Source organism: Molothrus ater, chromosome 14, assembly GCF_012460135.2.
Source record: "Molothrus ater isolate BHLD 08-10-18 breed brown headed cowbird chromosome 14, BPBGC_Mater_1.1, whole genome shotgun sequence".
NCBI classification, from domain to species: Eukaryota; Metazoa; Chordata; class Aves; order Passeriformes; family Icteridae; genus Molothrus; species Molothrus ater.
The window spans coordinates 8,620,064-8,758,021 of record NC_050491.2 but is presented as its reverse complement, the minus strand read 5'-3'; the positions used below and the strand labels follow the sequence as shown (position 1 = coordinate 8,758,021).

General features: G+C 44.6%; 5 protein-coding genes across 10 annotated transcripts; 3 read left to right on the top strand and 2 right to left on the bottom strand.

The window, feature by feature from the left end:
- The first annotated feature begins 13,009 nt into the window (after positions 1-13,009).
- Positions 13,010-42,059, top strand: LOC118698556 (phosphatidylinositol-binding clathrin assembly protein-like). 5 transcript variants are annotated; one of them, XM_036401917.2, is made up of 23 exons: positions 13,010-13,425; positions 20,914-21,056; positions 22,232-22,307; positions 23,146-23,248; positions 23,440-23,533; positions 23,638-23,749; positions 24,782-24,888; positions 25,502-25,543; positions 28,988-29,073; positions 30,136-30,259; positions 30,853-30,989; positions 31,286-31,389; positions 32,252-32,398; positions 32,842-32,901; positions 33,011-33,121; positions 33,781-33,897; positions 34,014-34,044; positions 34,516-34,636; positions 36,554-36,577; positions 36,704-36,760; positions 37,083-37,190; positions 37,747-37,801; positions 40,297-42,059. In XM_036401917.2, exons 1-22 carry the CDS (start codon positions 13,293-13,295, stop codon positions 37,759-37,761), a joined length of 2,052 nt encoding a protein of 683 aa, XP_036257810.1. In that variant the 5' UTR covers positions 13,010-13,292; the 3' UTR covers positions 37,762-37,801; positions 40,297-42,059. The 5 variants fall into 5 exon arrangements, with proteins under 5 accessions (XP_036257810.1, XP_036257809.1, XP_036257811.1 ...); XM_036401916.2 differs by having other exon boundaries at positions 37,747-42,059; XM_036401918.2 differs by lacking the exon at positions 36,554-36,577 and having other exon boundaries at positions 37,747-42,059.
- A 1,049-nt stretch (positions 42,060-43,108) lies between these two features.
- On the top strand, positions 43,109-52,554 carry VBP1 (VHL binding protein 1). Its single transcript, XM_036401892.2, has 6 exons — positions 43,109-43,219; positions 47,229-47,353; positions 47,945-48,011; positions 48,473-48,571; positions 50,294-50,432; positions 51,387-52,554. The coding sequence occupies exons 1-6, from the start codon at positions 43,130-43,132 to the stop codon at positions 51,455-51,457; spliced, it is 591 nt and encodes a 196-aa protein (XP_036257785.1). The 5' UTR covers positions 43,109-43,129; the 3' UTR covers positions 51,458-52,554.
- A 1,162-nt stretch (positions 52,555-53,716) lies between these two features.
- On the bottom strand, positions 53,717-61,749 carry RAB39B (RAB39B, member RAS oncogene family). Its single transcript, XM_036401893.2, has 2 exons — positions 61,355-61,749; positions 53,717-57,277 (listed from the first exon to the last, which is right to left on the bottom strand). The coding sequence occupies exons 1-2, from the start codon at positions 61,567-61,569 to the stop codon at positions 56,851-56,853; spliced, it is 642 nt and encodes a 213-aa protein (XP_036257786.1). The 5' UTR covers positions 61,570-61,749; the 3' UTR covers positions 53,717-56,850.
- A 9,094-nt stretch (positions 61,750-70,843) lies between these two features.
- LOC118698730 (synaptotagmin-like protein 2) lies at positions 70,844-102,861 on the bottom strand. Of its 2 annotated transcripts, XM_036402219.2 has the most exons (17): positions 102,760-102,861; positions 91,792-92,322; positions 89,545-89,696; positions 86,567-86,660; positions 85,408-85,498; positions 85,139-85,232; positions 83,414-84,526; positions 81,939-82,037; positions 79,963-80,054; positions 78,825-78,926; positions 76,417-76,586; positions 76,176-76,278; positions 75,370-75,531; positions 74,595-74,673; positions 74,010-74,109; positions 73,557-73,762; positions 70,844-72,486 (listed from the first exon to the last, which is right to left on the bottom strand). In XM_036402219.2, exons 2-17 carry the CDS (start codon positions 91,890-91,892, stop codon positions 72,341-72,343), a joined length of 2,904 nt encoding a protein of 967 aa, XP_036258112.1. In that variant the 5' UTR covers positions 91,893-92,322; positions 102,760-102,861; the 3' UTR covers positions 70,844-72,340. The 2 variants fall into 2 exon arrangements, with proteins under 2 accessions (XP_036258112.1, XP_036258113.1); XM_036402220.2 differs by lacking the exons at positions 86,567-86,660; positions 89,545-89,696; positions 91,792-92,322; positions 102,760-102,861 and adding an exon at positions 85,845-85,949.
- A 14,136-nt stretch (positions 102,862-116,997) lies between these two features.
- On the top strand, positions 116,998-137,636 carry VSIG1 (V-set and immunoglobulin domain containing 1). Its single transcript, XM_036402378.1, has 8 exons — positions 116,998-117,046; positions 120,462-120,622; positions 126,518-126,625; positions 132,602-132,800; positions 134,245-134,400; positions 135,047-135,166; positions 135,901-136,027; positions 137,453-137,636. Exons 1-8 carry the CDS (start codon positions 116,998-117,000, stop codon positions 137,634-137,636), a joined length of 1,104 nt encoding a protein of 367 aa, XP_036258271.1.
- The last annotated feature ends 322 nt before the right edge of the window (positions 137,637-137,958 follow it).

Below are 137,958 nucleotides of genomic sequence, written 5' to 3'. Positions count from 1 at the left end.
TCCCCCAAGCGAGTGGCAGTAGCAGAAACAACACTGAATTTGTGGGGTCTTGGTCCTGCAATTTTGCTAGCAACTTATGCAGGCTTCACACTGTGTTTTGACAGGTCTTAAGATCTGCATTTCCCCATCAAACAGCATCCAAAGCTCCTCTTCCAGTTGTTTAGGGCACAGAGTGCAGAGGGACTCAGGGGTTATACATATTTATGGGAGCACACTGGGAGCCAGGGGTACCACATCCAGCACAAACAAAGGATGCACTGGCAGAGGCTCAGCCCATTCCCACCTGGGGAGCTGATCCCAGGCCCTGTTGTAATGCAGGAGGGAGCAGGGAGCAACCCAACCTTTCATTCACTGTCCTGTTTTGTTCTACTTTGATTTTCCTTTCACATCCAATTTTAGCATAAGCTCATTGTTAAACAGCCCCAGCATCCTGCTCTGACAGCTTTGGGATCTTGGCATATCCATCACTGTGTAAGAGCCTGAAAAGCCCTTGCTCTCTGGTGGGCTCACACTGAGGGTCTTAAAGCTTGGAGCAATTTGAGGGGGTGTTTTCATGGCATGTGTTTGTGGTGGTTGTTGCACTTCAGTTTGCTCCTTCGTTCAGAAATTCCATTCTTTGTCAGGAGCTCAGCTTCTTGGAATTGCCTCTGACTGCTGTTATCTTCACATGGCTGGCTTGGCCACTGCTGCTGTCATTTCTTAGCATCCTTCCCAGCACGAGCAGCATGGGGGAGACCTGCTCTGTATTTTCACCCAGAAGGGGAAAACCACAGACCCCTCCCATGAAGCATCCTTTCTGCTTCTGTCACTCTGCCAGCACCTTGGTTTTCTCTGGGAAGCCACAGAGTGTTTTGTAGAGTTACACAACAGTGAAAAGGACAAGACATCAAATAGAGGCAGCACTGGCAGGTGTCTGCAAGCACTTGAGGAGGTGCCAGAAGGCAAATAGAGCTTTTTCCCTTACATTTCCAGATCAAAATTCAGAACAAGCTTTAAATGCAACCTTTTATACAGCCTGAAAGTGAGAATTCCTCTACAGAAAGACATGGAGGACTGAGCAACAAAGGAATTAATTAAATCCCCAAGGTCTCCATAACTCTTCCATGTCTCTGTTTAGCATTAATGTGGCTTTCAGGAAGCAGCCAGGCTTATCAGGCAAAGGGAGACAAAGTTTACAGGAGTCCCAGTGGGGCTTGTGTGTCCCTACTGCAGTGGCATCCAGCTGATTTCCCTGCCACCAGCCCCAATGGACACTGAGCTGTTCCCCTTCCCACCTGAGCTGCCTGAGGACATGCCCAGCCAGGGGCTGTGACAGGCTGTGCCCAGGAGGGCTGCAGGGACAGACTGACCCTCTCCTGCCTCCTGCTGCTGCTGCTCCCCCTGACAAACAGCCTCACACCCACAGGGCTGTGTCCAGGCCCCTTGGGGCCCCAAAAATCCAGAGGCTGAGAGATTTGCCCTTGGCCACAGGAGCAGGTGACTCAGTCATATCTTAGGGTATGTTCATTTAGACTATGAGGAAATTAATTTAAAGCCTTGAGCAAGCCCAGAGTACTGACCCTGGCAAATGAAGTTCCCCCAGAATGGTAAGGGCTTCCCAGAAGAAAATTTATCTGGCTTTTGGTGTAAATTTCATGCATGAAGATGAGGCAGGCAGCAGAACAGCAAGGCAGGCTGTTTACAGTTCAAAACAATAGATGTCTTTTTAAAAATGTTTTTAAAATAAAAAATAGAAGATTCATCATTTCTTTGGTTTAACTTCCTCCACAGTTAGTCAGAAATCATCAGGAAATGGCACCGAAGGAAATCCGTCCCGTTCTGCCTGCTCAGCACAAGGAATGTGCTCACCCCAGGACAGGGGAGGGGGGGCTCTGCCCTTCAGAGCTGAGCAACTCACCAGAGGCAGCTCAGGAGGGAACTTGCATGACATGTAAAGACAAAATGACAGGGAGAAAAAATAAAGATGGGTTTCCACAATCAGCACGCTCAGAATCTGACTTTTGCACCAAATTAAAATTTGGAATAACCAGAAATGTCAGTAATTCTTTTTTCCATGTTTATATATGGGGGAAAAAACCCCAAGATGAATGGCCCTTAGCTATGGACATTATCTGTCTTCCCAGAACCCAAAACCATCTCAGCCACCACTGGTGGCTATTGCTTAAGCAGAAAGTGGGGGAGCTCATCACCATGGCTGGTTATTAGGAAAAAGCAATCACAGCACAAAGTATATTCCATGACTACTGAAAGTCTTTGCCAGCACCGAGTGCTTTCTTCACCAAAGTATTCTCCTTTTTATCTCCCCTCTGCTGTTGGGGTGACAGCCACCAGGCCACACATGATTTGAACAGCAGATAAGGATTCTCTCTAGACCTATTGAAGGACAGATATTTGCATGCTTTGCAAGCCAAAATAAAAGGTGATGGCTTGGGATGTGGAAGTTTTGTTCCCCTGAGCTCCTACCCACTGAAGCCTTGGGCAAAGCTGAGGGGAAATCCAGGACTCAGGCCCTCAAGTTAAAGCAATTCACCTGGATTTGTTCTCATAAAGGGCATTTTTCATCAACTGCTTGGTAACAAAATCAGTCAACATGCTGTTCTGGCTGATGTTAAATTGGCTGTAGAATCATTGCTGCCCTTGCCTGTTCCCAGCCCCACAGTGTCCACTGCTAAGGTCCAAGATGTCCAGTCTGCTTCTACCAAGGCTGAGCAACCCAACTTGGATTTATCAAAGCCAGAATTTCTGGTATGGGTTGTTGTTTGTGCCACCAAGTTAGACACACAGGACAGAGCTCAAGGACACCCTTCAGTCAGGGCTCACCTCCTCCTCCCCATGTCTCAGGCTGTCAGACACCTTCCTTATGTGCTTCTTCACTTCACAGCCCATCTGAAAGACTCCCAGCCCTGAGGGGCTGCCAGTGGAACAGTACATGCTGGAACTGAAAAGCAAGCAGACCTCTATCTGTATAAAAGATTTTTATCTCTGTAATGGTATCTATATATAGCTTGAGGACACATCTATGTATCTAGTCTCAAGAAGCAGAAGGCATCTGTCTCCTACACTGGGACACAGAGGCATGTGGGGGCTGGCCTGGAGCTGCACTGTTCCTCAGGGAAGAGCAGAGTTTCCATTTCTGTGTCTGCCTGGCTGCCCAGGGCCTGCTCTGCCATGCCTGTGCACACCAAGACCTTGGAGGCCGTGCCCACCCCAGCAGGTCCCTGCGCTGCCTGGGAAAGGGACAGGAAAATGTCAGTTTTCCCTGTCACCTTCCCTGTGCAGAGCTGCCCGGGGGCAGTGTGACCACCACCAGCAGCTTGGGCTGTGACAGGGATGGTGCAGAACTCCAGCCATGGTGACTGCAGTTTCCAATTGCATTTATTGCCATGGGAAATGTGCTCTCTCTGCTCTCAGTGCCGTGTGGGTCTGAGCCCATGCTGTGGCTCCCGGGGTCAGGCTTTTAAGGGACAGTTAAGACAAATAAGGTGCAGCCACCTGTAACAACTCTGCTCCTGATCAGGTCAGTGAGGGATGGCTACAGCCAGGTTCACTCCTAGCAGTTCCCATGCTGTCTGTGAGACCCATTGCAATATTGGTCATGGGCTTTGCTTTGCTAGCAGTGGCCACTACTGCAGAACTGGGATGGCACTGGTGACACCAACTCTGCAGCTCCTCAGTGCCAGTGCTGCTGTCACAGGGTTCTGGCACACAGCAAGGCAGAGGTGTGAGCACTGCATTAGCTGGAAATGCCTTGGTACAAACATCTCCCCTCCAGTGCCTTGGGCTCCTTGTCCCAGGGAGATAACCAGCAGTATCAGGCTGTGCCCAGGCAGAGCAGGGTGCACCAGCCACGGGTGGGAACCTGCCAACACCCAGAGCCTTTAGGGTGGAAGGGCCCCAAGCTGCACCATGGCTGTCCACTCCATGACAGTTTTGCATGCAGGAATCTTTGAGGTCCCTGTTTTTGTAATTTTTGCCATGTTTTACCTTCTGAAGCAGGCAGAAAGCTGTCCATGTTAATGTAGTTGCTTTTACCCTGTGGCATGGGCACTTGTGTGGCTGCTGGATGGTTCCCCAGACACCCCATGGTGGGTGGTGTTCCTAGACCAGACTCAGAGATATCTGAGCCCCAGGAACACCCACCACAGTTAATCCTGCTCTGATGTTGGCCCATCGCCCCCCACTCCAAACGCACGACCTCCAGGGGTGGGTGGCACCCTGGTGAAGGATGGCCCAGCTGATGGTGTTTGCAATGAACACCCTCTCTGGCTGCCTCTGCAGCCCTCACAGCCCCAGGCCCTTCTCAGTTGGTGCCTGAAGAACAAAGTGATGCCATTTCCTTCACAAGCTCAATTCACAGGCAGCCCTGCTGTGGCCACACTGCCACTACCAGTTCTCAAGTGGGGTTTTGCTGCTCCCCCCTTGCAGGGACACAGAAGCTACCATCACCTTCTCTGTGCACTTTCTGCTGGGTGCAGAAAAAGACTCTTTCCATGACAGTGCAGAGCCCAGTGCCTGTGACTGCATTGCCCTGAAACACCAACCCCACCACTGTGTGAGGAATGGAAGGCTCATCCATCACTAAGATGCTGTGTGTGCTTGCAAACTAAACCCCACACTTGCATTCATCAGAGAAAATCCTGCCAGAATTGGGGATTCATGACGGGTTGCCTGTACTCCCTTTCTGTTTTTGCTGATTAATTTTATACACAGAAGGAGAATTCTTGCAAAAAACAAGACTGAGGTTGTGCTGTGATGTTTAAGGGTGTAAGGATGATGAAACTCAGGGGAAGAGGGGATATTGTTGAATAGGCATGATGGAAACCAAGCAAATGGCTTTTCAGCAAACAAATGTCTCTGTCACTGCCTGCACACTCTCAGCCTGCAAAACCTTAACACTTCAAAAAACAATAGGAGCCAAAGCAACTGATTGCAATGCAAAGGCCACTTCATAGCTGTGAAAATAATAGCAATAGGCAGCTAATAAACGTTTTCATTTTAGCTGATCACAAAGAAAGGAGAAATAAACCCATGCTTGCTGAGAGCAAACCATGTGCACAGGCTTGTGCTGTTAACATGTGTGTGTTCCACACTTTGGAAATGTGCACGAAATTTGGCCACAGGGCTTTCAGCAGTAGCCAGAGCATCCTTGTGCCAGCTGCCTATGGAGCACAGGGCACTGTCCTGCTCAGCATTCTTGTGCCCTGAAACATGTCCAGCCCTTGACATTTTTTTGCCTCCCAGGCAATGTGGTGGACAACAAAACTTCACCTCCCTAGCGATGCTACCTAGTGAAACCAGCTATTTTATAGCTGATACTTGGAACACCCATTCTCACCTCTGGGATGAAGATGGCTTGTGTAAAAAGAAGGGAAGAGCGCAGAAAGGAACGTGGCACTCTCTGCTTGGCTGACTTTCTACAAATACCGTGCTCAGCTCTCTCATCTGCATGCTCAGCACAGCAGCTTCTCCCGACCCTGCCAGGCTGATGGGATCTGATTTTCAACATTTATTGGAAGATCACTCTCCATCCATCCTCTCCCCAGTAATTCTTGAGCCCACTGCCCACCTTATTTTCAAATAAGTAAATGTCTTGCTTGCAAATTTTGTGAGAGCAGGTAATCAGGCTGAAAAAAACCAAAAGAGGCAAGAGAATGAATGAAACCCTGGGAAAAAAAAAAACTTGATTGGGAGTTGGTGGCTATTAGAGACCAGAAAATCCACTCTTCACTTAAGGTTTCTCTCTCATGTGGATTCACTGGTGCCTAGTAAAGCATGAACTTCCATCTGAGTTTTTCCTGTGGTTAGAACATTTGCAGTGTGTGGCTTCTCTGATGTCTTTTAAGCAACAGAATTGTGCTGCAGCCTTGGAGAACTCAGTCTGCCAGTCCCCCAGCATAAACCCATAGAAAATTATCCCTTCGTTTACCTAGTAGTTCTGTGGCACATGGGGCTGCTTGTAAGATGCAGCATTTCCCACAAAAATGGAAATTTTTGTCAAAAGGACAAGTGGCAAAGGCAGGTTGTGTACGGTGGGAGCCACTCCATCTGACAGTACCAGCTCAGGCTCCCTCCTCCACTGTGACCAGCCTCTCATCTGTCTGTAGAGCCTCTCAGTTACCTCTGTGAAGACCCAGTTTTGGTTAAATTCTTAGTGCTTGTGCTAAATTCTAAACTCAAGTATCTTTTTTGGTTTATTTCAGTTTGTATAAAAAAAAATTAGTCCCACATTCAAAAAAAATCCATCTTTTGGACAATTTTGAAACCACCCTATTTCAATGTCATTGATTTGGTGCTTCTTCTATCAGCAAGGTATTGCAAACAAGCATTTCAATTTCAAAATACTTGTAATTCTACTGTTTGCATCTAATTCTGTGTCTCCCTTTCAGGATCAGCTTTTCAGAGGCTTGTGAGCACTCAGTAACACAGTGAGATGCCTTGATGGCATCTCACAAGTGCCTAAGCTCATTAGTCCAAGCCTTTTTCTGGTTTGTTCTGGTTTTTTTGCAACTCTAGATAAAAGGTATGTGCTGCCCTTATCTTCCATTTCACTGACACACTTAAGGAACTGAAATGGAAGATTTTCCTTTATAAGCATCTGTAGCTTTGTCCCTCTTTATTCCTGCTTAGCCAAATGTCTCATTTTATTGTTATTTTTTGTCCCCATTTATTTCTTTGGTATGAAACTAATGCCTGATGGGCTGTAATTTCCAGGAGTACTTTAAACTGATTTTAAGACAAGATTGATTTCCATTGGCAGTGTTATATTTTTTTGGAGGCTGTGCTGCTAGCTCCTTCCTCTGTTGCCATGGCACAGCCCCCCCACACACACACCCAGATCCTTTTTCCCCAAGCCAGGTATGCTCCTTTTCCTTGGCAGGGACAGAAACATTGGGAATCTGCTTTGGTCCACAATTTGTATAATTTGATTAGGCTGATGATTTTAGCTTTCTTGCTTCTACAGGTTTTATTTGTTCTATAGTTAAAATGATGAGTGTAAGGGCAGGGAATGGCTCTCGTGGTCCTGACCAAGGGTTCTCCAAGCTGCAGCCTCTGAGGTTTCTAAAACAGCTCCAGCACCTGCCTCACACCTTGTCTTATCACCCTGAGTCCCCTGTCACAGACAGGCCCCAGGAATGAACCCCAAGGTGATGGAAACAATGAATGAATGCATTGGTCACCTGTCAACCCAAACCCTCTGAAGTGTTTGGAGCAGGGCAGCCATGCCATTTCCTCAGGTGACAATTACACGTCCTTAAGTGTCTGCTAACGCCAGCAGTGACTGAATCAGAATTGCCCAGTGTACACACACACACACACACACACACACACACACACGGTTCTGGAAAATAAACAAGGTTTGTCCTGGGACAGTCCCAACGCCAAAACTGAGCCCTCCCCCCTCAAACCAAGACTAATCTTCCAAGCCTAAGCCTCGATCCTGAATTTGTGTGAGATACTGTACTCAGTTCCTGCTTTTCAAAACCCTTCTCATAAACCTACTCAGGAAGTAACAGACCAAACCAAGAATAATTCTATTACACCAATTGCATCATATTGTAGTATTTATTTTGTTTTCCCTTAAAATAAACCATTAAATGGTAATGTTAAACAGAGAAGTCAGGCAACGGAGACTTCCATGAACCTTGCTCAATTGCTCAGTAGATGGAACCAGAACAGCTTCTTCACCAAACAGAAACTCTTTCACAGGGAAGTACTTCAGAAATAAATCAGAAATCTTCTCAAATCTGTTGTTATTGACAGCCTTACACCTGCAAAGAACACGAGAAGCCTAAGGGCAGGAACAGCAACCAGCTGCTGCAATGTGAGCCACGGGAGTTCTGCCTTTCTGCCTCCCAGCAATTTTTGCAACTGTGGCATAACTCCAGATTAGTTTTTCCTTCCCTTTCTTTCTTTTCCTCTTTCTTTTCTCTCTTCTCTATACAAAGCCAGCAATTTAAAAGTTCAAACTTCACCAGCAGTCAAGTTTGAGAGGCAGAAGCTGGAGATGGCTGGGAAGAGGAGAGACAGCTCCCAGGCCAAGTCCTGCCCCAGTCCTTGTTCCTCGGCAGGGGCTGAATGGGAGGGACAGGGGAAGTGACACCTTCTTCCCTCATGTGACAGGAGAGGTGACAACCAGTCTGTGGCTTTAGCACTCCTACACTGTTCAGCATAAATATCACGTCTGCAGGGTGCTTGGAAAAGGGGCTTAAAGTCCCAGGTATTGTGTACAATTTTTGCATCTTGTGGGCTCCAAAACCTGCCCTGAGACAAACCTGGTCACTGCTCAGGGTCTCTTGAGGTGTGGTCCTGGAGAAAGGGGCTTGTGATCTGATTTTCTTACATTCTGTAGTTTTGCAAGGTTTGAATGAATCCAGCTATAGAGGGTCCCAGTTCTGGAGCCCAATTTCTTATCAACATTTTACAACTCAGAGAGAGGGAAACAAAGATCGTTAAAAGAGACTGGCAGAATATGGTACCCTTAAATCCAAGCTGGACAACAGTGGGTGGAGTTTTTCCTGTCATGTCTCTGTTCAGGTAAGAATTAGTTAAATAACATTGAAACTCCTTCTCGTATTAGGCTTTTTAGATGATGCTTATGCCTTGTTTCTCTCCCAGAAACCTCCTCACCCAATTTTAACCACACCTGACAGCAGCAAAGATCCCCAAAGCACTCTGCTTTGGCAAAGCTCATGGAAAACTGTGAGTCAAGGAGAACTCTTGGTGCCCCTGTATGGAAAAAGGCTGGGTCAAGGATTGACTCATTGTTATGACTGGAGTGCTGGATCAGGAAATCAGCCTCAAGCCCCATCTCAGCCCCCTGGAATCCCATCTCTGCTGCTGCCATGGTTTGTTTCCTTCCCTTGCAGGCAGCATGGAATCGAGGTGTTTCTCAGACACTTCAGTGCCTGAACTGTGAAAGAAGCAGCCTTGTTTACTGCTCACTCCTCCATGCAGATAGATGTCTTACTGGCCACCAGGAAAAATGCTAATGAGAGCATTTTAACTCTCCTGGGTTTAAACTGGGATTGAACAAGCCTGAATAAATTTAGATTTTATAATTTCAGATCACAATCACAGTATAAAAAAGAATAATTGAGTTGTGATTTTTATCTCAACTCTATCAGCAAAACAACAGCCTCCAGTAAGGTAGGTTGTGCTCTATTTTGGATTCAGTGCTACTGAGCAGATGGTATTTATTGACAAACCTGCTGCTAAACTGTTTGCATTCCCGGGGCTGTAGGTAGAGTCAGCCCACAGCACACTCACTACTCATTGGTAAAATACTCATTTCCCTGGAAAACCATCTGAGTCATTCAGCCATGGCAGGAGCCCAGAACCATCCATTCCCCCCACTGCCACTATCCCCAAGCACTATTTATATGCATCCAAGCCTGGACCACATTTCCTGTCTGATGCCTTCATTACCTGCCCTATAGTAAACAGAAGGCAGCAAGATGAATGAGATGTAAATTGTACATATAATTTCCACTTTTCATCTTTACTAAAATGAACTAAAGCATAGGTGCAGGAGAGGGGCCATGAGCAAGGCTTTTTGCATTAGCCTGGGCAGACATCAGGGCCTGAAGGGCAGATTCTTCCTCCAAGGGACAGGACAAGAGGAAATAGCCTCAAGTTGTGCCAGAGGAGGTTCAGGCTTGATATTAGGAAAAATTTCTTTACCAAAAGGGTTGTCAAGCATTGACAAAAGGTTGCCCAGGGCAGTGGTGGAGGCACCATTCCTGGAGATATTTAAAAGCTGTGTAGATGTGGTACTTGGAGACATGGTTTAGTGGTAGCCGTGGCAATACTGGGTTAATGGCTGGACTTAATGATCTTAAAGGTCATTTCCAACCTAAATGATTCTGTCATTCTACCTGCAGCCAACCAGGGGGTGCACAGGATGGCGTGAACCCAGGGCAAGTCAATGCACTGACTGAAGAGGGAGATTTGAACTCAGATTTGGGCCTGACCAGCACATGGAGTAAAGACAGAACCATGGCTAAGGGAAAACACTCAACTCAGGCACTTTTATGTGGAATTTAGGCTTTCTGAAACAGAACAAAATAAGTGAGTCCCTGCTGGGGAAGGAGGTACTACAGAATGGCTGCTGTGCTTCAGCTCATACCCTCCTTAATTGCAAAAGAACTTCCCTGTTTAGACAGGCCCAAAGAGATGTAGACATTTTTAATGTGTATTTAATCTTTCCATTTCTTCTTTTCTTACTGTTTTGATGTTCCCTCAGGCTTTGAAGAGTCATGATCACTTTTTTCCTCAGAAACTACAAGCCTTAAAACAAAAATAAGGCAGCTGGAAATTGCCTGCTGCCAGTGAGACTGAAGAGGTTGTAACTTTTCCCAGCACAGGAACTGTTCAATAATTTAATATCAGTGACCATGTATTAATGCATTTATGCCCTTAGGTCTATAGAAATCCTTCCTTCATGACATTACACACCCCAGTTCATTCACTAATATTTGTTCACTGTTATTGTGCTTTTCAATGGTATCAAAAGAGACATCTCTGCTGCTGACCCTGCTCCCCTTTGTTGTTCTCTTTACATTTATTGGGTCTGGCTGGAATGGAGCTGATCTTCCCCACAGCAGCCCTCATAGGGTTGTGCTGTGTACTGGTATTCAATTTTAATTTTCTCCCCATCCCTCCAGCTGAGTATAGAGATGGGCTCATGGTCAAGGAGGGGACCTGACCATGGAGACCATCACACAGGTCATTCATGGATGTGAAACGTGCTGCAGTCAAGTTAAATCCCCCTGGCAGAGAGGGTTATGGCTGGGTTTTGATACAGAAGGTCCTGGCAATGTTCTGTTCTGGACACAGCCGCCAAGATGGCAAGGTCAACACTGCATACTCACCACAGTGGGAGCAACCACCAGGAATGAAGTGGGCTGAAAAAGAGTGAGTTTCACAAGGCATTGAGTGACTGCAATGATGACACAAACCAAGCTGGTGTTGGTGCCAGGGAACTTCACATGCTGCTTCTCCTGCCCTGAGCACGCATCCTGAAAGATGGGCTCAAACTGTAGCCTGTTCTTATGAACATTTGTTAATGGGAATGTATAAACCTTTGTGTTGGGTACAAAGATGGTTTAAGTGTGCAGCATAAGTTGGTAAGAAGATATTTCAGTAGTCCTTGTTCCCTGTCATGATAAATAAGGAATATGCTGAAGCACCTAAGAAATGCCTTCTATATCATACAAATATTATGAAAAAACAAAAGTTTTATGTACTAGTGAAAGACAGTACTGTGAGTGCAAGTGTTTCCTGCTTTAGTGCTTTTATATGTGTACTGCAATAGCAAACGGTTGGTGTTGTGGCAGTCTACCCACATATTTATGGTGTATTTCACTTTAGGGATAATTTAAGCAATACAGTTTTAATCAGCACCCTAAAATATGAGTTGACTGTCAGAAGCTGCTAGATTTTTGTTTATAACACTCATATTCAACTGCCTACTTTTTACTCTCCTTACTTTTTGTATTTTTACTTCAAAGTAAAAATAACTATTGCTGTGTTCTATCTTCTGTTTGTATGAGTGTTCACACTTATATTAGTGTACTATAAATGCAGAAGTTAAAAAAATAGTCCTCTGTGGAATGGCCTGGGAAATGTTTGCTCTGACTGAGTATTAGTGATGCTGCATTCTTTTGTCAGAGCTCTGGGTCTGGCTGGGATGGATTTCCCTCACAGGGTTGTGCTGGCTATCTGTAGCTGGAAAGGTTTTGAGAACTCACCAGTGGTTTGGCTCCATGTGAGTAGAGCTCCATGGCATCCAGGCTGTGGCTTCGTCTCTTCTCCCAAGCCACAAGTGACAGGACAAGAGCAATTGGCCTCCAGTTGTGCCAGGGGAGGTTTAGATTGGATAGTATGAAAAATTTCTTCACCAAAACTGTTGTCAAGCCCAGGAACAGGCTCCACAGGACAGTGGTGGAGTCACCAGCCCTGGAGGAATTTAAAAGTCAGGTAAATGTGGCACTGCTTGGTGACAGGTTTTAGTGGTGGGCTTGAGTGTGCTGGGTTAAGGGTTTGACTCGATGAGCTCAGAGGTCTTTTCCAACCTAAATGCTTCTACAGTCCCTTGAAACAGGCTCAGCATCGGAGGTTGGGCTTTTTTTTTTTTTCCCCCAGACGTTGCTTCTGAAAGTAAAGTCCGCAAGAGAAAGGAAAACTCATCACCACAAAAACTACTGTATCCGCGTCTAGCAGGTGTCCCTGCCCACGGCAGGTAGGTGGAACTAGAACATCTCAGAGGTCCCTTGCACCCCAAACCGTTGTGGTCTGTGATGAAAACCTCATCTCGATCATTCCCCTCGGCCCCCGCCCCGCGCCGGTGCTTGTCCCGCCGCCCCAGCCGTGAGGGCCCGGCCGGTCCCGTCCGTCATTCACAGCCACCCACGAACAAAGAGCCGGCGGGCAATTCCCCGAAAGGAGGCTCAGCCAGCCGGGGAGTGGCCTCGTCTCCCACGCAGATAGTGACAGAAACAGAGACCACAGTCCCCAGCTGTACCGGGGGAGGCTTAGGTTGGGCATTGGGAGGAATTTCTTCACAGAAAAGGTGATTAGATACTGGAATGGGCTGCCCAGGGAGGTGCTGGAGTCACCCATCCTGAGGTGTTTAAGAAAGAAAAGTCTTAAGAAAAGACTCAGTGCCCTGGTGTGGTTGACACGGTGGTGTTGGGTCACAGCCTGGGATCAATGATCGCACAGGTCTATTCCATCCAAGCTGATTGTGTGATTTTCCGGTGCTGGGGGCGGCGAGTCACGGAGCGCCTCGGCGCTGCGGGGGTGGGTCCCACCGCCCGCGGACACCTGAGGCCCGGCGTGAGGGGCGGCCTCGGCTACTGCCCCGCTCCCGCTGCCGGCCCCGTTCCGCTCCCGCTCCTCTCCCGGCCCCGACCCGGCCGGGCCCCGGCCCCGCTCGGCAGCGGCGGGGCGGGAGCGGGGCGGGCGCGCGGTCACCTGACGCCGCGGCCGCCGCCATTTTGTCTGTGAGCGTAATGTGAAAGGGAAAGCCGGGGCGCACCCGCGGGCGGAGGCGGCAGCGCCGAGCGGTGCCGGGAGCCGAGCGATCACCGCCGGCGCTCCGCGGAGCAGCGGGAAGAGCCCCGGCGGCGGCGGCCGACAGGAGCCGCTGAGGCGGAGCCCGGCGAGCGCTCCTGCCGGAGGGAGCCGCCGGCGCCCTTCCTCCGGGAGGCTGCGCTCGCCCCCGGCCGCGGGGGAGCCGCCGGCCCGGCCTTGCGGGGGGACGCGGCGGAGCCGCCGCCAGGGCCGCGGCGATGATGTCGGGACAGTCGATCACCGACCGCATCACGGCGGCGCAGCACAGCGTGACCGGCTCGGCCGTCGCCAAGGCTGTGTGCAAGGCGACGACCCACGAGGTGATGGGCCCCAAGAAGAAGCACCTGGACTGTGAGTAGGAGCCGGCCGGGTGGGCCCGGAGTTGGAGCTCCGAGCTCGGGGCAGCCCGTCGGGCACGGGCGGGGGAGAGGGGAGAGCCGGCCGCTTGCACGGAGGGGGTGTCGCGTAAATCTGGGTGGACCTCACTGGTGTGATCTCCAGAACTTATTTTCCACGTGGAGGGAGCGAGGTTTGTAACACCTGGTCGCGCCCGGGGAGCGAAAATATTCCAAGCTCATGAGCTGTTCCCGCTGAGAGCTGCTTAGCTCTTGTGCTCTGGATACAGTGGTGCTTATTAATCCGACACCTGGGGAAAAGGTGTGTTTACTGTTGCAAGGCGGAATTTAATTTTTTTAAGCACTGTTTAGTTCTTCTGTTCATCCCGTCGACTACAGCCGTTTAAACATTTCGAACATTTCCCGAAATACCATAGTTTTCTGTTTTACAAATCGCAAAACGAGATAAAAGATTAAAAGGGAAGGGCGTAGGTTGATCAGTGCGTTTCTTCTGGATGAGAGTGTGTTGCCGTTAATATGTTTAAACTAAGTATGTTAAAACCTCTTTGTCTACACCAAAAGATGCAGAGAGTTACCCTGAAATCTACAGAAGCGTCAGTGGTGTTGCTTCGCTTTAGTAACAGAGTAGCAATTGGAGTTCCTGTCTGATTGCTCAGAAGTGCACAAACCTTGTACATTCTGTAGCATACCCGCTCTGCAGCTTGTAAAAGCGAAATAAGTATGTTTCCATTAAAGAGAGAAAAAAAAGGCTTGAAGCCTTTTGCTGGTTTCTTCAAAGGCAGGCGGGTAGTTTTGCAGGATTCGTGCAAGTTGATGGTACTAAAGGTGCTGCTGGTTCAGGCTCTCGGCAGAAGCGTTTTGGGTTATATTGTTTGAGGATAGTTGGGATGTGTGACCCTGTGACACGGGTCTGCTCATACTGACTTGTCTGAGAGCTTTTGGTGTGGATCAAACAGTTAAAACCAGCCAAATATATATTTCATTTGTTACTGATCTGAATGGGTGGCATCCAGCTACAGTAGTGAACATTGCAGCTATTGTGTCGAAATGAAAAGCCTTAAAACTGGGTAACTGACAATTTGTTTTCTAAAGATACCTTTTTAAAGCTACCTTATTTCTTCTGGTCTCGTGTTCTTCCTGTGGTACAAATTCAGTGAGGTAACCTTTGAGTCCAGAAATGGCAACATAACAGGAAGCCAGAAAGTGGTGACAGCTTGCTCAATAGTTTGAAAGGTTCTGAATCCTAAAAAAGGTAGTGTGTTGTTTGAAAATACTATTGAAATAATGTCATCAGCTATGTCACCCTTACAAAAGAAGAAAATGGAAACATGGAACAATTCTTTACTTGAGAACACCATAAACTGATATTGCCTTTTGACTAACAAGTTCCTTTTGATCCCAGGCTGTTCAGAGCTGTCAGTCAGTCTCCTGACAGTCGCCTTCTGTGCCACGTGAGTTCTCTATTCTGGTGTAATTCATTTGCTCAGACTTTGGCCTAAGACAGACAAAAATCTTACTGTCACTTGGTATTCCTCTGAAATAGAGGAATGCTTTGGTGGGGTAGGGAAAAAAAAGATGTGAAATATGGTACCTTAAATATGTCTGAAAGGGTTTAAAAATTCCCAATGAACATGCTCCTGTCTTCATTGAGCCTACCCAGGCACTGCTTTTCAAACATCTGCAACCCTTTGAGTGGCATTTTTTTTTTCACTTGTACACAAGACTTACTTGTATTAAATGTGAGCAGGTAGATACAAAATACTGCAATCTCTGGAAAAAAAATCATAACAGTATGTTTTTCCAAGATACAGTGCAAGTGCTTCCCAATTTAAGTATATTATGAAGGAAAGCATAGCTTGGATTTAATGTAAAACTTTGGTGGTTGTACTCTGGTCACTATGTGTGTGTGTCATTCAAAATGCTGCACCATCTGGTATTATTTGTAATTGCTGCTCAGGAAAAAGCTTTACCAGGAACAATTTTTTGAGAGTTGCTGCAGTTGTATCAGGGATTGTGGAGGAGTATCAGTTTGTGCCCTCTGTTCAGATTAATTCTTAAAATCCCCTTATTGCCAAGTTTCCTCAGCAAGAAAAACTGTGGTATTAGAATATAGGTTTTTACAGAAAGGTGTTACAGACACAGTGTCTGTGAGTATTTAAGAGTCCTGTGGTTTATCTGACTACTAACTGCTGAGTAGTATAGTCATATTTTACTTCAAGAGTGAAAAAACACCCACAAAAAATCCACCCCAAAAACCTAAGCAATGTCAATGGGCATACTTGGGGATTTACCTTTTAAGGTAGGTCATGGTGTCCTAAATAAGTAAACAGATCTGTTTCTGTAATATTTTGTAATATTTTCAGATAATATAAAATGTTCTATAGAGGCTGATAGTGGAGCACCTGAAGGTCTTGTCTCTTCTTTCCTGGTGACATTTCTGTCACTCCCTCAGCCCTCAGAGTCTGGGCTACAGCAGAGTGGGGCTGTTACACCTTTGGAGACAAACATCCTCTTGTCTAACCACTGAAGAATCAAAAGAGAAAAGAATAAATTAAAGATGTAGCCAAGGTGGTAACTGGCTGAGTAGACTTGTGTGTAGACCAAAACTTGGAAAAAACAAACCCCTAAATTAATTGCAGCTTAAACTTTTAAATTAACACAGTAATGAAAAAACAGCTTCTGTTTAACTTGTATACAACCCACTAAAGAAGCACAGGGGATGGGGAGGTAGTTAATGTTGTTAATCAAAACTTAAAACTCCCATATATATATACAAGCTTTGGAAGCCTTCTAAGAAGTGGTAATTCTGGCACTGTGATTCTGGTGCTGCCCATTGTTTCTTTTGGCAACTTGAGCTTTTGACTGCCAAGTGAATGCTGATGCAGTGTGGTTCTTGCAGAGATGTGCAAGTTGTGATACAGAACAAAGGCTTTTTTTTTGAATCCTTTGCACAGACCAGTGGCTGTCATTCATTTGAAGTTCTTTAGCAATTTGTGAAGTTTTTCAGTACAATAATTGAGGAAATTTAACTTGGACAAAAAAAAAAAAGTTAATATTGTGGGGATCTATAAATGGGGGTTGTATATAGCTTTTCTTAAAACATTATGGGCTATCTGTCCTGTGTCCTTGTTTAGTGGGGGAGTGGGACAGAATAGCTGAATTGCTTTGCTTGTGGTAAAGTAACTCAAAATTCAGATTTAGCTGTTATATAATAACTGAAATTTAAAGATTGCTCTCAGACATGCACTATGAGCAAACATGGGCAAAGCAATGTTTGTAACAGTTGAATGCTGTCTTTTAAGTCTTCCAGCAAAAATTGTTGCATTCCTTGGCTACACTGAGCAAGTTGGCTGAAGTGGCTCTGATGTTTTACATTTTTGTAATCTGCCATCTATGATGCAACTTTCTAGAAGAAAATGTATTTTTTTAAGACTGCTGGGACTGAGGAAAATGGTCTTAATTTTTACATCTGTCTTAAAGCAGTTTCAGTCCTGTGACAAAATGAAAGAAATACATGAATATCAAACTATTATGGTTGCCTTTATCTTATGTATTTACAGCTCTCTTGAGAGATTCCTGACTCAAGAAAATTATGGCTTTTCCTATTACTTAAAAGTTGAAAAGTGTATCAGTTTTTTTTCTGAGAATTTTCCAAAAAGCTGATATATATATTTTTAATTTTGTTTTTAATATCTGGATTTATGCTGTTCTCTGAAGAGCTGTATAGCTTCATAGATGATGTGCCAGTATTTCAGATGAGTTGTGGGAAGGAAATACCAAGTACTCTTCTAGGTACTAAGATTCTCACAGCTCCTTCAGGCTGCTTGAAAAACCCCTGTGGTACTCTTCTGGTTTAAAGCTGTTAGATTTATTATTTTATTTTATTTTCATTTTTCTTTTTTTTTTCCCTGTGTGATGTTAACATGTCTCTAAATTCCATTCTAGAAATAGCGCTGCAGTTTCACTTGCAGTTGAAATGATTCCTCTGGGTAATTGGCAAAATGCTTGGAGTTGTGAAGTGTTTATATAAGTACTGCGATAAGAAAATGAGCATCACTCACCCTGTGCATTTCATTCCAGTTTTTGCTGCCAACATCCCTGTTACTGTTGCCCAGCTGTCAGTCTCTCAGGTGCATGTGTTCCTTTCTATTCCAGCTGTATGGGATAATAGCCTCTTCCTTCTGTGCCACCAGCTGTAATAGATCCCTGCAGTTGTCTCTATGTAGATACTCCCATTGCAGGCTTAGAAGAATCATGTTAGAGAAATGGCACTTGCAGTTTTTTATGTATCTCAATTGTAGGATTAAAATGTAATGCCAGCTTTATTTTTATTGCTACTTGTAAAATATTTTTTTTTAATTACCCCGAGTAGCCTTATTGAAGCTGCCTTATTTTTAAACTTGGTCTTTTGCAACATGCTCTTAAGAAAGTTCAGTTTTGGCCTATAAAATGCACTGACATTTTTTGCATATTTAGTATTTAGGATATTTAGTATTTCAGAGACATTTTGTTTGTCTAAGCATGTGTTCTCTCTGATATTGGTAACTGTGACTGAAGTGCTTGGCTGTTGAAGGAGGTTTGGAATCAAAGGCCAGGCTGTGCTGGGTACCCCCTGTAAAAATTGTCTTCAGGTCAGCCAGTGAGTGTTGTCCTCAGCATGGCTCGAGTGCACGGGGTGGCAGCTCACTCAGCCACAGCTTGAATTGGACTCCTAGTGGCCCTGCCTATGTGGGGTATTTAATTTTGTTTGCCTTTTGAAATGGACAGACGTGTATCTTGCACAGAACTGTCTGCACTTGAGAATGAAACAATAACAAAAGAGCTTTTCAAATGCAGCAGAGCTCTGTCAGCTTCACTCTGTTACTGGCCCGTGACAGAAGAGATCTGCATGGCTTCCTGGGGAAGTAAACCTTTATTCTGGCATAAAGAAAAACTTGTTTTATGGATGTGGGGCTTAAGGAGAGCTCTCCAGGTAGAGCACTGCATGCAGGTGTAACACTAGGATTCCTGTCACATTGTGCCCCAGCAGCACTGTGAGAACACTCAATAGCAGTCACAGAGATAAGAATGTGTAAAGGATCTCTGTGTTGGCATCATCTTGGGGTCTGCTGGAACATCTGCTGGGAGACCTTAGCTTGAGGGAAGGTGACAGGACAGAAATCTTTGGGGGGCACTGGCAAAATACCAATGACTAGCTTGACTGGAGAGCAGCAAGATTTTGGTTTTTAACCTGCATCTTCCTTCTAGTTTCATCTGTTATTTAATGAGCACATTTAATATTGAAAATTCTTCAGTGAAAAATTGGACTTGCTTACTGGTTATATGAAGCAAAAGGACTTTGTGCTGAATTAATATTTTTGATAAGCTGTGTGGTCTTTGACCTCAGCAGATCAATGGAATTTCTTTAACTGTTACCTAGTTTTATAGGTATTGCACTTGAAAGAGTTTGTGAGATTTTTTTGTTGGTTGGGGTTTTGTTGATTGTTTAGTTTTTATAAACTGAGAGTAGGACTTTTAATAGTCCCGTAACATTTCTGTGTGGGGTACAGACACAGCAGCTGCTGCTCTTAGGTACTGCTCAGTATTTTCCATGTATTTCTATAATACCTGATTATAAACTGATTGGATTTAGGAAGACTTAGTTGCCTTAGTATGTTTTGAGATAACTACTTAGAAATGTCACAACAAGATCCTCATTCAATTGATGAGGCTGTTGCTTCATTATATGGGGCAATAATTGCCTATAGGCTGTTTGGACTTCTAGGTTAAAGCACTTAGTAATTTGACAGAGCATCTGATGGTGATATAACCATGAGTAGGGAGCAGTAGCTAACCAAGTACTTGGGTTTTGAGAAAGTTCACATTCGTAAATATTGAACTATTTGAGTACTACTCAGCAATAAGGTTTTGGTGTATAGCTTGCTTAAAGCTGCTTTCTGGTGCTCTTCTTTTTGTGCAGCTACCTCAGCATTTTTGTGTGTTGCTAATAGGAGTGAAAGTTTTCATCCCAGCTTCAATGTTTTGTACGTGCTTGGAAATCTGACATCTGAATGAAATTAGTAACTTATTATAGCTTGCATTTTATAGCTGTTTACCTTGATGAGATACTAAAATTCTGTACTCTGTTAAAATTGCTCTGGTTATTAAACTATTTTAAACAGCAATTCTTAATCAATGGACTTTGTCTTAATAAACCAATCTTTAGTTAAAGTCCATCTGTAATATACTCTGTGCACTAGAAAGATACAAATTTTAAGTGCAGTATTTCTGTGAAATATTTTGTCCTAAATTATCAATGTGTGAGCTCTAAGTTGACATTTCAAGTGCTTCTGCTGACACAGTCTGTGCTCTACGTGCTGCAGTTGGCTGTTTCAGTGGTGCCACCACCTCAGAGCTCTCAGCTGCTGCCCAGGCACCTGCCCTCCTTCAGCTCCTCATCCAGACAAGCTGCACAAGCAGCACTGGGCTCTGCTGCCAATGGGCTGCTCACAGGCTCAGCTTAAATGAGAGGCCACAAAGGAAGCTTTTCAAACCAAATGTTTGTTTTACTGGCCTTGCCCAGTCCTTAGGGTGTACTTTGATCACACCTGAGCCAAATTTAGCACAGAGAGAGAATAAATGTCTGATGTGCATGTCTTGAGGGGTTAGAGTAGTCCTGGGTTCAGCTCTCTGCTCTTTTCTAAGCAAGTGCCTTCTTTAGCCTTCTCAGGCAAGTCCTCTTCCCATGTGTCTGCTGGAGCCTGCCCTGGTTTTGTGCTAAATCTCAGGCAAAGTCTGGAACCTCTCTGTCTCTGACCTCCCAAGTTAATGTTCTACTACTGAGTTTATTGTCAGTCTAGGACACAAAGAGCTTTTTTGTATGAAAGCCTGAGACCTACCACAATCCACCACAAAATACTCATAGGCTTGTGATCAGGTGTTTTTAAGCTAAGTGGGAGGGTGCAGATGCAAATTCTTGCTCTTAATTCTTACAGAAAAGAGGCATATTTTACAGATTCATAGCATCTCCTTGCCATCAGGTGTGAGTACTCAGGCCTAGGTGGGAGTGGCAGAGTTGTGCTGCCTGTTGATCTCATGAGGTTGGGATGTCTCAGCTTTTTGTCACTTCTCAGATTTTCTTTTTTTGGGTTAGATGGAGTGGCTTTGGGCATTGAGCATCCAGAAGGTCACACATCCACCCAGGTCACTCACACTGGCTTTCAGAGACTAATCTGGGCTCCATTTTAATGGAACAGGTTATTTATTGATGAGATACTGGGACTCCATAAAATTGTTAAAATGCCATTGAAGTTCGTACATAGAGTGTTCCAGTAAAATGTAGTGAATCTGAGCAAGGAGTGGAAAAACCTCAATTATTTCTTAAAGAACTGAAGTTAATGCTTCCAGTATGAATTCTCAGTGTAAAAACCACAAAATAACATGTTGATCCTCTGAGCATGTAATTCATTGTAATGCTTTGATTTTTTTTTTCCCTTTCATTTAGATCTAATACAGTGCACAAATGAAATGAATGTGAATATTCCACAGTTGGCAGATACACTCTTTGAAAGAACTGCAAACAGTAGCTGGGTTGTAGTGTTCAAAGCTCTAATTACAACACACCACCTCATGATGTATGGAAATGAGGTAAGACATGATTTGTTCTCTTAAAGCCTACTAGACAGTTTTTAAAAAATTATCTCAATCTGTAAAGCATTAGATTTTCCAAGACTTTGTTTTTCCTCTGCTGATAGCTCTAAAGTATTTGTCCAGAAGAAAAAAATATTCCTTCATTATTTCAATACCAAAATATATCAGTGTTTGCAGTTTACCTGCAGGTATCTGGGTTGGTCTGTGAGGGAATAATGAGTGACCTTTCTAGAATAAAGGCTTGAAAGACTTCTGATGAGCTTTACTTCATTAGGGTAGTACTTATCAGTAAGAGCACAGCAGAAGAGTCTTGTTAGCACTCTGTAAATGTGCAGCCAACCTAATAACAGATAAGAAAGAGTACTTGGTAAAAGGGACACGAATATGGTGACTAGAATATTTGATCTTGCAAGACATCATCTAATGGGCTGAGTCTTCATAGGTTGTTCCTGTTAGCATTCCTCTGAAGCACTGTTCTACTGTATTTAATTCACTTAAATTATTTCATCACAATTTATTAAAAGCTTCCTAGTCAATAACATGGAGTTAGAAATGTGGCCTCTCTTGCACAAGCCTTATGTTAAAAGCTAAACTTTGGTCAGGTGACAGTCCTGAACCTGTGTGTGGTCATTGACCTAAGAAATGATTGTTCACCACTGGTAACACTGAAGTGACAATTCTTAGAAGTGCTTTCCAGCCATTAACCTGCTGTGAAAGCTTGGTGTTCCTGCTCTCTGCCAAGCTCTGTGAACTTGATAGAAATGACCTGTAAAACATAGTGTGCTCTTCACACTGCAGCAGCTGAGCTACAGCAAACTTCAGGAGCCTGGGTTATGCAAATAGTATTTTTGTTTTGTGTTTTCCAGCTTGTCTGTTCTAAAGTACAAAGTTAACTAGGCAGCTTCCTCTAGGATTATTTGTATTTTATTCATGAGCAGTGATGTCTCTTTGTTTAGTTTAAATTTATATTTCTGCCAAATCAAGTTTTGGGCATCAGAGGCTTTGCTAATGAGTATTTTCAGGTTTTCCTCTAATTTTTTCCCTTTTAACTGATTTCTATTGTACATAGAGGTTACTAGAAATAGTTCCAAGGTAAGTGTAGTTTGTTTGTAATATGCTTCTATGTTTTACTCTTACAACAATTACATTCTCCATTTTTTCTTCACCAACAGCGCTTTATCCAGTATCTTGCATCCCGGAACACCTTGTTCAACCTAAATAACTACCTGGACAAAAGTGCCATGCAGGGTAAGGATCTTTCACTGAAGGAGATCACTCTACTCCTTTTTTCTCTGTGATGGTGCATGCATTGGTGCACACTAGGAGCTAAATGACATTTAAGTGGAAGGCTGTTTTGGTTTTTATTCTGTGAGACACCAAAGAATGTCCAGCCAGGAATGTAGACACAGGTAAAGTGACATTGAGTTACCTAGGTGAGTACTAGGAATCTGTCTGTAATGTATGCAGCATTGCACACACAGCTGCACAGCTGTAAATCTTACAAACTGAGCTCTTAATGCTCATTAGAGTAAACCTGATGAATTATCAGTACAATAATAATTTTTGTTGTTGCATTTTAAAGACTCAGCAGTAAATATTTACTGTTAAGGTGCATGGAATGGTAACTAGGATGTGCTGTATAAATAGGGAGAACTTCTTCAAATCTCTGATAAGTCCTTCATTTATTTGCTCGTGGTAGAAAACTTCTAGGTTTTCATGTGGGTTTTGAGGGATGGCAGATAAGTTACCAATCTCTTCAGCATTTTACTAGGAATACATTTTTATTCTAATTTCAAGTACATTTTAGCAATTACTGCTTGGTGCTAGCCTAAGCTTCATGCTCAGTTCTTGTCTAATGTTCTAATGTGTTTAGGTGCTTATTCTCATAATTGCACAAAATGCTTTCCCAATCTTAGCCACTTGGGAAGAAACTAATGTCACATCTCAAGATCCTGGAAAGTGCCTAGGAAGGACTTTTTATGCAAGCTGATGTAAAATAGGCTAGTAGGAGAACAGTTCTTGAAAAGAACTGAAAAACTTCAGTTTTCCCTTCAAAATGTCTAACTTACAAATGCTTAACTTCTAGGCTATGATATGTCTACCTTCATTAGGCGATACAGCAGGTACTTGAATGAAAAAGCACTTTCATATAGACTTGTAGCAGTTGACTTCACCAAAATGAAAAGAGGGTAAGACTACTCTGCTTCTTGTGTTTGACCCTTCCTGTTGCAGGGGGTGGGACAAGGAGGAACTCAGTTGTTCTTGAGCTTGTCATAGAATGGTGCTCTTTTGGCCCTTTGAAGCAATATTGCATTGTTGAAACAGTACAATGTGTGCTGAGATCTCTGTATTTTGTAAATGTGTGTCCTTTACTTTGTAGGATAGATGGAGTGATGAGAACTATGAATCCTGAAAAGCTTCTGAAAACCCTTCCAATCATACAGAACCAGCTTGATGCACTCCTTGATTTTGATGTAAGTACTTTAAGCTCAGTGTTAAGTAACATTCTCTCACTTTGAAGTGAGAGTTTCATTATTTTGTTAAATACTAATTTACTTTCTCATTGCTTTCTACACAGGCAAATCCAAATGAACTAACAAATGGTGTTATAAATGCTGCCTTTATGCTCCTCTTTAAAGATTCCATTAGACTTTTTGCAGCATACAATGAGGGGATTATTAATCTTTTAGGTATGTGAGAATTTTTTTAGCTTTTGAATTTTGTGAAAGATATTGAAAAAACTAAAGAACATAGACAATTAATTACTTCAGTTTCTTAATAAATTTTCTCTGCTTTGTTGCTGTTAAATGAAGCCTGTCTTAGTTTTAGTGACCAGGAGCATAGGCTCACACATCCACTTCTACCTGGAAGAATGCATATTGAAACAGAAAGTGAAATGAGAGGGTGATTGGTGAGACTGAAACAAAAATGCCATGAAAGTGCAATGGATAAAATTTTTTTTGCAATTGGACTGTAAAGGTTTGGTGAGATATGTGGTGTTTTGAGTATTTAATATACTCACAGTATGGCTGAATTCTGTTTTCCTGTTCTTTCTTTAAAACTTGACTGGTCACCTTTCACTGGTACCTGAATCTGCCTGAGCTGATGAGATGAAATTGAGGGGTTTTTTTTAAAGGGTGATAAGCTCTTAGCAAAGCCTTTTCATTACTATTGAAGCGAATTTATGAATGAAGCCATCAGTTTGTTCTGTTAATCCATTAATTTTTACTCAGTGCCATATTTGTAAGTATATAGAGCAAAACCATAAAAAGTAAAAGATGTGGTTGATGCTCCTTTTGGTAGGTCAGTTCAGTATACATAGCCACTTCAGTATCAAAATGTATTGATACAGGGTCTAAAAAGGTCAATAAATACCAGGAAAATTTTCAAATGATAAAATAAATTGTCTCATTGCTGGCTTTTTGAAAAAAAGCTGACTTTTTGAAAATATTCACCATAATACCGAATTTAATGATGTGCACTGATAGACATCCATGTTTAATAAATTTTTGCATTATAGTCTAACACACAGAAACAGAAAAATCAGTGGTTTTGTATTGACTGACTTATTATAAAAGGTATTCCTATAAGCTTGAATATCTGAATAGCTTTGAATTAATACTGTCTTGTTACTGAACTTTGTGTCAAATTAACTTCTATAGTACTGTCAGCTTTTTGCCTGGGAGGGTATTATCTTACAAGAGTTTTATTTGCATCCTCAGAAAGATATTTTGATATGAAGAAGAACCAGTGCAAAGAAGGCTTGGATATTTACAAAAAATTTCTAGCCAGAATGACCAAATTGTCAGAGTTCCTCAAAGTAGCAGAGGTAAATAAATCTATGTGTATGGAAAGGATATAATTTAGCTGTCTGTATTGGTACACAATCAATATAGAAACACCTTGAAACAAATTGTTTGCTTAACTTCACCATACAAGGAAGTTTTCTAGAGATTAGATATTTTAAATTTTGTATATGCTTGTTAACATGGAGTGGGATTCTTGGGTATCCTTTTTATTAGCCAGACCACATCGTAAACTTTCTGAACTGTCATAAATTTTATGAATGCTCCAGATGTATAAACTGACTATTACAGTCTATTTAAAGATATTTATAGGGCTCTCCTTTACTGTAAGTACTTAAAAATTGATAACTAGTTCCAGTAAGCAATGTGGCTGTTTCTAATGCTTCTAGCAGGCTTTTCTGCATGAAAGTTAGGCTGGATGAAAAGATGAGTTTGCCTTGAGATGCAGTTTAATGTAGTTTTGATTTCTAAGGTGTGTTCCTAGTGAAACTTGCAGCAGTTCGGAAAATTATGAAAATCCCTTTTTAATATACTAGTTTCTATGTAACACTGCTGGTTTTTCAGACACTGCTGGTTTTTATGTTCATTGGCACTGCATGTAATAATGTACTTTTTTTCCTTTTTTTGTAAACCCAGCAAGTTGGAATTGATCAGGGTGACATTCCAGATCTTACTCAGGTCAGTGTACATTGCATATTGATTTACCCAGTTATTTTGTTCTTTGTGTTTTTAAAGGTTGGCATGTAGCATAGTAATCTTTTGTCCTGAGACTGTATTCTCTTTCATGTATTTATATGTGGGAAATATGTATAGTAGCTTCTCACATGGATGAAATGTATTCAATAATTACACTTTGCAGTTCTTAATGAGATTTTTTGGTCATTTAAAGCAATAAAACCCACAGAAAATAATATTTTTCAAGAACTTCTGGTTTTTATCACAGAGGATTCCTTGGTAAGTAAGCAGAAGTATCTTGCCATACCTACAGGAAAGTCTTCTATTTCACTACATGTCTTCCAACACACTTAAAGATGGCACTGAGCTGGATCAGTTGAAATTTTTTTCTGTCCCCTTAAGTCTGAAGAATAAATTTTATGTTTCTGTATCAGCTCTTAATGCTGGCTTTTATTTTACTCAGTAGTATAAGGGACATATGCAGTGCAGGTTGTGTGCTGGAAAACTCAGTCTGAAAGGTGGAATGCAGGGAAACACCTTCCAGTGAGGATAAACTGAGGGGCAGAAGGAAGGTGAGAAAATGCTTTGACCTGGTGAACAGGAAACACTGATAGTCCACAGAGGTCAACAGGGTTGTTCTTTGTGAGTCCCTTCAGTTTATAGGGATGTTTTATTTCTCACCTAGGGCCAGCCCAACACAGCAGAGTGTGTCATTATTTCTGTAGTACAGAGTAAGCTGCAGCATGCAGTAAACAGCCTGAGGAGACTGGGGCACAAACTGCAGTGCCTTAGAGCTCGAGCACTGGAGCTGATGGAGTGCAGTCAGTGACAAACTAACAATCTAATGTGTAATGTTTGAACAGTCACATCTAATCCTACACTAGCTTCTTGAAATTCAATTTCATGGACTAATCATGAGAAATATATCTAGTGTGAAGATTTGCCTAACCTTAATCAGTGTCTTTTTAATATGGAAATCAAACCTAAGCCACAAACTTCCATTGTCAGTGGTGTTCATTACTGCCTACAGTATGATTTCCATCTGAAATAATGCATGCTTCAAAGCACAGATCTCTAATGCTTGCTCCTAGCATTTAATATTAATCACTTTAAGAACTTGCCTATGTGGTATAAAGGAACTATGACTGAAACCATCAGGGTAAGGGCAGGTAATGATTGAAAACAGTAGTTTGAAGTTTGCTGTTGCTGTTTGATCTTAGCGTCATACTTTGTCTTTTGATTAGTACTGCAGTATTCAGCTGGGCTATATTATGCTAATCACATTATACTGAAGTTATTTATACCTCACTGGGTTAGTGTGCACTTGGCCACTTAATTGGGTCATTAAAAGGCTCTTGAAAGCAAGTGGGGTTTTTTTATTTACTGGGAATAGGGGTATTTAACTTCATTTTGCTGCTTTTTTTTATCTGAAACTTTCAGTGAGAAAATACTTAATATCTAGTGTGCCCACAACGTTTTATTTCTAATAGCTCAGCTGTTTTGTTGTAAGAGCACTTACATGAGGAAAGCAATTCTGAGCTGGTGGTAGACCTCAGCATCCTGTGCATTTTGGCAATTTCAGTGCCACTATTAAACGTTCCACTTAGACAGAAAAATTCATGGCATTTAATATGAGTTGAATACTTGTCCATCCATTTAGTGCCACTTCAAAAGAATTTGCTGTAATTTCTTAATACTGCCACTTTTGCCTGTTTCTGTGAAGAAAATTTCCTTTGTAGGTGCCCTGTTGATGTTGCTTTCTGTTAATAGCTGTTCTTGTGTTTCATGAACATAACTGGGTTGTTTCCCTCTGTATGGATGTAAGTTTGTCTTGTGTTTTGGAGGGTGGGGGATGGAGGTGAATCATGAAATACAGCCTTTCTCAAGTCAGTGGCTGGATTAGGCCAGGTATAATTTCTGATCTAAAACTACCCTGTTCACTCCAAGTCTGATGTTTTGTTGGCTATCTGCAGTAGTGAGAAAGTTCAGAGGAGGTTACTGGATTGTTTGGTTTAGTTCTTGTGGTTGAGGGGGTTGTTCAGAGGGTTTTTAAAAAAGTAAGTACAGAATATGCATTTCCATACAAATAAGTTTGAGTGGATTTGGGAGGAAAAAAATATGAGGAGAAGCTTTCTGGAATTAGGGCATGGTCTCCTGTTACTAAGATTATCTAAGCAGCTGTGCCATGCAATGCCTTTTGCAAGCTACTGTGCCTTCTGAAAGATAAAAGTATGGGGAGGTTTGGTTTGACTGGGGTTTTTTCATTTTGGTTTTTTACTTGTTGTTTTTGTTTGGTTGGTTTGGGTTTTTTTGTCCCTGATACCTTTCCAAAAGGTTATTTCAAAATGTCTCTCTTGGGATTTAGCTGTCTGGGTCGAACGCTGAATTTATTCATGACCTGAGGTGAGGTAACTACACTGTCTTAGCTTACCTCGCTCTACTTAAGAAATATATAAGCTCAAGTCTTCATTTTAAGACAAGCAGTTTTATAGGATTATTTTGATGGCCTTTTGGCCTTTTTTTCCCATCTCTGAATTAATCTAGCTTGAATTTGCCTTCAATGAAAGTGGGAAGGTAGAATTGTGCTCAGTATTTCAAAGGGGAGCTTGCCTGCCAAAGCCTTGTGTGAATAATATTTTCCTCTTTCCAGGAAATGCCTTGTTCTAGCTTTTGGTACAGAAGGCTAGCAAGGGCAAGTTTATTTTTCCTCCAAACAATGCCTGTTATATCTGTTCTACCTCCTGAAAGTTGGCAAGTGGTAAGAGAAGCTTAATGTCTCTGAAACCCTGCCAAGTGAGGAGGACTGAGCTGGCAAATAGATTTACATTTTAGAGGTACATTCCCTTCATCTAAATCTGCAGTAGGATTTATTTCACTTAGAGTAATTGAGTTGGTTTATTCTACAGTTACATGTTGAAAAGCTACTCATTCTGCAGTAGTGTCCTTGGATCAGATTGGATTGGATTCCCTGTTTTATCAAACCTAACATCCTGCTGTTGTCAGGTGTTTCTACTGCAAGCCTTTGACAGTAAATATTTGAATGGAGAGTGACTGGGTTTTTGTTGTTACTTGGGAAAATATATTTAAAATGCCAGGTCTTTGTCTGGGGACTTCTGTGAGTTTAAGGGAGTAGTGCTTCATCAGCTTTGGTTATTCAGTTAATTCTAACACAGCAAATACTGTTGCCAAAACCAAGAATCTGACTTGCATGCACAGAAGCAGAGCCACTGTGGGGAATCCTTCCCTCCTGCCCCTCTGATCCCACTCCTTTTAAGGAACCACCACTGAGTAGATGGAATTTGGGTGTGTAGGATGGCAGCAGGACCCAAAGGCACCATTACTGATGTGTGAGATTTTGTTTGGTTTTCTCACCAACTAAAAACAATCTGTGTACTAAACAATGATGTGTTGATAGAAGCAGTGTTTTATAAATACTTTTAATTTTAGGCACCCAGCAGCTTGCTTGAGGCACTGGAACAGCATTTGGCTTCTGTGGAGGGAAAGAAAACAAAGGAGGTCTCTGCTGCCAGCAGGTGAGCACCCAATGAATTACAACAGTGCCTGTACTAAAGATTTGCCATTGTCATTCTAACAATTTTCAGGATTCAGTCATGTGCTATTCTTGATTTTTATTCACTTCTGAATGTATCTTCCTAGAAATATAAATGAAATATCTAGTGAGTAATAGTCTGATAGCTTAGCCACATTTGAAGTGTAGGTATGTCTGCCTGTGTCTCAGATGGATTTCTGATTATGCTGTAATAAACCACTGAGCTGAGATATTGTACATTATTCATTTTAGTTTCTACTTTTTTAAAGTCCTTTGACTTGTGACATTTATAAGGTGTTTGGATTTTGATACTCTTCTTACCCAAGATAGGAGGGTATTTATCTGAATTGTTATTATTTATATATTCATGGCCTACCTCTCAGACCATGAATTTATCTTGACCTTCTCATAAAATTTCTTCAGCCCCTCCTCAGAATAGCCAAATTAGCTTAGATGTGTTGTGCTGAAAGAAATTGTGTTATTCTTTCTGTCAGTACAGTATCAGTATGTATGAAAATATTCCTGACTGAATAATGAGAGATCTCTTTTATCATAGACATTCTCCCACAGAAACTTGGTAAATATTGATAAATGTATCAGGCTGAGCTATGTTTCCAATTTGCTGTCTTTCCTCTCAGATTATTTTTTTCAAGAATCTAAGGATTCCCTGCCACAATATTCTATTCGTATATATAATGCTGTGCTTTCTTTGCTGTTACATAGTGTGCAAACAAGCTTTCTGTGCCTCTGACATTTGAATAACATTCCAGTCTAGTCTAGATAACTTTAAAAGGAAAGACAATTGCTGTGTTCCACATTTTCCAGTTCCTACCCACTGAAACTCAAGGGAGTCACTCTGTGCACTCCTGCCTCTGTCACCAAACTGTTTCTGGGTGTCTGCTCTTATGTACCAGAGAGTAAGGGAAGTGGTGACTGGGAAGGAAGATGACACACGACTAGAAAAGGCACTTGATGATGAAACTGCAAGTGATGTATACCTGACTGTGGGTTTTTTAATATTTTTTAAAATTCTTGCTCCTTTTAGAGCCAGTGCCCTATCCAGTGCTGTTTCCACACTTGCCAATACAGGAATGTCCTTCAGCCGGATGGATGAGAAAGAAAAGCAGCAGGCATTGGAGGAGGAACAAGTTAGACTGCAGGCACTCAAGGTAGGATGTTTTTATCAAGTTTTGTATTCAAAGATTTTCTGGTGATGAAGCTTGCAAGGTCACTCAGTGTTTTATGTGAGGAATGTGAGCTGTGTAAAGCATACACCTGTGCTTTGACCAGTGCTATAAAAATGCAGTGAACCTATCTAGAAGTAGTGAGGGATGTAAATGAAATTAATTTAAACAAGGGTGTTGCATTACTATGTTATGATTGGGTTGCCTGTTGTCATACTGATTTTTGAACATCTGAATTGAACCATGAAGAGACTCATAAAGTAGGGAAACAAGCCTTCCTGAACAAAGGTCCATTGACCTGTTCCTCTGAGTGACTGTGGAGGGAGCCTGGAATGTGTAGCTTGACTAGAAGTGATTTACTTCTAGGCAGATATGGATTAAAAAAGAATTATTTAAAACATCAATTCTCACCTTGATTTTTACATGATTTGTTAAGACAAATATTCTTATCTCTAATTTCAGTTATTTTTCTGGTTTTAGGACTTTATAGAATTAAAATTTTCTTCTTTGAAAATGTCTCCAGGACTGAAATGTTAATAAATTAATAAGACTAAAATGCCAACTGTCTCACCTTTCAGGAGCAGCGATTAAGAGAAATCTCTGTAGTATCAAATTCCACTTCCACATCAGCATCCCCAAGCACTTTATCAGGAAAAAGTGTGAATACCACTGTAGCTGTTGACCTCTTTGCTGCACCAGCACCCACAACAAATAGGTGAGAGATATTTTGCTTTCCAAAAGAAACAGAAATTACTGCACTGACCTGTAGCTCCGCAATCAACTGCAAAACTGTGATCCTGGTTACATCTCAGGTACCTTCTGCTGATGTTTTCTTGGGGTACCCACAATAATTTTGTCAGTGCTCAATTACCAGTTTATTGTATCACTGTTGTTGATGGGCTGTTAGCAAATAAGAGAAAATGAGATTGGTACAGGTGTTCATAAAAGCAAGAATGCAATGCCTGTTATATATCTTTATATTATTCTCTCTGTCTCTCATTTCTTATCCAGCATGCCCAACCTTTCTAGTGATCTTTTTGATCTTCAGCCTGCATTTGTTCCAACTGTGCAAAGTACTCCAGCTATATCAACATCAGCAAGCAATGCTTGGGGAGGTGAGCTCATACCTTGATTTGACTGTCTAAATGATAAGGGAATTCTTAGAATAAAAGGTTCATACTTAATTGAATCTGCATCTTAAACCTTAACTATTTTGCATCCAAACATTCATAAGAAAACATGAAGTAAATCATCTGAAAATTCTGACCAACTTCCTTGAACACATAACATTAGTGTTGATGGAACAAAAGAGTGGAGCTGTTCAATAAAGGGGACAGGGAGAAGAAATAAAACTCAAGATCTAAGTTGAAAACCATTGGGAAATAAAACCTAAGCAGCTGTAAGTGAGAAGATCCTGGACTAGTGTTTCCATTTAATTAAGCAATATTTAATATACTTCTCATTTAAAAGGTGTTGATAATTTCAGAGTTCCTGTAAAAAAGCTGTGGACCCCAGTTTCTTCACCCATCCTTCCAAAGAATGGTCAGGTTAGATGTCCAAGAAATTACTTAAATGCCAAAAGAAGGCAGTGATAACACCATGGTAAATGTTAGTATTTTAATTGGTGAATTGATACTCTTATATGCTATGTAAAAGGTAGATTATTGAAGCCGAAAATGTAGTATCTAACTTCTTTGATATATGTTCTGTCATTCTTCCCCTCCCACCTTATGTCAATACTAGAATTATTTTCCCTAAACAGAGAGCTCTTAAGATTTTTATCTAAAACTAAAAATTTGTATCTAAAATTTATGTTTAGATAATATCTATCTAAAAATTTGTATCTAACTTTGATCATTAGGTAGAATATTTACAATTTGACTTTGTCTAGAGATTCTCATATTCAATCATTTCAGTCTGTTTTTCTTTTCCATTATTTGTACTCTGTATTCTTTCCTTCACTCCTGCATCTGAAAGGTCCTTTCTCGTCTTCCAATGGTTGTGTTGGTTCTCCACCTCATCTGGACATCTTTGACATGAAGCCAGTTGAAGAAGCTGTAAAATCTGCCACCCCTTTCATCAATTCTTCTTTTTCCTCCAAACAAACAGTGGAACTGTTTAGTGGTAAAAAAACCAAACCCCATGTAATTTATTTGCAAGTGGAGGTGATAATGCTAATAATGTGGGCTATGTAGTCTTTTTGTGATATGGGCCCATCTTCACTTTTTATTAATAAGTGAAAATGGTCCATTAATTCCAGGTGTAGTAAATTATATGTTTCCTTAAATGTTTATTTCTGTAGTTGAAATAAACTATTATTTTGTTCTGCTTGCCCAGTCTAGACATCCTAAGATCTTCAGCTGATTTCTTTCCAACTGCAGCCTCCTTTCTCTTTTGTAATGGGGAATGCAGTAGTTACTTGGCTTTTCAAATATGTAAAATAGAAAAAAAACACCCTTTTTATATTAGTAAAATTTCCTAATTTTTAACTGCAGACTTAATTGTTGGGTTCCCTCTTCCTTTTTCTCTTTAAAACTGATCTTATTTTCTTCTCTCCTTTTGCCAAGATGATTTTAGTGGTCATAAACCAACATATGCTTCTGTGTATCATCCTGTGACTGTTGATGGTAATTTGATTTTTTTTTTTTTAATTTTTGTTTTTTAAAACTTTCTGGTTTCACTAGAATGAGTGATATTACTTCATGGCTGCATTTCATTACTCAACTTTTTTTTCAGGTTTTCCTCTTCATTCAGCTTCTCCGAGTACTGCCTCTTCAACAATTAATGTGGATTTTGATGCTGTTTTTGGAGGAAAATCTACAGCACCAGAGTACAGGACTGCAAGTGGTAAAAACTGCCTTATGACTAATTTATACCCTACAAGCAAAAATTTCTTAACAATTTAGCATAATTGCTATTGCAGTTGGAAATTTAATAACTTAATATATTTGCAAGGTGATTATGGGCTGATAAGAGGCAGTCAGTTCAGTTGTTAGTTATTTACTTTAAAATTATCTTTGATTTCATTCTCTGTGTAATAACTGTTTCCTCTCTCTCTGGGGGAACAAACTCTGAATGTGGCCCACTGGATTCTCCTAATGGGTAAGCTCATATTCATTTTTCTTCTGTGCTTTCTCTTGATACATGGTGATGATTTCCCTCTGATTCCATTCAGAGGCACAGCACTTGCAGAAGTCCAGAACTGGTTGTGTGTGTTTCTTGAAGAATACCTGTCTTTCTCTTCTGTGTACCAAAGTATTGTTAAAATACAGTTAAAGATTCTTTTAGATTAGTAGGTACAATACAGTATTCCATGAAAAATAAGAGGTTAAACTGTGTTTCTGTCCATGTCTTAAATACTTCCATCATGTTGAACCCTCACATATAAATACTCAAATTAGTTCTCTAAAGACAATACCTCCCTGGCCTACAGATGTCATTTATTAAATGTAATGTAACCATTTTGTTAACAGTTTATTTTCTTTGTTTAGGTTTTAACTTTCTAGATGATGTATTGCAACCCACAGTACCACCACAAAGTCAAAGAGCCACTGTAACCAGCCAGCAAAGTGGAAAAATTTTAGCAAATGACCTTGATTCTTCACTTGCAAACCTAGTAGGAAGTAAGTGTGAAGCTTTTAAAATTTACTTTCCCATTTTTTACTAAAAGCAAAATAAGCTTTTTTTCCCTCCAAAATTAAAATGCTTAAGGATTTTGTCTGCTTCTTTACCCCCACAGATCTTGGCTTTGGAGGAACTCCATCGAAAAAGTAAGTGCCTATATGTACTTAGAATATTCTCACATGAGTGTTTGAAAGTCTCTGGCACTAACATGGCAAGGATCTCATCTCTTGAAACAATCCAGAATAACTGACAAGTGCATTGGAACAGTATGTTTGTGGTCAGTCAGCACAACGTGGCCAACCTTAACTTTTAAAGTAACTCACTTTAATTAGTTTTGCAATTGCTGTATTTTTATGAAACACTAAAAAAGTTACCTCAAACTCCAGTTAGTCATTATATGCACAGTGCAGCACTGATAGTTCATTTTTAACACAAACAGAAGCCCCAGACTTCACACTTACAGGAGAGGAGATACATAAGTAATTACTGAAATTCTGAGTGCTTCTTCATAGATTTCAGCTGTGTGCATGCATTAAGGGATGTTTGGGTTTCCTGTCATGTTGTTTTACTCTAGATGTTGTCTCTCCATGAAAACTAACACCATGGCTTCATTTTAGATCAGATATGCAGTGGTCTCAGCCTACAGAGAAAAAACTTACTGGTGGAACAAACTGGCAAGCAAAAACAAGCACATCAACCACGTGGACCCCAACTCCCTTACCCACTATTCCACACATGGTAATTTCTGTACTGTGAAATCACACTTCATTCTAGCAACTGCTGCTTCTCTGCTTGCATTCATTTAAAAATAATTTAATTAAATTTAATTTTCAAATTCAAAGGCATTTGATACAAGACTGGGGGTAGCAGGGAATGCTTACAGGATCATAGGATCTTACTGAATGAGGTAGAGATTTTAGCATGCTTTATTTCCCTCACTGAAAAACTTGTCCACTAAGGGCTTACGACTCAAGTGAAGGGTGGATTACCTGTCTCAGTTCATAAATTCTTTCGGGATTGAAACAAGTGATCCCAGTCCAGAAAATTCCTGATGTGCATGTTTGAGATGTTCCCACTCCCCCTCACATGCAAATGTGCACACAAAAATTCACCTTTAAGAATCCAAAGAATGTGTTTTAAGGGCAAAACTGCTGTTCCTTCCAGTCTTTGCTCCTTTTTCAGTTTTATCATGAAACACTGCTGCAACCCCTGCAAGGCACCCTAATAAGGAGGTCAAGCAGCACTTTGGACTTCTGATAATGCTCAACAGCAACTTCATATTTTTAACACAGTAGAAAATGTTAAATGTATCTTTTATAGTTATTTAAATGAAGAATTTTCATTTGTAGGAGGAGTATTTGTAGGCAACTGACTTTTCTATGATTTAAGAAGATTTTTCAACTGTGTTATATTCATAGAAATATGAATCACTTCTAAAATATAGCTCTTAGAGGGAAGTAGATGTTCATCTCAGTTACATAGACAACTAGGATAATTACCACACTTCCTGTGAATTTTGGACTGCTGTCTGACTTAATTTTGCAATAAGCATAGTTTTGCCTAATGCCTATTTTCCTTGTCTTATGACTATGCTCATTCAGAATTAGAGAAGTTGAATACAGTATTAAATCCAGTATTGGACTCAAAAATTAAACTAAAAAATTTGATGAGAGGGCACAGTGTTATTGCATTCCCATTTGAGATTTTTTGAGACCATACAATCTCTTTATCCCCTCTAGGTGCTCTAGAATGTGTTGTTAGAGTGCTGATGCATTTTTATTTCTGGAACATAGAGGGTACCTTAGTGCCCATTGATCACTGTGGATTTCAAGTGATGTTTTGATTTCATATGTTCATCAGGTCTAAGCATTTGACTGTTTTATGCCAGGTGTCTGGTCATGCCTTTTCCTGGAGCTCCAAACAATTACTGATGTCAAGATCTAGCTCAGCTCTGAGCCTCTTTAAAATGTGTGCCCCAGAACTGCAGAGGTCTCAGTGTCCTGGCTGGCCTCTGGCCCTCAGAGCTCACCCTCCAATTCATGAACCACTGCATCCTGTCCCATAGCCAAGGGTTTAACCAGCACCTGGGGTTCAGTGGAATTAGCACAGCTTAACAAAGCATGGCCTTAGGAAGCACGTGCATTGCTGGGCCTGTGAATGTAACCTGATATAAGGCTAAAAATGCTCTTCATTTTTCTCTTGTCATACTGTGATATGTGCTGACATCAGATGTTAGTATGTGGGCAACACCAACCTGACTAAACATCTGCTGCTATTCAGTTCCTAAACCAAATGGTCACTGGCTGTCTTGGCTTTTTTTCCTATGCCCTTCTCCAATAATGGGAGGAAGAAGGAGCATTGCATGCCATGCCCTCTAAAAGCTTCTCACACACGTGCTTGTGCAAGCAATATGCTCAAATCTGGCTAGGTGTAGTAAAATTTCTAATTTTGCTGTAAATTGTACTAGTGGTAACTTTCTAAGCTTATTAACTTATGTTACTGTCCTTGCACTTTTTTCCTCATGGTTTAATGGTTTTAATAAATAAGCATAGTTAAAAGCTGTTATGGTACTGGACTTGAATCCATCCCTTAGTTAGAATTTCCAGCATGAATACCTATTAAATAATTTTCTATCTTATCCTTTTGCTATGCCAGAATGGAGTACACTATCCTGCATATGTAAGTCCATTTCTTGTAAATACATTGGTTATTTTTAGTATTGAAAAATGTGGTTTTCAAAGTTCTGTAGATCTATTACTAAGTATGCATGAGTTTATCTAAAATTTAAAATTTTCTTGTTTAAAGGTACCTGCTCCTATCACATACCCATTGACCACACCTCAAGTGCCTGTATATGGAATGGTAAGAAGCTTGATTTGTTTTGAATTCCTGAAAATTGAGTTGTCTCTACCAGTGGGTTTCATGTCATGAATTATGATGTTCAAACCATCCTGCACATTAAATGTGTTGGCAATAGTGTGTGAAATCTGGTATGTTTCTCATTCTGCATTGGAAGAGATGACTCTGGGGTTGATATAGCAGTGTTTTTTAAAAACTTTGACTTTATTCTCTGTGTGTCTATATTTTTCTTTTCTACTATACTTCAAATGCAAAAAGATGTATCTTGTGGAAGTAGTTTGAATTTGATATATTTGGTTTTGTGGGGTTTTTGTTTTTCTCACAGGTACCTCCTCAGGTTGGAGCTGCTCCTTTGATGGCACCTCAGACAATGATGTACACACAGCCTGGTCTAAGGCCAACAAATCCTTTTGCACCCGTTTCTGAAACTCAGGTGAACAGTGCTCTTTAATCTTGTTAATATTGAAGCTTCAGCCCTGGCAAACACAACCAAATGCTTCATTAAAGGCTGCAGGTGTATTTCTGCATGTGCAAGTGAGGGGTTCCTCAAGGGCAGCAACTTTTTCTGGTGAGAAGGTAAATTCAGATGATGGAATTGCAGGAAGCAAGGAAGAAAGTGAAAATCAGATTTTTACTTCTCACTGTTTCAGTAATAAGTAAACAGGAGTGGTGAAGGTATGTAGGTTTTATTCTCCCTATGACATTAGCTGGATACTTGGTTTACTCATGCTGACCAGAGCAGTGCTGGAAGCTTCTTCAAGGATCAGGTGATGTGGGAGGGAAAAATGCATGGACAAGAGATCATTCAAGCTGGAGAAACTGTACTCTTGTCATCCAAATACATTGGTTTTAATGTTCTTTGGGTTTTTTCAAGTGCCAAAGCCTATAGACTTAAAAGTAACAAAGCAGCCAAATAGATTCTTTATTCTAAAACACTGGGAAAGCATTTGTTATATAAGTGGCATTAATACATAATCTTTGTTTCACAGATACAGTTCATGTAGAACCACCAAAGCAACAAGATGTGACAACAACCAAATACTGGTAAAAAAGAAAAGACTGAATTTCAATCTTTCCATGATGTATTCCTGAACAGGGCAACTGCTTATTCCCTGTATAATACAATATTATTTTGAACTGCAATGCTTTAGAGATTCTTGTTTATAACAGTCACTGCAGTGTGAAGTCATGTTTGTTTCCTGATTTTTTTTTTTTAACTGCTCAGCAGAAAACTATTTTTATTGAGGTTGACTCAGAAGGTGCAAGCTGGATTACCATGTTCAAAATCAAGGAGAAGGTTACATGATTGCTCTACAACCTTAATCATCAGTGGATTACCTTAGGAATTGACTGAGAATGTCAAAGTTATTTATTTTGTTCATAAATTCTGTGGCTGCTGTAACCAAGACACAACACAAAATCAAGTTGAGCAATAAAATTTTTATGTGCTCTAATAAATACTCTGATAGAGCAGTGCTTGCATTATCATAAGGCCAACATTGTGTGAAATCAGACAGCTTTTTCACATTAGAATAACTTATAGTAATTTGCAAACTTTATAATGTGAGTTTGAAATGCTGTGAATCAACAAGACACATATTACACAGACATAGTAAAAATAATAAATTGCTCCATTGGTATGTCAGTATGACAGGGCTGAGTTAAAAGAGCCAGCAGCTGCAAGTCTGTGACAGACATGGGGAAATGAGTGTGTTCCAGAACAGCTCTTGCAGCTCCAGCAGCTGCACTTCACAGGTACCTTCTCTGCAGGTGGCACCTCCCACCAGGGGCTCAGGGGAGAGCAGCCTTGGGAGCCAGGGTCTGTCAGTGCCCCAGCACTGCAGCACTCTGAGAGCTTTGTTGATAACTGCAGTGGAGGCAAGAGAGCCAACTCTTCTTTCTAAAGTCCATTAGGTCAGAAGACTCAAACCTTGCAATCATGCTGACACTCATGAACTGGCAACTATTTTGAAATTATCCAGCTGTAGAGAATAGCTTGTGCTTCTTTTTTGAAATAAGAACCTAGTTGTAAACCATATAAAAATAATTATTTTTAAATGTGTAAATACATGTAAACTTTTAGATAGTTGTTTCTTTGATGCTGCAGTAATCTTCTTCTTCTGTAGTAATTTCAATATAAAAATGCTACCTTAAGAAATCCGGACTCTTTTTGAGAGGAAAATCTTTAAAATCAACTAATTTATGTAATATTGCTGTTCACAATGGGTCAGATGTGTACAGACTTCTGGAACTTGTTTTGTACTTAAGAATCTTCCTCCAGAACTGAAATTGGCTATGAAAATGCCTTGTATTTTTCACTGTCCAATAAAAAGTGATAGCATTAAAAAAACCCATTAGTTATAATTAAGTAGATAGAAGTGGGAACTTTTCCTCCAGAAGTTTTGTGGCAAAATGCAATGAAAAGCTCTCCTGTAAAATTATTTCTAATAATGATTAATATTAAAGCTGAGTTTTCTATTGTTATAATACACCTCCAGCATCATATGTCTTTTATCTTTGGGGAGAGTCTGTAATTGCAGAAATATCTCTCACTCTCACCATAAATGCAGCTAGGCCTGAGAATCTTGTCAAACTCTCCTGTAGAGAACTTCTAAATAAAGCACATTCCTCAGAGTGAGAACAACCCTTCTATTTTTCCAAATGCTTAATTCTGTCCAAAGAGTGCAAAAATAGTATTTCTTAACTCTATGGTAAATATTTTGCCCAATGAATCAATACAAAAGAAACAAAATAAAACTCCTCTCCTCAACCCTTGAAATCTGTAACTGCTGATTTCCTGGAAAATGAAACCTTGCAGACATTTAAAACTCAGTGTTCCTTGACGTATATGGATTTTCAAAGAATTTGGACTCAGTAGATGGTAGTTTAATGTTCAAGTTTGAATTACAAAGGGCTTCAAGCTTTAATCCACCTTTATTGGGTTGAACAATTGTACAATTTTAAGCCAATGAGTTCTTCAGTGCCTATAGTTGCCCTCCACATGCTGAGGGAATAGATGCCATTTAGAATGGGTCGTTGTGGTGAGGGGACTGTTTATTTAAGAAATACTGAATTCCATAGATTCATTCAGCAGTCAAAAGTCTTGTGTTCAAATTAGATCAGTCCATGTAGTTATGAATGTCTGGGCATTAATGGCAGAAGTGAGAGTGCTACAAGCAGGCAGTTCCTAGCACTGTAAGCTGTTAGGTCTCTTTCTTATACTGAGTTGTATAAGTGATAACATGTTATTTTAATAAAATATGCAAATAAATGCCTGGCAAGCAGTATATATTTGTAATAACTTTATTTCAGAGCATTCTGAATATCTGGAATATACCTGGCTCAGAAATGGATTTAGTACTGGATAATAGCTTGCACTACTTCTGATTTGCTCTGGATCTTTTAATGGTTCTTTTGGTCTGCTTTCTTGTAGCAAAGCTGTCTGATACCAACTTATTAGTATTAAAAAAGGAGAAACAGCCACAAAGTATGTTTTAAGAACTTTATAACCTGCTTTCTTCTGTTGCTTTGAAACACAGCTTGCAGCTTGATCCTTGTGAAGCCAAGATCACTTTGTACCTTCTCTCTGCACACAAGTGCACAGGACTGGGTTTTGCCCAACTCTTTCTTGTGCATGTGTTGGAACACACAAAATGGCAGAGTATGTGTTTAAATAACATACATGAGAAGTGAAAACCAAGGACTTAGGATGCTGTCAAGGCTTTTATGGCTATTCTCCACAAAAAAACCCCACTTTGAACACCAACGTTGTTCTTGAGGGTGACTGTACCAGCCTGCAGAAACTGCTAACAGCAGTTGTGAGGAGTCAAGAGAGATGTATATAAATGTGATTTTCCTTCTGACTCATTGGATCACAATCATGTTCTGAATACTTCAGGAAGCTGATGACTAAGATGTCTCTCCATGTTTGTCTGAACGAGGAGGAAGACTGTGATTTGTGCTGTACGCTTTGCATTATTGTACTTTAGTGGGTCACTTGAGCCTCACTGTTGGGACCTGGTGCTGCTACAGGCAGGCTGTCATGGAACATGCCATTGGATGGCTTCTGAGGGACTTTGGAAAGGTGGATTGTGTGAGGTCTCTTGGACTTGAACATGTACCTCTAAATAACTGGGGTTTTCTAATGTTCTCAAGATGTAGTTTGACTTTGCCTCCAAGAAGTTACTGATTTTTTTTTAAATAAATTTTGGACATGTGTACTAGAAAAATCTGTTCTGTGCACATAGTGGTGGAATATTTGTAGGTAAAATAACAAATGGACTTTTGTTTAAGAAAAAAACAAAACCAACAGCAAAAACCACACACACAAAAGTAACAACAGAACTTCTGACTACAAGATTGAATACAGGGTGTATCTATCCCCAGCTGGGTATTTTGATGTGTGGCAGGGATGGGGGGGTTACAATTAGAATAGTATGCACTGTGGATCGGTGCTTAATTTGTACATAAAAAGGAAAACTTTGTTTGGGGTAGTTTGTATTGTAAGGATAACATCTAAAGGCACTGTATCAGTCATTTATTTCCATTGAAAAGATTATATTTTTGAGCAATGGAAACTGTACATGTTATCATTTATACATTACTGATAGCTAGGACTATAGAAAACCTGTTGCTATGACTCTGAAGCTGTATCTGACTTGTCATTGATCTGTACATTTCTGCATCACTACTTTATGCAGATTCTCATAATCAGCTATTTAAAGAGATTGTAGTAACTGGTACAGTTACAACAGGAATTGTAACATCAAATCTTTCAGTATATCTCAGATGTGTATCCTTGTGATTAAGCTTAATCCTTTACCAAATGTTTGGCTGGAATCTTATCTTGGAGCAATGACAAAATAGGTGCTGGAACAGATTTCCCTCACCCCAACCCACACTTTATTTATTTAATAGGTCTTGTTTTGTATGTTATGTTTTCTCCCATAAACAGGTTTGTGCCTTTTATTGGATATTTATTTAAAAGGAGCTATGATAATTTAGGTTGCTTTTTTTCAGATGTATTCTTGTACAGATGTTCCTTTCTGTGAGTTCCTTCATTTTATAAGAATACAGAATGTGTGGAAAATATACTAGCCACAAACTGGAAAAAAATCTAAGGATTTATGTTCTATGAATTTTTTAAAAAATAAGCCTAAGCACAAGACTGGCTGTGTTGATATTTTAATTGTGGAACTTCACAATTTGTTAATATGCAAATTGTTCATTTTTTAAAAAACTGCTCGTATCCACATATTTGATGAAACAGGTTTTGGAAAAAAATAAACTTTGGCATATGCAAGGCATGTGTATATGTGATCATTTTTTGTGTTCTCAGGCTTAAGGCTTTCTATAATGCCTATAAGCCATGGCTGAATTAGAGTGTTTAACTGGCTTGTTCCTCCTCTGTGTTTACACTGGAGAAGAGGAGGCTCCAGGGACACTGTGAGCCTTGGCGGAGTTTGCCTGGAGCTGGATTCCTTCCCCGCCATCATCATTCCAGCAGTGTGGAGGGCCTGCAGCAGGGTGAGGACATGGGGGTGCTGCAGCTGCTCCTTCTTTCTACAGCAGAAAACTCCATTCTTAATAGCAGTATTTTTGTTTCTTTAGGTTTCAGAGATCTGTTTTCAGTTGTAAGCTTGGACTATTTAGTAGTTTATTCGTGTTGGTCTCCATCTCAGAGCTGAGGCCTGGGCAGCAGCAATGAGCTGCGGCTCGGCCGGGCTGCAGCGAGCCGGCTGTGAGGGCACGGGTCGGGAGCAGCCTGTGCGTGTGAATGCAGGGCAGGCATTACCGCTGATCCTTTCGGAATGGTTATTGTAGATTGTTAAAGGCATTGGCTCTATTTGGTTTGGCATCTGCGCTGTGGGATAGGCAGAGCAGCTGCGTTTAGAAACAAGGGCGCTTCCTCCGCAGGCAGAAGCACAGGGTGGGACAGGCGGCATCGCCTTCCCGCGACAGGGCAGGCAAGGCCCTCAGTCCCGGCCACCCCAGGCAGTCCCCGCTGCCGGAGCCTTCCCGTACATAGCGGAGCCCGCCCCTCTCTGCCGGATCCTTCCCTTTCATAGTGGAGCCTTCCCCTACATAGCGGAGCCTGCCCCTCTCTGCCGGATCCTTCCCTTTCATAGTGGACCCTTCCCCTACATAGCGGAGCCCGCCCCTCTCTGCCGGATCCTTCCCTTTCATAGTGGAGCCTTCCCCTACATAGCGGAGCCCGCCCCTCTCTGCCGGATCCTTCCCTCTCGCACCGGAGCCCTCCCTTCCTGCCCCGCCTCCTCACCCTCCTGGGCCAATGGGCGGTGCCCGCGCCCCGCTCGGCGCTGACGCGATGACGCCTGTGGCGCACGCCGCGCATGCACCGTCCGTTCCCAAATGGCGGCGGCCGGAGGCAGCGAGGCGGCGGCGGCAGCAGCAGCGGGCGGGAAGCGCGGCCCGCTCGGCATCCCTGAGGCGGCGTTCGTGGTGAGTGGGGCCGGCTGGGCAGCTCTGGGGAGGGGTTCCTGGGGAAGGGTCCCGGCAGTGGGGCTGGGCATCCCCGAGGCGGCGTTCATGCGGTGCGGGGCCGAGGGGTGGGGGCTGCGCTCCGCCAGCCGGGCCCGGCCCCGTGAGGCGGCACCTCGGCGGGCGGGCGGTACCGGGGGTGAGGGCGGCGGAGGCCCTGCACAGCTTCAGTCCGGGCCTTTTCCCGGGTGATTGCTCTGTTCCATCCCAAGCTGCCCGTGTTCAGCAGTACCGCCTTATTGCGCTGCCGGGCTCGGCAGAGAGCCCCGTGTGGGGAGAGCCCTCCGGCACGCACCGGGCGGGGCACGCCTGGCCGCTCCTGCTCCATGGATAACCTGCCCTGCTCAAACACCTTTCGTGCATCTTCGTCTCTTAATCAAGTTCTACACTGCTGAGAAGATTCACTTTTCAGAAGCGCCTATGTGTTCTTGAAAACCAGCAAATGTGTATTTTCTGGAAAACAGGCCGAACTTGTTTATTCAGCTTTAAAAACTGATTTACCGAGGGTTTGATGATTCTGTTGAGGGGTTCAAAAGCAGGAATCCGTGACTGATGCAGTGGCATAATTTCACAATCATCCGTTGTCCACTTTCAGCTGTGAGCTCACTCTTGGTACACAGTCTTGATTGCTGTTTTATTTCCTTTGATCGATAACTATTGATCACAGTGGTTGTACCTAGCTGCCTTGGGGATCTTGGGAAGTGTTGGATGTCTGCCCCATCCGATACTACTGCTTTATAAATTTGTTTGACTTGCATTTTGGTGTTTCTAGATGTAGTGCTTGTACTGCTGCTGTGTCTTGTCTGGGCATAGGACCTGACCAGACAGGTGCAGTGCATTAACTTCCAGTGATCCAGTTCTTCCTATTCCTTTAAGGTCTTTTAACAGTAATTAGGATCTGACAAATCCTTAGTGGGCTGGAAAACTGTTGCTTCTTCCAGCTAACTTCCTTCCATGCTTCATGAGAGACCAGCAAAGATGAAAGTGAAAGGGAAGAGCCTGTCTTCAGCTGCCCTGTGAGACCTCACTGATCCTGACAGAGGAGAACCTGTGGTCTCTGCTGACTCTGTGGTCAAGGTGGCCACCCTGGCAGGAAGCAGGACATAAACAGCCTCAGCAAACACTCTAAGGGCATCTGTCACATCCCTCATCCCATGCTGGTGGCTGCCTTTGTAGCTGCTCTGTTTGGTTCCATGTAGTTTCCTTTCAGTACCCATGTCTGAAATATCTTGTGTGCTGTGTCACATGGCTCCAAGAGTGCTGGGGCTGTGCATAAGTCCTGTGCTTCTCTTCAGTTCTTCAAAACCTTGTGGATCTTCATAATCTCTGGATCTGAACATCTTGGAAACTTCCTAATTCTCAGTTTTGAGAGGTGCTCTGGTCAAATACAGGTATGTCTGCAGAAGAGATCCTCGATGGTAATCATAGAGTACTTGGATGTAGATGTTAAAATAGACTTTCTTTTATTCAAAATAAGCCTGCACTGAGGAGTTGTAATGGTATTCTGCTCTGCAGAGTGAAAATACTACTGTCTTGAGGGTAGGTTTTACTAGAGCTTTTTTTATTTCAGAAAATAGGTTTCTATTTCAAAAACATTTAAAGACTTGCTGATCTCTTGCTTGGCATTTCCCACACCACATGCTGCATGGGCAGTCTCACTGTGGATCTTGTCTTCAGAGATGTTTCCTGTCAGTGTCTTGGTTCAGTAGAGGCTCCTCACGCCTTCTCTGAGGCCGTTGTTCTTACACTCCTGCCCCTCTCCAGGTTCCAAGTGATGTTCAGCACTCAGAGTAAGTAGTGTTAAGATGCAGGGTTTTACTGGATAACAAACTCTCAAAACAGAAGTTTCAGCTTGGTGGTTTTGAGCTGTTGCCCAGACATTTCCAAATGAAATGCCTTCTTTGTTCTGCCTCCTTCAGCAGGTGTGAGGCTGCAGGTCTGCAGTAGGTGTCTCTTGTCATGTTCTCTGCACATGCCCCCAGGTGATGAAGCTCTGCAGAGTGCATGCCTGCAGCTCTTTATTTGGGTCACCACTCAGAAGAGAACCCTAGGGACACGTGGGAATGGGCTGTCCTGCTGCACTTCAGGGCTCTGCAGAGCATTCCCGGGCCTTGGCTTGAGCTTTGCAAAATGCTGCTTTGCCAGTGAATTCTCTTCCTAAAAAGATACAGATGAGTTTTGGCAGGTCCCTGCAGAAGCTGTAAGTGTTGTAAGAATTCTGCAGTGGTGGTGCTGTGAACACACCACAAAGTGGGGATCCTAATGGCTTTGGCAGCCAGCTGTGCCTCAGAGCTGCTCTGGTCAAGCTTAAAGAAGTGACTGTGCCTCAGCCTTGCAGATGGGGAGGTGGGACAAGAGCCTGACCAGGCTTGGAAGCCCCAGCAGGAACACCCTGGGGGTAAATCTGAGCTCACCTTGAGCTGGGACATTATGCAGTGGCAGGAGATCACCAGTATGCAGGGGGCCTGGATTTACTTCTGGATTCATTTCTCAGCATCTTTGTTTCAGTACTGTCCCTGTGCACACACAGATGGCAGCTGAGGCAGAGCTGGGTGCCAGGCACGTGTGGGGGAGCTGCTGCCCCCTGCTTTTGCTCTCTGCCCCAGCTGGTTTAAACAAGCAGAGCTGCCTCCACAAGAGGGAGTTCCATTTCACACTATCCTCAGGCCTCACTTCCACAACACCTTCCCATACCTAACCCTTGTTTTCTTTGTTGAAGGCTTCTCTGGGAGCTTTATCCAGAGGCAGGAATGCTTCCCTGACTGTGAGGTAGCTCCTCCCTCGAGGCATTTTTCAAGCAGTCTGAGCTGTGGTCTCTTGATTTGGATCTACCACCTGGACAGTGCTGCCTGCTGCAGGTTGTGGAGTTCATGTTCTGCTACAGATTTCCTTTATGATAAGGAAGGCAGGGACTCCTTACCAGATTCAGTAATTTCCTAGTAAGTTTCTTTAGCCAGGAGAGTTAAGGGATCATAATGAGGGGGAGCAGCTCCATCTTTGGTATCACTTTAGTAACATATTACAGTCATTTTCTGGTGGGAAGCTTCTGGAATGGAGACACCAAGTTCAAAAGGAGGAGCTGAAGGGGCCTGTGGTAGGGCTTCCATCAGATTTTACTGAGCTGTGTAGACAAGGGCAGAATTACCTCTCTGTGGGGGTGGGGTTGTCTGGAATTGTGTGTACATGGTCTGAGGCCAGAAACACGTGGTTGATCCCTGATGTACCTTTCAGCAGCTGGGAACACTGGCCCCCAGCAGATGAGCTGCTTCCTGGGGTTCTGAAGGAGGCACATGCCAAGCTTGACATCCTTGCCAGCTCAGGCCTTTCTTCTCTGGCAGCTTTTCCTGCCAGTCCGTGGCTCTCACTGTCAGTTGATGGTAGGACTGGCTGGAGTTGTTCTCTGGAGGTTTCTGTGGCTTCCTGCTAACCATAGAAGGAGCTTTTGAAACCAGGCTGTTCACTTCCATAGTGCCTGTCTGAGCAAATACCTCAGCTTTCCCCCCTTTGCATCTTCCTCTGCCACAACATGCTTGATCAGGCTCTTTTCCTTCATCAGTTTTGTCCAAAATAGTTCATGATCTGGTTAGCCACAGAGAAGCATTATCCCTGCTTTCCAGGTAGGAAACCCAGGTTTAGCCATGCCCCGTGGACACCCACCCCTGTAAGGTGGCCCTTGACATCAGCCAGGACTGAAAGCACCACTAACCATGTTCTCACAGATATGGTTATGAAGCAATCCTTGCACCTGTCCCTTAATTCCCTAAAAAAAAAAAAAAAAAAAAAAAAAGCAGGGAGGGGGAAATGAAGAGATGACTAAGGAAAGAAACAAAATGCTTTGTACTTCAGTCCAGAGAAAAAGTTTACATTTCAAACCTCCTCTATATGTAGCTGCAGTAAGATGATAGCATGTCTGTGTCTGGGATTTCCATAAAACTCTTCTAACACTGAGGGTTTCTTTCTCCCCTTAAAGGAAGATGTAGATTCTTTTATGAAACAGCCTGGAAATGAGACAGCAGATGTAGTTCTTAAGAAGTTGGATGAGCAGTATCAGAAGTATAAATTTCTGGAACTTAATCTTGCTCAAAAGAAAAGGAGGTAAGTTGTAATTTTTGCAGATTTGGGAAATGTTTAGCACAGTTGTGTTTTTTAAATCATAAGTCTAGTGGCCCAGAAGGCCTTGGGATGCCAGTGCCTCTGCCAGGGCTGTCAGGGGGAGCAGTGCCCTCAGCTCTGGGGAGCTCTGGCTTGAACAGTGCAGAGTCCTGTGGCTCTCACTGTCACAATAGTCCATGAGCCTCAGAATAAACACACTGGGTTTGTTTTACCTGCAGGGGTTTCACCCTGTATTTCTGCTGAGGTTTCCCTGTCCTCTGGGAGATGACAAATATTTGGAATGTAGTGTTTTAGTGAAAGGGGGGGTGTTACTGTTCCTGTTGTTGTTCCTTGTGAAAGCTGAGTGGATTGCTGTGCTTCCAAAGCCAGCCAGCCTCGCTGTTGTGAGGGCCAGGTGAAGCTGGAGCTGAGCTGCCTTTACATGCCATGTCTTTCAAACCTGCTTTTGTAAGCTGGAAAAAGCTGTTAACAAGTTTTTAAATGGAGGGTGGACTGTATAATAAAAGTGATCACTTGTTTAGGAAACTTTGTGTCTCTGTAAAATAATAAATTATGACTGTTGTTAATTCACAGGCTAAAAAGTCAGATTCCTGAAATTAAACAGACATTAGAAATTTTAAAACACATGCAGAAGAAAAAGGTAAATTATTTTGAATATCTAATGAGTATGAGAAAAGCTAACTACCTTTCCACCCTAACAGAACACATTGCAAGAAATGTTTTGGAGAGCACACTTAATATGCCTTTATAAATAACAGAATTATTTTTAAAGGTATGTAGTACTTTTTGAAAGCTAGTTCAAAACCAGTTAATGTTTGTAATGCAAACTTCATTTTTAATAGTGTATAGATTGCAGCTAAGCTTTGACTTCATCTCCATTCTTTATAGAGATTTCTGTATTGTTTTTAAATATATCTTTTAAAAATGCATTATTCTTGGAGCTCTAACTTTAACGTTGAAGTAAAGTTATGTAGAATTCCACAAAAGTTAATACTGTATCAATGGCAGAAAGCAGAAAAGTGTGCTCTTTATTCTAAGTTTTATGTCTTTAACATATTTCCAGTGAAAATAACAATTGTAAATTTTATCATTTGTCTTAAGGATTCCACACATCCAATGGAAACCAGATTTTTATTGGCAGATAATCTCTACTGCAAAGCTTCAGTTCCTCCTACAGATAAAGTTTGTTTGTGGTTGGGGGTAAGTAAAATGGACCTTCCTCTGAAACTGTTTCAATAACTTATAAAAGACTTGTGAAGGAGTTTTGGTTGCTGTCTGCCCTGGTTGTAGTGGGCACCATTCTGTTGATGGGTGCATGGTGGTGCTGTGCCCTGGCAGCAGAGCACATCTAACCAGGTAACGTCAGTGTGTTAGTGAAGATTTCTTGTTCCATTGTTTTTGGTTCCTGAACAGTAAGACTTCAGAGAATTGTCTTTTTGCTCGATTGGTCTTTCCAAAAACCTTGTTTGTGTTTCCCTTACCATTTCTGTCACTTTTTGTTCAAATTAATGACATTGCCTGGCATGGGAATGTGCCCAGCAAAATAACTTAGTTTGGCAAGTAGCTTCCCATCTTCTCTATGTTATTTGTATTCAGCATCTTGCTTTCCCTTTTCATGCACCTTTTTAGGGAAAGATGGGATTTCTGTTGCTCACAGGTATCTGCCAGCATTTAGAGTGGACTTTGCACTAAAGCCTGCTGGGATCAGCATTCACAGCCTAGATTCCTAAGTACTTAAGCACTATCAGGTTGGAGCATTTTGTATTTAGAGGCTTCATTATATGTGGAGATTAACCTGCTGATGCTTATTTTGAGACTTTTAAATCATGGATGTTCCTAAATCCCAGTGTTGGCTGCCAGACAAAGCCTCTTGGTTAGGACAGAAACACTGGACACATGAACCATCCAGACTAATTGGACAGTTGCTCCCAAACTTTCCCACTTCTGTCATAAAAAGAAAAAAAATTCTGATAGCTGTTACTATTAGGAGACTGTCTTCAGAGTTCATAAACACTGACTTTCATGGAACATCCCAGGTTTATTTTCTAACAGAACATCAGAGAAGGTTCATCTTATTAACAGTTCACACTGAAAAGCTGTAATGAAATGCCACACACAATTAATTTTATTTAAGTGTTCTTGGCCTTTCTCCTGCTTGTTGCCTGCACTCTGTGTTAGGCTGTGTGTCACTGTTACTGGGGATCTCTGTCCTCCACTTGCTTTAGAGAGCAGCTTATCCAGCTCTGGCAGCTCAGTGCAGCCTTCTGTGGGATCCTGTCAGTCACAGACTGTGCCTCCATTCAGGGCACAGTTCTTGAAGAGGACAAAGCTTCATTGGTGCATTTTCACCTGATACTGCTCTATTATCTCATCCTGTGGTGGCTTCTTACTGAAACAACCATGTGTGGAATTAAAAACCATCACCACGGCATCAGAGAGGACTTTTATACCTGTTGTATCTCTAGTACCTGTAGTAGCTCTTGTTACTGACAGTGCCAGATGTTTGTCAGTGTTCCACACAGAGTCTGAGGTCTATCTTGAATCCAACAAAAACTGTTTCTAGACTTGTGTGGCATCTGAAAGGTGCTGCTAAGAAATGTAATGTCTCACTTTTCAAATACAGTGAGGATGAGATGCTAATACCTGAAAGGCTGAATGTGATCCACAGGGGAAGAAATCCCTTCTTGCTTAGCTATAGGAAGAGAGCTTAACTTTAAGTCACTAGGGAGATTTATCACTCAGTTACTGAAGGGGTGGAGGCCTCAAGTGGGTTTGGGCATTGCCTGTCCTGAACCTTGCTTGGCCTGTCAGGACAGTCTGTTGTTAACAGGATTAGTTTTGAACAACAGCCTAAAATACACTTGGTGGGGCTTAGTCCTTACAATGCAAGATTAAAAGCTTTTATCAATCTTTCTTTTTCAGGCCAATGTGATGCTTGAATATGATATTGATGAAGCTCAGGCTCTGTTAGAGAAGAATTTGTCAACAGCCACAAAAAACCTCGATCTTCTAGAGGAAGACCTGGATTTTCTCAGAGATCAGTTCACCACTACAGAAGTCAGTATCCTTTTCATTCATGGGGGGGAGGAGATGTATCTGAAAGCCAACATCCAGGTAACAGCCAACTTTCTGATGTATTTTTATCTTAGACTGGCTTCCTCAAAATTCTGTGGCACTTGTGAACTTAACTGTCCTAGCAATGTAATGGAATATTGTGTTGGCAGGGCTAAGTTGGAGGTTGGTGTGTGAGAGGTAACAAAACCTGTGTGTATGTCCTCATGAAATGTAGTGCAGTGCTTGTAACCCAGACTGGCTGCAGAGTGAGCTGGAAGGTTGGGTTGATGCCCAGGTGACACCTTAAAGCCACAGGGTCACCACAGTGACCCTTCCTCTAGAGCACATGAACTTTGTTCTTTGCTGCCCATCACAGCCTTTGCAGCTGCCTCCAAGCAGCACAAGCCCTGCTGCAGCCAGCAAGGGTCTGGCTTGGGCTGTGCTCAGTGTTTTTTAAATTTCTTTATGCTGTCATGAACCACCTCCTGGGTGTGTGGGGTTGTTTTTTATACTTTCTAGTTAAAAACTATTTTACTGAGTGTAGCCATTAACTGAAGTATTAGATTTAGTTGAATGAAGTCACAACTGCTTGTTCTTTCAGGTTGGTACTTGAGCTGTCTTAGTGCAGCAGGAGTTTGGGAGCCCTGAAAGAGGCAAATACAGCTGATATGGGCGGCTTGAAATCAGCAAAGATTTAGGCAAAACTAAAATTGTGTTTCTCTGCAATATCTTTTTGGATATTTTTAAAGTAATGATCTAAATACTGCAGTTACCAACAGTTACCAGTGTTCCTGAGAGCTGAAGCTCTGCACCAAGTCAGACCTTTCAAGAAATGGTTTCTGTACTGAGTGTTGTAACTAAGTGGCCAACTCTGTAAACTGCTCTTTCTCCTTTTTTAAAAATCTTTTTTTCTCTTTTCTGTTAGCATAAGAAAGCTGTTTCCTTAATTCCACACCCTCAGATATGGCTAGAGTTTATAATTGGGACGTAAAGAGAAGAAACAAGCAAGACCCATCCAAAAACAAAGCATAGTTTTTCCAATTTTAAATGTGGTTTCAATTTCCAAGTATTTTTTATTTAAACACCCCCAAACCTCATTCAGGACTGAGTTACTTTCAGCATTTCAGTAAATGGTAAAATATATAAAAACTAATGGTGAGCACCATTTTATTTATTTGTAAACTCAAAATTTGGTTTTGTGCATGCTTCATGAAATGAATTATTTGAAAAGGCACCACACAGTCCAGCAAAGGATTTAGTATTTTGATCAGACCAGTCCATCATAAATAAATTTCTACCTGAAAGCCTGTCTGAAAAGCTGAGGGGCATGTATGAAATGGAGCCTGACATGTTCACAGGCTAAGGCAATGCAGGGTTTTTCTTTCTCATCTCTGTACAGCTGATGGAGTTAACTTTGACTTAGGCTGGGAAGATGTGCAGCTGTAATGTTCTAGAAAACAACAAAAATAGAGTGGAAACTTGGGGTTTGTTTCATTCAGTTCATGGCAGCACCAGCCTGCAGGCATTCCTGGATATGGATAAACTCGTGGTCACTCTGGGTGAGCTGACTGCCTGTCACTGAGCTCTGAGCACCTCACAGGCAGCAGTTTGTGGTTGTCCTCAGAGCACTGGGAAGGGAGTGAGCAGCACAGGGCATGTCAGACCTGCAGGCCTCACCCCTGTTTTCCATACCTGTGCCCACGTTGGGTATTTCAGGGGAGGCGCTGAACAGGGACCCAAGAGCCCCCAGCTTGTGAGAGCCTCCCATTTCCATTCCCCAGGTTTCCAGTTGAGATGTCTGAACTCGGCCTCCAGGTGGGAAGCCTGGCTTAGGTCGGGATGGCTGACTGGAGCATGACCTCTGCTGGTACAGTTGGAGTATTCATTGGTCCTTACGAAGCCTTGCGAGATTGTTGCCTCTTACCTTTGCAGTTTCTTTCTAAAATGAAATGCTCAGTGGTGATGTCAGTGGCTAATAATCACATTCTGTGACTGAGAGTACAGGTTTCACTGCAAAATAAATGCAAATGTTAACTGTTCAATCTTCATGTAAGAAACAATATACCTGTAAATTTTTTGTACTTTTATTTCATGATATTAAAATAGTAAAACTAAACAGTTGTGGCAAACAGCTGGTTTTGTGCATTTTTCTTTGTGTGAAAGTCATGAATTTGATGTGTGATCTTCTGTAAGTGTTTCCCTCCCTTAACTGGGCGTGGGGGGATGCAAAATTCCGTGGAAGCAGCAGACGTGAAAAGTGTGGCTGCTGGATGCTGGTGTGAATGAAAGGGGGGGGAGTGTGAGTCAGCACATCTGAATTGGTGACTGAAAGCAAGTGATTCACCACACTGTGCCTGTCAGAAAGTGAGCTGCAGGGCAGGGCAGAGAGCAGGTAAACCCTGGTCAGCAGTAAGTGCCTGGGCTCCTCTCTTCCTTCCCCAGGGCCCTGCTGTTGTTTCAGTGTCTGTGGCTGCAGCAGAGGAACGTGGAGCCCTGCTGTCCTCTCCAACAGGTGTCTGCCACAGCAGCAGGATGTGGCACTGCTCAGGCTGCTGCTCTCCATTTTCCTTTTCTAGCATCAGCAATGATGGAAATGCAGCTGCACACACAGCCTGTGTTTCTCTCACTGTCTTTCTCTCACAGTTTTTTCTTCAGTTTGGATTAATGAGACCCAACAGGCTGTGCTCCTCCCCCCCAGCCCTGGCTGGTCCTAAGGCAGCAATTGCCTTTGTTGTGCACAACAAAACGACCAGTTAAGCATTTCTGCACAGCAAAAGCAGAACCGAGCAAAATCAGCCGAATGCCACTGCCAGGAAGCTGCTGCCTCGTGTCAGAGGGGACAGGATGACAGCCTGGAGCTGAAATGGCTCCTGTGTTCAAAGGGCTCTGTCTCCTGGGGAATGGGAGGTGGCTGTGGCCATCACAACTCAGAGTTTGGTGTTTCTGTGTTTGATCCGAGGTAAATAAAAAACCCCAGAACTCCCAGATGAGCTTCATGACTAATCCTTGCCTGGGTCTGCTCTGCCCTTTGCTGGTGCCACCAGACCTGCAGAGGCCTCCTGGAGGGGCCAAGGCTGTGGTGGCTGCAACTGCTGGGAGCAGGGGGTGGTGTTCTCTCAGAGGAGCTGGTCTGGCTTTTCTCAGCAAGGCAGAGGACAGGCTCTGCAGAGTGAGGCAGTGCTGGGAATGGTGGATCCAGCCCTGGCTGGAATACAGAGCAGGGACAGGGAGCAGGGAACACGCTAAGAGAGAATGGGCAGGGGGAAAGGGAAAAAAAAAAAAACACCAAAGTTTCTTTACAAGTTTTGAATTTCACATTATCACGTAGTAACCATTTTGCTAAATACAAGCATATTTTCAGTCACATACAGACAGCTAAATACAGCATTATTTTCACATTTCGTTACAGTGCATAACAAAGCGAGGACAGTGTAAAGTATGCTTTTATTCTGGAGGTTCTGAGCAAGTTCAGTTTAACATGCAGATTGTTTTTAACATGTGGTAGAGACCACAGAAAGTTAGCTTTTGCTTTTTTTTTTTCTCTTTTTATCCTAGAGTATAAGAGCTCCTGACCTTTAGCCTGTCAGAGGTATCACCTTCTGATTTCTCAAAGTCCCTCTAAGTCAAAGCATTAAAACCAGTTGTTAGAAAAGAATTCTTAGCATATCCAATAAGTTCTTCATCTTAGAAAAAACATTCCAAATTTTGTACAGATGAATCTACATTTCCTATATTTTAATAAGCTGTCTAGAAAATGCAAGGAATTAGAAAAAGATGTAGATAATGATTTCTCTATCATTTAATATAACAATTTATTAACTCTAAATAGTTAAGACCATGTACATTTTCTTCTGTACTGTTCCTCTTTAGAATTACAACACTTCTGTATTTAAATTGAAGATTTACTCTGAAGGCCAGAATGCACTTACTGGCTTAGGCTTTCTGGAATTTCTCCCTGGGAGCAGTAACAGGGAATGTCCAAAACCCATTAAATAAAATATTGTCTGTCTCATGAAAAGTGATCTTTCCCCTCTGGCCAGGTTCTCACACAGGGAATTACAGAATTTGACTATTGCTAAAATGTCTGATCCAACTCCTCACTGCCCCTCATGTCACACCCTGGCTCTGTGCCCCTGGGGGCTCAGCCAGCACCCCCAGACACACCCAGTGTCCAGCTGGCCACTGAAAAAGCTGAAGCAGCTGCTAGGTGGACTTTCCATCCAGGGAACAAAGAAACTGACCCTTTGGTACTGTGTGTCCCTGCCTTTGTGAAATGCAACTGACTGAGCTGGTCTGAGCAAACCCCACACTCTGCCCTGGCATCTGCCCAGTTCCTGTAGCGCTCCCTGCACCCACCTTTGCTCACCCAGAAACAGATTTTGTAAAGGGCGCACTTTACTTTCCATTTTAATCTTCGAGGCACTCAACCATAAGTGCCTGGCACTCACTGCCCTTCAGCAGGAGCTGTTGGATGCACCCACAGCCTATTCCAGCACTGACAAGCTCACCAAGGAGCCCCAGGCCACTGCCACCCCCCTCCTGGCATTTGCTCCCTGTGCCCTCCCAGCAGGTGCAGTGCTGCTGCTCCCCTGCAGAGCCCAGGAACTGAAATTGTTCCTAGAACACCAAAAGCAAAAGTGTTCAGGGTTTGGGTTGGGTTGGGTTTGCTGTGGGTTTGGGTTTTTTACAGCTTCAGTATGGAAACTACAGGTTTTTTCTTAATACAGAGCTGCCCATGTGCTGCTGCAAACTGTGAGAACGGGTTCAGAAGGAAAAACAGTCTGAACTCAACAGCAGTCAACACCTGTATTTCTGTAGACAGGGCAGATTAAAAAGCTGGAACAAATATTTTCTTTTTCTCTACTCAGAGGCCAAAAATAAACACTAGATGCTTCCTGTGGCTTTTACCTAATCCCCCATCCTGCCCATTGCAGTTTGGTGTATAAAGCTTTCAAACACAAGTAAAAACGTCACTATAGTTTTGTTTGCTCACTTTCAATAGGCTCAAGTTCCCTAATTTGCTACAGGAGCACAGTCACCCCATTGCACTTCAAAAGCTTGGGTTAAAATTTGGCAGAAGCAAAGCTTTTAAGTGGTGAATGGCATTCCCAGAAAACATCCACCTACATACAGCTTTTGTGACATGGCTGCCATCCCATGATGGCCAGCCTGAGATGGATCCTCTTTTGTCAAACTAAAACATGGAGGAAAACAAATTTTACTCTTGAGTGTGTCTTGAGGCTTTCCTTCCCACCTGCTCAGACACTCCTGCTGTGTGTTCCACCTTCCCAGTGCCAGTTCTCTTCCACAGAGGCCAAAACAGAAACTATGACACTTTAACAGCAGAAAGTACCTCTGGAAGCCGTTGCTTTCAATGCTATTTAACTTCTTTAAGAGCTAATCTCACCTTTTAGGATGTCTGATGCACCTGAGTTAAGCTTTTCAAGTTTTTTATTTTGTTGGGTTTCTTTTTTCCCTCCTTCCTTTCCATTCCTCCTTGTGACCTGGCTGGTAAGGTCAGCACAGTGCTGTTACTGAGACAGAAATGGTGTGTCCCACCTGGCTGCAACACCCCAGTCTTAACACATAACACCTGAGGACATGGTTCTCTCTTTATGCTCTTTATCACTTAATTCTGCTGGAAAGCCTGAACTTGGGGTACTTTCAAGGTACTCACCCAGGCACTAAATGAGTAAAAATTGCATTGAATAATCTCTACTGCAGCAAGAGTTGCCACTTAGAGTCTTGGTTCAGCACAGCAAGAAAAACATTGTTAAGGGAGGAATAATTTAAACTTTAATTACCAATCAAGTAAGTAGTTTTCCTCTTTAAACCCCACAAAATATTCTTTGCTATCAAACTAGGTTCAAGAACATAAGAAAGAAAACTCAGAAGTGTGCATACCATGTCAGTAAACTTCTCCTGTGGAACTGACCTTATGAGGAAATGGTATCTGTGCTGCCTTTAGACCTTCCTGGAAAGAAATAGCTGACACAAACCAAAATGTCCTCCTGCTTTCTCTCTGTCTGCCTGTTTGTCATACGACTGAGTATCCATCCTGTGGCTCCAAAAGCCAGCAGGGAGCTATGGGTTTACTTAAAAGAGAACATGTACAGTACCCTGGCATGTACCAGCCCATTCAGCTCTGTATACCCTCTCCTGTGTTGTGCAGCCCCTCATTTCTGCTTCCTGTCTCCTTACAACATCCACATGCACCCTCACTCGCTCTCCTTCAGGTTTGTAGCCCCCAGTTCTGAAAGGTTATTTGGAACAGAACATTTCTTTCCAGGGTCTGTCCTGGTGTCCAAAACAACACGGGAGGCTGTTCACAACGGGGGCGTGGCTCTCCACTCTGTCACACTGAGTTCACTTAGTAAAGAACGTTTGGTTAGTAGAGTTCATCACCACGGCCTCCCTAGAGGAGCTCAGCACAAGCACCTTCTATCTGATTTCACCACTTCTTCTGAGGAGTGCACTACGTTCGGGACAAAGCCGCTCTTTACCCCTTCCCATCCCTCCTGGATGGAAATGTCCCCCCTTTTCACCAGCTCGTAGATGTCCCGGGTCAGGTCGGTGAAGGCCTTCTCCACGTTGATGGCGTCGCGGGCCGAGGTCTCGATGTACCTCATGCCGTAGGCAGCAGCCAGTTTCTCTGCCTCGTGCCGCGTCACCTGCCGCTGCGTGTCCAGGTCACACTTGTGCCCCACCAGGACAAACACGATCTGGTAGGGCTGCACGTGCACCTTGGTCTCCTCCAGCCACTCGTGCACGTTCTGGAAAGATCTGCGGTTTGTGATGTCAAAGAGGAGCAGTCCTCCCACCGAGTTCCTGTAGTAGGCTCTGGTGATGGACCTGCAAGCCAAGGAGCCACAGCAGTGTTAGCTCACAGCTCTCTGAACACATGGCCTTTAAGAAAGCAGCATTACCACCCCGCAAGTACAGGGCAAGAGAAGGCCATCCAGGCAACGCCTTAGAACTTCCAGCTGGTGCTCTGTAGAGCTTGTCATCTAAAAGGAAAACTTATTTTGGCTTAAAGATTTCATGCTTGGGTAACTGCCCCACATTATGGCTCTCTTCAAAATGCCCCCCATCATTTTATTCTCTCATGGATTTCTCTATGTCTCTGGCTGTTGAGTCCCACCCCATCATGTCAGTTCTCTCTGGACACCTCATCTAACCCATGGGTTTAGAAGCACTGTGACAAATCAAAGGATTCAACTGGAACCAAACACCCCCTCTCTGACAGCCACATAAAAGCAGGAGGTCAGAGATCTGGAAAGGCTGACCATGGGGTTGTAGCTCTCCTCCATATACCCAGAGCCCTGGGATAGAGACATCCACCCATCCCTACAGCTTCTTCCTCTACACAACTGGATGAAAGTGACATTGCAGTGACGGGACACTGGTACTGATCATGGCACTGACCAAGAAACAGCAAAATAATACAAGAGCTTCCAAGGAGAAGCTGCATGAACACTGGTCATTTTCCTGCCAAATACTGACATTAAATAGTCACCAAAAAGACCTGGAACTGCAGGCTGGAAAATGAAGGACATGTCCCACAGCTCTTCTGAGCCAGGCCAGCCCCAGGCAGCCAGAAGCAGCACAGGAAATCAATCAGCAAACACGAATGGAGCAAAGCTGAGGCCATGGGGCTAAAGCAGAGCTACAGTTCAGTGACTGCTACACAAGGGGAAACCAAGAAGCTGATGAACAGTGGTGTTTCTGCAAGTCATGGATTTGCTCTAAATCCAGAAGCAACGATCGATTTCAGTCCCTGGAGGAATTCACACCCAGGCCTGAACTTTCCTTGCTGGAGTAATACAAGCACTGCTGCATTTTTACCTTAGGACAGTCTTTTTTTGGCTATGCAAGACTGTTGTTAGGTGCCATTTGGTCCTGTAGTGTGTGTATCTGTCAAAATTGCCCCAAGAAAAGATGAACAACAGTTTTCAAGAATTGTTTTATCGACAAACATAGTGATGGGTGAAAATTCACAGACAAAACTGAAGAAAGCCAGTAGCAGGGGGAAAAACATAGTTGGCAATGTCTGGATAATTTTTCCTCTCCAACTGTTTGGCTTAGGGACAATAGTCACTCTGCACATTTGGCACTGAGGGAACTAGATCTGCCTTTTGCTATCTGGCCAGCTGCAAACAGATATTGGCACTTTGAATTCACCCCAACACTGTCACAGACATTTCTGCTTCTCCCTTGTGTTCTGTGCCATCAGCCCTGGCTCCTCCTGCCAGCAACAACAATGCCCCAGGTACTTCTGAAAGACATGATGGGATCTAAGCTGAATGCTGCTCAAGGTAAAATTAGGTGAAGGTCTCAGTGCCTTTTCTTAAAGCCTTTGCCACAACTATTTTCCTCACCAATCTGCAGGAGGCAAAGCCTATTGCCTTCATGCTGCACATCCCTCCCCAATTCCCTTCTGAGGTCTCTACCTTCCCTCTCTTGCCACCCACACACTGACCAGAGCAGAACAGGGACTTGCAGCTACTTTGGCCAAGTTTTAACACACGGACAATGTCTGGGAACTGTCCCCTGCTCTGTACCCATGGTGGGACTCCTGCAGCCAGGGCCTGTTTGTTTGAGTATTCCCCTTTGAGCCAAGGCAGAGCTGCTGGCTGGGAGGAAACAGCTCTTCTGTAGGTGGTGGGACACAGCTCCAGGGAGAGAGGGCTGACAGGCTTTTGCTTTTGCTAGCATTACACAACATCACGTTTCTGACAAGGGAACAGCAGTATCTGAGCAACGAGAGATGGGCAAAACCTGCTGGGTCTGGCAAGAATTGGACCCTGCTCTTCTACAGCTCCAAAGCAGCCTCAACACTGCCCCAGGCAGCGTGTGCTGGGGCCTGGTCTGGCAAAATAGAGTGGCACATGTTTAACTGTAATTTAAGCCTTGACTGCACAGAAATTGCTACTAATTTATGGAGAGTGAAAGAGCTCACAACAGGGGGTCAGGAAGAGCAAAATTGTAACACAGCTGCTGCTCAGAGAATGCCAAGGTGTTTTCAAAATAACTACAGTGGTTTTGTCCTCGTGGGGCAGCTGTTAAACTATGTAAATCAGACTGGAAATGCTCAGATCTGAAAACGGGGAGCTCATTCTTACAGATTTCCCTCCTCAAAAACTCCCTGTGCTTGACAAATGACAAAAAAAGTTTCAGGTTTCTGGAGAGTACCTTCTCCATTGTGCTTCTTGCCTATGATAAGTCCAAGGGGCTTTGGCTTATTCCAGTAACAGCTAATTCTTGTCTCTGGCCAAGAAACATTCCTTGTAGGAGGAGCCAAGAGTTGTCTTCATGGGGCACAATTTGTCACACAGAGCTAAGAGCAATTTGAAAGGGATAAACACAAACCAGATTTTACCTTATATTTCTTTTTCCACATTTCAGAGTGATCCATAAAGGCCGCTGGCTTTGCTCCAGCTTTTCACATTTGGGAATTCGAGTCTGCACTTTGGCAAGGGCGTTTCAAAGTTGCACAGTGGGGTTTTTTTTACTGTCACTGACCACTCCTGCCCCTTGCATCCTTCCTGCCTTTGCAGGCTGCTGCCCAGGGCAGCAGTGCAGCTGCCCTTGCTCTGAAGGTCACCAGCTCATCCTGCTGACACCCCCAGTGCAGGGCTGGGTCAGCCCAGCACCGAGGGCCAGCAGCCTCCAGGGCCCTGGAGTTCCTGATGTGCAAAGGAAAGGAAATTGAAGCCATCCGAGAGCTCTTGCTCCTCACAGCAACGGCAGAACAGGGCACAGCGCTCAGGTGTTTTCTAGAGACCTCAGCCAGAGAGCCAAAGCTGGGAGCTGATGCAACTGCAAGCTAAAGCACCTCCTCTCTCAGCAGAATAAAGCAGCAGCTCCTTGCCTGCAAGGCATCAAGGCAGCAGAGGAAAATCCTGTCAGTGGATAAGGACCAACTACTGCACATCCTGGGCCAGATGCCAGTGCCACAGATGCGAGGGAAGGTGGTGAGAGGGGTGGGGTCGGGGAGTTTTCATCTACTGAATGAAACCAAAACATTCCTCAGGCGAGTCATTACAGCACAGACGTAGAAGCTCTGTGATGCTGCACAGAGATGTGGAACACAGGAAGTGATCCCAAGGGAGCAGGATGGAGGAGAGGATCAGGGTTAAAGACACATGAAAAACACAGACAAAAAACAGGAGGCCAGGAGCTGCGGGTACACTCACACACCTTCAAAATGAGCACTGTGAGCAGCAGGTCTGAGCTCCTCTCTGGCTGGGGCCGAGCCTGCTCCAGCCAGGGCTGCTGGTTTTCCCACACAGTCCTGTGGGAAACTTGGCATGGTCCCACAAGCTGCCTTTATTTCACTTCATCCAGACTTGGTTACTGTTGCTTAAGCCCCCAGATTGTCTGTGCCCATGCAGCGCTGGCACTCTCCAGAGAGCACCTGTCATCCCTGCACAGCCACAGCCAAACGTTTGTCCCGACCTTTCTCTGTCCTACGGAGGAGAGCTGAGCTCTGCTGTCGCAGCACAGCACCCAAACGCATTTTCCACTGCGTTCCGTAGTGTTCGCCTGGGAAACATCCCGGCCCCTGCCTCCGCACCGGGGGAAGCAGGGAAGCAGGCGCTCTCCCTGCCAGCAGCATCCGCCGATGCAAGGACAGCTCCAGGCTGGCAAAGCGCGGACCCAGCGCTGCCTCGGGCCTCGTATCCCCCCCAGCGGCGGCGGAGCCGCCCCTCGCTATCCACACCTGCACATCCCGCACACCTGCACATCCCGCACACCTGCCTGCAGCCATCTGGGTCGGACACGGGTCCCAGGGATGGGGGAAGGATGCGGGGGAGGATGGGGGGCACAAAAGGTGCCAATTTGACTCTTCTTTGTCTCGTTTCCGCACGCCTCGCCCGGCCGCGGGACCCCCCCCCGCAGCCCCCGGCCCCGCGCCGCGGGTCTCACCGGAACCGCTCCTGCCCGGCCGTGTCCCAGATCTGCAGCTTGATCCTCTTGCCAGGCTCGATCTCCACCAGCCTGGAGAAGAAATCCACGCCCACGGTGGGGTCGGAGATCTGGGCGAAGCGGCCCTCGGTGAAGCGGCGGATGAGGCAGGACTTGCCCACGGTGGAGTCGCCGATGACGATCAGGCGGAACTGGTACAGCCAGATCGCCTCCATGCTGCCGCCGGCCCTCAGCGCCCGCCCGCCGCCGCCGCCGCGCCGCCCATGCCCGGCCCGGGCCCGGGGCCGGCCGCGGCCGCGCCGCTCAGGCGGGGCCCATGGCGGGACCTGCGCGGCTGCCGCGGGCCCGTCACCACCTCCGCATCCCGCCGAGCCCCGCCGAGCCCCCGCCGCCTCCGCTGCTCCCTACGCGGGCCCGGGGAGGCCCCGGAGCCGCCGAACCCGCGCTGGAGCCCGGCCTGAGTCCCTGCCCGCTGCCGCGGAACCGCGCTCGCCCCGCCGCTCCCCGCCCGAGCCGGAGCCGGGGTGCGGGATGGGGGATGCGGGATGCGGGATGGGTGATGCGGGATGGGGATGCGGGATGCGGGATGGAGGATGCGGGATGGGGGATGCGGGATGGAGGATGGGGGATGCGGGATGGGGATGCGGGATGGGTGCGGGGTGCGGGCTGCAGGCGCGGCCGGCGCGGTGCCGGTGATGCAATGGCGGCCGCGCGGTACCGCACTGCCGGGAGGAGCCGCCAGCCCCGGAACGCGGCGGTGCGGGAGCCGGGCGGGGCGGGGCGGGGCGGGACCGTGCGGGGCGGCCGGGCAGCCCTGGCCGAGGGCACCGGAGCGATCCCCGGCACCGGGAGAGGCTGTGCTGAGCCCATGGCTGGGGAGAGCTCATCTTCCTCGGCGCTCCGCCAAGGGAAAGGGGGAGTCGAGCAAGGTGCGCATCACCTTTCTGTGTTTTAAACCCGAGACTCGTTTCTGGAGAGATTCAGGCTCCTCGCTACTGCACTGGGGGCTCCGTTCCCACTGAAATCTGCCGGAGGAGCCAAGTGCTCCTGGCACTTCTGGAGAGCATCGGTACCGCCCCAGGGTCACCTGCACCGCACCAGCCTCTCTGGAAAGGGACACTGGTAACAGGAGGCGTCCTGCTCACCAAACCCAACAAGTACACATGCTCACACATACCTGTGTGTCTGTATATATACATATATATATATATATCGTGTGTGTGTATACCATATGTGTACAGTCTCAAAAATTAGTAATTATGGACATTAAATACCCAGCAATCTAAATACCACAAGTCTTAAATGCATTTCCCTCACTTTGCTGGAGTGGGTTCCGGGCTCAGCAGGGTGATGTGCGGTGAACATCTCACGCTGCAAGCACAAACACCTCGGGCTGCCCGTTCTGCCAGCCTGTCCCACACAGGGACTGTCACAGCACAGCCACTCTCCCCTGGCTCCGTGGGATATGGCTGAGTTTGAGCACCTACTTTTAAATCTCTTGCCAGAGCAGAGTTTTGATGTCTGGAAGGGAAAATTGGCATGTATATTGTTAAAAACAGTGAGTAAAATGTCTGTATTCAGTCGGACACAGAAAGGAGGAATATTGACACTTTAAAAACATTTATTAATAGGTTGGTGGGTTTTTAAAAAATAAAGATGGTTTCATTTAAAAGTTCCTCCTTCATGACTACTATTGAAATAAATTCATTGAGAGTGGCTGTTATATTCATTAGGTCCTCAGAAAAAGGACATTTATATAGGCATGAGACAGTTAACCACCATGTAAATTGGACTAGGACATTAGAGAGACCATTTCAAGTCTTGAAGAATAAATGGCAAGGAACTTTTTCAATATTCTTTGAAATGTAATCTATTTATTAAAAAATAACAACCCCAAAAGATCTTACTTTAACGTACCTCAGAACAGGAAAGAAAATTGATGAAGCAATCTACACAGCAACAGCAACAGCGCAACAGAAAAATATTAAACCTATAAATCCAAGTTAGTGGTACATTAACCAGTGACTCATTGCCAGCGAGGCTTTGTGGGATCTGGTGCACTTTACAGAATGATTTCTGAGTACTCCGTGCCCATTAGTTGAAGCCCACAACCAATTGTGGTTTCTCTTCCCTGTTTTTCTCTCCTCCCCATGTGCTCACACACTCAGAGTTGCTCCATTCCCTTTCTCCCACAGGTCTGGCTGTGCTCAGGCAGGCACAGGGCAGCAGGCACAGGGCACTCAGTAGCACCCCTGAGTCACCCACCAGCAGCATCTCCAGGGGCAGCTCCAGGGACAGCTCCAGGGACAGCTCCAGGCCCACTGACATTTCCTGGCGTGACCTTTGACAAGGAGCAGCCAGAGCACTGGGACTTACTGAGGAGAGCACCAAGGTGCCCAGCAGATCCTGTCGTAGCCAGAGGAATTCCTGAAGCATCAGGCACCTGTCTTCCCCAGCAAATCAACTCTCAGGACCCCGTGATGCAGATATTTTGTTCATTCTCTGTGAACACATGCATAAAGATGAACACCCACTGTGTGACTAGGCAGCCATGGCATTAATTAGCAGCAATAAGAAGGTAGGAGCAAATGAGATCCTGGGAGAGCCTTTGTTCTGGTGCTGTTGTAGAAAATGGAAAATCTGGTGTCTGAGAGACAGTAACCCAGATCTGGTGCAAAGTGAGGTTTGTTGGCTGAGGTCAGGCAGGTGCTGGTGATTCACCATGAGTGTGTGTGCACTGATGGCAGCACTGGGAGCAGCCCCTGTGGGCTGATGGCAGCTCCAGACTGGGGACAGCCCTGCAGTGCTCCTTCCTGTGGCCCTGGGGGCAATTCCAGAGACCCCCTTTTCCCTCAGAGCTGGTGGTGCTGGGGAGAGCTGCCTGAGAACCACCTGAGCACAGGTGAGGGCAGGGCTGACCCCAGAGCTCTCCCACCTGCTGGCAGCACGCTGGGACCCCACAGGCAGGGTCCAGTCCAGCAGCCAGCACCACACTGGGAAGCCAAGGGCAGCTCTCATGTAGGCAGTGCTGGCCCACAGCCTGTGCTGGGTACAGCAAACACGGGTGACAGCCCTGCCCAAGGCTCTGTGCACACTAGGTGACAAACATCCACACATCAGCCACTGCAGCAAGGATTTCTTATTTAGTACATTTATTTTAAGGCATAAAAGCTGAGACAAAATGAGGCAAAGGCTGGAGAATGACTCTGTTGCTCCCCTGTGCTCTCTGTAGTCTCCATCCCAGAGGGATCATATTCACTCCCTTTCAGTGTTAGATGATGAAGCCCTGGGCAGATTCTGGGGCTTTTTGCAAGCCCTGTTCCTCAGGCTGGTGGGTGGGGGTTGCTGTGCAGGAACTCCACCTCAGGCCTGGCCCCTGCCCCAGCAGTCCCTGTGCCTGGGGTGGGATGGTCTGGAGGCAGACAACTCCTCTTGGACAGGAACTCTGAGAGTGAGAAACACAACAGAGAAGGTGCTGAGCTGTGGTCAGGGATGTCTCAGAGCCAGACACCCTCCTGGAGCTCAGCACTGCAATCCACAAAGGTACTTCACAGAATGGTTTGGGTTGGAAGGGACCCTCAGTTCCAAACCCCTGCCATGTGCAGAGCCACCTCCCACTAGACCAGGCTGCTCAAAGGCCCATCCAGCCTGGCCTTGGTTGGATTCCCTCTGAATGGACAGAGTTCCCTCTGAGCAGTTTGGTGTTCAGCTGTAGCTTAGCTTTTCTCTCAAAGCAGTGCCCTTTGCAGGGCAGCTGGAGGCTGAAGCCATCCCCAAGCCCAAGGCTGCACTTCAAGGAGCAGAGTGCATCAGCACTGCACACACCATGCAATTTTAATGCCCTTTCAGTTTCCAAGGATACAAAAAACAATCAATCAGCCACAATCCCTCTCTGCAGGTCTGGAGCTCTGTGAGGCAGCCTGTGTGTGTGCCCCAGCCTGGGACAGAGCAGTGATCACATCACACTGGTGAGCTGCAGCTCCACATCCACACTCTGCCATCCCTGGCCCTGCCAGGTGTGACATCCCAGCCACATGCACAGTGGAGCTGCTCACTGTTGCAGAGACAAACTGCACCCAAGCAGAGCCCTGAGTCCCTCCAAAACAGACTGGAAACAGTCACAGGGCACACACCAAGGTGATGGGAGTGCTGACAGCAGGGCTGGGAACCACACAGAGCAAAGAATTTATTAGCTAGTTCTAAAAAACACCTCTGTTAAATTAGGCCTGTCCAGATGTGACATGGAGACAGATTGCACTGATGACAGGGATGTGATGGCACCCATGACCTATGGCTGAATGTGTTGCTGTAAAACCCAGGACAGAGGGAAGGTATTAAGTGTTTATTAGTGTTTATTATTTATACCATGCCCACACTTAGTCAGGGTGGTGCAGACAAGCGTAAAGGCAAGGGCACCACACAGTGCTCTGGAGCTGACAGAGGCACTGGGAGCATAATTTAGGACTTTGTGATGAGGTGACAGCCCTACAGCCTCCAGCAGCAGTAGCAGGAGGGGAGAGCAGGCAGGGCTGAGTGCCAGGAGGCACATGGTGTAGCTCTGTCCCACCTTGGCCTTTGTGCCTTTTGGAGAGGTGGAATTCTCTGGCAGACTGGCAGCCTCTGTCCCCAGAACTTGCCTGTTCTCCCTCCCCAAACACCCCCCCTGTCAGCAAAATGCCTCTGGTGCACAAGGGAGTGAGCACTGCCCACCAAGGCGGCTCCAGGGGGGCATCCTGCAGAGCTACCACCGGCTCCCAGTGTCACAAAACAAAACAAAAGCAGTAAAGCAGACACAGGCTTGGTAAGGAGAGTCCTGGCTGAGTGATGCTGGCTGTTCCATTAATGGCCCCCATCAATAGAGGAACCCATTACCTAAATGGCTCTCTTGCACTGGGTGCCCAGGCTCCTTCTGTACCCAGCTGAGAGAGGCAGGAACATCTTGAGAGCTATTTAGCCCACTCAGCTTGATGGGAAGAACCATCCTCCACCAGCATTTCTCTCTCCCTTGGCCACAGAGGAGCAAAGGGCCCAGCACAGAGCAGCTTCAGACAGCTTCAACTGCCCCATCCCTGAGCAGGAGGCTCTGCCTCCTCACAAGGAGCTTAACGTGGCACAGAGACAGGGCTGCAAATCCAGCCAGGATCCATGGCACTGGGAGAAACTGAGAGAGAGGCAAATGCAGAGAAACTTCAGAAATAACCAGAGAATCCTCTGGAGCAGTGCTCCAGGGCAGCGTTAGCATTTGCTTTGCAGCCAGAATGGACAGGGAAGATTGAACTCTCATACCTCTCATACAGTGTGACCCACTTGTCCCCACTTGAGGTTGTCCCCACATCCCTGCCAGTGGCAGAGCCACCCTCTGGTGCCCCTCAGCACCCCTGACACAGCCTCTAGCCCCATCAGCAGGCACATACAAACAACTCACCTGGGCTTTTTGAAGAGACATAAAACATTTGCAAAATGTTTCCCTGTGACAATAAATTAAACAGCAGCTCCTTACCACGGGAGGGCTCACTCCAGATGCAGCTCCTGGTGTCTTATTTCAGATTACAATCACATTAGAATGGCCATGGGCTGCCTGATCGAAAGGGGGCCTCCCATCAAGAGATCATTATATCTGCCTGAGCCTGCCTGAATCCTAGCACAGATCCTCCTCTGGGAATATTATGTCCTTGTAGCTGTTCTTCCCAGGAAGGGAACAGGATCTGCTTAGAGCAAATAGAAGCCATTACAATCAGAATAAATTAGTAATGGTGAGTGGGAGAGAGAGAGGAGGGAAGGGAACAAGGTTATTGTGATTTTTCTTGCTATAAAGTGGGTGTCTGAGCTACTTATATTGCCAGAAAACAGCTCCCTGGCTTCCCCTCCAGTCCAGAGTTCAGACTGCTTGCTTACAGCTCAAGAGCTACTTTGGATGGTTAACAACTACTGTAATGGTATTATGGGTTGTTAGATGCATGAAATCTGATTTCTGTTCCTGCTGGTGGTGTCTGTAGTTCAGCAGCTGCTCAGGCTGGTGTGCAGGGAAAAGGAAAACACAGGAGCAGTCTCTGCTCAGCACCTTCCAGCACAGCCTGCCACGCCTGTTAAGGGTTAGCTGTGGGGTTTTTAAGGTGCTGCAGGGGGTAGGACTTGTGGCTCTGTGGTGTTTTATAGTTTCCATTTTGTAATATACAGGATGCCAAGTAATTCACTAAACCCTGACAGCAGCCCTGGAAAAAAAAAGGAAAACTGACCCACAGAAATGTCTTCATGCACAGGATTCCTTCCTTTCCTCCCAAAGCAGGGCTGGTTTAGCTCGTTTGGGTCCACACCAGAGGCTGAATTGCCTCAGCCCAGAGACAAGTTCAGCCATAATATGATCTTACAACATTTTAAAAAGCAAGTATCTGTCTGCTTAAGCGAGCACATATTTCAGGTCACTTGCAGGGCAGTGACTGAACATCAGCCCCTTTCCAGCAGGAATATTTACTGGAGCCCTCAGGCATGAACCTGCTGAGACCAGCCAACCTGGCAAGCTCAGCCCCTGCTCCTGTTTGTGTTTTTCCACTCTGCCTGCTGACAGCTTCACCCTTCATTCAGACTTTACTATCTGACATGGGGAATTTAAGCTGAGAGAATGGGAAATTAATGCAAAACGAAAAAGAGCTTGGGCTGGGGCCACCAGACTCCTGCAGGGCTCCTGAAGGAGACATATCCAGCTCTCCATCACTCCCATCCCTCTCCCAGAAGAAAGAGATTTCATATAAACCATTTATAGTAATTTCTCCATGGGTCTTCTGGAGACTGATGCTCAGTCTTTGCACCTTCAACCAACCAACCAACCTGTTCAGAGGCATGGGTGAAGGTGGCAAACACCCCAAAAGTGGGAATGGCCACTCAGGAGTTGCCCACTGTTGCTCAAACCTCATTTCTCCAAAGGAGCCATCTCCTGCTCAGGACAGGCCAGGAGCTGGTCCTGCTGTCCCCAAACTCTCTGAGTCCTCCTGCAGCCCCACAAACTTCACCCTGGCAGAGCTGCTCCTTCTGGCAGAGCCACCAGCTCCAGGAACCTCCCAAAAATGCATCCCTGGAAGCAGTGGCTGCTCCTGCTGACCTCATGGGAAGGGATTTCTGTTTCAAAGGCTCTCCAGGGTGGAGATCTCTCAGTGGATCTCGTGCAGCACTGATGCTCTTGGGAGCTCCAGGAGCATGGACCAAAATCTGGGCACTGATTTTGCTTCCCACTTTCTGCTGACAACCTCTGTGACAGTGCTCAGAGGGACATCTGCTCCCAGGCACCCCCTCTAATACCTGAGGGGTGCAAAAGAAGCAGGTGGAAAAGAGAAAGGATTGAGCCATGAAAAATCTTCAAGTACAAACCAGACAATGTAAAAAATAATCCAACCTGGTGCTGAATACACTCATGCTTAGCTATCAGGATCAGAAATGTATTTATTCAGTTTTTGATACACCAGTATATTTGATACATTTTTTGACTAAACAAGCTTGCAAAAATGCAGCATTTTTAATTTCAACAGATCACATTATTACAAGTGTTTATTTAGCCAGCATTTTTTTATCTCCAAATCTCTACAGTACTTCAATTTTCCCTGTCTTGGTGAAGGATAAAGCAAGGCAAATATTTAGTAATGGATAATTAATTCAGCCACTTCTTTTCATGTCTGCTGAAACACTCATTCAAGATTCAACAATTCTTTCTTTCTCTTCTTTAGTTAGCTTCTAAACTATTTTCAATAGTTTCTCATACTTGTAATTATTCATGTTACATATTGAATAGCCATAGGCCACATATTTTATTTGCCTGATGAAGCAGAAATACTTTCTAGAATTTTGCTTTTTCTCCATTTCCTTTTAATCCTGGAAGATTTCCAATAAAAAGTTACATAAATCAGACATAACCTAGAAGAGAGCACATTGGCTCACAAATGCAGAAGCCTCCTGGAAAGCAGCTGCCAGCTGTCCTGCAGGTGCTGAGGTTTGTGTTTGATATTAAAGGATGGCACTGCACTCCCTGGGGTCACTCCTTGGTCCAGCCCAGGGGTCCCCTCAGCTGCCACTGCTGGCACTGCACCTCCTTGTGCAGGGAAAGGGGGGACACAAACCACAGCCACTGGCACCACAGGCTCTCACCTTTGCATGAGGTTTTGCTTGACCCATGCTACAAGTAACCAGTAAATACAGTCAGAAAACTTTCCATCTGGTTTTTCTTTTATTCCCACCAGTTACAACCCCACTCTTGTTGCCATCAGCACACATTTACATGTCAGAGTCTGTGAGGTTCAGCATTCACAGACAGCAAATGTCAGCATCATAAACCACAAGCAAACAGGCCATTAACCTTATACCCACAAGATCCTCTGCTCCTCCACAGGACACTGGCAATAAATGTGCCTTAAGTCATTTCATGATAAAGTGCTTTCTGTGCAGTAAGTGAAACAGAGAGCATAGCAAATTTTACTGCCCCAGAATCAGCTGTGTGACAAAATGTGTGTGGTTTGGCAGCGTAATCTTTTACTCTGATAAACTATTAAGTGCCAAAGAAAGCTTCTTAAGTTAATCAGGGCTTAATTTAAATAAACAAGCCAGGAAAAGATTAACAAAAAAAATCCTCAATGGAATCTGAGTACAAAAATAGTCTCACAAAGTCCCGTGCCAAGTTCATAAAGGTAACTCTGCTGGGATGAACTGGCCCACTGACCCCCTTTTTCTGCCCTCCTGGAACCACCAATGAAAAATCTGTTCATTTCCTGACACACCAACACAACCATTTCCAGCTCCATTAATGCAACCAGCACTTCTGGCAACATTGCCATGTAGTAATGCTGCTGAGGAGGAGGAGGTGGAGAGGAATCAGCTGAACCCACCAGGAAGAGACCTGGACCTGACACAGAGTCCCTGGTGCTACCAACCACTTTTCCAGCCCCAGCAGAAAGTCTGCCCCTGGAATATCCCTGTCTGTCCCTGGGGACAGGGGAGCACCAGGAGGAAAGCAGCAGTTCTGTGGGTAACTTCACTGCAGCAAGCACCCTCTGATGTGTGCACATCCATCCCAGCTGAACCCCCCACCCCTGCACCAGGGCTCCTCACAGCACTCAGGTGCACTGATGTATAAATATTCACATGTTCAGCACCTAAGGTAAGGATCATATTTTTTTAAAAACTCTCAACTTAGGCCCAGTATTGTTATTTTATCCCACAAAGGTAATAAGTGACCAAATCTTGGTGAACAAAACATGTCAAGCTGGACCCCCTACCAAGTATTTTTGGGCTGATGTTACAGATGAATCAACTCCTTCATTAGACAGTCACTGCTTAATTCTGTTGTTCTGTGGACTCTCTCCTAGTGCTTTTATTACTGTGTCTGGTGCATTTCCAATTATTGTCTTTTTCCGACTGCAAGACCACTTTAATTCTTTCTTTTTCCCATGAAAGCTGATTATATCCTAAATGTTTCCATTTAAAGAAAAAGTCTTATTACTCTAAGTGTACATTTTTCCATTCATTTATTTACAACCATCTTTGGTAAGCTGAAAATTCACAGTAGGCTTGAGTTAAATAAAATCAATCCATTAAAGAAGAATACCAAAATAATCAGAGAGCCAAAATCTAAAGTAGGATAGTTATAAAAATTATTTCTTCATGACAATTCACTTGCCCTTTGGCAAAAATGCCTCATTTTGACACAACAAAATTTAACACCTCTTTTGCTTTTTTGTTATTTGGAGCACAGTGAAAATAGGTACAAGAAAACCAACTGATGACTAAAGAAAAACATTCTATTTAATCACAGTATGTACATCCAAAACAGAAATTACAAAGCTGCAATTCAAAATGTATTCACAACACCACTCCACCACAGGTCCATGTGCCAGATGCAAAGATTTTTTTGCAAGCTCCTGGCAAAAGGCAAATTCCAGCCACTGACAGCTCACAGCAGGCATCAGGTGAAAGGAAGAGAAGGGCAGCAGGGGATGCAGATGCAGAAGACCCCCAGGAAACTGCAGCTCTGCACTCCCTGCACATTCTCTCACCCCTCCTTACCTCTGGCCCAGCTCCCAGTGCCTCCTGTGTCAGTGTGGCTGCGCCCTTTCCCCCCTGACCCTGATGCCAGGCCAGTGTGACACTGCCTCCCACCTCATCAGTTCATGTTGAAATGCTTTGCACACAAGGCATGGCAAAGGCCCCTTAGTAATGCAACCATGTTTTACTTCTGGGCAAACATTTTAGTATATATTGCACTCAAACTCTCCTTTCACAGAGATTTTCCTGAGGTCTCCGAGGAAGCCTGTGGAAAAGCCAGGAAACCAGTCCCTGCTTGCAAAATCCCACTATCCCTAAGAGCATCCCTTCACTCTTTCAGATTAAAGCACAAAGAAATTAATACATCAAATTTCTCATTGTCATCCTCCTCAGGTTTCTTCATTTTCTGCTGCAAATAGTCCTCTCTTTCTTTAGATGCACCTTGGAACTCAATTTTCCTCACGTTAAAGAGGTGTTATCACGGGTGACAAATGCAAAGCTCCCATTCTCAAACTGTGCTGGTGATTTGGAGCAATTGGACACCAAGTACAAAGTGTACCCCCTTGCAGGGAGTATGAATAAAACCATGCTGCTGCTTCAGTACAACTGCATCTCTGCATGGAAGAAAAATGGCATAAGAAATGGTAAAAAGAAAAAAAGTATCCATATCTCCTTTTCCTTCTGCCAATGTTCCCAGAGCTTAATGGAATTCAAATATACTGAGTACATAAATGATTAAACAAAAAGGCAAAATAAGTTTCTTCTTGGTTAAAATCCTGTTTGGCATCTTCCATGTCCTCTGTGAGTGGATTAGTACTGAACATTAACACCTCCAAGGTGATGCCCATTAATTGCCTTATTACCCTGACACTTGCAGCCTGTGGATGGTCTCTTTCTCCCTGGCGCAGGAAGTTTCCTAATTCTAATGAGCACATTGGGCATTTCCATGGCACCAGCAATGGGTTATTTCAGCTTTTTCCTCCCTGCCAGTGAGCGCAGTGGCAGCAATCCCTCGATCCATTCATTGGCAGCCAACATCATCTCCTGCCAAAAGGCCACCTCCTCCTGAGTGGAGTCCATCCAGTCCACAGAGATGCCATAGCTCAAACCTGAAAAGAATGAGAAACTTTGAGAGCTACACAAAGAGTTCCCACTCCATGCAAAAACACTCAATGGGATGTAACTGCTGCAGGCAATGTCCTAACATAAAAGCTGCTGACTGTCCCCCAGCAAGCTGCACCCTGAGCACCTCCTGTTTTCTTGCAAATGCCCATTCTACACCATAGCTCAAAATGAAGTCACTGCAAAAGCCATAAAATGCAAGAACCCTAAACATAACCTGCCAAGGAAAGCAATATTGGGCTCAAACCCTTTCTGCATGTTTTTGAATGGTAAGAAAGGTCTTAAAGGCTTGGTTTTCCTCTTAGAAGATTTTCTTGTGGACAAGGTGGAGTATTCATCAAAATTCTCTTGTTTTATTTCCATAGGAATCAAACACAGCATAGCAGAAAAGTGTGTACATCCATTCCAATTCAACCAAAATTTTAGGTGCCAATTATTTGTCAGTGAGAGAGAAGTCTAAATTTAGATCACAGCTAATCTTGGATTTGGTATTTTTATGTTGTTTACTGTTTATTCTTGTTGGCCTTTCCTTCTGGAGAGTCCACAAGCCACCTGGTGACATGTGAGGTGGAAACCAGAGAACATACAGGCAAATCCAACAGCCACAGTGTGTGCACCTGCCAGGCAGACCTGCCAGCTACCATGAGCCTTGTCCCCCAGGGAACACTTATCCTCGATTGCAACACTGTGAGATGTCTCAGAGAGCACCTCAAGGATGGACAGGCACCAGGTGCTGTCCTGTGTGACATTCCAGTCCCTACCTGAGCACTCTTCCCTGGCAGGAGCACCAATATAATGTTGGTTTGTCATGCAGCCTGTTTTCCCAGCAGGAAAACTCTCTTGAGTTTTGCCAGACCTCAGATCTGATGTTGGCAGAAAATGTGGGAACAGAGGGTTGTTACCATGGCACCAGGGCCCCCTCCATCCACGACACAGTGCAGGTACCAGTTACTGAGACTCCCCATCCCTGGTTTCTCTCCAACAGCAAAATACTCTGTAACTTTACCTTGTAGCACTACAGGAACAGTTTTGAGTTAATATAAAGGAAAATACTGACCTGTCCCAAGGCCCAGCCTGATTCCTCCAAGGAAATGGTTGGTAAGTTTCTCATGATCCCACACAGTGAGTTCAACACAGGCATCCTTCAGATCCTCTGTGTGAAAGCCATCATACACAATGGTGTGATTGAAAACAGGGTTTGTGTCTCTCTTTATGACTCTGGTCTTTTGGTAGCTCTTCTTACTGGTGTCTGGAAGCACATAGCTTTGGGAGGAGAAAGCACACAGCATGAACACTGAACATTGACCAAGAGCTTTATCACAGCAAGGATTTTCCTGCTTTTCCTACAGGTGAAAAACAAGGGCAATTCTCCCCTACACTTCTCCCAGTGCAACACAAAGGCTTTCCAGTATGGAGGCACAGCTTGGTGAGCCTGAGAGCAGAGTAGGAAGCACAGCCTTTGTGGGAAGCACAGCCCAGAGCAGGAGCAGCCCCGTGCTCAGGCACTCACCACTTCACAAAGGAGTCAACTCCGGATGGACGCAACTGCAGCAGGTCCTTGACGTCTTTGACCCAAATGTGAACTTCACCAGAGGGAGGATTCCTGGGCCCTGCAGTTTATGAGAAGAGAAAAGCTGTCATGGCAGCCAGAGCCACAGCTCAGAATGACAGGGCTCCTCTCCTGTGGGACCCACACAGCTCCTGTGTGCTCACTGCCCCTCCCTGGGCATCTCAGCCCTGCAGCAGCTCCTGACACAACCCACCAGTGCTGGATCAGACAGGAAAAGAGATGGAACTGCTGAGCCAAAGCAACCTCGTGCCTGTCCCACAGTAACATGGCTTCTGTGCTGCTCCTACCACATCACAGCACCCTACAGTGCCACATGCTCATAAGTTGGAGGTCGTTGAGCCCTTCCTCTCTCCCCAGTAAGTCCAGATGTGGAAATCAGATGTAGGCTGCAGGCAGTGCTGTCAAATACTGCCTTTGTGCTGATCTCCAAGGTCTTGCTCTGATGAGATTGCTCTTTAAGCAGCCCCATAGCAGATGAGGCACTGCAAGATGTGTGTTTGCCCTTAATGCATGAACCACACTCACCCAGGCTTCCAGGGGGGACATACTTAATGGACAAACTCATCACTCCTCGATGATCCACACCATTAACAGCAGAAAGGCTCTGAAATGGAAAGGGTTATGACTGACTTAATGGACTTCAGTGGAGGAGCACAAATGGACAAACTCTGATTTTTCATGGCTGGAGCAGCCCCCTCCTAGGGCAGTTCATTTCTCTGTGGGCTTGTTCTGAAACTCAGCCTCTCAGAAGCAAAAGCCTGAGGATTCAGAGTACAAGGTTGCCCTTCCAGACATGTCCAGCTGGATATAATTAAGCATCTTGGTTCTGAAAGATAAATGTCCTCTATTTGCTTAAAAGGGACTCATATCAGACCTGTGAATCCAGAAGCATGCAGGAAGCTGTACAGGCTTTACAAACAGTGGCACCTGAATATTCACCTCTCAAGGCATATCAGCTGCTTCACCTAGAACTCTGCTGCTTTTAAGACTTTAAGACTGTTTTTTTTTTTTTTTTTAAGTCTTCATGTGAGTGCAGAGAATGGCAAAGTCATGTCAAAGTTGCTGTGATTAGTGTCAGGTTGCATTTATGACTGTGTCCCTGCAGATCAGTCACCAAAACAGACCTGAGAAGGGCATTGTTCTGAGCACTGAGCTGCACTAAGGTGCCCAGGGGTTCTTCCCTAGTGCAGTTCACATTGTCCTGCTCCACCCAAAGACCTCAGAGGAGTCAGGAAGGACTACTGCCACCCTCCAGGCTTCAGGGCTGGGCTGGAAAGCAGGACTGCAGTGAGACACTCACCCGGGGCTTCAGTGGGTACCAGTTGAGTTTCCTGTTGCTCCAGTCCCAGCTGGCCAAGTCTATTTCAATCTCTCCCAAAAAACTGTTACGTCCCAGGGGATCATTGTGCCAAACAGAGAGATTTAATTTTTGGATCAGCAGCACCATTTTCTCTATTTTATACTAGAGGAAAAAAGAGAAATCAGGTTGCTCAAATTTTTTCTTCTGTTTCTTTCACAAACAGAAATAAACCACACAAAAGCTTGAATAAGCTCTGAGACACTCAAACCCACCCCACACATATGCACTACCAATGGACTGGCTTCAGTCTGAACATCTCTTTTTTTGTCCTGTAGCAACACTACTACCCTGGCAAAGCTTTTCTGCTGAGCACAGGGAAACCTGGCATTCCATTCATCACAGGGCAAAACCAATATTCTTTCAAGAATTATTAACACAGGCCTGGCCGTTGTTAAATAATCCTCCATGCTTTGATGAGTATGATCACATAATGCAGACCTTCTTACCAGTCCTGTGCCTTGTGACTGCATGCCAGGGAAGGGGGGAGGACAAACAGCCCTTGCTCTGACTGCAGGACCCTATTGCATCCAAAGATCTGTGTGGTTTTGGCAGAGAAATCTTGGGTGCCACACACATGGGTGCAGAGGAGCCTTTAACACCCCAGGGCTCTCAAAGCTCAGGGAAGAGCAGTGCAGTGCAGGCAGGAGGCAGCAAAGAATCTGGCCAAGAAGGCAGGATCTTTCCAGACCTGCCTGACAGAGGTGCCTACTCCAGCAGAGCTTTTCAGAGTGTGTGTTTGTTCTTACCCGTAACACCTCATTGTACACGGGGTTCACTGTCCTCTTCTTCACTGACGTTTTCCTCTTACCCATCCTGGCTTTGTCTGGGAGCAGGTAAGTTTTAACATACCTAGAAAACAAACTCCAGTTGGACAGTGCCCCACATTGGCAGCTCTCCAGTAAGCTGGCAGGAAGGAAGGAACCATTACATCAAAAGAAAATAAAAATCCTCCAGAAGACAGAATTCAGGCGTTAAAAGGTCACTCACGGGTCAGATCTGCCTTTCCTCTCATCCACCACAGCCAAGCCCCTGCACTGGGACACGTGCACCTGGAACTCCCGGTTCTTCTCATCATAGTCCAGAGCAAATTCCACGGTTCCTTGGGCATCCACACTCCCAAAATCACCACTGTAGACACTGAGCACACTGCCACTCACCTGCCAGGGGGAAGAGCAAGGTCAGTGCCACTGAAACAGGCACAGTCTGACTCGGTTCTGGGCAAAGATGAGAGCCTGAGAAATGCATTCCCAGAGAAAAACTCTGGTGTTCCTGTTCTTGTGCAGTGTGGTGCTCTTGACACAGAGAGGGTTCACAGCTGTGGCTGCTCTCAAGCAAGCCAGAGCTGGGAAATGTCACAGACATATTTTATGAAAAATCATTTTGCTAGGATTGTTTCTCCTGAGAAGCTGAGAGGCCTCAGAAATGAAATGTAAACAATAATTATCTGCTGCTGTGGAATGCAACAGGTGCATCTGTGATTGGTCTCATGTGGTTGTTTCTAATTAATAGCCAATCACAGTCCAGCTGTCTCGGACTTTCTGGTCAGTTGCAAGATTTTATTATCATTCTATTCCTTGCTAGCCTTCTGATGAAATCCTTTCATCTATTCTTTTAGTATAGTTTTAATATATAATTTTCTTTTAATATAATATATATAATAAAATACTAAATCAGCCTTCTGAAACATGGAGTCAGGATTCTCATCTCTTCCCTCGTCCTGGGACCCCTGTGAACACCACCACAGGGAAATCCCTATAAGAGTCTCACAAGGATGTGCTATCATAGACCAGGACTTAGAAGCATTGAATGCTCAAGAAACACAGAAGTTTTTTCACTCCTAAATCCCAAAACTTTGGGGAATGGACACAGATATTCCTGGTGGGACCACACATGTCTCTTCCCTATGCTTACAGAACAAATAACTGATATCCTGACCCAATCTCATCACTAAGAAAGAAAGATATTGAGAGAACTTGACTATATTATAAGAACTTGTTATTTCAGGTAGACATAGTCACACAATTGTCAATCCATTCATGAAACAGGCTAACAGGAACCCTATCAGACTAGAAATGTAGGAAGAACTATTCCTATCTTGTTGCTTACTCACAATGTGCATGGAGCAGCACAAAACAGATACAACCCTGTTCTGAAGAGCCACTGCCCCACCAGAGACAGCCTGTGCTTGCCCCAAAGGCACAGGAGCATGAGGTTTCCCCAGACACAAATCTGGAGCTAGGCACCCAGGAGTTATTTGCTTTCCAGAAAAAACTGCAATTTGCCCAGACAACTTGGGCTTCTTTTTTCAGGTCTTTGTCTTTCACTGATAGAAAGTCAAGAAGCACAAGCAAAGCTCAGCCACAGAAAGCTGAGATAATTTTCCCTTGCACCAATCATGATTCCTGACAGGATATCATAAAAGCTAATGCTGTTTACAAAGCAAATCATTAACCCTCTTGGCACCTCTCTGTGGTACCATCATGAACATTTATCAAAAATCCTTCCTAGTAATTAACCCAATTCTTCTCTGTCTTCCCAGACTTACTTTGGCTCTGAATTTTATTATAACCTCCAAAAACCTGCTGAACATCTCCAGTCAGTCCTTGGAGCTGCATTTACCATCCATCAGGATACTCACCCCAGCAGAGAATCCTGAATGAGATTTTCAAGAACACTTGCATGACCTGGACTCATTTTCAGCTCCCAGATGCTCCAAATTAGGAGAAGAACTCATGTGCCCCAAAGTTTTTAATATATTTATCTACATTCATGACCTTTCCCTACCAGCTTTGCTTCACATATATTCTGTAAGTCTCAAATATACCCCTTGGAGAAATCTATAACAGTAACACAGCAAATTCAAGCACCTTTAAGCAGCTCCATCCCCAAATACTGTCTCTAAAGAGTCTTCTAAAAACACTCAACTAAACACATTCAGCTTTTTTCAGCTTTCCTTAGAAGCTGAAGCTCCAAAACATGCTTTTGCTGTCCAACTCTGAGTTGCCTCTTATCTGCTGGTAAAGGATGAGCTTGCAGAGGGTACCCATCTGCAGTCCTGAACCACAAACATGCCCCTTAAGAGCTGTGTGCCTCATTTTCCCACCTAGAAACCCCTTCCCCACCTCCTGCACCAGCAGGACCCAGAGCACCCACCCCTGGCAGGGGGGGCTGTCGCTTAGAGGGAATTTCACCAGCAATGACTCAGTGGGTCTCTATTTTGAGGTGGCACCTGGATTTAACCTGAGCCAGTAATTTATCACCCCCATTCCTTTACCAATGTACCCTGCAGAAACCAGCAGGCTGCTCTGGAGGCCCCAGCAGCAGCAGCAGCCTAACTGCAGCATCCCTGCATCCAGCTGAGGAGCCTGGGCAGAGCCCCCACGCTCAGGACCTACCGAGGAGACAGAAGCCATGTCAGAGGAGTGGCTGCCAGTGCTGGGGGACTTCTTGTGCCTGCCCAGCTGGAAGCTGAGCTCCGAGGCCGTGTCTGACTCCGTCTGCTCAGAAAACAAGAAGCGTCTTTAAGCTGTGCCGAAGGAGCGCTTTGCAACACTGGAGAGAAAAAGGAATTGCTCAGCAGAGTGCCATGAGCAGAGATCAGGTTAGCAGAGCTGCAGGAGAGTGCAGGGAGCCTCCCCAGGGCATCCCCTCCAAGCAGCACTGAACGTCATCACTCACTGCCTCCAAACAGAGCTGCAGGCCCCGCCTGGGCTCTGGGAAAGGGCACACAGCAGCGTGGCTGGACACACAGGGCAGCATCCTCCAGGATGGAACAGCTGCTCTGCCTGCTGGGGGCTTTTCTCTTAAGGCATTTCTCATGTGGAGGTTCCAGTTGTGGGTTTCTCTGGGTCTGGATTGAAGGCACTTGAGATGGTAGTTCATGTTGGGACTCATGTGTTTATTATTTCTTATCAGTAAAACAGTCTCACTACTGTGAGTTCAGCAGCTTTTCATTAGAAGGCACAAAATGGCCAACAATCTCTGGTTACAAGGTCTTTTCTGACTAAACTATCAAATTAAGAACTGACACCTAGATTATTTTCCCTTTTAACCCAATAACTCCAATGCAGACTTTTCTGCCCAATTACAAAATGCCCCCTAAACCCATGGAGAAGGAGGAAGAAGAAGCATGAAGAAGAAACCCAGGATGACACCCTGTGCCCTCCATCTTGCTTCCATCCACAACATACTAAAAATCCCAAAACCTAAATTTCTCACCTAAGTGATACACCTACACTGCTGTCTATAATCTATTTCACACTTTTGTGGATTCTAGTCTATCTTGAAGTCTGGGAAACTTTTTCCATGAATGAGGGTCAAAGTCAGTGCTCCCCTGGGGGTCAGGGTTCCCCAGAGCAGAGAGAGAAACAATCTCAGTGCCCTGGGTGTCCACATGCTCATTTATTCATGGCATAACCAAGGCATGCTCTAAAGCAAGTACTGTTGGTTTCCAGGAGAAACACCCTCATGACACCAACTGCCATCCAGGGGTTGCTGTGAACACTATTTCAGCCATTTCTGGCATCAACCCACCTCAGACAACAGGAGGGGAGAGGATCTGCTCAGTTCTTTGACTCTTTCAGGTTCAAGAAATTGATGTGGTATCAAATGAGGTTTATTGTATGCTGCAGGTACAAAAAAAAAGGCATCAAGATAGCTGGTCAGAATCAGGAAATTATAAGTCACACTTTTATTAAAGAGCACAAGGAAGGAGGAAAAGCTTGTGGAAGGCACTAGAGCACTACCTACTTGCTCTGTCTGTGTCACCTGTCATTGAAGCTGATCCTCCCCAAGACAAAAACTCCTAATTAACATCTTGAGGCATTTTCAGTGATTTTCATTCACCGTGTGGGAGTGTGGAACTCCCTCTAGTGGCTCATCTAATTCCTCATCGGCACCAGGACATGGATGTTGCCTGCTTTGTGTAGACTGAATTTACACTAAATCCACCCAAATCTGCCTCCTTGTCAAAGAAACCAACCATGTTCACATTTTTATCTCACAGCACACTGCCCTGAAGAAAAGAGCACTAAAATATTTATACCCACAATTTCACCATTGCATACACCTCTCAAATACTCTGCTAGACACAGAGGTGGACAATAGCCAGATTATCTAAAAGAAAAAAGTTAGAAAGTTCCCTATCAATAGAAAGATGGTTACTGTACTGCTTAAATGTCTAACTAAAACTTATTGTTTGTATCTTTATCTTCCAATAACTCTCTTGAAGATGACTTTCTCTATCCCAGAAGAATTTGTTTTGGAAAGAAATATGTACATGAACATATACACAATTGTTTGGCATTTTAGGCATGATGATACATGCTTTGGTGCTCAAAATGCCCAAGAGATTCTTGATTTAACATTCATTTGCTATTTACTATTTTTATTTCCAACCTTGAATAAATAATAGTATCCACAGACTATTTGCTATACTGCAAACATGAAGCTGTTACAGGAGGGTTTCCAAGGATGAGCTTTGGGGCTCAGTGTCCTAGGGTGATGTTATGATGCTTGTATCCCCATTCATGTGTTCTGTTTATGCTGGATATTCTGTTTTCTCCCAATTTGCCCTAAATCAGGACACTCTAGATAAGGGGAAGCTGCAGTCTTGGTTGTCTTGGTGGAGACCACGTCCCTGGACAGCAATGGGGACCTGGAGCCTTGAGCCAGTGTTCCCTGTGCCACATCAGGCACCCCATGATGGGCAGTGCTTGGCACGAGGTGCCAGCCAGGGTGGGCACAGCCACAGGGCTGTGCAGTGGGACCTGCCAGCAAGCTGCCTCCCTCCCATGGCCAGCCTTGGACTCAAACTGGCTCATTCAAAGCCTCTGAGTGGCTTTACCTTCACCTTTCCTTGGGCATTGCCTTCCCATGTTCTCATTTCAGTCCTGGCAGACTTGGTCTCACCCCTTCCCTTGGAGGCAAGCTCTTAGCTGTCTTTTTGGGCTTGCCAATCCCTCTGGGGATTGTCATTGGCTTTCTTGGGCACAGAGGCTGCTGCTGCCTTCCCTCAGGTGCTTTCCATGCCTGCAGCTTGCTTGGGCTTCTTCAGGCAGGCTGCTGCTTCCTTGGTTGCCTTCTCCTCAGCTTCTCTGGGTTTCTCAGGGAGAGACTGTCACCATAAAACATGTCCCAGCTGGGGACATCAGTCCAGCCACAGGCTCTGCTCTGGGTCACAGCTGACACCAGCTCTGGCACCTCAGATCAATCCCCAGGCTGCCAGCAGATCCCACAGCCTCATGCAGGAACAGGAGAGATGAGCACGAGCTTCTTGCCAACCCTTCGAAGCCCTTGTGGTTTTGCTGAAGTAACAAACCATCAATCTAGCTGTAATTTCCTGGCTCTGAATTTAATTTTAGGCAGTATAAACTCTCTAATTTGATGATGAAACAATATGTCATTTTCCTTGCCTGATACATGCACAGAAGCATGGTGATGAAAAACTGGCATAATATATCACCTACAGCAAATGTAAACCAAAAAGAAGAAAGAAAGATGTTACTCACTCTCTGTGGTTGTGTAAATGTTCACCATGCTCTTTGCAAGATTAATGCTATTTGCTCGGGCCAGTGCCTGAGCAGCAGGAGAATGATCCCCATCTTCCTCTGGAATACACAAAAAGCCAAATCAACATGGTAAATAAATAAATAAACACAATGGGCAGTGCATCAACAGGCCTGTGTGTGTGTGCCTCCCCTGGTCCCTCTGCCCAGAGCACACTGCAGTCACACTGCTCAGGGCTGCCTCCCAGTGATCCAGGTGCTCTGATGTCTCCCCTGGGAAAATCTCTTCACACTGTGTCAGGAAAAGCAAATACTGGATTAACCCAGTCCCCAAGACACACCAACTCTCGTGAAGAGCTTCCAGTGAAACAGAGCCATCTGCTAATATCATCCTGAAATATATTAATTAATAAAGGAAAAAGCCCCGAGAAATACTAGAATGATCTAGTGTATAAATGGTTGGACTTAATGATCTTAGATGTCCTTCATAACCCAAAATATTCCATAAAGAAAATATTTACAATGACCTGAAGTGCAAGTCAGGATTTTCATAGTAATGTTACATGAGGTAAGAAATAAGCCAAGAAATTACACAATTAAAAAATAAAAATCAGATTTGTCTGTGGAAAATCCTCTCAAACAGGTCTTATCCAGGTACATGAGGACTGAAAATTTGGAAAAAGAAGGGAAGATGCTCTCTCTTCATAGGTCTGCTTGGAAGAGAGCAGAGCTGAGGGTAATCAGAGCCCAAATGTAGAGTTGCAAGTAACAATAATGTTTTCTCATAGTAACAGTCGCTACAAGAGCCCATGAAACCCAGAGGAAGAGGCTGCTAAAATGGTGATGCTATTGACACCATCATGGTTGAGAACATGGTATCAGAACCCAGGAAGAACAGACTCCTTGTTCAGTCCACTTTGCTTAAAGTTTAATATCAAAGTTCACTTGCACATTCCGAAAAAACACAAAATGTAATTTATGCACTGACAGCCAGTGGCTATATCAAGATACTCTGAGAGCCAGTGTATTTATTAAACACTTTGCTTCACATTTTATTTCTTCTATTTGTGTTAGACTTATCTCTGCTATCACAAAGAATTCTTCCAGTCCCACATTTGAAGAAAATACAATCTTGCCAGTGAGTGACATAAAGTGAGTTCCTGTGTTGTGTTGTAGGCAGTGGAGGGCTGTCCCAAGGTGAGCTGCTTGCAGGTAAGGCCCAGGGACTGGGAGTGGGGAGGAAAGCAAGGGAACAACATGGCACTGTCCCCTTCTGCACTCACACTAGGCTACACAAGATTTGTTTCCAGAGCTGTTTGTGGAACACATTCCATAAAGATAACTCTGCACAAATTGCAATATAGGATAAATGGGCAGATGAAGAAAATGTGCAAAATGCAGAAGGGTTAGGGAAGAAAACCAGCTTAGGGATGGCTCTGTATTTGGATTTCACAGGGTGCGGTCACAGCCCTCAGTACCTGAGTAAACAGCTGAGTCTGCTCCCTGAACAGCTTCTCTCTCTCCAGATGGTTCACCAGGTGTTGGCTGGTCTGAAGATTCGCACATCTTTTCCTCAGGTAGCTCTCCATTTATTTCCATGCTGTCTTGAGTGCCCAAATCAGACCTTTCCTCTTTCTCGTCCTCGCTTTCCCCATCTGTGGGCACAGGCTCTATCAGTATCTGCACCCTGCTGGCCGGGGCCCTCCCTGTGGGCTTGCGCTCTCCTGCCACCACCAGCTCCTCCTCCACGGGTGTCCCTGGCCCCAGCGTGCTGCCAGACACATCCTTGGTGGGTGACTCAAGCTGGATGGAAGGTGCTCTCACAGGCAGTCTGGATTTCTTGGAGCAGTGCTGCACCACCTTCTCTTCCTCGGGCATCAGCAGCTTCCCACTGCTTTCACCCAGCACGTCATTTCTTGTAACCAGGCCCCCTTTGCTCTTGGCACTGGTGGAGCTGGGAGTGACAGAAACTGAGCCCTTCCTTGCAGGGGTGGCACAGCTTGGCTCTTCCTCGCTGGAAGACAGGGTTATTGTCCTTTTGTAGGGGGTCCTTGTTCTGGTGAAGGCACCAGGCTTCCCTTCAGCGCCCTGGCCTGGCCCAGGCTGCAGGGAGAGCGAGCGGCCCAGCCTGAGGTGCCGAGGGTCTGCCTCACCCAGCCCTGCCTCCGGGCTGCCCCCTGCCCCAAAAGAGTCTGCTCCCTTCTCCCAAAAGTCCTTCAGGCTCCTGAAGTGCTCACGGTCCAGGCCGATCTCCTCCTCCCTGTTACTCATGGCTGAGATGGTGTAGTTCACCCCCTGCCTGCCGGCCCGGCCGCTCTCCCCGTCTGTGGGCAGCGCTCTGGGGCCTGCCGGTGCCTCCTCCTTGGAAAGGCTGATCTCTGCTGGCCCCGTGTGATTCACAGCCTGCTCACACCTCAGGAAGGTTCTGCTTGGTTTCTTCTTAACTGGTATTTTGCTGGGAGGATAAGTTTCCTCAGGAGTAGTTTTTGGCCCCTCTGTGGCTCCATCAGCAGCTTCTCCTCCAGCTGCAGTGCTGGGCTGAGGCTCAGCATCCTCTGAAAGCCTGGTGGGCACTGGAGATACTCCATGACCTACAACAACAACAACAAATACTCAGATCCCACTGCATCATATCCAACCTCCCTGGAAGGTCTGGGCTGCAATTTCTCAATGAGAAGACACAGGGAATTTTTAGAAATCATCAATATATTCCTAGTTCTTTTCCATATTCAGACTCTAGAAAGCTCCCTTCCATCTGAAGAAAGCCCTGAAAACCCCAGTCCTTCTCCCTGCAACAGGGCACTGAGAAAATCCACTGAGCTCTAAACTGCTGCTGTGAGTTGTGGATTTGTTTGCAGGTTCCCTTTCAATTTTACAGCTTCCCTGCTGGCTATTTGCTATGTTCCAGAACTACACTATGCAGTCAATGCTGGAAAGAGAGGGGTAAGTCCTCTTCTGGATTAAAGAGCTGAGAGCCAAGCACTCAGTTCAATATGTACTGAGAGCCCAGAGAAATTTCATCAGTTTGCTTTCTCCCTTGGTCCCTGCTGCCCTGCCTGCAATTCACAAAGTGTTGGCAGCCCATTCTTATATGCCAAGGTACTCTTTGTTATTTATTTGTACACACACTGAAAAACATCTTGTCTCTTGGTGTTTGATGTGAGTGACAAAAGCACCAATAGCTCACTGAACAAAAAACTTACCTTTTCCAGACAAATGAAAGCTGTTTGTTGCAGTCACAATTGGACTTGTTCCTGTGTCACTCTCCGAGGAAGAGACATCATGTATGCTGGAACTCTGAACAGAAAACAAATCTTATCAGTGTATAAATACTGGTAAAGCTGGAAAAAATGTGTTTTATTTGAGCAGAGACACCAGGGCAGGCAGCCTGTGGAGCCCCTGTCAGCAGGTATAGATTGTGTGAAGCCTCAAGGAGTAACAAAACAAAGTGCAGAGGCTGTGCCTGTACTACCTTGTATGATGCAGACAACTGGACAGGAAGTCTTGGCTTCGGTTTTGGCAGAATTTTCTGCTCTGTGGTTTCAAGAGTAGGTGTACTGGATCTGTGGGAGAGGAGAAATGCCTGAACAAGGAGGTCTGTGGTAATGATGTGCCTGTTTGGGTGCTCAGGCAGTCTTCAACACCACCTCAGTTCTGCTCAGATGCAGAACTTGCTCACTAAAAACAATGTGTGTCAACTACTAAGTTTATTGAGACTTTCCCCTTCTGGGAGGTGCCAGAAGAGCCCAAGGGCCATGCAGAAGGGAGGGACATTTCTGTGCTATGGCCCAGGAAGGAACAGGCCACACCTTGCTTAAGACTGAATGAGAAAAACAAAGCTAGCTTTTCAGGATTTAACCAACCCCCTGCAAAAACCCACTGGGTGTTGTGCCAGCAAAGCAGGAGTACCTAGGGCCTGTTGCCTCTGGGTCCTTCATTAAACAACACCCACTAATCAGCTGCAAGAGGCTTCCAAGTGTTGTCAAAGCCCATATTTAATATTTAACTGGAGCAACTGCCACCTGTGGAGAATGATTCTTCATTCTGCTGACAAAAAAAAAAGGCAAATACGATGGAAACAATAATACATGAATATGTGAATATTTTAAATGCTTCTCCATAGTCCATGGATATTGAGTGAGGTCACTGACTTGCTCACTGGAGTGCTTTTATAATGGATGTTTCTGCTCAGTCAGCACAACGTGAAATCCTACCAAGCCTTGATGGAGAGTGCTGAGCACTGGACACAAAGGTTGGCACCAGCAGGAAATGAGCAGTTTCCTCAAACCATTCATTTTGTTAGTGTTGCTCCATAGCAAAAATTAAACAAATAAAACCATAATTACTTTGAAAAACTAACCAGCACATCCTGGCATTAGAGACAGCTTCCATTTTACTGATCCCTTATCAAATCATGCAGGAAAAGACCTTTGTGGGATAAGCACATTAGCACTTGATTATTAGGGGTGGATTGATATTCTGACAATTCCTAGAAGAAGGACTTAAAAAATACCCTATAGAACTTATAGAGTCTTGGAAACTCAGTTAGAGACCAGGGTTTAATGGGTAGCATTCAATTCTCATTAGAAGTAAGAGCAGCAGCCTGAGCACTGCACATGCAGCAGAGTTACCTTCCCTCTCCTGCACCAGCAATGTCCTCAGGAAAGGCAGGAACTGGGGCAGCTTTGCTTTCCAGACTTGTCTGGATGTGCCTCTTGTCCTCATCTGTAATACAACAGAGACATCTGAGAAATGACATTTCATTAAACTTGCCATGTTTGGTGTGTTTTGTTTGGGGTAAGAAAATGCTTTGCCCAATGAAAAAGAGTCCCACCAGCACAATCCCTGGGGGTTTAAGTGGAGAGGGTTTTCAGGGGTTTTCAGAGGGTTTTCAGGGCTTCTGTCTGCTCTCCCCAAGGCTGGGGTGGTTCCAGGGCAGCAAAGGCACTTGCAGACCCCGCAGGTCCAAGAGGACAAAGCTGCCCAATGCCTGACTTGTTCCAGGAGCTGTCACATCACTGGAAACCTCCACAGGATGCTGCCACTGACTGTCAATAAAGTTAATCTGTTCCAGGATTTAAATTCAGCCATTTCCTGTTTTGACTCAAGTCATCCGATCTTGGCAAACAAAGGAGGAGGCCAATACAGTTAATGAGGAGATCCCTGTTATTTTTACTGGCACAAGGCCCAGCTATATCTTGTGAGCTCCCAGAGACCCCAAATTGAAAACAACAGAGGATGGTAACTTTTACAGCAGACTGCAGGGTATAATGCTGTATTAGATATTTTGTTAGCAAATGGGTTTTCTTGCTACTGCAAAACCAAAAGGATTAAACTCTCAAACAGAGAATAAAAAGTAACCTTAGTCTGGTCAACAAGATCTGCACATATTTATTCATGCAGCTAGGTCTATTTTAAAGAGAAAATTTACCTATTACAAGAAATGACAAACCATTTTAGGATATATTTCATTAAACAATTCAATAGAAAAAGAAGTTCAGAGGATTCAGAAGTAATATTAAACAGTATAGCCTTGCTTGTTATCTGCTTGGAAAACCTCCTGAGGCCCAAGAGCAGGCCACTCCTATGGTGAGAAGCTCAAGACTCAACACTGCCTGGTGGTGCCATCCAGCAGGGTCAGCCTGCAAGTCACAGCCACATCCAAAGATTCACTCCCCCCTGCCTGTGCACTCCTATGGAGAAAAATGCTGCATTCCCAATCCTCCTGCCCTGCCCTGGCCCTGCTCAGAGCTGTGGCATTAGGGCTGCATGTCTGGCACACAGCGGGGGAAGCTGGGGGGCCCTGTGGTTTCCAGAGCAGTGGAAGCCAGGGACTGCTCCTGCTGAAAAACAAGAGCCTGGTTGTGTAGGAATGAGCCAGTTTTAGAGAGCATGTTTCTGAGAGAGGGACTGTCCTGCCCATGCCAACACTGATGTGCACAAAGCACCACTGAACATTGTTTTAGGAGAGAGAACCCCAGACATGGCTGGTGGCACGTGCTGGCCATGGCACGTGCAGGCACAGCAGGGCACACTGAGCAGATTTATTGATACAGTGAGCCACATCCTCCTCTTCTTCCTCAGACCTGGGGAGGGAGGTGCCAGCAGGTAGCTGTGCTGGAAGGAAAGGACCCAAACACAGAGCTCCCACACTTTCCCTGTGCCTGTCGTGGCTGAAAAGACCTTGACAACCAAAGACTGTATTCATTTCTCATCCCACTTGCAAAGGCTCTGTGTTGTACTTGCTCTTCACTGACACTTCCCCCTCAGACAGAGCTCCTCATTCCTGCCTGGCAGAGGCAACAGGAAGCCTTCACTCCCACCCATCCAAATCCCTGCCTAAAAATGGCTCAGCCCCTGCCACAGCTACACCTGGCTCCTATCACCACAAACAGTTTAGTGCATTACAATCCATCAAGACAAGCCATATGCCTTTGCTAACTTTGGGATGAGACAATATAAGAAGCAAATTCCAACAGAAATCAGGAGTGGCCTGACCAGTTTAACTTGCCTATACATGCATTTTTATACATGTGTATAAAATTGGCAGGCACTCCTGCTCTAACACTTTTACTCATTTCCTACCACTCTAAAACAAAGACTCTTAGTGCCTGGGACATGGATAAGTAACTGTGCGTCACTTGCCACAGCAGGTGGATAAAATGGTCTCTCTTGTAGGTGATTTTTAGCCCTCAAGAATTGCACATAAGCTCAAGAAGAAGTTATCATCAAATTCATCCATCTGTGCTGCTCTGCAGGCTGTAGTGTAAATACAGGGTATCTATCTGTTTTATAGATCTGTATTACTGCCCATGACTATTGTTTTCCTACTACAATCAATACCAACTGTGAAAACCCTCAGGGATCCCCACAACCCTCCCTTCTGAAGGCTAAAACCCTCCTCCAGAAAAGATCACTGGGAATTTTCCTTTGCAAGCACAAATTTCCACCCCTCCTCAGCCCACTTACCTTGCAAAGGGAATGCCAGAAATTATCTTAGTGGGGCTTTTCCATGAAGGAATTTTTTCATTTCTCTCCTTAACACAGAGTTAAGTCCAAAGACTCAAATCAGGAGTTATGAACACAGATTTGACTAAAGGAACATGCAGCCCTTCATCACCTTGAAAGCCAGCAGAGGTGAATGACTGATCTTTCCAGGGGAAGGAAAAAGCTGTCAATATGGCAAGCAAAGGCCCTTATCTCATCTAAGGTGAATATATTAGCTGCAGAATCTTGATGCACAACCAGTAATGTAAAATGGCAGTAAGAGGAAAAAGTAAGAGGAAGGAATAAAGTCCCATGTTATACCTGAGCTTTACCAAAATAAGTCTGAGAATACAAACAGAGGAAAAAGGGAAGAAAAAAAAAAAGTTGAAAAGGGAATAATGTGCTTCTTGGCCACACTGTAATTTTTTCTTTGGATCCTGATTTTGATAACAAGGGATGTTTTTCTGGTACTGAAAACATAGATGAGAATCCCCTTATCACAACACGACTGTTTCTCAACAGACTGCCAGTACAGGGAGACTCCCATCCCTCCCACCCAATGGGACCAATGTTCTTCTGGTCCATCAGTTTGTTTTGGGAAGATGTGCACTAACATACTCACTTTCTGGTTTGCCCTTTTTCCTTCTAATGGATGCCCGAAGGAGATCTGGCCCTGCCAAGTCTTCCTGGAACCGTTTTGCCTTCACTTCTGAAAACCATTCCCCTGTCACAAACTTCTTCTTCTTTTCATCTGTGATGGAGCCTTGAATCCTCCTGAAAGGCAGGGCACGCACATCACCAAACAGATCTTCCAGGTTTCCACTTCCCCTGAGCTACCTTTGCAATATGTCCATGGATTCACCTGTCTGACACTATGAAGGATCCAGAGATTATTCTCTGCAATCACTAGAGCCAAACCAGCATTAGAACAGCAGGAAGTAAACACCTGATTTACTCTTTATCTGAAATGGTAACAGCACCTTGTAAACACAGGCTTTCACCTCTTCCAAATTTCATAAATCCAAATCATTCACCTGGCAAGGAGATTTGTCCACTTGCTTGGCTGCCCTGAGGGTTAAGGAAGGGGTGGGGCTGTTTATCTGTCTTGCACTTCTCCATTTTATTTGTTTATTAATCTATTTATGGCAAAACCTTTTGGATCAAATTTGCTGTAAACCACAGAAATAAATAATGATATTTAGGGAAGCCGCCTGTCCCTGCAGCACTCTCCCTGGGCACTTCTCCTCTCCCTGCTCCCCCTGCCACGCCTATTTTGGCACTTGCAGTTAGCTCTCCCTCCTAGGCATGGCTTCTCCTACTGTTCCTCTCTTGGGCACACCCAGGGCTGGTTTTTGGCACCTAAACCTGTCAGTGCTCTGTACTCTAATCCTCCTCACCATGGCTTCCTGAATTAGCTGCCTTTCAGCTGGCACAGCTCAGCACAGGTCAGGGTGGGTTCCTGGAAGGGTCACATTTGGCTGCCTAAAGGCCAGGAGGGAGCAGGGATAACTGGGCTCAAGCCTCTGCAGGCCATGCTCCCATCTAGTCCAGGGCTGCACTGCCTCCATGAAGGTCTCAAGGTGCTGGGCCAGAGGAAATAGTAATTTTAATCTTGCTGGCAGCACATCAAGGAAATGCCATTGACTTCATTTAGCAGGTAGGTTGTGTTGAAACCAAACATGTCTTACTGCAGGTAGCCAAATTGACAGCAAGGGGCTCTGAGCAGGACCTAATTCACTTCACCCCCCAATCAAAGCCTCCTGTGCAACAGCTTTCAAAGAGAAGTGAAACAAAACCAAAATAATCCATACATTCTTTTTACCAAACCTCCATTTCAGAGGGAAAATATATTTCATTTCAGAAACAAACAAACCCCAAAATAAATAAAAACAAGCTTTTTTGAAATTGTTACAACTCAGAGGAGAGGTAAGAAGAGCATGCAGACACAAACACCTCAAGTCCAGGCTTTGGCTTCCAGTTGTTTCCTCAGCTCCCACCTCCAAGCAGAGGCCAGGGCACACAGGGTGCCAGAAGCAGCAAAGCTTCCTGCTCCCTCTTCAAGCCTTGAGCAGCCTTTCTGTACAGGGATTACTCTTTTTTTGGCTCAACAGCAAATGGAAGACTTGCATCCTTAACTGGGGTAAACTGGCACAGTGCCACCCACACCCACTGAGTTACTAATTTCTTGCCATGGAGAATTCAGTGCCAGCTCCCTGAGCCTGGTGCACACTGTCAGCCCAGATGGTCTAATGGCTGGCATTTAAAAAGCAACAGCAGCAACAAGCAATCCTGATCAAGCAGACCTGAGCTCCAGGATGGCCAGTGGCAGAGGAGCTGCACTGAGCCAGAACCCCTGGCTCTGGAACAGGTCCCTGCAAACCTCTGGCAGATCATGTAGCCTCTAATCACCCCTCTCTGTCTGACAGATGGTGCACACACACCCACCTCAAAAAGACACGGAGCAACAGAGAAGGGGATGTAAAACCTCGTTTTGTAAAATCTCATTTTAAAACACACTATGGCCTTTCTGTGCTACCAGGAGTAAAACAAGGTAGCAGCTGCTCCCCTGCTCAGACCTCTGCCACCAAGAAACCAGCATCTTCCCCCACCGAGCAGGAAAGGGGTGACTGCCCTTGGCATCTCTGAGGGCTGATGATGAACTCAAAAGGAGAATCCCCTCTGCCAGGAGAGGACAGCAGCAACAGAAGAATGGCTGAGAAAGACCAGGTACAATGAAAAGATCTATCAGGATCTGAGCAAAAGGGACAGTACTGCTGCAACCTGCACCCACACACATGCTCCTCTCTCAAAGAAGTGAAAAAGTCTCCCCCAAGGGAGGCTCACACCCTGCCATCACACACTCTCTCACCTGATGCGATCCCCATCCTTCTTCTTCAGCTCTGCATCTCTCTGCAGAACCTTCATCAGCTTTTCATACTCCTCCTCGGTCAGGAAGCTCAAGTCCAACATCTTCCCTACAATCTTCTTCAGATGGCTCAAGGGGACTCAGAGCAGGCACTAATCCAGCCCAGGGCCATGGGCAGCCGCTCACAGCGCCCTGGTGCCGAGCAAGATGCGGTGCAGAGAAAGGAGTCACCACAGCATGGCTTGGGTGGAACTCACCCTAGCACCTGGACTTCCAGGCTCTGGGCTGGCACAGCTCTTTGCACTGCATGCCTTCCCCTGCCAGAAAAATTCTCTCAGCAAGTCAGGCTCCTTTGCTTTTCCTCAGGCTCAGTCGCAGCGATTCCGGTGCCAGCGTCAGTCACAGAGGGGAGCAGGGGAAGGAGCAGCTCCTGCCTCAACAGGCACCGAAGCTCCTCTCACCCACTGCAGCCCCAGCAGCTCTGGCATGAGCTCTCCTCAGCAGGGAAGTCTGCTCTGTGGAGTTCAAGCATCCCTGCAAAGGAACAGCACCGAGATGCCTTTCAGATAAGCGTGACATATGGCAAGTGAATGTGTACATTGGGGGTTTCTATTTGTTCTCCAGCACAAGTTCCAAAACAAGCTGCCCTACTTTCCTCCCTGTCCTAGAGCTCCTCACGTGGTATTAACCTAACCAAGACAATGTTTTACTTTAGCCCTTTCCTACTAACAGATAAACAGTCAAATCAGCATGCTACAAACAAAATATGTATATAAATTACCAAATTGCTTGCTTGCTTTTTACCTCCATTCTTCTTATCCTCACTTCTTTATGCCCTAAATGAGACCAAGGATAAGCAGCCAACCTTTGTAAAGCAATCAGAAGATGACAGAACAGCAACCTGCAAGTATTTCTGCTGCATGTTATGCTATGAAATACCAGGGGCTGCTCATTTCCTAATATGTGTGCCCTTTGCTTTATGCTGCACTGATATTTGCTATTCAAACACTGCTGGTGCAGATCACTTTGTGTTTCAAAAGACAGCGAAAATAGCCAGAGGCTGCAGGGCATGGAGGAAAGGTAAAACAAGCACTGCCTTGCCACTTTATTCCTTTTCCTCTCTCCCGGCCAACTTGAGGGCAGTAAGGCCCACCTTTGAGGGAGGAAAAGTTCTGCTCCTGTCCATGTAGGCAGTTTCTACCTCACTCAATTTTTCTACTGTTTGCAAACCTTTCAGGTGTTTGTGGGTTTCATGATACTTTGCTGCTTCTTCCAAAGCCACAGCCTTGGGAGTCAGATCATTAAAAATCAATAAATCCCATCTTTCATGGCAAACATGATCTGAAGGTCATCAGGCCCATTCCCTACCTCAAAGCTTGTATCACCCTTAGTTTCTAATCTGTGCCTTTGAGGATACCAACCTCAGCCCCTTCAGGCCACCTATTTCAGTGCTTTGCTGTCAGCAAGAAACTTCTCCCCATTGCTACCTGGTTGTCAGCCCATCCTAGCTGACACAGGAATTATCCCCTTGCAGCCATCCTCACTGGGCTGGACACCTCTGCCTCCATGTTAACCAGCCACAGCTCCTTCAGACCCCTCAAAGCTGGCATCTTCATAGTATTTGTCACTTTGGACTGGACATGGTGCACCTCTTTCATCAAGGGACCCATCCAAAGCTGAGAACCAGTGAACTTTGCTCATCATGGGACATCATTTCACAGACTTACCTCATTTTACAGATTATAAACTCACAAACGTTTGTGCTTTTTGTAATGGTGTAACAATGTGTTAAGAGAAAGAACAGGCATCTGACTATAATGTTTACAAATAAAACCCTCAGAACACTGCAGGAAAAAGCTAATAAAAGGAATGGCATTGTCATAAAAACTGTTATTGTTTTTGTAAAAAATTGCAGGAGGAAAGGAAACAACATTTCCTACTTCTTAAGGCAAGAATGGCTGTGCTTGTCACACTACAATATAGCCTTTATCATGTGAGAAACTATCCATACCACTCTAAATAGTTTAAACAGAAACAATAATAAAAAGCCCTGGTGAATCTCTGCTGTTTAAACCTACATTTCTTCCAGCTTGGCATGGCTCTTCCATGCTTAGTTCCATCTACTCCTCTCTGGCTCTCAGGCACAATCCTGCTTCTACAAAGACATTCACACAATTTTCTGGGACAGATTTTATTTTTGAAAAGGTATCTAGGGACATATCACAGTATTTGCTTCTCAAGAACTTTTATTTATTTTTAACAAACCCCATGACACGTGGGCTGAAACTACTTCAGAAAATATTTTCAGAGAAGACTCATATTTATTCATCAGTATGGCAGTCAATTAAAAATAAAGGCTACATCTTGACAAAAAGGCTTCTTCTTTGTAAAGAGTCCTTTTTTTCCCCATGAAAATGTTTTCTCTCACTGAAATACCTACATTAGAAGGAAAAGGTTAACAGAAACCAAGAGCCAACTCCTTTTGTTTATATAGTTAAAAATCAAACCACTTGATGCACCTGCTGTGGGAAAGGGAGCTGCTCCAGGAGACTGCTCCACCAGAGCTGGGGGCTCTGCTGGAAGTGTCAGGAGCTGCAAAGCTGCTGCCCCAGCCCTGCAGGAATTCACAAGCCTGGGGAATGATCTCCATCTGCAGCATGGCCACAGGGCTGTCCCTGCCCCACTGAGCCTGGGCAGCCTCTGATGGGTGCCCCATGTGTGTCTTGGGCAGTGCAGAGGCTCCACAGGAGAGCCCTCCATGGACCACTGAGCTGCAGAGCAGCAAGGGACAGGGTGCTAATGCTCACCTGGGTCTGAAAGTGCCATAGATGGAGGATAAGAATGAGCTGGCAGGTACAGAGTACTGGAGAAGGCTGCTGTTCCAGAAGCTGTTTGGGTTTTTTAAAGTAACTCTCTTTCAAATAGTTTGATCAGATAAAAATTAAAAGCTTGCTTGGCCTGGCAGGTGTGAAACATCCCCTTTCAGAAAGGCAGATGCTGAAGGGGCTGACACCTTCTTTGTGCTGCATTTTCATTTTATTTCTGGGAGGCTTAACTGAGCTCAGAACTATGGTAATGCTCTGCAGAACTAAAGCATGAACTGCTCAGATACCCAGTACAGCTCAGTGCCCTTGCCGACATCTCCTACAGACACAAATTATTTGTAGGCCATCTGCAGGGCACTCCAATCTTGGTTCTGATTTCTCATCATGCACCTTTCCTTCAAATTGCTGCACATCTTCCTCAGCACTTGGACATGCACAGATTTATAACATACACCACAGGCCAAGCAGATTTTATTGGGTAGACACTGAGTGGCATGTAAAGGAAGAGGAGGAATTTAGGAACTGTAACCTGACAGATTGGTAATCAAGACCCCATTCCATGACCTAGGTGAGCACAGGACCATCTAGACCCACCTCACCCTTTAGACCTGGAGCTGCACATAGGTCCATGTAATAAAGATATGAAAACCTCCTAACACAAAGCATAACAAAACCTGGAACAGATAATACTGATCTCACAAGAGTATTCATAGCCCAGTGAAAATAGCAGCTAGCTGGAAAGGCTGCTGTCCATACCTCTTTATCATACATCATGTCACAATGTAAGGAAATAACCTTCTTTTGCTTTACAATGTGTGGACACTTCCCAGTACCCTCATTAGTCAAGACAGCCCCTGGAGGGCAGGTCAAAACCAAGAGCAGCATTGTATTAAGAATGATGGATGTGCTCCTGGCACCCACAGTCACCCTGCAGTTCCCAGTATGTGCTGTAGTTAACTGCACCAGAAAGATTTAGTGCCAAAACTGCCATACCCAGAGAGCCCATGATCAGCCATGTGCCTCTCCATGTCTCATGCTGGAAAGTCCAGCCCCACTCTTCCTCCCATCTGATTGCTTCTGCAATCAGTGAAATATGCAGAGACATTGCCATCATTCTTTTACTTTTATTTTACTATTATTTTATTTTTATTATCAGGCAAAACAGTGACAGCCATTATAATGCTCTCTGTCATAATACTATAATTTTTAATGGATGTCCTTTGCCAGCAGAGAAAAAAGAAAAAGCAAACTGGTCTTTCTCTGTGTGAGGGATGGGCTGAAAACCAGCATTAAACCCTCCTTGTGGGGCTGGGCTGTCTGTCCCTGCCTGGTGCTGCAGTGCAGAGGGAGCTGTGATCCCTGTTGGTGCCCTCTGTTTGTGCCCAGGGCTGGCACTGGCCACTGTCACCAAGGCAAGGGGCAGTCCCAGCCCAGGGATGGGGCAGCTGCAGCTGCAGGGGCCAGGTTTGAGCCCCACTTTAGCCTGTGGCAGCTCAACTGATCCAAGTGCTCCCTTTCACACACAGGCAAGCCCTCAAGGTGCAGAAATACCAGTGGGAAAGGTATTGCACAAGCTTACAGCCACTGCTCTAAAAGAATGGAATTGCTGGGCAGTAGGACAGTGCTCCTAAGGCAGCCAAGGGCTGTCCCAGGGAGAAGGCACATGGCTGAACAGCAAAGAGTCTATTCTGCCTGTGGCCACACTCACACCACCAACCCTCCTTCTCTTTCTCTGTGCTCACATCCCCCCTCTCACTGTAATGAAATGAATATATAAAATACCTGCCTTTTGTTTAGTTGTTGTGAAACTCCACAGCATCATGAGAGCTCTTCCAAGGTACATTATTTTCTCCTAATTTGCAATAAACCACTTGCAGCTCTGAACTGTCTACTCCTCTGCTGACTAAGAACAGCTGTGAACTACAAGAACAGAGAATCTGTTTAATTGCTTTCTGAAAAGCTATTCCACTGAAAATGTGTCACTGCACTGACTGCAATGATATTTTGTCTGACTTGTTGCAGAGAAATGAGAGAGACACCTACAGCTCCTACCCAAAAACCTCCTACCCAAAGCCCTCCTAAGCAGCTAAGTCATACACAAATGGCCTTCAGGTGGAGAGACAGCTGATAAGATAAAGAATAACTTCAAACAAAGGAGGTAACTGTGGTCTCCCAGAGCAGTCCACATCCAAACACATCTGTTACCATCACACAGGAAATGTCAAGGCCAAATTCTGGCAGTGCCAGGTACAAATGCCAGAATTGCTCAAGCTCAGCTACTCACAGACTTTAGAGATATTTTTCTCTATTCATTGAGGGCTGTACATGACAGAGTGCCATTCCCACCTCAGACAGAACAAAGAGCAGCTCATGCTGCTGGTAGCCCCCAATGGGGGCAGCTTTGGCAGGCCGTGAGCTAGAAGAGAGCAGCTCTGACCCTAGAGATGGCTCTCCCCTCCAGTGTGCATCCCAGACCAAAAAAACTACTGCTCAGTTCATTCTGAGCACAGCCCTGGGTGGTTTCTCTCAGATCAAGTCATTGCTCCACATCACACTTTCCAATAACATCCAGCATGATGGAGAATCTCTGCTGCTTTATTAAAATCTCTTCCCTCCCCCTCCCCTTAGGCAGCTTTAGTGAAGGATGTCCATTGAACAGGAATGGCCCTGAGATGGCACAGAGGAATTGCAGGAATTTATCAGAACAAGCAGGTCTCCAGCCCAGCCCCTCAAGAGCAGCCAGTAGAAGATATTTCAGAACAATACAATGCTAAGCCAAAAAAATGAGCAAACTCTCCCTGTTCAGTGCATGTGAGGAATGCTTAACTGAGGAAATGGGTGAATTCTGCTGTTTGCACTCAGCCTCAGAAATACCTTGGCTTCCAAAGAACATCCCAGACCCAGGACATTACAGAAGGGTCAGTTAAGGATGCATTAGGATCTTTGCTCCCCTCTATATTTTTACACAATGCAATATAACCATCACACGAATAATTATCTCCACTGAACTCTACTCATCTCCTTCTAACAAGGAACTGCATGGGTGGAATTTGCATTGCACACAATTTACTTCCTTTTAGCCATTTTCAATTAAATGAACCATCCTTTAGTTACCACCTAGGGTAAACAAAAGACTGGGCTTCTCAGTCTTAATCATTATTTCCTAGAACCAGCATTGCCAAAATAAAAACACCCATCACAGGAGAAGTCTGACTCAGATTCCTTAAGGTCAACAAGTCCTTTACTTGGTAATAAACTGATAATGCAATGCTATAGTCTAAATATTTGAGAGTTCTGTTTATTTCATAGGTGGGAACTATTTGCAGAGCTTGCAGGATGTAGTTCATTGTAATTCTGCAGATTGCCAGAACACAAATAAACAAGCACAGCCACCAAGGGGACACCAAGAAATCCCCTAATGTCCCAGTGAACAGGGGTGTCTGGATCTCCAGAGAGGATGCTTTACCTCAGAGACTTTGCTCTGTCACCCTGCTGGACCCACTGTGCCTCCATTCACTCCCAGCACAGGCATTCCTCTCCCAAGAGCTTTGCTGGAGGCAAGGGGGAAGCCTCCCACACCTCCACTAAATGGCTTTGGGGTGGGGGCAGGGGCTTGTGCTGAGCTTTGCTCTAAATCTGCACTTAGGTCCTCAAGAAAACGAGTTCTACGAGGATTTGCATTCCCTATTTATTAGTTTGTAACAGCCCTTCACCCCCACAGCTTAGCTTAGGGCTTCTCATGGACATCTTGCTGTGCTTCTGCCACACTGACATTTCCATCAGAGAACATCCTGGTGTCCAGGCTTCCCTCTCAGCCAAGGGAGAACAGGCTTGTTACATCACCTTTTAAAACTCAGCTGTCCTGCTAGCAGGGTTTCTAGATGCCACCTGGTATGATGGGTGCTCCTAAGAGCATCTCCTCAGCTGTTACATTTGAAAAGGTAAGGGACAATTAAATGGATGGTATCTAAAAGTGAGCAGTAGCAGCTTAAAGCTAGAACATTGCAAGTATTTAAATTAATCATCTCCCTGTCGTCCTTTGTCACCCACTCATCCTCAGAACCCAGATATTTTCAATATGAAAAATGGGAGGTGGAATATAAGTTTTGTCTGAGTTCAAACAAAGAAAATGCAGAAATGGAAGATGAAGAAAAAAGCAACCACCCATGAGAACTTCTGTCTATTATTTTTGACCCAGAAAAATATTTGCTGACCTCAACTGTACTTTCTTCCAAACATAATTTCTCCATGTTTGCCTGCAGTGGTGACATGTCTTAAATTGCTTTCCTGACCCTGCTTGTTATGCCCCAATAATTGTGAGCTTGCAACACCTACCCTGGTCAGGAGCCCTCCAGATCAGAAGACATTTCATTTAAAAAAAACACAATGCTAAAACCACCTCATTTTGTAACAGGGTGAAGTTAAAAATATGCAGGGCCCAATTCCTTTGTACTCCTGTGCCTGCTGAGCTCAAGGCATGAGGCGTGGTGATAAATCCCAAGGGAAAACAGTGCTGTTTGTTTAGGAAACTTTGCATACTGAGGGATCCTTCCTTCTGGTCACTGATTATTTTTAAGCCTCAGCCACGCCTGGATGATTCTGAAATACCTTCATTCCAGTTTTGAGTTAACTGTAAAACAGCAGGGTGCATTGCATTGTTTGAGATATCTGGCAGGTACAATTCCCTCCAACACCCAGGAAAAGGAGTTTTAGAAACACTCTTAGGAAGTAATCACCAACCTGTAGCTTCTAGTTATTGATGCCAAAACTAAGAGGGTCTGCATCCAGAGGCTGGGGTCATCCCCCCTGTGATGGAAGGGGAGAAAATTGATGCCCAAGGTCCATGTCTGATCTGGGATCCATGACTTTTTCTCTTCTAGTTCCCAAACATGTGCTGAGGCCTAGACTGGTCTGTGCTGGGCCCAGACTGGTCTGTGCTGGCCCAGTTCTAGTGCAGAAATGCACTACACTAAAATTTTAACTAACGCTGTTTTACTTTGTCACTCTGGCATACAGTGAAAGGAAACTCAGGGGCAGTGAGCCCATGTCTGATCTGCCACATCCCCTGCTTTCACACACCTTGTCCCATGAAAAAACAAATTCATACATAGGAATATTTTCTTTTTTAACTGGCCACTTTCCTTCCAGAAATAATGTGACTTTCCAATGCAAACCAGACTCAGTCATTTATTCACCCACTGCAGCCACTGTACGCTCTAGGAGCAGGATGACCTGAGTGGCACAGGAGGCCCTGGCAGCACTCATTGCATACAAGAAGGAAAATGCACCTGATTCCAGTGTCTGTCCCCTGCAATGCTTACAGGTAGGTGAAAGGTTTAAGTCTGCCCAGTGAAGGGTGACATCCAACACCCACAGCCATGAGGAGGTTGGCTCTACCAGAGATGGGTAGTGTCAATTCACAAGGAGATTAAAAGTGAATCAGATTCACTAATTTCAACACAAAACCACAGTTCTCATAGCAGGTTCTCTCTACTGGACAAAGTTGCAGTAGGTTAATTAGCTACAAGCACAGCTATAAACAGATGTGCTTAAACTAGCACAAATCTGCATGTGGACATGGCCTGTCATTTAGTTCAGTTTAACATAAAAGTTTAGACAAACTTGAGTGGGAAGTCCAAACACAGATTGCACTGATTTAATTAAATCACTAAAAATAAAATCAGTACCAGATGATCATCTGGTACCACTTCCTTGCACAGACAAGGTGTTTCTTCCATCTGTGCAGCTCCATGAATACTTAGCAAATCTTGAAGGAAGGTGGAGAAAACAGACTTTTTGGATAAAAATAACAAGGTCATCTGAACTGTTGAACAATGTAGTTTTATTTCTAGGTGCTTAAGCTGAATAAGATTGGGAGCTTTTATATGAGCAGTGACAACTGTAATTCTGCCCTGACACAACTGTATGATGATGCTGCTGTTGTGTAAAATGCACATTATGCTGCAGAGGGTAAGGTGCCTGCCCAGGGACACTCCACAGTGGTGACTCTGCTTTGTGCAGTCAGCCCTGGGAGCGCAGGTCTGCAAGAAGGGAACAGCTTGGGCTGAAGCTCCTGAAGCCATGGAGGCTCAGCCAAGCAGCCACCCAGAGCAGTTCCCAGCAGCATCCTCCCTGGGTGAGTTTCTAATCCCATCTGTTTTGGCTCTCCAAGATGAACTGTACCATTAGGTTTAACTTGCAAAAAAAAAAGTAACTTAGTTTTGAATCAAGTGCCACTAACAAGCCCTTCTTTTCCTCAGGCTCTGACGCCTCTTTACACCCCAGGACAGCCTTGTACTCCTTATAACTTTGTTGCAAACATTTATCATTGTTTTGTTTTTCTCTCCAGCTCAACCCACACACTCCCCTGCTACATCTCTGAGTGCAGATAACAATATTGATTTAAATGCAATCAAAGCAAGCCTCGTGTACAATGAACACTTTGTCCCACACTGTGCCATACTGTGGCAAGGGCTGCCCCTTTCCCAGGAATGGAGGCCCATTAAAGGGATACAATTTATGAGTCCAGGAGGAAAAAAAAAAAAACAAGTTTGCACTTCAATTACAGAATTGTGCAGGAGAGCAGAAACTTGGGTCACCACGTGGAGTTTCTCAGATATTCTGCCAAAGGTGGAACAGGGAGGGAGGTAAAGGAATTGAGTTCAGCCCTCAGAACCAGCTAACTCCTGCCTGCTGACACCCTCACTCACACAAGTTCCACAGGTCAGCAGATCTCCGCTGTCTGACCATGCCCTGTGGTCTGCCCCAGGGGCAGAGATGCAGGGGCCTAGAATGGTTTACAGCATCACTGGAGAGAATAAGCTCCACTGCAAACTATTTCATGTGAAAATGACTCAGTGTCAAAGCAATCCAAGAAAGGCACAAGGACCAAACAGGTCATAGGTTACCGTGGCTTATACAACAGCATTGATCACACAGGAGAGATGGCTGCAAAGGGAGCAGAAATTAAAACATGCTGGTTTTATTGCCATGTCAAGCATTTGCAACAATGAAGCGTGAACAGGGAAGTAAATAAAACCAGGATAGAGAGGGTAGACCAGGAAAATACAGACAAAACAGCAGAAGTCACAGGGAAGTGACACTTAACATTCCACGTTTTCACGAGTTCCTTAGAATACAAAGTGGGGAAGTAGTAACAAAAAGTATACTATAAATCATCAAAAGTACCCCTTATTTTCTAGGACTTTCCTTTTTTGAAAGCTTTTTATGTCAGATTTTTCTCTACAGAGAAATTTGTGGATGCCCCATCCCTGGCAGTGTCCAAGGCCAGTCTGGATGAGGCTTGAGCAGCCTGGTCTAGAGTAAGGTGTACCTGCCTTGGAATGAGATGATCTTCCAACCCAAACTATTCTGATTCTATGATCCCTCTGAAAACCAGCAGCTGCCTCACAAACTTCATTTTAATAGATGGGACAAAAACCACTCTGGGACTAATTGCAAAAGGCAATTCATCAATGCAAGATGAGATACACTTTGATTTGACGGCCCAAAGTCCCGGCCAGACGCAGGGGACCGATGCCCCGTGCCAAGGCAGGGCCCCGGCAGCCCGGTGGGCGGAACCAGCCCCGAGCCGTGCCGTGCCGGGCTGGGGAAGGCCGGGCCAGCTCTGAGCGCTGCCGCTGTGCCGGGCGCCGTCCCGACCCCGAGCGCCGCCGCGGAGCACACGGAGCACGCTGGAGCCCGTGTCCCCGCCGGCACTGCCGCCCCGCCACGGGCACCGAGGCTGTCCCCGTGTCCTGCCCGCTGTCCGGCCCGGCAGCTGCTCCGTGCAGCTCGCCCCACGCTCCCACCCGCTGCCGGGCCCCGCGTGCCCAGCGCACGGTGCCCCCGAGGCCAGACCCTGCTGGAAGGGAAGCCCCGGACCCTCCGGGCACCCCCGGGCACCCCGCGGCTCGGCTGGCCCGGGGGAGCGGCACCTGCGCCCGCTCCCAGCGCCGCCCGGCCGGCCAGCGAGGCTCGGCAGGCACCGGTGTGTCCTGGTGTGTCCCGGTGTGTCCCGGTGTGTCCCGGCGGCGGCTGTGCCCGGCACACGGACACGGGCACCGAGCCCGGCCGGGGCTGCTCTCCCGCTCCCCCCCCGCACACCGGGGCTGTGCCCGGCACGGCGAAGCCCCGCAGCCCTTACCTGCCCTCGGGGCTATGCCGGGCGGGGCTGTCCATCCCGAATCGGGACTATCCACCCCGGGGCCGGGCTAACAATCCCGGGGACGGGCTATCCATCCCAGGACAGGATCGGGGCTATGCCGGGGCGGGGCCATCCAACCCGAATCGGGACTACCCATCCCGGGGCCGGGCTATCCCTCCCGGGGCGGAGCTATCCATCCTGGGGGCGGGATCGGGGCGATCTATCCCGAATCGGGGCTCTCCCTCCCGGGGCCGGGCTCTCCATCCCGGGGCCGGGCTCTCCATCCCGGGGCCGGGCTCTCCCTCCCGGGGTCGGGCTCTCCATCCCGGGGCGGGCAGTGCCCATCCCGGGGCGGCAGCCAGACGGAAAACCCGGGCCGGAGCAGGGGCGGGGGTCAGGCCGGTCAGCGGGACCTGCGAGGGGCTGGAGGCAGCCTGGGTTGGGGATCCTTTCAGTTTTGCCAAATATTGTTATTGTGTATTAATACAAAGTAATTAGTGCCACCCTTCTCTCAGCCCGGGCAGGACCCGCCTTGGAAAGGCAGGGTGTTAGGAGAGGTGTAGGGTAGGAGCAGATATAAGTTATTGGGTGTTCGCAGGGGAGGTGTCGCAGCAAGGCACCCCCAGGGCTCTCGGAGCAGGCAGAGCAGCCGCCCCATGTCCCTTCAGCATGGCAAAGCTGCCTCCTTGCGAAACAAAACCTGTTCCTCTCCCTCGGTCTGTGCTTAGGGACAGGAGGGAGCGAAGAGGGATGCTGGGGACCGAGCGCTATGCGAGTGTTCAACTCCGGCAGGTAGCCAAGAGTGAGCTGCCCAGCTCCCGTTCTAACCCAAACCTGCAAAAATTTAAGCTCCAAACTAGGATTTGAAGGTATATTTCCAGCAATTCCAGTTTATTGGGATTTCTACTCCTTGCTGTTTACCTCGGTAACTCAATCTAGACGTGTGACGCTGCCCCCTCGGTGCCTCCGTGGCTCCTTCCACCAGGGCACTGCTCCCACGAAGACACAGTAATGGATACATTAATAAATCTTAGATGGGGAGGAAAAATCAGGAGGCTCCAGGAGGCTGTGGAGGGCCTTGACAGCTGGCTTGCAAACAAAGCAAAGTTAATAGAAGAAATAATAATTGATGATTTTCGAGTGTATCCGTGGCAAGGAAGAAGATAAAGCCGTCAGCATGGGAACAGATTAGAAAAGGTACACGAAAATCTTTGCAAGCTAGACTACATACATGTAGTAAGTGTGTATACATGCCTTATTAAATTCTTGTTAAACTATTACCAATTATATTAACACTAATTGCTTTACAGCAATAAATACAATAAGTTATTGTGATGTAGTTAATGACTTAAGATCACGCTTTCTTAAGAGTGTATAAGCTAGAGAACACACAAAATAAAACCTTTTTCTTCTTAGACCCTGATCACGTGTGTATGTCACCTAATAGCAGACCTGAGGAATGTGCCCGCCTTGCTCATTCCCCAGGGGCAGTTTACAAAGTGCCAGAGCCCCGTTGGGAGGAAAGCAGAGCATCCCTTAAAGGATGCAGCTGGCAGCTGATGGCTGTCCCTACTGTCCCTGCTGTCCCACCACCACAGACACGGCAGCTCCCCCGGTTTTCATCTTCTACAGCACAGAAAGCTGAGGCAAAACCAGTCACACTTTGACATCCCTGAGAGTTTGAATGTCTGGCTGCTGGACAGTCAGTGCTTCTGCTTCCAGTGGAGGCAGGAACAAGAGCTTAGTGTAGGGTTTATTTCTGGCCACTCCTGCTCAATGCTAGACAAAAACGTGACTTGGGAGGGAGTAGATACAGTCACATGGGGACTTTACAACAGCCTATAAAATCAGTGAAGAAATGCATTTTATTACCACAGCCTGTGCTTCCCATGCTTTTCTCACATTTCAGTCTTTTAATATCTTCAGGAGAAAAAGTGGCAGAAATCATGTAAAACACTAAAATAGTAGGCAGAGGTGGGAAAAAAACTGGATTTACTTGCTGATTTCTATTCAGGCTTTCATAGTTCATATCCTAAAATGAACTGCTGATTCAAGTCTAAGACTTGGGCTATTAAGCTTAAAGCATCAGGAGGTCATCTGAGTCTGAGATGCTGATTGCTGCCTGCCCCAATGTCATTCATTATTATGGCCTTTCTCTTCCAGAACAAAGGCTCTGTGCAACAAATCCCTGCTTCCTGGAAAGTGGACATTGCCTGCTGATGGGAAGTAGAGAATAAATGTTTTGTTTTCCTTTACTTCCATGTGCATCCTTTGCTTTTGCGTTATTAAATTGCCTGTATCTTGACCCATGGGTTTTTTCCATCTTATTTTCCTGCACCACATCTTGTCCTGCTGAGGAAGGCAGTGATAGAGCAGCTTGGTGAGCACCTGGCATCCAGCCAAGGTAAACCCACCACCAAAAGGTTTGTCCATTGATATCCCCACCACGGTGATAAGCCCCTCAAAACCCACACAATTTTTCAAAGTACAATGTGGGACTCCCCTTTAGATGAGGTGCACCTCTAGTTCAGATGAGCAATCATTTTGTTATCTCACCTAAGCTCTGCAAGTACAGCCATGGCACAACACATCGTTCTAAGGATTTTCTTTCTATGCTGTCCTTTTTCTTAACTCAAATCCCATTAAGCTTGGAGGGTTTTAAGTATTTTTAGCGGTGACTTTCAAAAGGCTGCCAGAAGATAGCTGAAAGGTAAATATCAGTGTGATTAATGCTCTCAGTGTTTCTTTGCAATTCAGCCTCCTCTAGAGGAACTAAATGTGGAAGCATGACAAAATCACCAACAACAGTTTCAGTGGGGGTTTTCATTCAAATTGATGCAACCCCAAAACTTCCTCCCCAGCTCCCTGACTGCAGTGCTAAAACTACTAAAAGCACCAAAGGAAGAACATGGTGCTTTGGAGATGCCATTTTTACTTCCCACTGTTGTATCATAAAAATATTTTTCTGAGAACAAACTGCTTCTCAGTTTTGTTTGCTCGGTATTAAAATTTTGGTTTACAGCTTGCCAGAATAAAGAAACAGATAAAATCCCCATCCATCAGGACAAATGCTCCACCAGCAAGCCATAAACATAAATACAGACTCCAAAGGAGGAAAAACCCCTGATAAATGTGTGTATGAGCAGGGTCCTACTTCTATCTGCAGGAACTGGGCATCTAGGACTGGATAGGAGCAGAATAGCAACATATCTCTTTAGACACATCCTTTGCAATCCTGCTGTATGTCTTACTTGGTTAGAGATGGTGAGTCATGTTACAGCTAAAATTCAGCAAGTAAAATTCAGTGCAGATCAAGTGACACTGCATGGAGGTCATCCAGTTTAAACCAGCTAAGAAGCTGGCCTTATTTTATTTGGCACTGTGGAACTCAGTTTTTACTGATGAAAAGCTGAGCAGTTCTTATCAAAAACTGAGGCTCTGTGTCCTTTCTGCTGTAAGGTATAAATCTCTATTGGTTGGCAGCAAGAACTATATTTTTGATACCATCTTGCTCAGCAGTGCAAGATGATTTTTTTTTCTTTTAATGTAATAAGAGTTTTAAAAGAGAAATTGGCTCATGTTTCAGGGAACTTTGTGAGAGACTTACAAATCACATAGCCCAAGTCAAGGGAAAGATGTTAGTAATTGTTTACAGCAAAGCCAACAGGTTTTGTAGGGCCGTGTTCATCCCAGCTAGCAGTGACAGAGTGGGATACAAAGTGCACACAGCCACCCATGGCTCAAGCAACACCAGGGGCTTGAGCCTGCACCAGGTACAGGGCAAGGTCCAGACTCCTCTCTGCAGTGAGAAGAGATGGTTACTAAAGGTGAGGTTTCCCTGCAGAAAAGAGAAACACAGGCACCTGTAGAAAAGCAAAATCCTTCAGGAAAACACACCTACAGGCCTGAGACCTCCAGCCATATCTCAAGACTGGTATTGATCAGTGTTCGTGAAGGAAATGGGAGACTTTCCACATGCATGAGATAATCCAGTGGGTTGTCTTTGTACCCCTCTGTTGCAATGTGTTTATTTCTGGCCAGAGTGAAACCAGCACAGAAAAGGAAATATCACACAGTGGCTCATACCACCACTGTCACTCCAGGTTTGCTGTGCTGAGCTGAGGAGTTAGGCTAGATACATGGCAAAAAGCATCCAGTCTGTTCTCTAGATTCCAATAAATGCAGTAATCCAGCTTCGAGCAGAAGACAACATGGAGCAGAAAGGGACTTGTCAAAGGCAGAAAATTAGAAAAGCTTTACCATTTTCAGACCAAAGTGCTGTTGATGTTAAGTGACACTGCCTGATATCCCTTCCCACACTGCTCCATCCCTGCCCTCCGGATGCCCTGCATGCTCCCTCCTTGTCAGCAGGAAGCCCTGAGAGACACAAGTTTGCTGCTAACTGGCTTTAAAATTGCCCTGTGTGTAAGAGGAAATAATAGTGTCTCCTGTTGGGAACACATCCTGCATTCCTTAAAACAAGCAAACAATAAATCTTCTCTCAGAGAGAGGTTTCTTTGAAATACTAGTGAGTTTGCTGCCCCTCTTGCAGTCCAAATCACATTTAAGAAATGGGTTTCTCTTTGGTTCTCACAGGATGTCCTAAGTAAAGACTACACTGCTGCACAGTACCACACAAGGAAAGGTAACACAGAGGCAAAGCTGTTTGCAAGACACAAAAACAGGAGTAGATTTTCCTCTGCTTAATGAGAATATCTGCAGTTAGATTACTGAGCAAAGTCCAGTGAATAAAAGTGAAGGATAAAATTACCTAGAGAGGCACAACCTTCCCCACAGCTGCTGTTTCACCTGCAGCACTGCACAGCCTGTGGCACTGCATGATGAGAAAGCTTGTACCAGCAGGGTACCAGCATCCAACCCACCCTCCAACCCCCAGGGTCAGCTGAGGCTGGATTTGTTCATGGATCTGTCATGTAAAATAGCAAATCTAAACAGAAATGCTATTTAGCAATATGAACCCATGCTCTGCTCCAGCACAGGAGTCAGGACACAAGCATTTCAGGTCTACTTGTCACAATCAACACTGCACATAGTCAGCTTTGGAATTTCTTTTCTGAACTAGAAGTCCACATTTTCCCAGTTATTTTGAAGTACTGTAAGTAAACACCCATCTTGAGAGAACTGAACTGCCAGACATCAGTGTGAGAACTCCACTCAAATGGGTTTCAAAATTGCTTATATAGGCATAATTTTGAAGGACAAAATGCATTTGGTATCTAGTGCCTTAACAAGCAGCCAAAGCAGAAAGGACAATTCTTGAGAATAATTCTTTAAAAAGGACAAGAGAAGCTTAGTTTGAAGATGATTTCTCATTATGCAATACCAGAACGTTTTTCCCTGGCCCCTTAGAACAGGTAGCCCTTCCTTTCCTCCCTGGTCCCATCCACCCAAGCAAGGCTGAAACACTCACCTGAGCACATTCCCATCTCAAAAGGGTCCAAGGAGATTTTAAGCTATTAATGTACATAAAGCTTTTGTATTGCAAAAAAGGCTATCAAAATTGGCTGTTTACTTAACATGCCTGGAATAAGCCAGGACTCTGCCAGACTTTTATGTTATTAAAACATGAAAGAAGATGCCTAACTGCATTATGCTGGTATTTACTTAGAGGAAGTATTGCTTTTGCTGTATTTGACCTGAGGGATTACTGAGCAAGATGAGTGTGGCTTACAGGAATAAGATCACAAAAATAGCATTTTCTAAGGAAACAGGAAAGATTTGCTGATGTTCTTTGGAAGTGCAAATTAAGCTGCTACTTGAGGGATAACACATAAAAGGTATTTAAAAACTGTCACATGGATTTGTGCTCAATCACAACAAAAAAAGTTCTTTTTATTTGTCAAGGTCCAGCCCTTGTATTGAACTCCCACACCATTTGATTATCTATTTGTTCAGTTCATGTCCTAAAACAGGAAACATTTGCAAAAAATGCAAGCACCCTATGAATGTCAGTTGAACTGCAAAAGAGATTATATTGTTCAAACGAACTTATTTCTAGAACTTAGCAACTGTCAACTATGTTATTATTAATACAATGTTGAAGTAGAATTATCAGGAAGAGGCATTGCCCTATTTGGCTTAAAAGTCCAAACTGCAAGAAGCTGCTAATAGTTTTTAATCCTTTATAATGATGCCATATCCAAGGTCACTGTGTGCTCCAGTAGGGTTGTACTTTTTAAAAATAAAAATTATGTAAGCCATTGATTTGCTTTCTGATTTTTGCTCTTTAAGTGTATACTTGGAACTATTTTAAGATTTTTTTCCTTGCAATCCACAGGAAAGAAGTAGCATTTCCTTAATGAAAGAGCAAATTAAACTGACCTTTCATGTCATTATTCACCACCACCATGCCCAGAGGTAGAAAGGTAGGGGAAACCATTAATTATTGCATGGGTCATGATAAATTTGACAGTCCTGGTGCACCCTAGGTCACTGTCTCCCATCTACATCATATTTTAATGATGAAACACAGAGGCTAACCAGCAACTTTCTGCAGCCATGTGCTCAGTGGTGCCATGCTCATGGCCAGGCTCAGCCCTGCTCCCACAACTGTGTGCTCATGGATGGCTCCAGTGCTGCAGGAATCTCACTGACACCACGGGATCAAATCAAGGCTGCAAACCCTCCTTTGGAAGGTCAGGGGCTTCCTGTCCCAGGAAGACACTCTAATTGCATGTAATTACTGCTAGAAGGTACAACCACTCTAATCTGTCTGCTGCAGGTCAGTTGTCATCTGGGGTGTGACCTGCCTCCCAAAGTCCCAGTGAACAAAGCCAGCTTTTTCTAGCAGTGCACAGGCAGTGACTGTGACAATGCCAACCAGAACAGTCCCAGCTGGATATGTGATGTTAACCTGCAGAATAGAAAGGGGCAAAATGAAAAGCTGATGCTAATTAAGCACCAGATCTATCAGTGGTGCTGATAGATAGGTCCCTGCACTGGGTTTTAAGCTGTTTTTTCTTTCTGAGGGCTGTCTGCTTATAGAATTGGAAGCTTTTCAGTATTTCATACAGGCTCTGAGAACATATCACTTATTGAACATTATAGAAAAGGCCACCCAGTAGGAGTCTTACATCATCTGTGGCACAGAATCAGTACTCAGTGCTTGGGAAGGAAAAGAGCAAAGAAAGATCCCAACTGCATTTCTGATAATTTTACAAAACCATTTATTTCACCCTTTGGAAAAGCCTGTACAAGCTTTTTGCTTTTCCCTTGTGAGAGTGGGAGCCACAGGGTAGTTTATGGCCCGAGATGATGCAGCCACGGGGATGCTCTGCCGGTGCACAGGCAGGAGGAGCCGCCGAGGGGAGGCGGCAGCAGCTCGGGGTGCCCCTGGCACGGGGGGATCGAGGGCACCGCTCGGGGCTGCGCAGCAGCGCCCGCCTGGCACGGGCACGGCCGGCAGGGACACGGAGCGGGGACACGGAGCAGGGACACGGAGCGGGGACACGGAGCGGGGACACGGGCACAGGGACACGGAGCAGGGACACGGAGCGGGGACACGGAGCGGGGACACGGAGCAGGGACACGGAGCGGGGACACGGGCACAGGGACACGGAGCGGGGACACGGGCACAGGGACACGGAGCGGGGACACGGAGCAGGGACACGGAGCAGGGATACGGGCACAGGGACACGGAGCAGGGACACGGAGCAGGGACACGGGCACAGGGACACGGAGCGGGGACACGGGCACAGGGAACACGGAGCGGGGACACGGAGCGGGGACACGGAGCGGGGACACGGGCACAGGGACACGGAGCGGGGACACGGAGCGGGGACACGGGCACAGGGACACGGGCACAGGGACACGGAGCGGGGACACGGGCACGGGGACACGGGCACAGGGAACACGGAGCAGGGACACGGGCACAGGGACACGGGCACGGCCGGCAGGGACACGGGCACGGGGACACGGGCACGGGGACACGGAGCGGGGACACGGAGCGGGGACACGGGCGCGGGGACACGGGCACAGGGACACGGGCACAGGGACACGGGCACGGCCGGCAGGGACACGGAGCAGGGGACACGGAGCGGGGACACGGGCACAGGGGACACGGGCACAGGGACACGGGCACGGGGACACGGAGCGGGGACACGGAGCGGGGACACGGGCACAGGGACACGGGGCACGGGGGACACGGAGCGGGGACACGGGCAGCGGGGACACGGGCACAGGGACACGGGCACAGCCGGCCGTGACACGGAGCAGGGACACGGGCACCCGCGGCTGTGCAGGCCACGGGGCCGGGCTGCGGGACACGCCTGTGTGCAGGGTACCACCACCACCGCACGCACCGGCACCGGCACCGGCACCGGCACCGGCACCGGCACCGGCCCGGGTTTGGAGCTGCCAAGCCCCGGTGCCCCGAGCAAGGCGGGACAGGGATGTAACTGTGCCGGCCTGGGCTGCCCCGCGGCTTTCGGTAGCTCGTTTGAATCAAATTGCCGTGTACAACTGGATTAGACGGTTGTTTTTCAAAGGTTACACCCTACACACCATTAAGATTCATCTGTTTTTCAGATGACTTCATCTGAAATCATCTGAGCTATTGCTTTCCCAGCTGCTCCCACGATGTACAGGCTGCTGACAGTTTCATTTTCCATCACTTCCCTACACTATGCAAACTCAGTGCCCACTTGATCACTGAAGATTAACAAGTGCTTCCAGAGAGTTGGAACAGCAGTGTGGAACAAAGCAGCCGGGCTACAGGATCTGAGTCCCCATCAGTTGCTGAATAACTTGGGCTGCCTGTCACAAGCAAGTCAGAGGCAGGACAAAACAAGTGCTTAGGTTTATCTCCTGGTCTCCTGCACTGTTTTGCATTCAGGATTGCTGATCCTCTGCTCCACAACTTTGTAACACCATCGTGTTGCCATACTCAGTGTAATGAAAATAATTAAGACAAGTCTAATGAGATTATTGGCAAAGCAGGGAAGGAAGCATCTTATCATTCTTCCTGGGAATTAAAACCAACTAAACAAGTAACCTTCTCCTGGAAAACTCCTGGGAATCAAAAGGAAAAGTCTCATGAAGCCAGGCACCAAGGAAGCAGCTGCTCTTGGCTCACTCCATGTTACCTTGTTCACCTTACATGCTATTTCCAAAGCACTGCCCAGCTTCTGGGAACCCAGAGCTTCCCAAGGAAAATGCCCCAACAGTCACCAGGGGCCAGTGCCAGAGCAGCCTGGGAAGCTGCCAGCAGGCACAGCCAGGCTCTGCTGCCACCAGGGACCCCATGGCAGAAATGCCATGGGCAGAAGGGCAGCTGGGGCAAAACCAGCTGTACAACCATTAATTAATAACTAATGGCATGTACAAATATTATTCTGCCTCCCCAAGAAAAAGGCCAAACAGTCCCACTAATTTCAGGCTCCTTCAGAGGGCAGATGAGTTGCAGAGCCTGGATGCAGAAACAGCTTCTCAGCTCACTCCAAGGGCCAGTTATGTGAATTTAATGAAAGGGATTCATAGCCAGGTCAAACTCACGCAGTCAAAGCAATGCTCAGACACAGAGGCTGCTTTAGTCTCTTTCCTAAAGTGGAGCATGCCAAAAGCAAAGAGATTTGTAGCAATACATGGAGTAGGGAGCAGCTGAGGTCAGCACTGAGTCCAAGAATTTCTTCATATTTCCAGGTTATTTTTTAAAATAAAGAATGAGGTCACCTTGTAGTCATTTGACAGCATGAACTGTTGTGTTTGAAAGCACAAACACATCCTTTTAACATCAATGCACCTGAACCCTCCAAATCAGAGACAGCAGGAGCAGGTGGAAAGCCTAGAGTTCAGCCCAATTGCATTAATTTTATGCCAGGTTTTAATATGGCAGAGTAACCCTAAAATTACATTATCTTACCTGTTAAGGCAAGCAGCCACCATATAAATGATGCAGTTCTGTGCACTCTTAAGCTGAAAGCATTTTTCATTTTAGACAAGGACAACAAATGCTGCCAAACCAAAGAACAAAACCACTTAATAGTTTCAAAAATTGTTAATCTATGAAAATGCAAACAATGATTAGAAAAAAAGACCTTTCCCTCTGATAAGGTTGATAGTTTAATCCCCAGATCCTCTGTGTGAATTTTCCTTATCTTCCTTTTTTGTTGTTGCATTTGCTTGCTTGTTGTTTTGTTTTTGGGTTTTGTTTTGGTTTTTATTTGATTAGCTTCAATTGTGAAACTACATGAAAAAGAGATAGATCAAAAGAAAAAAAAACATAAGGAGAGTTAATCATATGCAGGGAAAGGGTTATGCAGTCAATGAAAATCCAAGAGTACAGCAATGGTACAAAGGCAGAACCATTTTACTGTGATTTACCACACAGGGGAGAGCTTGCTTTGGCTTTGACACTTGAGCCACAGAGCAGAAATGGATTCTCTGATGGTGGCACTTTATGTTAGAAAGTCATTCTTTATCCTGCATCCATCAGGGCACTCATGGTGCTCAGCTCCCCTGCACACAAGGTGTTTAAATTTACCATGTGTAACCTCCCCTGCTTCTGCAACAAAACTCCCTCCAGCATTTCCATCATCCTGGTCCAGCACAACCCAAGGCAGCCCAATCCCAGGGCATGTGGATGCTCCCCCAGCATCCCCAGGAGGTCTGGGGCAGCATCATGAGCAGCTGTTCCTCTGCTTTTAATTTTTTTCCTCAGGTCAGAAGGTAGGGAAGATCAAGTTGTTCCTGTCAACCCAAACAGCCTGAGCCAGATCCACAAATGTGTCCAGATGCTGACATTCCCTTCCATTTCCCATGGAACTTGGTGACTAAATACCCACTGCTGTGGGCACAGGAGTCACAGTTCTATTGCAAGGTGTTGCACAAAACAAATCTTTTTGACTGCAGCAGGCATCAGTTTCCCAAAGTGTTACAGGATAAGAAAACCTCCTGCATGGTCAGTGTGTGTCAGAGAGGCTGGATCTGCTCCCCACCCTGCCCACCTGTGTGCAGCAGAGCACAGGCAGGCAGAGGCACTGGGAGCATCCTCTGTGCCAGGACCAGAGCACTGGGTGGCTGCTTCATCTCACTCCAGTGCTTGTTTTTCTTTTTTCCCCCCCAGAAAGAGGAAAGCGAGTTGGACAAGGATTTTGGTCTAGGAAACTCTGGCTTTTGAATGGCTAAAAGGAAAATAAACCTTCTTTCTAGTCCGAAAAGGCACAATATTAAAAAAAAACCAATTCTAGACCCTTTACAAGGAAATGGAATTGTGCTTTTTGATAAGAAACTGGTAATTTGATATTTGATAATATTTGATAATATTAATCTAGGGATTGAATACACAGGGTTAGGTACATTTCTGACCAAGTTACTTTGAAGTGACAAGCCATGAGTGTCTCCTCAGAAGAGTTTATATTTTTGTTACCTTACAGAATTTCACTCTCTACAAGATTAAAAATAGTAGTGAGTTCATTAATCAGCTTTTAGGCTCAAACAGTCCACAAAAGCTTATAAATGTTTCTTAAACTACAAACAGGACTGTGCAATAAGCAAGCAAACTGTACTGTGCATTTGAAAATCAACCTAATGATGGATTTAGAGGCTTAAAGCAACTCTTTCACTGCACTTGTTGGAATCTTTAATTATGCACTTCTCTTCATCCTCAGCCATCAGCTGTGATACTGAACTAGAGAGCTTTAGAAATCCCTGGGTTAGGCTGGGTTTAGTGTCATCACACAATTACAGATTCAGCTTATTTCAGGAAGACAGAGCAGCTGGAACACTGCTGAGTTTTGTCAAGCAAAACATGGAGTTCTACAGGAAGTTTTTAAATTAGGTTTCAGGCCAACAGAAGCAGCTCCTAAATATCCTGGCAGTGCTTTGTCTGGGTGACACTGCCTTGTTTGGGGTTTGCCTCTGGGCTTCATTTTTTAATGGCTGACACTTCTGTTTAGAGAGTGAATGCATGGGAACTCCTTGAAAAAGGAACATTTCTGAATACATTTCAGTGTACACAGGCTTGACTCACAAAGTCTGTAACACACAGCTCCTGGTAGTGGCCCCTTCCATTTTATCTTGAGATAGGAGCCTTTTCTCCACCCAGAGCACAGTGACTGCTGTGCTGCTGCACTCTGGGCTGCTCTCCCCTCTTAGCTGAGCACTGTAAGTGAGAGGTTCTTTTTTCCCCACTGTAATTTAAAATATCAAACCAAAGCAGATTTTGTTTTCTGTGTTCAGTTCCCCAGAACAGGCAGTGCTGTTCTCCAGGAGCAGTGAGTTAGAAGCAAAGTCAGCAGCTGACAGGTGCCATCCATTACCTTCACAGGAGAGTAACCCTGGAGGGCCTACAGGATTAGTGCTGGGGAGCCTCTGGATTGAGAGGAATGAGCCCCTGGTGGGTAACAATCAAACATAAACACTCCTGCTGTTCAGAATTCTCTAAAACAGGGTAATGGTTGTAATCTTTGCTATGAGCTCTACCCATTCTGTAGCTGGTAATCCCAGCCCTTCATCCCAAAATTAAAGGGCCACATGCTGATACAGAATTTGTGTTCTTGGCTCCTGTTCTCTGGTCAAACTGAGTATTTCACCCTCCAGGAATGTAGTTCTGTCATTTTTTTAATTGGCAAAAAGTGAATGTAACAAAGCAAAAATACATATTAGCTGAGGGAGCTTTAAATGGCAGGGAAAGGACTTTGGTGTTGATAGATGAGAGGGAATTAGAGGACACACTGGTACTGTGGTAAAGATACAGGAGCCTGCAGGTGCTGGCTCACTCAGCAGGGTGGCAGTGGTTTTTTTTGCATCTTCTTGAAAATTGCTGTCTGATGCAAAGGATCAGGGCTCTGTGAGCTACCAGTCAGGCTCCTGGGCACTATGGAGCTGCCACAGGCAGTCACTGAAACGTGTCTGTATCTCATGTTCAGATCATTTGCACTCATCCATGTTAAATGACTGGAAATCAGCAGCAGCTCCCATTTTAGGCTTTGGGGAAAGGCAGTGAAACTTCCATGAGTGCTTGTGATCCCTCCACACTTCCTCAGTGAAGGTGAATCTAAATGCTTTTCAACTTTTGGAAGAAATCTGAATTTGAATTTCAGTCTTTCAATGTTCATATTCCTTTTGGGACTCTGGGTCCCCTGTGATTCTTGGACAAGACATTGAACAGTTGCATGTCTTGCCCACCCTATAGTTTAAAGACAGGCACTGCCCACTCTGTGGGACTCTGTGAAGTGCTGACAGCCAGAACCAAGGAGAAGACATCTCCAAAACTTTTGGAGATGGCTCATATAAAAATATCACCAAACCCTGCCATCTGCCCAGAGATTATTCAGGCATCTGCCACGCACAGAAATATCTGGCAGAATAAAAGAGTCCATAAACCTGATCCCAACAGTAACTGGTGCAACCAGCAGCCTGACTTCCCTGCTGAAGAATCTGCCACCACATCACATGAGAGATGAGGGAGAGCCTGGTGATATCTTTCCCCTCCGACCTCACATGGCCAGATGCTGAACCCCACCTTCCAAAAGGGTTTCCCATGGGATCCTCAGGCATGAATTAGTGCCATGTTTTGCACAAGCACAGGAAAAGTCCCTGGCCATGTTCCCTGCCTTGGCCCCAGTGCAGGCACACATGCACAAGGCAATGGTGCCCTCTGCTCTGTCCTCAGCCACTTGCTGCCCATGGCTGTGTACAGAGCCAGCTCAGGGCTCTGAATCAGCCTCAGTCAGACACCATGGAGCGCAAAAAGCAAATCTGGCTCCTGCAGGAAGCTGAGCAAAATGTATAAGATACATGCTTTGAGCTGAAAATGTACTGACAATGTATTATCTACACATGCCCATTTTAAAAAGGAAATGACAGAATTAACAGGAAATAAAGATTATTCATATTAGGCCTGACCCCAACACTAGTAATCACATTGATTGCCAAATAGCTCCACAAATACTTTTCTTGTACTCAGTGAAAGTTACTTAAGTAGGCAAATACTGCAGGGCCTGGCAAAAGTGGGAGAATTTGGGCTTCTCTGATTCAAAGGTTTATTATTAACAAAACCCTAGGTTGCTCAAACCCCACAGAATGGTTTCAAGTGAACAGTCACACCACTAGTTGGAGAAAGGCACACATGTGATAAAGGAGAATGAAACAGCTCACTGACGTGTTGAGACACAGCTGATAAGGAAAACAAAAAACCAACCTCAAAAATAAACCAGTTCAGTTTCAGCCCAAGCCAGTAGCAGCATCTGGTCTCTTTTCTCTCCCAGCATCAAGAAGATGTGTGCAGCAGTGCTGAAGATATTTCCAATTCTAGCCATCCTTGCAGGTAAGAATAACAAACTGATTGAGATAGTGCTGGAACAAAGGAGCCTGTGGGGGTGAGAGAGCAGGTGAGCCTGACCAGCAAACTGGGAGAACTTGAGAGATGAATGATTTCAGGGTGGAGTAAAAATCATGGCTATACTGCCAGACCATCCTCTGGAAATCCACAAACTGACCCCTGCCTGCTAAGAGCTTTTTGCTCAAGAACAGAATTTTGGCTTTGGTAGATTAATGCTTTGCTCTGATGTCAGGAAGTGGCAAAGAGCTCTTGTGTGGAGAGTTTAGGTCTTTCATGTGTTTCATGGTCAGGTTTTTCCATACTTAGCTTTTGTCTCCCCTTGATAATAGGGCTGGAAATTGATGTCTCAGTTCCTCAACCACCAAAAAATTTTTGGGGGGGATGCTTAACTTTAGGCATGCAAAGAATCTTTTAATTAAATGAGGACTTTTAATGCAAAGAATCTTTTCATTAAATCCAGGAATTTTATGGTATAGTAAAAACTATGTATTATTCATGTTTCAAGGGCATTTCATTGTGCTAAACTTTACATCTAATATATACAGAAGCAGTCATTTTAATGCTCCATGGAGATAAACAGCCCCTGTATCCACTACAGTAAATGAAAGTCAGTTTCCACATCTTCTTTTCCAGATGGAATTATCTGATTTGGGTGCCACAGAAATATTTTAAGTAGCTACTCATGGAGTTTCAGTGTTCTAACTCTCACACACATATAAACCCAACAGATTTTTACCTTAGATATGAAAAGCAGTTCTGAATTGGTACCATATATCATTTTCAAAGCAATGTCCTCTAATTTGGAAGTTCTGGATTTGAGATTAGCCATGTGCCCATATTGGTGGGCACTACTGACTGGGGGTTCCTGTTGTGGCTCAGAAAAGATCAGCAAACTTGGATTTATTTCATGAGTGTTAAAAACTGCAAAGGACTTCAGTGAAAGTGGGAGATTCCTAATTAACTGTGACTTTCTCTGCGGGAAGGAAACAGTCTCTATAATATTGAGAAATAAAAAATAAAACTATAATATTGATGAGTAAAGACACAGATCAGCCATTTTTAACAAGTTATGGTCCTGTTCACACAAGCTGTTTTCACTGAGTTATTTCTTATTTGTACACTTTTTAAAATTTAAACCAAAGGCCTGTATGTAGGAAATGGGATTTGGGGTTGGAAGCCATAAATGCAGAGTGAAAGTGCCATTAACATTCATGGTGAGGAAACAGGCTCTGTTTCACTCTGCTGTCAGTCAGAAGATCCATGTTTCAATTAGCATTGGTTTAAACAGCCTTTTTACTTGAGGGAAGATTATTTCAATTAAATGTATTTCTTCAAAATATGGTTTTATGGAAACTAGAATGCTTTGTGGAGTAATTTTTGCTAAAATTAATTTCTTCTGGAAAATCTTTTAACAATCAGATTCTGTGGCACTCCTGACTCTAAAACCAGAGAATGATAAAGTAAATATGTGGAGCAGATGACTGGAAAATGGATGTTTTCAGCAGAATAACACTGTGTTGAAAGACAGTACCTTTAATCCTGCAAAGAGCAGAAAATAAATACATGTAATCTGTGGCAGGAAACAATCATCCTCTGGCCAACAGTAATTCTTAAAGCTGAGAACAGTGAACTGAGATACCTAAAATAAGATGGCACAGCTTTTCTATTAGATCTCAGTAAGGATTAAGCTGCTGTGAACTCACGTGACAAGCAGAACTGGCAGCCAGTCCTGGGATCCCCTTTCCCCAAGGCAGCTTTGACACATTCAGGTCAGGCTCCAGCCATTCCTGTGACACTACATTAAATGTCTTCACATATAATATAAATCTTGTTGTAGTTTAAACCCATTAATTTTCATCCTAGCCACCATCAACACAGAAAGTATATTATTCTTTTCTTCCTTGCAGTGAGCTTTTGCTATTGAAGCCATCAAAAAAGGAAAACAGTTTAGATAGGTTTGCACACTGTATTAACTCATGAATTTGCAATATTTAATAGTTAAAAATGACAAAATAGATTGTTTATAAAAAGAAACAATCTATTTTGTCATTTTTAATTATTAAATATTGCAATGACAAAATAGATTGTTTCTTTTTATAAACAATGTTTTCTCAGACAGGGCTGTTAATTTCAGCAAAATACTCTTTAGTATTACTGCAGATTCTCCTTAAACTCTCCAAAGCAGCACCCCAACATAAGGTGCACAGATCCTGCATTGAGAAAAATATTTTACATCTTTTTCTCAATCATTAATATATGCAATAAACCCACATGAAAATTATTATAACATTAAATTCTCACCTTGCCTGTTTTGCATAGAAAGCTCAAAAGTGTTTAATGTTTTCCATCCCACTGAAAAGAAAAACATTCTCAGTCTGAATCTATAGACATTAGCTTTCAAACTGGACTCAATAACCTGAAATTCAGGCTTATTTTTCTGACAGCTCTCTCTTTGCTGTCATGTGTCATCATGGCTCGTAATTCACAGAGGATAGAAACAGATGAATACTGTGAGGTGGTGCTTGATTCCTTTCATTACTGTGATTGTGTAGTCAAGGCTGATCAGAGCACTGTGGGGAAGGGCTCACAAGTTGTGTTTGCTCCCCTTCTGCTCTGAGCTCAGCAGAAAGGGTTGATTGAGTTATCAAGAGCTCCCTACAACCCACACAGTAAAAGCACTTCCAAAAAGTTTAGTTTGATTTTCCAATGTAATAGCATTGGGAAAAAAAACAGCCTCTGGAGGTAAACACTTAGAAACCTAAACAAAAACAAAGCAATTAGAAAAGAAAAGCAGAGAAAAGCTGCTGGACTCCAGCCTGAGGGATCCAACAGTGCCACTGAGTCCCAGTCAGAACATAAAGGGTGTATGAAGTGAGAATACTGGAGGTGATGATGCTCCACAGTGAAGGAGACCAGATATCTAATGAAATAACTGCAAAAAACCCAAAAAGGGCAAGAAAGGTGTGTGAGAGGGGTAGACACAAGTGTGAATGAGAGTGCAAAGGACAGGAAAGGTGTGTGAGAGGGGTAGACACAGCTGTAAATGAGAGTGCAAGCACAGGAGAGCACTGTGAGTGCACAAGAAACCTTCAGTTTAACCACAGACTCTTAGTGAGAAGATGACTATCAGCCAATGAGAACAAGTATGGGTTTAGGAACTCTGCTTTTTAAGAATATTATTTGTTGTAAGGGCACAAGTATTCTGGGGGATTAATATGCTTGCTACCTTTTACCCAGTCCCAGCTTGTAATCTTTGAAATTCCACACAAAGCACAAGGGAAGCTGTACTGAAAAGGAGAACAGCCAGATCCATCCTACAGTTTGTTCAATAACACAGAGAGTGATAATTCCTGCATGGCAGCCCCAGCTGATCTCTCCTCTCCACTCTCCCTGCCCACAGGCCACACCAGTGGGGTCGTGGTGACAGTCCCCGAGAAGACAGTGAATGTCACTGCAGGTGGAAATGCAACCCTCGTCTGCACATACACCAGTTCTGGAACCCTGGGAAATTTCTTCATTCAGTGGAGTTTTTACAGTGCCAAAGAGAGCCAGCTGCATACAGTAAGACATTTGTTTATTATTACTATGAAATGATATTTGAGATATCCTTAAGTCCTTAAAGGGTCTTGTTATGTTTGATGGGGTTATCCTTACTACAGACCAGGTAATGTTGGGGTTCCTACCCTAGAGATTAAGGAGTGGGGTGCAGTGAAATGTAGGGGCAGATGAACAATCTAGGCTCCTAGCTCCCACTGACATGCCTGACTGCCATCACAAACTGATGAGAAAGTACAAAAGCGACTCAGATACTCAAACAACTTGCTCCGAGTCACACAGGAAGTGTGAAGCAAAGACCAGGTGTCCAAAAATCACACAAGGGCTGCAGCTCCTGAACCAGCTCCCTTTTCTCTTGTCTGGCAGATATTTCCTGCCATTGTGAAAGCTGCTTTCCTGGTGAGACGCCCTTGCCTATGACAATGTGTTGTTCCCCATTTAGGGATCAAATGAGAGCTCCTTGATCAGGCCCTGCAGTTGCCTTTTGGCAGCTCAGTGAGAGGAGCTGTGCATGGTGGTGGGCTGTGAGCACAAAGTGAGCAGCAAGTGTTGGCAGCACTCTGCAGAACGTTGTCATAGCAGGAAATTTGCCACAGCAAACTTGCATTGGTATTTCCCAGCATCCCATGGCTGTCACTGTGGAAACAGAACAATTACAGGTCAAGGGCAAATGGTCCCTGCCCTTCCTGAGACCCCAAAAGGCTGCAGAGCCAAACAATATCACACTCTGGGGGATAATGAGACAGTGGAGGAGGCTGGAGGGTCAGCATGGAGGGGATTGGGAAGGACACCAATACCAGCAGTGACTTGGTCTAAGCCTGAGCCTCTCGTGTGGCTGTAAGGAGCTTGCAGAGCAGCCTGGTCTGCCTGGAAGGGGTCAGGGATGGGATGTAAATCTGTCTGTATGTACTCACACTACTGCCCAAACCTCAAGAACTGTATGTTAATCTTATGTTTTGGTGGGGAAATGAACCCATGAATTTCATTCCCAGCATAAGACACAGGGTATGAGCTCCCATCAGCTCAATCCTGACAGGTGGTGAGCAGTCAGCAACACATTCCTTTAGAAGAAGAAATCCTGATTAGAAGTGTTGCTGAATCCTTGAAGATTACTGGGATTCCTTTTCCATGCCCTGGCTTGTGCTTGTGGAACAATCATTTCCCATTATTTTTATTCTGTTGCCAACATTTTTTTCCTGAAATTCTGAAAGTTCAATTCTCCTGCCTGGTGTTACAGCTGAGAGTTGATGTAGAGAGATTTGACTCAGAGGAGTGTCACAGTCCACACTCAGGATATTTTTGTCCTGTTCATTATTATTTCCTAATAATATTTCAGTAGGAGGCTTGCCATTGCTGATACAGCTGTACCTTCCATTTGGTTTGCCAATTACAGCAGAATTAGCCTGTAATTTGCAGCATGTGCAGGTTGTAATGTATTTGGCATTAAACAGCAATAGCCAAAATGTAAGAAATGGCAATTTAACCCAAGACAGAGCTGCTCACTCACCTGCAGTATATCACAGCCACAGATAAAGCCTGTATCAGTGCTAAGTACAAACTGGGCCCATCCCAAATTCTGACTCTAGCTGAATAACACACTCATGTAGGCACACCTTGCCTGATTGTGTAGCTGAGTAGTTGTTACTCATTGTTTGCTTTCCTCAAGTTAGAACTGTTTTATTAAATGAAGAATTAGTCCTGAAAGGGTGGTAGCTACAGGTTTCCTAAGTTGTTTATAGTACAATATATTATAATTTTGATCCAGTATGTTACATCTTAAATTATAATTGCTTGTTCGGGTGGGAAGTACAGCACTGACATATAATCAAGCTCATCTCATCCAGATTTGGTTAGAGTCTTTCTGTTCTACTTGCATCAAATTTTCCATATTGCAGCACACTAAATGCCATATTTTTTTCTGGTCACAATCAAGAGAAATAAGCAGATTGCAGTTATAAGTATTTTAGAGGGAGAATCACACACTTTCAAGAGATCCAGGAGGGGAAAACCATTTGTAAACTTGGGCTAATGATGAGAAAAATACCCCTGAAAATTACAATCATAAAATACTGTGGGTGGTTCAGAATACACTCGACAATAACAAACCAATGTAAGACTACCAGATGTCAGGGAAACCTCATGGATCAGTCCCCCCAGTGCTCCCTCCTGGCTTCTGCAGCCCTCACTGCAGGCAGTGGGAAAGCTGTGCCTATAAGGTCCATGGGAAGCATTGCTGGGAAAATTGCAGCAGGATTCCCCCATCTGAAAGTCATTTCACGGCAAATTCACACATTTGCAGTGGCTGTGCTTGTGAGGGGTGATTTGCATTTTCATTCCATAAAGTCAGTTCAGTGTGGAAAGGCCCTGGGTTAGTGCTAATCCCGCTCTCCTTGAGCACCGAGGCACAATCCTGGGCTGGCAGGGAGGCTCAGGGGGTTCCCTCCCTTTGCTCCCTGCATCCTGCTGCTGTCCCTGGAGGGTGCAGGACTGGGACACTGCTCTTCTTAAAACGCTTTCAGCAACCCCTTCAGTCTTGGATTACTTGACCCTGTGTCCTTTCACCACCACCTGGCAATTCCTTACCATTTTCAACCTATTCACTATAAAATTAATGGTGCTAATGCAAACACTGGGAAGAAAGGCTTGTGACTGCTTGTGGAAAATATGGTTTAAGAATCACACGACACAGCTGAACATAAAGTTGGATTTTCACCCTCCCTCTGAATGAGGCTGGTATTTCTATTTCAGGCTGAATCTAAGAAAGGACTGGGAGCCTGAAAGCCTGCATGTTTTCTTCTCACAAGTTTAAACAAAAGTTAATCTCTCTACAAACCTGGCTCTGCCCTGGTGGATTGGCACATTGCTGAATTAAGTTTCACATTTTGTTCCAAGTAGGAAACATATGCATGAAAATGGAAGAGGCTGCCAGCTTTGGCTTTCATTGTTTAGGTTAAACAATACTAATATGCAATGCAAAAATATATTTAATATGCTGGTAAAATGCTAAACACAACTATAGTGGAAAGACTGGCACCATATCTTACTGAATACCATAACAATAGCTTGAATTTTAACTGGAATAAAATTATTTAATTTTATGAGGTATTTAGATTTTTCTAACCGATCCATAACAAAGTACCAAACACTTCCTTGTAAATAGCATACATTTGCCCTGAAAAATTTTTGAAAATTCTGGCTCTAGTCAAAGTTTGCCATTTTTTTTCACCATCCAATTGAATAAAATTTTCAAATTCCATTTTTGATTATTGGAAAATTCTGCCAAATATTTTGAAGACAGGAGACTTACAATTTCTGTAAAAAATTACAGAAAATACATCTTCTCCCACCTACTAAATTTTAAAATTTTAATTTACTTAATACTAGATGTCTTGATGACCATGTTATTCACACAGGCACTGTACTGAAAATAATAAGATTAAGCAGAAGAGATATTCTCTATAACAAATACATGTGGAAAAATTATTGATTTTAATAAATACTGTTTATTTAAACAACTGAGAACATGGCCCTTTCTCTCTACAATGGCAACAAGTAACAGCGCAAGCTATAAACATTATATACATTTATAAACGTTTTATGTAATTAAGGCAAATTTATACCACTAAGGACCTTTTGGCTTTAAGCATTAATGAATGGGAGGGTTAAATTGCTAGGTTTTAGGACATATCATATAAAGAGCAGAGGCCATAGGTACCCCTTTACTTTACACTGCCACTTACAGTCCAGATTTTACAGTGTTTTGAGATCCATAAGCTCAGGTACAGTCCTGCAGTGAGATCAGCAATGCCAGGAGCAGGACTAGTGCCAGTATTAATTTAATGTCCCTAAGTACTCAGCAGCAGCTTTTACCTTGCCACAAGGGCAGGGCTGCGCTTTTCTTTACTTTGCAGCCCTGCTACTGAGGCAGATCTGCCTCCCAGCACAGCCTTGCTGAGGCTGGTTTTGTCTTTTGCTGCTTGTTGTGGTGTTTCCCTGCCCTGCCCTGCCTTGTCCCCCTCCCCAGGGCTGCCACAGGTGTCACAGCTCCAGCCATGGCAGTTACACCAGGGGCAAGGAGGAGCCACCACAGCCAGGCTGCTCACGGGCAGCACAGTGCAAAGGGGGCAAGCAAACAGAGCCAGGTGTTCACTGCACTCTTTTGAAGACAGCACAGCTTTAGTGGGTAAATATAAACGGTTTTTTTCCTAACTGAGCCTAACTCTGCTCTTTTCCTGAGATGTTTCTCTAGTAGAAGTAATTTCCCTCACTTGAACTTAATAATGTAAGTACAAAATCATGGAAAATAGGATGCCATACATATTTTTAACTTTTTATTTTTGCCATTTAGCCCTTAGCAACATGCCCTTTAATCCTGAATTTAAGTTTTAAATAAAAACTCCCAGCCAAGGATCTTGAGAACTTTCCAGCACTGAGTGATCTCTATTTTATCTCAACAAACTGAGGCTAACGCCACTCTGCTCACCCAGGGTCCATCACAGCCTGGCCTGGTTCATAAGGCAAAGTCCCAGCTCCTGCTAAGAGCTACATCTGTGCTGCATTTCATGCTCTGAGTCACCTGGCTGGCCCCAGTGTAAAGCACCTAAGTAAATGTTTGCAAGCTGGAGCCTCTGTTGACACTTCACAGGCGAGGCTGCAGCCTTGTAAAGCTAAATCCAACTCCTGAACCCAGCCTGGGCCACACCTTGAGCCTCAGCCCAAGCCACCCACAGCTAAAGTCACTGAAATGATCAGGGACACTGCCTGGCCAACCAAGACGTGCCCAGGGCAGGATTCTTGATTGAAATTTTAAATTCACTATATGAGTAAAGGTCATGGATGCTGTTACTTTTAGGCAAAACAGAATTATTGATAGACTTCTTTTGAAAATCTTCTCCAAAAAAAAAAGCAAACTTGTGGCACATTGGTCAGCAACAGGGGACAAGGAGGGAAAGTCCAAAGGAGGAAAGAGACAAGAGTGACCTGAGCACAGATGTGTCAGCTCCTTCCACACTGACCCCCCAAATTCAGATTATCAGTAGTCCCAATAGCAGCACAACTCAGCTGCCCAGCACAAAGCAAGGCACAGCCCTGGCCACTGGGCTAGCCCAGGTGAGAGCCAGAGGCCAGCCAGCCCTGTATGTGGGGGGTTTCCATCAAAGCTTCTGAAAGAACAAATTCCCCTCCCTGTAGTCTGAACAGTTCAGGGGACACCTTCACACACTCTGAGCCACAAGACACCTGAGATGCTGTTCTGCAGAGCTGCCAGTGCTGCAGGGGACACCAGCCTGGGAGCAGAGCAGTCCTTCCCAGCCCATGAGAAAGATGAGCCTGTGGGAAACACCTCCTGAGGCAGTACAGGAGCACGTCCTGGAAAGAAAGGGCCTCTCTCACCCATAAGCATTTCTTTTGCCTAGAGCTGATTTTTTAGAACTGAGTTTTATCAGCACTTGGATGCCTGAGCAGGCACTGTAAGGAACAGCTCCATGGGGAGCAGAGGCAGCACCTGCAGAGCAGAGGGATGGAGCTGCTGGTGTTGTGTCACTGCCATTGGAGTGACTCTGGGTGTCACTGGGACCATGGGGCACTGCCTGTGGCCATCACAAAGGGAAGTGCAGGCAAGAAGAAAATAATCAGGTTGTAACTGGGGTGTTTGGAGCAAACATTAGACTTTAATCTTAGTGTGCCTAATTTTAGGTAGAATTTAGGAATAAGCTTGTTTCACCTTGTGGTTGACAAGGCCTGAGGTACTTTCTGCACAAAGCACTGAACCCAAGGCACCCTGCCCTTGTGATCAGCACGGATGGTAGGTGGGGAGCTGTGTGAGAAATGGCTCTTTGATTTTGGGGGAACATTTAAAGTCTCATTTAACTCTCAGATCAGCACATTTTTACTCAAATGCAGCATTCCCCGTGCCATGGTATTCTGAGTATGGATGAAAAGTCAGTCAGTCTTTGTCAAAAGACGGTGTATGTGACAGATGCACGGGGAAGATGTAGCTGGAGATACAAGGTAAGAAAACAATCCCCATAATCTTAAGGGGGAAACAGAGCTAAATAGCTTCTACTAGATTTGTGCTACTGTGAAACCTGTATTCATATTCTGTATTGAAATCTCAAAAGCTGCCCATGACTGAAATAAGTTGAATTGGATGCATGATCCAGAATTTTTAACTCACCCTATTTTTTATTGCATTTTTCTCTGTCAAAATTATTTTGGATGTAGCTGTTGTGTTTGGGTTTTTCTTCCCCACCTCTTCTAGGTGGCTGAACTGGCACCTTCAGGAATATTCTACCCAAAGGGTATCTGAAGGGTGTGTGCACCCACAAGGAGCCTCTGGGCTGAATGTGAGCAAGACTGGACAGCGCAAACTTGGGGCTACATATTTACATAGAAAAAAAAAGTCATCCTGGATCTCCTTTCTAGAATATAAAAGGATTTTGAGATGTGGTGGATACCAAGGACACTGAGCTGAACCAGCTTCCTCTCAGCTGTCAGCTCAGTGTTCCAGCCCTAATCCATTCCAAACTCTCTGACTGCAGCAGGGTTCCCATCTCACCATGAGGTACAGGGTACAGCCTAATGTAAACTGACATCTAATAATAACTGCTGAAGAGCAGTTGCACCAAATGCACTGAGAAAACACATTTGTTCTTGATGGGAATTATTCACTAATAGTTCGGCCACCAGAATGATACTGTGAGGACATGAAAGAGCTGCTCCTTCAATATATTTGCATCAGTTAAAGCTGCTGAATGATTAATCCTCTAAAGGCTTCTGACTCCCTTCCTTTCTTCTACCAAAGCACTATTGTGACAAGACACTTCTTGTCATTATTAATACCTTCAATTCCCTGTGCAAAAAGCCCAGTAAGGGATATCCCTGTAGTATCCCTACTACCTTCTGGCAGATCAGAGTTTTGACAAAAATGTGTGAAAAGAAGCTGTGGATGAAAGAAGGGATTTGGGCCCAAATTCAGTCATGTGACATGTCAAAGAAACCAACACATGTGTGAACATTTGCTTTCTTAGCTAGCTGAGCTCAGAACCTGAGCTTTGGGCCTTCGTTGACACTCTGACTGTGTGGCATTTGTTCTCTCTTTAGATGGTAAGATGCTTAAGGAAGTGATGAGCATTTTTTCCCCTTGCTGTTATTTTATAAATTCTGTCCATCCTCAGAATTCAAAAAGAGATCATGATCTCAAACCAGTAAAGTTGTTAATGTCCTCCATTTTCTAGTAGCTTGAGAAAATGTCAAACAGAAAATGACAAACAACCCAATGACAGGGCCCTCTGGATGCTGGAGCTTTCCAGCTCTCCAGGCAAAGACTGAGTCACACACAGAATCCACCAGAAAAACATCATCCAACAGGATCCTAGAGCTTTACATGTGCTGCAAAGGGAGAAGAGGCTGGGGGAGGAAAGACAGGTACTGGAAAAGAGGTCATGTCCTGAAACTGTCCTCCAGTCAGGAAGTCAGGATTCTGTGGAGATTAGCAGGACACTTTGTAATGCCCTTCAAGTGCATCTCACAACTCTGATATCCATAAGTACTGGGCACGTAGAGCATTGTGATGCAGTGACTCCAGGAGATGGGGATGGGAGGAGTATTGACCTGGAAATTATGAAGGAGTCCATCCAAAGCCATCTGAAAGACACATATTTACACAAATTCTAGTATATATTTGTCCTGCCAAAAGAAGAAGAGAAGCAGAGGGAGGAATGTTTCGTCTAATTTCCTGCCTGCTTCTTCACACACTCCCTTCACACCCTAAGGAAGATCTTTCTACAGAAGTTGTATGACAAAAACCTGTAGGTGGGTTCCTCACACTCTGCTGAACATCTGGCAGCTTTTCAAAGTCCTCAGCTCAGCCTCAACTCTGCTGGCAGTTTCCTCTGCAGGCAAATAAATATATTCTACACCATCACTGGGAGAAACTGCCTGTGGACATGAAGGGTAACCACAGCTCTGGTTGGGATGGCTGGGACAGCAGCTCTGGGCACTGCCTGGCCACAGCTTGAACAACCAACTAAACTGCAGCCCTTTCTAAGGTCACAGATGTCTTCTGGGCAACTTTGCTGTTCAGCAGGAACAAGTGTCTCAGATTGTGAAGTTATTAGGGACAACAGTTTTAGAAGTGATAATCTCCACTCCTTCTTCTGTCAGTTGTTTGATTAGTCACCCAGGCAGCTGCTTCCAGGAGATGTGAAAAGGCACCATTACATAATAACTTGCCTGAACAAACTGGCTGGTAAGGAGAAGCAACGGCCATTAATGCATCCTCAATATTGTTTCTGCTCTGGTAAATCATCAACTTCACTACAGCTGCTCATGATTTGCTAGAGGACATGAAAAGCTTGTTTGAAGGGAAGCACAGCAGATTTTTTTTTTTTTTTTTGCATTCAAGATGGTGTACTTGATTTATTTATCACACAAGATTACCATTGACTAAATATACAGTTTTCCCATATACACACATTTTAGGTAATATGGAAAGAAAAGTCAGTGATGTGTGTCTGTAGAAGAAAACATTGGCTGGCAGTTGACCAAAACCAGAAAGTTTCTATCTTCAACAGAAAACAAATTTTTTACTTTTGAATAGAAACAGAAACACTTTTGCAAAGATTTTCATTTCAGTTTTCTGAAAGCCACAAACCAGCTTTTCAAGGACAGCATAAAACCAATTTGAACCAGGGTTTAAAATATCCATTTTGAGTGTATTGTTTAAAATGGACTATGAATTCACAGCCAATTAACTGAAACATATTCCTCTTAAATGAAATTTCCTGTGTACACAGTCCAATCATACCTCTGGGACAAGAGATACACTCAGCAATTAATCAGAACATTATTCAGCCTTTTTGGTGTTTACCACCTTCCTTCAGGCAATGAACTCCAGAGCCAGGGAGATAAGCATGGAACAGGAGAGAACAGAGAACAGGCAGGAGCCTGCAGAGGAACTGAACACATTGCCTGAGAATGTTCCACTGCCTTTATGTTCATGGCTGACAAAAAGTGACCCAGTAAGAAATTCTGTTTGAATCTACGAAGAGAAGAAATAATCTCTGCTGTGTTGACACCTGCCTCAGATTGAACAGCACACTCAAAATATTTTCTCTGCATTCATTGACTCAGAAAGAGAGAACACAGGATTAGTTTTTCAGTGCATTGTATGAGGACTTGAGCATGTAATTCACCCTGACTCCAGGTCAAATACACCAAGGAGCATTTGCTCCTCTGCAGGGTTTACTGACGTGCCCTGCCTGCATTTACAACTTGCAGTGCCAGTCTTATTCCCAGGAAGAAGGGCTGTATCTAAATGAGCATTCTGTGGACCCCTTCTGCTACTCCTTACTCTCACATAATCCCAAATCACTCTGAGGTAGATTGAGCAGAATTTAGCCCCTTTTTCCAACAACCAAGCCTTTAATAGGGTATGATGGGCCTGACACTTCTTTCATGCTGCAGCAAGACACACATTACTTCATTTAAATCATTGTAGAGCTTTATGTCACATTAGTGTAAGGAGCTGATGGAACCCCTTTCACTGCCCTACTCCAAGAGTGCAGTTGGAGAGGAGATGGAAATCCAGCCCATCACTGTTGAGAGCTATGCAGGGACATCAGCCTCAGAAGAGGCTGAAGTTAGAAGTCACAGTTCTTGTAACTTCAGACCCTTGCAAGAAACAGTGATAAATAATACTCTGCTATTACTCACTCAGATAAATGTAAAATGAGACAAATGGGGGGAGTGTGTTTTTGTGATTCCAGGTACACAACTTTTTTGATGAGTGATTTGTTTAAACCAAACTCCGTATTTTGAACACTCTCCTTCCCCAGAGAATACAGTGTGTCCATCCAGACTCTGGTTTGGCAATAGAGTTCCATCTCTAGACATTTGCAAAGCACAAAATCAGTTTTAAAACTGATAGTGTTGCATGTACTCAATGGAAACTGGGAGGAGTATCCAGCTTCAGCACTTTCTAACCAGGTCTGTCATCAAGCTGACCCTGGACCTCTTACACTTCCCCACTGTGCCAGCAGTGTTCCACACCTTGGGAATGCTTTGGTGTTCAGAGCCCTGCCTCAATTGTACCTGGTGTTTGTAATCCTGGGGCAGGGAAAGATAAAGTCTGGCTGAGGAGTATGCAAAACTGCTCTTGAGAGAGGGCCAAGCTGCAGTCCTGGAGCTGCTGGTGCTGTGCAAGCTGATTCTGACCTTCATTCTCAAAGCCATATCTTTGCATAAACCAGCTGTGCTCTGACAGTTTTGGAGTGTACCTTGCTTTAAGCTAATAAAGGCTTTTAGATAACATTTCTTAAAGACTTCAGTCAACACCATATCAGGGAGGATAAACAGAATTAAGAATTAATATTCTTAATTCAAAATGCAATCAGTTGATCTGCAAAGTAAAGCAAATTGTACTTCTCACCAGGGATCTGCAGTATCCCTAAAAGGCAGGGAACTTTGACCAAAAGGAAATTTTGATACTAGTCAAGTGAGAATGGCCTGTGAAGAGGAGTCTTTTTCCTACAAGCATTTTCCCACTATTTCCATTAAAAAACACACTGTTACTCCAGTTTCACTGGTGATTCTGGAATACTGCCAGTAGGAACAGTGTTAGATCTACTTGGGTCACAACATTCTATATGGACACCTCTCACAAGTTCAGAGAAATGACTGAGTGTGCTGGAACTGTTCACTTTGCTGAGTGAGTGTCTGTAGATGCTGGGGGAACACACTGCCTACCCAAATACTGTCACTGTCATACAACACTATCATTAACACCTCAGAAAAATGACAATTAATGAATTGTAGTTTTCCACATCTTTGTTCTTTCAGGTCTTGGTTTCAGAGCAGAGTTAGATTGGGCAGAGGGCAGGTACTCCTTGAGAACTGCTGTACTTACCCAGAGCAGATGAGATACTGCAGTTCCTAAACAGACTCAGGCCCAAGGCTCAGACTGCCATCGGGCTCTGCAGTGAACACAATTCTACCTCTCCTTTCCATCAGCAGACAACAAGTTTGGGCTTATGAGGCCACTTCTACTCCACAGTGTTACTAAGAGTAGTTAATGCTACTGAAGTCAGTGAAATCAGTCAATGTTAAATCAGCAACTTTTATTTGGGAGGAAATGCTGCATTGCTTAGAAACATTTATCCTTACTATGCCTATCATTTGGCAAACCATTTTTTTACTATTTAGTAAAAGGGGAACTTCTTGATCCCAAATAGGAACCCCCCAACCACAGGCCAGCAGGTATTCTTTATTTCCTCCCTGATATAAATTCAAAAAGCCAAGATAGTCCATGACACTGCCTCCAAAGCTGATGACACAAACAAGAACAGCATGGCTGCTCTAATTGCATGTGTGATGACTCTGCTCTGTTCTTGTACTGCATCCTCATGGCTTTCAAATTTACTGCCAACAGATCAGGTGCCCTGTTTGCCTAGACCTTTGTCTTGTGAATTCATTTCAGTCCTCTGTTTGTGGAATTTTACAGAATCCTTTCCAGATTCTATATCTGGAAAGCTCTGCAGCCACCCACTTTTTCCAATGACAGGTCCATCCTTGTCATAATCTTCTACTCTGTCTCTTATTAATGCTATCACAAATTATCAGTGCTTCACTTAATACCATTATTCACTGTGCATGACTTAGCATTTTTCACAAAATTCTCATTTGATGTTCAATGGTCTCGCTTTTGTTTTTGCAATTGCATCAGTCTGCGCTTGGAGTATGCACAAAGATTTAGCTACTGTCAATTACACAATTAAAAATACCATTTCTGAAAAGCTTGTTTTTTAAGAACCTTTAGAATTATGTATTCAAATGTACTATGTCTTCATTTCTGCTTTCTTGGGGGAGGAGGCAAGAAAAGGGGTGACATTGCTTGGCTTTAATCAGAAATCAAATATATTCTGAGTACCAAACAAAGCAGCAAGAAGATCTTTTGTTATTAAACTAACAATTGTTTCTTTATCACAGATCTATTATTATTCAGGAGGCCAGTCTTACTCCTATGGAGCATTTAAGAACAGAATAACAGCTTCAACAAGTCCAGGGAATGCATCAATAACAATCACCAACATGCAGCCCTCAGACACTGGTTCCTACACCTGTGAAGTTTTCAGCCCTCAGGGTGATGCTGGACAGAGTCAAAAATCTGTGATTGTCAATGTGCTGGGTAAGCGCCTCCCCTCTCTATTGCTGTATTGTCTTTTTCGTCCCAGATTATGAAACACTGAATTCACAGCTCAAAATGCGTAGGGCCAGAGGGAATGACAGGCTGTGGTAAACAAGGCCCATGATGCAGAGGGAGCTCCCTGAGTCACTGCTGCAGCGCTCCAAGGGCTCTGGAGGCAGGCAGAGCCTGGCTGCCCTCTAGCTTCCAGCCACAGCTGACCTGCTCCCACTCCACAGCTGCCTCAGCTGCAGGCACAGCTCACTCGCCCACCACTGCCCTTCAGAGTCACTTTGTGCTCTCAAAAAGTTCCCTTCTGTAAGCAGGTAAGAGGGTGGCCAGAATTTCCCAGCTTCACTCCATTTTTCATACTGGAAATCAAAGTGATACTAGTTTTGGTTAAAATAAAACACTATTTTAGCTGGGAGTGACAACTTCTCACTGAAACCACTACATGCAGTCCCAGCACAGTCCAAAACTTTGCTAATTGTACCTAATGTTGATCATGGTGCCTTGCATAAATGTAGGGAGAGGCAGCAGCACAGCCCAAGAGTTCTGACTCACATAAATTCCCAAAACCTCTAGAAACTTCCTATTTATTGGATGAAAGTAGTACAAAGTTTGTTTTGTGTGAAAGAAAGCAATAATTCAACCATGAACAGGCAGAGCAGAAAGGATGAAAAGCAGATAAACTTGGCATCACTTGCCTATCTTCCAGGCATAAGCAAAAGATACATGTAAACTGATTTCCTGAAAAACCAAAGCACTACTGTCTAAAATTCCCAAAACAAATAGTAAATCTTGGAACAGTTGAATAAAAGATTGCACTTTTTACATGAAAACCAAGAAAAGTTGTTGTTTGGGCTACGTTTGCTGGTGATTTCCCTTGATAGCACTCTAAAGAACCACAAAAGCATTTCTGGAGGTTGGAAATTAAAAACAATGGTGCAAGTGAAGACAGAATCTTCCCTTTTGTGCAAAGTGAGGACATTATATAAAAGTGGATACATTTTTAACAGAACTATAGGTGATTTATTTCCTTCACAACCTGTTAATATTCTGAAAGAATTGGGCCTTGATCGTCTCCCTCTCTGTGGAAAGCTCCTGCCATGCCTCTAAGTAAAATGATGTTGCTATGTGGCAGAATGGTGTATGGTGAATAGTGAGTAGTAGTGAGTGAAAATAATTGATAGTTGCAGTTTCAACACCTCCCTAACAGTTAATATGCAAATGAAAGACAATAAAACTGTATCCTAGGCCATGTGCATATATTTAATATTACTCCTTTTTTAATGGGAGAGGCTTTGGTCCATGAATGAGACTCTGCTCTTGGATGGAAACCTGTACATGGAGTTCAGCTCATTGCTCACAGCAGCTTGGTACCAGAACTTGAGGTGATGTTTGCAGCCAGGTGTGCGCTCCAGATGTGTCTGTTCTTATTTTACAGTCAAACCATCAAAACCTTTCTGCAAAGTAGAAGGAACCCCTGAAAAAGGCCATCTGATCTACCTCCTATGCAACTGTGAAGAGGGCTTGCCTCGCCCCACCTACCGCTGGTACAAAGTTGATGAGAACACCCTCAAGCCTGTGACAGAACAACTTGGTATGTAACCTCAGGACTAACATACCATGTTCAGGATCTGAAATTCCAGCATTCCAAATGCTGTGTATCACATAGGCTAATTAAAATTAATCCTCCTCTTCCAATAGTCAATGTCACAGGATCATATTTTTACTTATTCAAATCAACTGACAGCTGTCAAAACCACAGGATGCTTTTTCTATTTAATGTATATAAAAAATTTTGAAGTCCATGCCTTTAAATTGTTAAAATGAGAGAAATATGTATGTCTTTACATCTCTCCTCCCTTGAAATTTTGAGTGAATTTAAGTTGAGTCAATTTGTCATTCAAGTACTAGCACATTCTTCCCTCCCAGAAATTTTCTGGACCTGTTACATTTTCATTTGTGGAGTTACACAGACAGCCACAGTATCAGTGTGGGTAAAACATCAGCCAGACTGGTTGGCAGAGTAGGGGCTTCTATTACACCCCCAAAGAATCCACTGGAGCAGTTTTCAAAGAACGTAAATATTTTATTTTAAAGAATATAAAAAACCACACAAATAAATCAATAATTGCTGAACCCTTTTTCTAATACCTGAATAGCTCTGAGTTACCCACTACAGAGAACTGTTTGCCTCTACAGAATAAAAACAATAACGTGTACCTGCTCCCCACTTGTCCCAGATCCAAACTCTGGCATCCTTTACATTGGCAACCTCACCACCTTTGAAACTGGCTACTATCGGTGCATAGCCAGCAACCTGCTGGGGAACAGCACCTGTGAGCTGGACCTAACAGCAAAACGTGAGTAAAACACACCAAAGCAATCACACCTTTGATGGAGAACATGCACAGCTTGCAGGAAAATTCTTTAACAACTTTGAAGCTTAGATTATTTTTTTCCAAGTAAGAACAGAACAGGAATTGGAGAGCTCTGGAGATTTCATCCAGGCCTGCCCAGGCTTTACGACGACCTAGAAAACTGATTTAACATCCTTACCTTAATTTCCTGCAAGGAGCAGGAGCTGGACCTGGGTCTGACTGCAGAATCTTTACTGAGAATAGACAGACAAGGAGTTTTGAGCAGTTTCTTCCAGCCAACAGTCCCACTGAGGTCTCCCCACCCCAGAAATTACAACCATCAGTGAAATGTGGCAGTACAAGGACTGGGGCACTGGAGATGTGACCACTAGCTGAAAGGCAGAACTAAAGGCAGCCTGGATTTCAGGATGTGTTTGCAATGATTGAAAAGCAAAGGCTTTTACCTACTGTCAGTATTACAGCCCAATGATTCCTTTAGCCAGGCACAAACAGGGAGTTTGTTGGGAGAGGGAGCCACCCAGTGAGAGAGGAGGCAGCAAAGACCACCCAAGCACAGAGCTCTCAATTTCCTCGAGCATCTTTGGCCACCCTCCTGCAAAGAGTTCTTTGAATCCAATCCCTTCATTCTGCTAAAGGCTCCTGCACTAGATTTCCATGGGATTTTGCTATACTACTACTTCTTTAAAAGTCAAGTAATCTTTTTCTTTCATTTGCAGATTCAGATGGTGGTATTGTTGCTGGAGCACTGATTGGAGCAATTTTGGCAGCTGCTATAATCTGCATTATTGTCTGGGTCTTAACCAAGAAGGCAAAAAATAGGAAGCCATCAAATAATGAGATGCAGTAAGAATTTCTGTTTATTTCATTTTAAGACAAGTATTTCTGTAAAGCACTGCTGCTAATTCAGAACTAAAGTAAAATGAACAATACAAGTTTTGAGAAAACTTCCAGAGTGAACATCTGCTTTTGGGGGACTTTTTACCTGTTGCTTTTATAACAGAAGGTGCCATTGCCCTCTTCCCTATTTTAACAGGCAGCTTCCACTTAGCAGCCTCTGAAACAGTGAAGTAAATGTTTTTAAACAACACAAACTAAAGTGGCAAGTTATAAAAGCAGCTCTTTAGAGTTAAAGTTAATGGGGTCTGATAAAAGCAGGTGGAGGAAGTAAAAAAAGAAAGAGCAGCTAAGGGTCACCTCAGGAAATTTACTGATATTTAAACACAGAGGGCTCAGGTCAGTGCTATCTGAAATTACAGGACACACACTTGGGATACTCCCAGGCATTTCAGATTGCAGGAAACACAAGGTTTAGACAACAGAATGGACCCAGAATGTCCATTTTGATCCTGCCCTGGAGATGTTTTCTTCTCCGTGCTTTGGTTGCTCATTTTTCCCCTAAATTGCCAAATCTTCTGAATAGGGATAATCTCATGCACTATATAGACTGTATTCAGCCCATTGATGTAAAATGCTAAATAACTACATAGAGTTGAGGCCAGAGAAAAACTGTGACTTCCCTGTAGCACAGGTTTAAGACTTCCTAATACAGAATTCTGCTAGCCCAGACCAGTGATCAGTCACGCATGCACCTGATTTCTGCTTTCAATTGATGCAGCATTAACACCTAGTTTTGTACTTGGATCCTAATAAATCTTACTGCATTGAATTAAACCACTAGCATCTGATATTTTTTACCATGTGAAAGTGCTTCAGTATTGGGAGTTGGTTTATTATTGTTTTGATAAGATAAAAGGAATTAATACCTGTTACAAGAAATATTTTTCTAGATTTCCATATTTTCTAAAACACTAAATGTATTTTATTTGACCTTTCCAGATTTCAGTCTTTTCATAATTCTTTTCTGACTGAACTCTAGTTTTTGTGCCCTTCAGTGGGACCCCAGATGTACATGGAATTTCCCAGAAAGCTCACATGGAGCAGCAAGTTTTGCTATCACTCCTCAGATGCTGCAGCACTCAGTTTCCCTTTCCACTTCCCTGGCATAACATTTAAACATACTAAAATCTATTTTATTCTAATGGGATCACTTAAACCAGCAATGCAGATGTCTTTCTAGCTAATATGCTGTCAGTCTTTCTGTCTCAGCACCAGTGGTGTTTTAAACTCTTCACACAATCTTGAAACAGTCATCATAACATCAGAGTCACTGTTCAGATAGCAAATACAAAGATTCATTATTTTGAAAGACTCTAGCGTACATGGGATTTCAGCATGTGAGATCACAATCCTAATCCTGTCTTTCTGCAGAGAAATGGTTCAGAAACAATCCAATGCAGACTATGTTCAGGTACCCAATGAAGAAAACATTCCTGTGACCACAGTTCCATCAAGCAATGCAACAAATGAATACCCCAGTGTTGATGAAACAGCAGCTCCTGCGACACCTGAAAATGGCGAGAAGCAAGAAGCAGAAAAAGAAGAAACAGCCTAGAGTTTATAATAGTTTTCTTTGTCACCTTTGGACCCCTTGTACAAAAATTATTGCCATTGAATTAACATAGAAGCATGACTAAAACTTGTATTCAAGGCATTTGTATTGTGACCCACTGGGGTGGATCAAAAATGGTCTGTTACACAGGCACTTCATAAATAGCAGAAGATTTGGCCTTTAAAGTGAACCAAAATTCTTTTATTATCTAGTTATACAGTACAAAAAATTAGTATAAAAAGACTATCATCTACATCAACCTATTTTGCAAAACTAATTAGGAAATGGGCTGAAGCATTTGTCAAAGTAAGCTTTCCAGTCAACT

What these genes read in the sequence shown, in the direction of transcription:
- RAB39B (XM_036401893.2), bottom strand. Translation starts at nt 61,569, where the DNA reads ATGGAGGCGATCTGGCTGTACCAGTTCCGCCTGATCGTCATCGGCGAC. An exon ending in GCCGGGCAGGAGCGGTTCCG is followed by an intron (nt 57,278 to 61,354) that starts GTGAGACCCGCG and finishes CTTGGCTTGCAG; the next exon opens with GTCCATCACCAGAGCCTACT.
- VBP1 (XM_036401892.2), top strand. Translation starts at nt 43,130, where the DNA reads ATGGCGGCGGCCGGAGGCAGCGAGGCGGCGGCGGCAGCAGCAGCGGGC. An exon ending in AAGTTTGTTTGTGGTTGGGG is followed by an intron (nt 48,572 to 50,293) that starts GTAAGTAAAATG and finishes TTTCTTTTTCAG; the next exon opens with GCCAATGTGATGCTTGAATA. An exon ending in GTTCACCACTACAGAAGTCA is followed by an intron (nt 50,433 to 51,386) that starts GTATCCTTTTCA and finishes CCACACCCTCAG; the next exon opens with ATATGGCTAGAGTTTATAAT.
- VSIG1 (XM_036402378.1), top strand. Translation starts at nt 116,998, where the DNA reads ATGTGTGCAGCAGTGCTGAAGATATTTCCAATTCTAGCCATCCTTGCA. An exon ending in AAGAGAGCCAGCTGCATACA is followed by an intron (nt 120,623 to 126,517) that starts GTAAGACATTTG and finishes ACTCAAATGCAG; the next exon opens with CATTCCCCGTGCCATGGTAT. An exon ending in CCATCAAATAATGAGATGCA is followed by an intron (nt 136,028 to 137,452) that starts GTAAGAATTTCT and finishes GTCTTTCTGCAG; the next exon opens with AGAAATGGTTCAGAAACAAT.
- LOC118698556 (XM_036401917.2), top strand. Translation starts at nt 13,293, where the DNA reads ATGATGTCGGGACAGTCGATCACCGACCGCATCACGGCGGCGCAGCAC. An exon ending in ATGCACTCCTTGATTTTGAT is followed by an intron (nt 23,534 to 23,637) that starts GTAAGTACTTTA and finishes CTTTCTACACAG; the next exon opens with GCAAATCCAAATGAACTAAC. An exon ending in TACCCACTATTCCACACATG is followed by an intron (nt 34,637 to 36,553) that starts GTAATTTCTGTA and finishes TTGCTATGCCAG; the next exon opens with AATGGAGTACACTATCCTGC.
- LOC118698730 (XM_036402219.2), bottom strand. Translation starts at nt 91,892, where the DNA reads ATGTTGGACTTGAGCTTCCTGACCGAGGAGGAGTATGAAAAGCTGATG. An exon ending in AGTTGTCTGCATCATACAAG is followed by an intron (nt 85,233 to 85,407) that starts GTAGTACAGGCA and finishes TTTTCTGTTCAG; the next exon opens with AGTTCCAGCATACATGATGT. An exon ending in TGTCCCCCCTGGAAGCCTGG is followed by an intron (nt 74,110 to 74,594) that starts GTGAGTGTGGTT and finishes CATAAACTGCAG; the next exon opens with GGCCCAGGAATCCTCCCTCT.